At 38.2% G+C, this 135,748-nt stretch overlaps 1 protein-coding gene and 1 long non-coding RNA gene across 3 annotated transcripts in view; both read left to right on the plus strand.

The window, feature by feature from the left end:
• The first annotated feature begins 22,049 nt into the window (after nt 1-22,049).
• Nucleotides 22,050-101,817, plus strand: LOC120518701. 2 transcript variants are annotated; one of them, XR_005631279.1, is made up of 5 exons: nt 22,050-22,277; nt 79,494-79,545; nt 84,274-84,329; nt 100,663-100,733; nt 101,434-101,817. It is a non-coding gene; the product is annotated as an uncharacterized LOC120518701 (long non-coding RNA). The 2 variants fall into 2 exon arrangements; XR_005631280.1 differs by lacking the exon at nt 84,274-84,329.
• A 21,203-nt stretch (nt 101,818-123,020) lies between these two features.
• LOC120538401 (tudor domain-containing protein 10-like) overlaps nt 123,021-135,748 on the plus strand; it is a 45,860-nt gene continuing 33,132 nt past the window's right edge. The window contains exon 1 of the mRNA XM_039767922.1: nt 123,021-123,269. Within this exon, the coding sequence (XP_039623856.1) occupies nt 123,021-123,269 (249 nt within the window). The remainder of the gene's footprint in view (nt 123,270-135,748) is intronic.

Here is a 135,748-nt window from a genome sequence, read left to right on the forward strand (position 1 = left end):
CAAGTCAAAATCACTAAAAAAAAAAAAAAACCAGCTACAATTTTTAAAAGCAAAATTAAAAATATATATATTTCTTAGCTGGCAATCTGGTTGTTCTCTGTGTGATGACCTTTTTCTCACAGGAAGCATGCGCCTTCTCTGATTGAGTGAGGACTGCGCTTTTCATTTCACAGGATTGTAAGCTATTTTGCATGTGCTTATGTTGACAAAGAGCATGAGCTTTGCAGCCACCGGACAATTGGTTGGTCAGATCTTTTGTCTGCTTTGAGCAGAAATGCAGTTCTGACGATGAAGCGCAACAGTGTGTACCGGGCAAGAATGTATGTGAAACATACAGCCATCCTTTCCAGGTCAGATTCTATAGGTTTTTGAAGATCTTTATTAGATTAAGTAATTTAAGAAAACTCATTAATGGGACTATAATACAGATTTTCACTATAGTTTGTCGTCAAGACAGGAACAATGCAACACAATTGAAAGAAATATCAGAATGTACCATTATATGACTCTAAGCAGTACATTTCATAATGTTTGTCGGCCACTTTGACAGTAATCAGTTTTTAAATGTGCAGTCTACTAAACTCAGTATGGACAGAACCTCAACAGAATATTTCCTTTGTACTCTTCCTTTTTGTGCATAAAATCTGAACGACTAAAGGTTAGCTCTCTTAAATGAAACACAGTACACCTATGGAATTCTTGTGAAAAGCTGGAATTAACTCATATACTGTACGGGGAAAGAAAAACAATACCAATACAATTGGCAACACTAACTTTATTCAAGTGTCGAAATCTGTGATCGTTTTTCACTTAACTGCCAGCTAATTGAATATTACCATTTTTCATGTTATTGATTATGTAGCGGATTTATGAAATATTCCTTTTCCCTAACATATTTAGAGGACATATAGATTTACTTGTATATATTAATTCTTGTTTTGCGTTAATTAAACTCTTCTATTTCTTGAAATCCATCTGTGACAAACGTTCCATATCCAATATGCCCAGCGCCTACACTGCGTTTCCACTCTAAACGGTTCCTCAGTAGCACTATATTGGGTTGTGTGACTCCTCTTAGAACTATTGCTTGACAAAGAACCATTTCATTCTGGGTTCTTTGCGTATGAAGCTGGTCCTCTGGAGTTCTGAAAGGTTCCTAATACTGTATATGAACAAAACAGAAATCTTTAATGTAGGCTACCTATAACAGAGCAAGAAAGAACGAACTACGCCTGCGCTTTAGTATGCAACTAGAGTCTTTTTAAATCGGGAACACCTGCATTTCACAAATACACTGAAAAAAAATGTGATGATTCACTCTTAATATTTTCAATCTGAACCAATATACTTCTTTTTAGCTTATTGATCCCATAATTTTTAAGTTGAGGCAAATCATTTAGAGTGATTGGGTGCAATTCACTTGTTTTTTTTACTGAAGTAAATCTATTTTTTAAGTTGTTCTTCTTTTTTGGCAGTTGGAAAGCCATCAAACTGGAAAGTTCGACCGAAAGAATATACAAACGGCCCCTCAAACACAGCACATGAACAACCTAAAATATTAAGTTAAATGAAATAGGATTTTTACGTTTATTCCTTCCACCATAACTTAATTTGGTACAAACTATTTTTTTTATTTTGTTTGAGATCTGAAACCAAATATTTCAAGCTGCAACACTAAATGACTAATCTTAAATTGCTTGAAAGAGAAAATTTACGTTGAATGAACAACGTCAATGTTATACGTTTTTCAGTGAGCGTACTCTGTTGAAATGCACTATAATCTACATAAGTGAGGTATTTATCAACTTTAAAACATATGTCAGATGAAATTCTTCACGAAAGCGACGAGACACTTCAATGATGATATACAGAATATATGTAGGTTTAGTCTCGTTATTATGGAATGCCTTTTTAACAATAAATCACTTTTTTGATATCAAAATTCAAAACGGTGCGTTTTTTACTTGATAACAAAGATATCCACATTTTAGAGCATAGTATCAAATGTATTAACTTTGTTTTTGACGATTTCAAGGTTGATACCGACATTTTGAACTTTGATATCAAGCACAACATCTGCGATGAGCATGGCAGCACAGTTTAGCCAATTATGGGAAAGGATCACTTATTTGGTTCTTCTTCTACAGTTTGGGGACAAGAATTCTAGGATACAGTGACTTTCTACTATAGTTTAAATCGAAATCACTCTTTTAAATTGTTGACATCTAAAGTCTGATATCAAGCATTTTGCCCAATGTCAAGTTTATCAAATTGTTCATCAAAATTTTGCAATTTCATCTCCACTTTAGGAATATCAGTATTACATTTTATGCACTTCAGTCATACATTTGGGCAATTAAAAAAATCATTATTAGAAAACCTAAGTGTATGTGCCATTACATGGTAAGGCAATATTTAAAATATGTGACAGCATTATAAAGCCAAAAAAATGGTGTGGAATCCACCAGGATGACACGATATTGTGTCCTTAGACATCAGACTTTAACTACTTGCTTCGATAGAGGTGATGAGATAAGCTGTATTCAACATGCCTACCATCTAACGTCTGTCTTTGTGTTCTCTAATGACTGTTCTTGTACCCATTCTGCCCTTTGTTGCTTCCATGAGGAGGTTGATAATAACATTTTGTTTCTCAGCCAACCTCGTATCGGTTCTGACAACTCAGAAGGCAAGTTCTTACAATATTAAGTATATAGCATGTCTCATCTCATTTTCCCATTTCCTAAATTTTGTGTGTGTTGGAAAGAAAAGCAAAATAATGATACACAAATTATTAGCAATTATGATTGATTCCACAGATTCTAACTGCAACTTGCTCTAATGGGTCTTCTGTGTTATATACTTTGTTATATACTTTGTTATATACTGTGGGCCTTGTAAAGTGGTGTCTCTGCCACATTAATATGGTGCTTTCAATACTAATTCCAGACACGTCTATAATTCATTGAGGTTTACTTCCTTGAAATGTATCATACTTTATATTGTACTGTAATACATATTGTTTACTGTGTTCTTTCTTACTTTAAAGTTGCTTAGTAATAGCTTCTTCACTGAAAAATGTTTTTTTAAAGGAAGGATTGATTCTAAATTGTACAGGTGTATGAAACTTGTTTGAGATGGCAGTCCTCACTATGGTTGTTTTCAGCACAAATATACAATATATCTATAGATATAAGAAACTTACACATCAATTATGCTAGGATTAGTGTTATTTTGCTTTGATCAGGCTATGGTTGCTCAGTCTCCTATTACACAAAATCTGTCTTTTTTCATATTTCTAAGTATAATGTTTTCTATTAGTTATTAGTTGGCAGCTTGTTTCTGTAGGATAAATAACTTCCTAATGACATTTCAGTATCAGTTGACTGGCTGGACACATTTCTGGATACTCTACATAAATTTGTAGTGTTCTCATCTTCATTTTAGACTGAAATGTAATCTTTAGTCTATAAATCTGAACATCACATGGAGTTGCCAATGTACAGTGCATCCAGAAAGTATTCACAGCGCATCACTTTTTCCACATTTTGTTATGTTACAGCCTTATTCCAAAATGGATTAAATAAATTTTTTTCCTCAGAATTCTACACACAACACCCCCATAATGATAACGTGAAAAAAGTTTACTTGAGGTTTTTGCAAATTTATTAAAAATAAAAAAGTTGAGAAACCACGTGTACATAAGTATTCACAACCTTTGCCATGAAGCTCAAAATTGAGCTCAAGTGCATCCTGTTTCCCCTGATCATCCTTGAGATGTTTTTGCAGCTTAATTGGAGTCCACCTGTGGTAAATTCAGTTGATTGGACATGATTTGGAAAGGCACACACCTGTCTATACAAGGTCCCACAGTTGACAGTTCATGTCAGAGCACAAACCAAGCACGAAGTCAAAGGAATTGTCTGTAGACCTCCGAGACAGGATTGTCTTGAGGCACAAATCTGGGGAAGGTTACAGAAAACTTTCTGCTGCTTTGAAGGTCCCAATGATCACAGTGGCCTCCATCATCCGTAAGTGGAAGAAGTTCGAAACCACCAGGACTCTTCTTAGAGCTAGCCGGCCATCTAAACTGAGCGATTGGGGGAGAAGGGCCTTAGTCAGGGCGGTGACCGGAGAACCTTCCAGAAGGACAACCATCTCTGCAGCAATGCACCAATCAGGCCTATATGGTAGAGTGGCCAGACGGACGCCACTCTTTAGTAAAAGGCACATGGCAGCCCGTCTGGAGTTTGCCAAAAGGCACCTGAGGACTCTCAGACCATGAGAAACAAAATTCTCTGGTCTGATGAGACAAAGATTGAACTCTTTGGTGTGAATGCCAGGCGTCACGTTTGGAGAAAACTAGGCACCGCTCATCACCAGGCCAATACCATCCCTACAGTGAAGCATGGTGGTGGCAGCATCATACTGTGGGGATGTTTTTCAGCGGCAGGAACTGGGAGACTAGTCAGGATAAAGGGAAAGATGACTGCAGCAATGTACAGAGACATCCTGGATGAAAACCTGCTCCAGAGCACTCTTGACCTCAGACTGGGGCGACGGTTCATCTTTCAGTGGGACAACGACCCTAAGCACACAGCCAAGATATCAAAGGAGTGGCTTCAGGATAACTCTGTGAATGTCCTTGAGTGGCCCAGCCAGAGCCCAGACTTGAATCCGATTGAAAATCTCTGGAGAGATCTTAAAATGGCTGTGCACGACGCTTCCCATCCAACCTGATGGAGCTTGAGAGGTGCTGCAAAGAGGAATGGGCGAAACTTGCCAAGGATAGGTGTGCCAAGCTTGTGGCATCAAAAAGACTTGAGGTTGTAATTGCTGCCAAAGGTGCATCGACAAAGTATTGAGCAAAGGCTGTGAATACTTAAGTACATGTGATTTCTCAGTTTTTTTATTTTTAATAAATTTGCAAAAACCTCAAGTAAACTTTTTCACGTTGTCATTATGGGGTGTTGTGTGTACAATTCTGAGGAAAAAAATGAATTTAATCCATTTTGGAATAAGGCTGTAACATAATAAAATGTGGAAAAAGTGATGCACTGTGAATACGTTCCAGATGCACTGTACAGGGTACCCTGTATATCCACGGTATGTGCTAGTGCCTATAGTTCATTTGAGCTAAACCTTATTAGAATATTTCTCTTTCTGTCATGTGCCTAAAGTCCCTGTAAACAATACATAAACTATGATTATATTAGAATAAATAAGAATTACTTATATAAAATAAAATCAGTGCTTAAGAAACTTTAAAAGGGAACCACAAACTTTCAAACAGAACTTTATAGTATAGGAATCTAATTCATTTTAAAAGACCAAACAACAAAACTTTAATAAAAAATAAATATAAGTAGAGATACTGTATACTATTTCTTTTAGATTTGTTGGCATACATATGATATTGATTGTTGCATATGCAGTTTTTGGGAGAACTACTGTGTTCCAAAAAAAGTAACGCTCTATTATGCAATGCCCCCACTATCCATTTTTATTTTGACCATTTGTTTACTTATATTTATGAAAATGCAGATGAACATGATGATTCTGAAAATCTTTTATCACTGGGACCTACAGTAAGTTATCTATCTATCTATCTATCTATCTATCTATCTATCTATCTATCTATCTATCTATCTATCTATCTATCTATCTATCTACCCTGGAATTTTTCTGAGGGTTTTTCCACAAAGTTTTAGGTAATGGGAGTACTGTATACTATAAACAAGAATAAGTAAAAGAACTATATTGTGTAAGCTTATTTGTGTTTTCAATAAGATAAAATGAATGAAATTATGTAACTTATGCATATCCTTGTTTATCAATGCACTGGAGAACGGCGACATGTTTCATGGTAGTGGACTATCAAGTAAGAATTTCACTGTACTCTGTACATGTAAAATACTACTACGATATGCAGCATGAATAACCAAATAGGTAAAGAGCACACCCCAAATATTTGGTGGAGCAATTAGGGGACAGAATGTCTTATCTTGCTCTGGAGGCTGTGGAACTTGGCCATGAGGCTGAGAGAATAGATTTGCCTCTAGTGACAATATCAACCCACAATGTTGCCAATGTCACATTTCTGTACTGAAATACAAATCTTCAGAAAAGTGTTACTTCAGTTTAATCCTAGTTGCAAATGGTCACTAATGAACTCAATAACTCTGAAAATGTAAAGAAAAATATGGTAGTAAATAAATTAATAATTAATGACATTTCTGTATGAAAAGCTTGTCTTAAGTAGTTTTGCTTGTCAAAACAATCACATGTTTTCTGCATTTTCTTCCTTCAGCTCCTCAAGAGTATGACTTTAATCCTAAAGCTACTCTGCAGTGGGAAGAAGACCTGACAATTTTTTTTTTAAAACATACTCACCTATTATTACAAGGATGGTAGAGGATCTAACTTTTATTTTAATGAGCTATTCTTGTTTTGGGCGGCACGGTGGCGCAGTGGTAGCGCTGATGCCTCGCAGTTAGGAGACCTGGGTTCGCTTCCCGGGTCCTCCCTGCGTGGAGTTTGCATGTTCTCCCCGTGTCTGCGTGGGTTTCCTCCCACAATCCAAAGACATGCAGGTTAGGTGGATTGGTGATTCTAAATTGTCCCTAGTGTGTGCTTGGGGTGTGGGTGTGTTTGTGTGTGTCCTGCGGTGGGTTGGCACCCTGCCCAGGATTGGTTCCTGCCTTGTGCCCCCTATTCAGATTCAGCGGGTTAGACAATGGATGGATGGATATTCTTGTTTTGTGATTACATAGAGTGGACTAAATTTTAGTTAGCCAATCACCTTCATATGTTATAAACCTCCTTAAAAACAAACATTAAAAACATTTTACTTCAATAACCTTTTTATATATTGCACTTTATATTAATATTAAATAAAAAAAATGAGTACTGTACTCTGTCATATGGGCATTTGTTGGTGCTATTCCGAGACAGGTTTTCATTTCAACAGTACAAGTCTTGCTTTGCAGACATTTATCCAATGTGTGGTGAATGTTAAAGTGGCAAAAGCAGGAAAAGCTGAAGACAGAATAAGACAGAATATAGGAAATAAAGATTCAGGAGTGTAGTTACATAAGAAGCAGTAATGGGAGCCAAGATCAGAAGAGGCAGTGAATCAATAAAAATGTAAGTATGTTTATTTCAGTAAAGGCTATGATACTGACAATAAATAGACAGTAGGGTTGAAACTCAGTGCTGATTACTACAGAGTGAGAATCACAAAATAGAGGCAGAATAAAAAATAGGCAGAGGTTCAAACATCCTGAAGATCACTAAATGAACTGGAACAAATACTAAAAGGACTTTACAAAGACAAGACAGGTCTCTTGAATCCTAGGTTTTTGACATATTGTTAACTTTCAATGCTCAATATGCAAAATGTTTAAAGTGTTATATTTTTAAATTATACTTTTAATACGTTAAAGTTATTGTTGTTATTATTATTATTTAGCATTCAAAGCCGTAAAGTTGTTTTTTACAAAGGAACCAGGTCTCAACAAGAGACTTAAGTATCACTTGATATATGAGAGTTTGATATTTTCATAGCACTTTTGCACAAAGCTTTCCTGCTAGCAACTCAAGGTAGTTATAAACCCCTTTGTCTGGGTTCCAAGCACTCAAAAAAAAACAATTAGCACTGTTCCCTTTTTTGTGTTCCACATTCATTTGATTTTGACCTCAAAATCTGAAGATCTTCTTAGCTTCTTTTGTTAGCAGGTTAGCCTCATCCGAAATCAAAACATCAATTAAGAGGCATTGGCTCTCTATCGTGAACCACTATGCCTGCATGAGCACTGTGCTGCCATGTCTATAATGGGGTAGTAATCGTATCCGACATCATTGTAAATGAGTCACTGATGTATGTGAGTGGTTGTGGATTGCCATCAAACCAGCATGTATGCAATTCATAGCTGCATTCCTTACAATTTGACCACTGCAGATAAGCATTCCACTTTTTTGTGCCTGTGAAGATATTCTTTTGGCACTAACACTATGAAGCCAGCTTATGTGTTCATCAAAAGTTTGTCAGGTTCTGGAATTCTCTAATATTGTTTTTTTTGATGGATTCAGGTATTCAATGCCTGGTTTTGCTCTTGCTAGCAACAAGCTCTCCATCTATCATTTTAGTCTGAAGCGTTGAAGCCAAGCATGTGATACTGTTTTGTCTACAAATAACTGGTCTTGTAGTTTAAAGAATTGTCCATAATGTGCTTTTGCATGATGTTTCTTCTCTTAGCTTCTCAGTGTTATTATTTGCTGCACATAAAACGGAAAAAATGGGGTTCACACTTCAAAACATACAAAAACCCAGACAAGTACTCCCCTATGGTCTCACGTACAAATGGTGTGTATGCACAAAAATGTTGCATATGCCCGTTTCCATGCTCACATCACCATGTATATTAACTAAACTTTGCGCAAAGCCACGTACATTCTCACGCCAGCTCAAACCATTGTGTGCACAAGTTTTCAGCTCGGTTTTGCACCCAGCTTCAAAGAAGTGCTACCATTCCTTTGTGGTTTCCCTTTATATTTTAGATTCACATTTCTGATGCAGCTTTATCAAATAGACTGAAATTAACCACATATCATTTTTTAGTTGAAGGCATCTGATTGTAATCAACCTGTAACCATATAACGGTGCACGGAATGGTCAAACTATTCCAAATACCACAGCTGCTTTAGTGTTGTTGCTTTCAGTGCACCACTCAGAGTATTTTAACCCACTGTAAGTGGAATCACAACTATACAGCAGCTGATCGGAAAGCTCTATGGCGGATTGTGTCAAGAGCGGAGAGAATTATCGGGATATAGCTTCTAGCACATGTTGCTTCAGCCATGCATGCACTCTATTTGAACTTCTCCCATTTGACAAATGCTTCGGAGCCTGTACTGTACGGACCTCGCTGTTCCGAAACATTTTCATCCCGAGAGCTATTAATGCACTCAATCAGTCCACCAAGTGCTCCCAGTAGAACTGTTTGCACTTATAAGTACAATTATTTCACTGTAAACTTACATTACAATTGTAATATTGCACAACCTGAGCCACTTATGCTTTCATATTGTATATTTTTCATTGTCTTATTGTATTATTATTATTATTGTTGTTTTACCATTTTACAGGGAAATAAGTTTATAGATGATTTGCATATTGAATCTCATTGTACCATACAATAACAATAAAGGAATTCAATTCAATAGAAGAGAGTGCATATTTACAGATGATGACAACTGGCTTCAAAGTAGATTTAGATTTCCAGGTGCTATCTTCTTGATATCATTTTTAAGATGAAATGCAGTAAAGTATATCCATTATCCAACCCGCTATATCCTAACTACAGGATCACGGGGGTCTGCTGGAGCCAATCCCAGCCAACACAGGGCGCAAGGCAGGAAACAAACCCTGGGCAGGGCGCCAGCCCACCGCAGGGCGCACACACACACACACCAAGCACACACTAGGGACAATTTAGGATCACCAATTCACCTAACCCGCGCAGACATGAGGAGAACATGCAAACTCCACACAGGTTGGACCCGGGGTCTCCTAACTGCGAGGCATCAGCGTTACCCACTACACCACCGTGCCACCCAGTAAAGTATATATATTACATAATTAAACTTGGTTACTTGGAGAAAGAAAAGGAAAGACAGGAATTAGGAATTAGTATGTTTTGAAAGAGACAGTACTGCTGCAATAAATTATGGGTCTGGTGGTAGGATTGCTGGTGCATCTGTTGAGGTCAAAAGGGGTGTCTCGTCCCTGATGGATTTGACGCGCTGGACGCTTGGACCTCTTGGTCTTGAACGCTACCCTATGCTGCTCAATGAGGGCCTCAATGTTTTTATACGGCTGCTGCCAGACCTGCTAGGCAAGGGGCTCAGGTAACCCGTTTATCAGCGTGTTGCAGGCAAGCTGTTTGTCAATTTTCTGGCCATCATTTATGTTGGGTTTCAACCAACATCCGATCTTGCCCTAAATTTCAAATGACTGCATGTGTGTCAACCATTCAGGGTTGAAAAGCCCATTAGGGAACTGCCAAACCATTTGAGGACCTCAGCCCAGAGCTTATCATAGTCGGCGGTATCTTCCTCTGAGAGGTCGTAGTACACCCGTTGCGCCTTGCCCTTCAGATATGGCACCAGGGGCCTTATGTATAAACGGTGCGTAAGCAAAAAAATGTTGTGTACTCCCGTTTCCACATTCATATCGTGATTTATAAAAACTAAACTTGGTGTAAAGCCATGCACATTTTCACACCAGCTAAATCCTTGCCGTAAACAAGTTTGTTTTTGTCGGTTTTATTTCAGTGTGGTTTCCCTTTCTTTTTTAGATCCACGTCTCTGACGGTGGCTTTATCAAATACACTGAAATTAACCACATATTATTTAGTAGTTTAAGGCATCTGATTGTAATTACCCTGTAACAATATAATGGTCCACGGAATGGCCACACTATTCCAAATACCATAGCTGCTTTAGCGTTGTTCCTCTCACTGCACCACTCGAAGTATTTGTATCACTGTATCCGAGTGTGGAATAACAGCTCTATAGCAGCTGATCGGAAAGAGAATTATCGGGATACTGCATCAAGCAGATGCTGTCTCAGCCATGCATACTGTTTATTCAACTGCTCCCATATGATAAACGCTTTAGAGCCTTTCCTGTACGGACCTCGTGGTTCAGAAACAGTTTCATCCCAAGAGCTATAAACACACTCAATCAGTCCATCAAGTGCTCCTTGTAGAACTGTTTGTACTTATAAGTACAATCACCTCACTGTAAACTTGCGATATAGTTATAATGCACAACCTGAGTCACTTTATAAAGATTATACAGATAAAATGTTAACAACATTTAAATATTCTATGCTGTTAATAATTACAGACATGAAAAAGTTTCGGAATCTCTCTTAATTCTTTGGATTTTTGTTTATCATTGGCTGAGCTTTCAAAGTAGCAACTTCCCTTTAATATATGACATGCCTTATGGAAACAGTAGTATTTCAACAGTGACATTAAGTTTATTGGATTAACAGAGAATATGCAATATGCATCATAATAAAATTAGACAGGTGCATAAATTTGAGTACCCCAACAGAGATATTACATCAATACTTAATTGAGCCTCCTTTTGCAAATATAACAGCCTCTAGACACCTCCTATAGCCTTTTGATGAATTTTCTCATCACCCTGCCATGCAGATGTTCTTTGTGCAAATTGCACTGAATTGTAGAACGATGTACAGATACACCATCTGCAGCAAGATGTTCTTGCAGGTCTTTGGAGGTGATCTGTAGGTTGTCTGTAACCATTCTCACAATCCTGCACATATGCCACTCCTGTATTTTTCTTGGCCTGCCAGACCTGGGTTTAACAGTAACTGTGCCTGTGGCCTTCCATTTCCTGATTACATTCCTTACAGTTGAAACTGACAGTTTAAACCTCTGAGATAGCTTTTTGTAGCCTTCCTCTAAACCATGATACTGAACAACCTTTGTTTTCAGATCTTTTGAGAGTTGCTTTGAGGATCCCATGCTGTCACTCTTCAGAGGAGAGTCAAAGGGAAGCACAACTTGCAATTGACTACCTTAAATACCTTTTCTCATGATTGGACTCACCTGTCTATGAAGTTCAAGGCTTAACGAGCTAATCCAACCAATTTGGTGTTGCAAGTAATCAGTATTGAGCAGTTACATGCATTCAAATCAGCAAAATTAGAAGGGTAGCCAAATTTTTGCACAGCCAGTTTTTCACATTTGATTTAATTCCATACAACTAAATACTGCTTCACTAAAAATCTTTGTTCGGAAAACACCCCAGTACTGAAATGTTCCTAAGAAATGAAAGACATACCGTTGTTATCTTTTTTGTTGAAAGAAAATTATTATTGCAGGCTGAGATGGGTTCACAAACTTTTTCATATGACTGTAAACATGTGAGGACACGGTGGACAGTGGTAGAGACAAGCTGGCACCTTGTTCAGGGATTGTTCCTGCCTCGCGCTGTTTTCTTGCTGGGGCTGGCGTGACACTGGATGGATAGATGGATAGAATAATTAAACATGTACTACAAAGATATTTCAATGTTCCTTAAACATTTTGAAGAATCAGTGTTCTAAGCTTACAGATGGCTTGACACCTATTACAGAGTTGATTGTGTGGCAATTGGGTACTTGAATTTAGAAAAGGAAGGACAGGAATTGGGGGTTAGTACGTTTGAAAGAGACAGTACTGCTGCAATAAATCATTTCCTCGAAGGTTGCGCACGTGCTGCCGGAAGTAGGTTATCAAGCACCTGGGGAAACTTCCAGGTACATTTTAAAAGTAGCCAGCAGCCACTACTCCCGGAGCCATAGTCAGGAGGAGGAGGACGATGCTTGCCGAGGGAAAGTTAAGAAGAAAGAGAAGAAAAGGAGAAAGAAAAGAAGTGTATTGTGTTTTGGGACTGTGTGTTAGACTTGTGGGGAATGGGAAAGGCCTTTCTCACAAAGGAAAAAGAAACACAAATTAGAAGAAGAAGCCTTTGGTTTTAGTCTGTAATAGCTGGTGTAAAGTTTGGGCACATGCATCGTCAGCACGGTGCTGCCAAATCTAAACACTAGTGGGGCGAATTGCTCATGTACTGAAGTGACTTCAGGTTGAAGACCCATTTTACTTATGGCGCCAAGCAGAGTTGGGTTGTGGTGCAGAGCAGTCTATTAGCCGTTGAAAGTGCTATGAAGAAATTGTCTGTTGCTACGGTCCTGCCTTTGTCCAGTCTGATAGTGGTCATGGGACATGGTATCTTTGATTGCCAGTACAAGAAATAGTTCTAAGCAGGCATCAGCCACAGCGCTACTCTTGAGAAAAGAATGGAGATAAATGGCATCAATTCAGAGAGGGAGGGGCAAGTTCGCTGTACCACGTGAATGTCACGGATAGATTGAAACTGAATAATAAAAGAACAAGCATTAACTTTTAGAAGTAGCCAAAATTTACACCGGGTGTTACAGACTCAAATCATATGTATGTTTGTATTATATTGTAGAAAATAATAATAATAATAATAATAATAATAATAATAATAGCAGCTAACTACTCAAGACGTGGAGCACCCTGTCTCGAACCCGGGACGTTTGGGGTATAGGGCAGCAGTTCTTACCTCTGCACCATTCAAGAATATGTGTAAACTCTCTGTCAATTGACATTTGAGCTTGAGTTTTTAACTCATTGACAGCCAAATATGTAAATCAAATGTTTTATTTCTTTGGTTATATTCTTGAATAAAAGTGCACATGTTTATTTGATATTTGGACTAAAGTCTTCACACATTATATACTTCACATCATTATTAGTATAACATGGAAGAAGTTTCTGCTTAAGGTATGTGTTCAGCATTTCCTGCATTTCTTGCATTTCCTTTCATCCTACACTTACCCAGATCTTTGTAGACACGGAACACACATGAAATGCATGTATTCCAAATAACGATATACTGTATTATTTACCCTATACAACTCCAGATCTCACATGCAGATAAGGAACCTTGTCTTGAGCTGGGAGAACCTTTTACAGAGCTGAGCTCTGTCAAGGTAGGGGATGGGACAGCAGGCTGCTTGCTGCTTGTGCTGATCGACGCATTTACAAAACAAAAGATGCTGATAGAGAGGTGTGAAGGGATTTAAGATGGGCAGGGATTATGAGTTTTTCGTAGGCTTCAGGAATTCTAGTGTTAAAGAAAGAAATATTCTCTAACAGGACAAATTAGTAATCAGGAAGGAGAGAAGTTGTTCATTGTATCTTTTAATTACTCTTCAGCAAAATGCCTTGGATGGAGCATTCTTCAAAAGCAGTCTGTTACAGCATGGTCAGAATGTTCAGGGAAACAAAAAATAGAGGTACATTTTATAAACTGCTGAATTTACAGTACATACAGTGTCTATCAATGCATGGGTGGCACAGTGGCGCAGTGGGTAGTGCTGCTGCCTTGCAGTTAGGAGACCTGGGTTCTTCCCATATCTGCATCGGTTTGCCACCCACAGTCCAAAGACATGCAGGTTAGGTGCATTGGCGATTCTAAATTGTCCCTAGTGTGTGTGGGTGTGTGTGTGTGTGCGCACCCTGCAGTGGGCTGGTGCCCTGCCTGGGGTTTGTTTCCTGCCTTGCGCCCTGAGTTGGCCGGGAGTGGCTCCAGTAGACCCCCGTGACCCTGTAGTTAGGATATAGTGGGTTGGATAATGGATGGGTGGATGTTTATCAATGCAGACATTTACTCTTGTTAGTTTACACCCAAATGACTTATAAAAAACTCTATTATATTAAATTCTAGTTCTTCTTATACAGTCGGTTCCGGTTAATTGGACCACCGTTTAATTTGACCAGCCGCTTATTCAGGCCGAATCCTAAAGAACCGAAACAGATCATATTACATAAGCCTAATATTGTTTGCTTATTTGGACCAAAATTCCGTTTAATCGGACCAAAGAACGTGACAGAGAATAAGAAAAAGAAGCCACAAGTCGTCGTGGATGTAAAGTGGGTCACCGACATCGGGACGATCCCTGGGATCCCCAGGAGAAGTCATGCTTTTATCAAAGGTCAGGAAGTTGGAAAATTTGTACCAAGTGCAAACCAGTGGGGGTGAACATGCCTGCCCTTTCTTTCCTAAAACAGACCGCCCAGTAGCCGGCGACATGAAGTCGAGCGTAAACAAGTGCAGTGTGCAAACAGAATGCATCAAATCACACTAGACAAGTTCTTCAAATGCTGATTGGAATTTGGTAATGTAACCTTTTTTATTGTGCTTCGCATGCTGAGTGTCGTGTAGATCACTTCGAAGAATTTGTAGATTTCTTTTTCAATAAACAAAGTTGTAAGCAACCGTACATGTACATGTACGTAGTTCTTGTTTGTACATACACCATGCGTGTGTGCAGCACAATAAAAGTCATAATGACATTTTAATATGTTACTTATAGCACGTCCCATCTTGGTTGCACATGTATAGGGCATGTTCATGTAATCGGACCAGCCAGTTATTAGGACCAAAATGATCGTGTCTCGATGTGGTCCTATTAACAGGAATCCACTGTACCTTTGAGTTGAGCCACCAGCCTTGAAATGTCTGTGCATATAATAACTGTCCATTCTGGTTCTTTACAGGACATCTGTTGATTTCTTAGTCATCTTAGTCAACATTTTGTTGTTCACTTGACCTTTACCTGGTTTCCTGATATGCCTGCAAAGGTTCTGACTTTTATTAAACCTTTATGCTATTTCTTTAAGATGAAAGCTATGTTACCCTAAAATTATTCTCCCACATGAGACTTTGTGCAAGCAATGTACTATAGGATACCACATCCTGCCTTAGATGTTACCCAATTGATTTTACTCCAAATAGTGCCATAAAGGTGTTGTGAATGATTTTAGGTCCAAGGCCATCCGAATGATATACAAAGATTTTAAGTCAAAATGGCCTGTGTGTAGAGCACTCACAAAACATATGACCTAGTGAGGCTGACACCTATTCGCAAAGTTTAGGCAGTTTTAAATGAGATACATTAGATTGATGTAAAGATTTTTAGCAGTATTGTAATATGTTTTTACAGAAACTAAAGATGATTGTATTTTCTGAATAGCTGATTCAATTCTTTATCTAAAATCTAATAGAATGAGTATTTTCCCTTCCTACCCTGAGATAATATAAGGGTGAATTTCTTAAAAAGTGCTGATAAAAATAGAAATACTATTATACTTTTTCAAAACAAGCAAGTACTGCTTTAGGGATAGAGATTAGTGGAAGGCAAGAAAAAATACTGTAGGTATATTAGGTTTCACAAAATTTCTTACTTGTAAAGTATATAAAAAATAATGTGTTTCTGGAATATTATATTTGTAAGACAGCAGTTCAAAGAATAAATTCTGTCTTCTGTATAAAAAGATCTCAATAGGCCTGGATTCCTAGTGATTTCTATAAACTGAATACTAAATATATTAAAAAAAACACTGGACTATATGGTTATTACAATAATAATAATAACAATAACTTTTATATAGCAATTTAACAAACCCAAGAACACTTTACAAAGTATTTAAAAACAAATGAAGTCAGTATAGGACAGCTGGTAAAAGCATCCCTTAAAGTATTCCTTAAAAGTGCCCCACAGTGACTCCATATCTTAAGTTAATAGTGGACAATGAGATTGCTGGTTGATTGACAATAATTAACTGGAGCACATATCAAGGCATGCAAAGAAGCCTTCAAGCACAATTTAATCTCCATGGATAGCCAGGCCATGTATAATTTTCTTTGATTTCTATCCCCTTCAAAAATCTCAGTGTAAGTAGGTTTACAGTAATTGAAGAGAAAGTTGGGTTGTGCCATGCCACCTTCTTCTGCCTTATAAATTTGTGCAACCATTTATACCATATATCAAAGTGAGATATTTATTATTTCTCACTACATATAGTTCATTTTTACAAAAATTCTAAAGCACAAAAATGATTTACAAAAAATTACCTCACATAATAATAAACTATAATTATACAATGATAATTACACAAACAGCTGCTGCTGCCAGTGATGGAGGTGAGATTTGCACTACCCTGCCTTCTTGCTGGCAGTGCGTATTCTTGGTAGCTCTGGCTTGCTTCACACATGTTGTAGATTTAGCCAAAACCTACTATTACTATCCAAAGTAGAATCAAGTGGCACAGGTGATGAAATGAGATTTGGTCATCTTTCAGTTGTGTAATTATAAATCTTCAGGTGTCACATTAGAAATGTGTTTAATTTTCAATAGGCTTGCTACCCAGAATTGATTAATATTTTTTAGTCTTCATCACCATGTTACACTGACTGTGAGTCAAAATCTGAGGCAGCCATATATTTAGTGTTTTGGTCAAAGCATAATTAACTGATGAGTTGAAGTAAACCTGCCAGAAAAGCTAAAATAAAGTGATGGTTGAAAGTACACAGAGAGTTCCTGATCTTATAAATGCCTAATCCGAGTCTTGTATATGAATGCTAATTAAGTCAGTCAGTACATTATGTATAGTTAAATTTAAAAAAAAGTTCCCTAGGTTCTCAATTAGTACCCTAAATTATATAATTTAAGCCAAGAGTACAAACAAGACAATATGAACATTTCTAAACTAGATATTAGAAAGATGCAATGCCACAGAAATTGTTTGCACCATAACCAGCAGTTGACTTAATTTGAAAGGCTGGGTCCCACATTTTGTAACTTTGAAATCAATTTTGTACCACTAGAGGTCTCACAAGACACATTATTAATTAACTCAGCTATCTCAAAGACAATGGATCATGTCAATGGTTTTATTCAATGGATTATTTCAACAGTTTTACTCAAAGGCTGTACAAGTCATTCTGTTTATATCACATTTCATTTAAAACATCACAACAAGAATAATGAAGTAGAAGGTACCAAACATACTGTATAATGTGTTATAGAAGTACAGAGTTAGATTTTTGAACCATAATTTTGCTGTCTTATCATTTAAATTTAGTCTACACACCTGTAACAAAAAGAGAAAGAAAAAAAAAAACATAAAAATTATGGGTTAGTGGTACTACCTCACTGCTCCAGATTGTTAGGTTTTAAATCACAGCCTGAACATTACCTATATAGTCTGTATGGTTTTTGCTCATTCTCCCATTGTCTGTATGTGTGTTTCCTTCGCAGATTGACCCAATATCAGTGGTTGGGATATTTCATTACAATGTTCTCCAAAAGACTGGTGTCCCATTCAAAGCTGTTTCCCACCTTGTTGAATTTGCTACTGCTCCCACAACCCTGAACCTGACAGAAAACAGATGGATGGATGTAAAATGTTATTACTACATATATTATATACATGTAGGCCTATAAAATTATTAACATAATAACTGCACCTAAGTCACTAAGTGTTGAACATTTTCATATATATTTTTTTAATTTACATTTTCAGCAGATGTTTGGCCAGTTGAGAGAGAAGATGGAGACTTGTGGGGGGGCAATGTCAATGGGAACACTGTGAAAAGAAGTTAGAAGGACCCAAGATAACTACCATCTCTGTTCCTCCTCACCAGCTGTGATAACCCAGAAAAATTTCTTTCGAGTCCTCCTCCTTCAGCTAGGTAACGCCACCACCTCCAGTCCATAAATGATATATAACTCTGAAGAAATGCCAACACGGCACTGATTCAAGCATGTGAGTAATGGAGACATGCTGTTTTAATCGAAGCATGAGCTCACCAACATCCTTATATTGCTTTGTCTTTTATTACTTTTCCATTGCCTTAACAGCATTAAATGAAGCTTATCCACTTTGGACCCACAACCTGTCTTATAGCTTTTGTTTTTAAGGTGTATTCGTAGAAAGGTTGTATTTCTATAATTATTTATTCAGTTACTGCAAAAGATTTTCCAGGTAGTTGGTGGAAAATGTCATGCTTCTTGAATAGAACACACATGTGGAACAGAATTAATTTGTCTTGTTAACTACAGTATATACTGAATTATATCTATTGAACGTTGACTATTATATATTAATATTACATGAAAATGCCACCAAATTACAGGATAAGTCAGAAAATAGACCTGAACACACCACTAGTCTATCATAAAACTTACTGAAGCATATATACAGCGTAAGGACTTATTTAAAATTTGTAGTCAACCTATCATTAGGGAGGAAAATTAGATTACTATGAGAAAACTCCACGGTTTTATCACATTATTAGAACACCTGTGACATGTGCCTAACATGAAAAGTACCAATTAACCTTTTAGGTTCTTTTCTTAAAGGGGGATAAGAAGAAATGTCAAAACCACCTATACACATGTTACATGTAACTTCTATTATTGTACACTACATATTAAACTCTAGGGATCTCTATCAGCAGGCTATTTCGCTGACTAGGACTGTATATTACTTTTAGTCCTTTACTTCAACCCAGTTTATTATTAATACAGGTTTTCAAAAGAGCATACTCAATGTTCTAAAGGGACTGCAGCTAGACACAGAATCTAGTTTCTTGACTATGTGATTAGAAATTTGACAGAGACATTGTTTTAAGCTTTTACTTAAAAATCATATTCATTTACATAATAATAATAGCAATACAAATAATTATGCAATCTAGGCGGGTACATGTACTCATTGAGTCAGTCCCAGATAACATTTTCCAAGATGGCCCATTCACTTAGTTACAGATTATATATCCTTTTATCAAACCGTGAACAGAATTTTTTTTTCCAGAGAGTTAGAGGTCCTTTGCCAAGAACCCATCAACTGAACAGTAAAAGATAGCAAGCTCCATTTAATTGTCTATATTCAGCCTAAAGTCTCCTTCTAAAATGTCTTTTTTTTTTACAACTGAGCTTAGCTCTTTACAAAAGTCAGAAAAGTGACTGAAGTAAAATATCCATTTTAACCACAATGCACCAACTGAACTGAACTGAGAGAATTCTTTTAGAAAAGGTCTAATAAAATGCAGTCACTCTTTGCCTTTACCCCTGCATCCACAGAAGTGCACACAACTGGCTTTCTTTCTTTTAGCAGAGCAAACAGTATCTTAAAACAATGAAAATAGTACTATCAAATTAATGTCCATTCCCATGGGAATCAAGAGCTGAACTTTCTAAATCCTGCTTTGCTTTGCAGCTTTTCCAGAATACACTGTACTTATGTTCAGCATGACAGGACTTTCAAGGTGGAAGTATCAACCATATACTTACACAGACAATGAACAAATGTGGTGTCTGATCCTAAAATAAGAGGCAGCAGCAGTGCTACCTGGAAGTACTTTACAGAAACTCATAACTGGCCAATGTTAGAAGTGTACTGTTTCTTTCAAGACCTTATTTTCAGGCAATGTTTCAGAATAACAGTAAGATGCTTTAAAACATCACATATATCTAAACAGTTTGTTACCAGTCCATGAACTGGAGATTTTGAACATTTATTAGTTGCATATGAATGAGCAAGTATATTTTTGCTGAGATTAAACAAGTTTACTAGGTTTATTATTAAATATTTAATAAGTGATAATGGTGTTCAATAAGCACTATAACTTTTGTGATGTGCTTAAAGTGATTCAGAATTCATTCATTCATTCATTTAATGCATAACAAAACAAAAAGATCAGTTTACAACTAACCAGATACATGCTTCTTGTAAACATGCTGTATAACCTAAAGTGGTTAAGATTAATCTCTTATGTGTACCACTGATCCAAATTATGTTATGTACAGTCATGGCACAGGTAGCTGTAATGTGTGAACGAAATAATTATACAGTATTTAAGTACTGTATGCTGATACATAGGTCCAAAAGCAGTTTAAAAATACCTTTCAAAGAAATGGATGAAATAGTTGCTCACTTTGATGTATACATTCTTCCTTCTACTGCATTGCCTATAAATTAGCTTTGAATTAACATTAAAAAAAATGGAAAATTAGTGAAAGCCTAAATCCAAACACATTGTGTTCACCATGTGCAGTTTAAATCATCCATCCACTTATTTTGCTGTCCTGTTTATCCAGTTTAGTGCCATAGAAGACCAGCGTCTAAGTGCTTCAGGCCATTGCTGGGTCCTGTCACATAAACAAATATACAGAGCTTAAATAGAGTCACTAATTAACCTATCCTACAGTGTAAGAGGAGAACCTACACAGACATGGAAAGAACATGTTAACCCCAGACAGACAATATGCAGGATTGGAATTCAAACCTAAGATACTCAAGGCAGTAGTGTTAGGGATTGCACCACCATACATCTCCTATTTTAACCAGTCTACATATAATTCAACATATCCATAAGTTTAACATATCTGTAATTTTGATTATATATCTGTAATTTTAACCAGCCAAAATGTAATTATATATCTCTAATTTTAACTAGTTAAACATGTATTGTAGATATTTTAAATCAGTGTGGACAAACTGTAAATACATGTGGTAGTCTGCTGGGCTATCAGGTTTGCAAACCTTGACATTCAGGTGCACTTTCTGGTAGCCCAGTCTTATATACGATGTGAAGAGTTACTGGCATCTTTTTACAGCAATGTTTACTTGTAAAGTTTTGTTCTATTTGAGTGTAGCACTCCATCTTCCATCTTAATATAAACACAACTGACATCTTAAAACAGAATATTCTAGTAAATAGATTATCTTTGCAGGACGATGACGAGTAAAGACAAGGTTTGAGCCTGAAAAGCATGTTCAAACTCTGCAGTGCTTGAATTACTAGTAACAAGTAACCAGTCACAACCACCAGTATACCTGTTAGAAGCCCAATGTACATATTGGTTAAAGGTGAACATCTTATTTGTTATGAGATTCCTCTTGTGTCCTCTCCTTGACTACATAAGGTAATATCCTTTTTTTAATGAAGTATAGCCATCTGATTTAATCTGATAAAGGTTAAGGGCCATTTGCTAGGGCTGAATGAACCCTTGAAAAACTGTGACAAGACCATTGTTAGATCATTCAGACCATCACATGTGATCTACAAACTGTTTAATATTTAGATACTTCTCTTAAAGTAGTACGCCCTGTCAGTTGAAAAAAGTTACCTGCTGCATCCCTGTACATTTTTGTTTCCAAGCTGTACATTCCATGAAATTTCTCAACACTACATCAGTATTTGTTAGTCTACTAGATGACTAGGTGAATTAATAACATTAAAGTTTTTTTTTTTTAATTTGGGGAACGTGTATCGATGAATATCGAAAAAAATAATGTAGGCATGTATGTGAATTACTGCTTTCTTCATTTTCCCCTGAAACGAAATAAAGAATCTAATGTGTTGGTTTGATTCAATGATTTGCGGCTGCGCAAAACCCCAGAAAACTAGGTCCATTTTAACATAAAAGAAATGCTAACACGAACATTTTGACTGACTTCTACTTCAGCGCTTGTTATTATGTTGTTGTTATTTTCATCATACATCGTAAACGCTTGCGAACAATTCTGAAACTGTGCTTTTCAATTTAAATTAGCGAGCACGTGCCCACCCCTCGATTCATTGCCGAATAAACCTGGATTAGTCACATGACATCCCCAAAGCTCCCACAAAATTATTCGAAAATTACTGCATAGAAGTGCCTGGTGTCCGCTCCTTGGTATTGTTTTTGAGATACGCTGAGCGCTCCGCAGTATTCAAATTAAGACAACCCACCCCCTATACCTGGAAGGTTTGCGCAGTCTCACGACGGAGGTGCAATACAATTGCAAGTTACAGAAAAGATCAGGAGTTAGTACGAGGTGAGTATTTAATAATAAGTTAGACTAGCAAATGTTCAGTTCTTATCCACTCCATTTTTTTTTTAAAATGTGACAAGTTAGACTAGCAAAAGATAAAGTTCTGTCCCATAGCATTTTCAGTTTAAATCGTGTATTGTCTGTTTAAAACAGGGGTTCCCAAACTTTTGGACGTCAAGTACCACCTGGGGTTAGATGAGTTGCGTTGCATACCACCCGAATTTTTAACAAAAAAATTAAAAAGCAAGTACTGCAATGAATGATTAATTCTTAATTAGGTAATATAGAGCAAATTCACGACACTGACTACAATATTGAATGAATTTATGTTAGTACAACTGTGTAAAAGACGATTAAGTTTTCGTCAGTTAACACGATGCAAGTCCGTCGCCATTTTAAGAATGATGTTAAAATTTGGATTGGTCTCTCCTTTAACTTTGAGTTTTGAAAAATAAACCAACCCCAAGGTGTTCATAAATTGAAAACAGTACAGTTGAAGGTCACTTTTTTTTTTCTTTTTTCTTTGCATGCAACATTTTTTGCTAAAAAATGGAGCTCAAATTAAAATATTACACCAACTTGGAGGATAGTGTGTCATTCAGCCCCTTACAAACACATCAATCTGTCTTATTTTCCCAGACTAACAGAATGTAAATTATTTAAGACCCCTCTAGCCCTAGAACCTGCTCTGTATATCTGTGGTCATGTGTATGAAGAAGACTCTATGTGAAATGTACACGTGTCAGGTTTCATCTGTGTTTTAGGTGCTAGGTATGGGGTGGGGGTCTAATTGGGTCCCCCAAATTACCTTATGGACACCCTGAAAATCAACATTGTGGGATCCCTGGAAAGAAAACACATACCTCGTAGTGTTAAAAGTCACCAATTGCCTTTTACTGAGTTTGTAAAAAAAAATATCTCGGCATAGGTAGGACTGGAAGCAGTGGTCTGTTAGTGCTACATATGCCAATGTAAGTGCTGGAGAGGCAGCAACCATTCTTCAAGGAAAGAAAACGCATCTTTTAAGTTGAGAGAGTTCCAGAAAGAGGAAAAAGTTATAAATAAATTGAACTTGCGCTGGGCACCATGTCAGAGATAACAAAGCGTGTGATACCATGATACTGATGGAATACAATCTTAAGACTAGCTACATCTTCCTAGTTTTATATTTCTCATTTTGTTTCTTGTGGTCCATAAATCAGACAAGTGAATTAATCCGCCTTCTCAGTCTCATGGCATATAGTTTTGCTGCTTGTTACTTAATAAACAAACCCATTATTATTAACCTATGGCAGCGTTGTTGAGAAGGTTTCAATGTAGAGTTTTGCACTGGTACTGAAAATTAAACCCACTCTTATCCACTTCAGCTGAACCCTTTCCCACTAGTCCATATTGCAGTTCAACCCAAACACACCCATGCCTGCTATACTTTGAACCCTAAGACACAAAACCCACTGCAGTTTGTTTACAAACCCACTCCTGAGATTTCCATTTCCTGATGTCGTACATATGTTTGTTTTTATTTAATCATGAACAAAACAACAGTCCTTAGTAAACAATAGATGGTTGTGTCCAAATGTATTTTATTTGTAACAGCTAAACTGTAATGTGTACAGATCGCAGCATATGCATTGACTTTATATAGTTAGGGAAGCAAGTTCTCATGGTTTTCTTCCAACATCTTAAAGATGAATTTCTGATAAGAATATATTGTGTGAATCTGCCTACTGTTTTTCATTTGTGTTAACTACTTTGTGCATGGTTTATGAATGAGACTTCACTATATTAGTTAGTTGTCTGGTTGGATTTTTCCCTCAATAAACAGCTAAGTGAGGGCTAGCTGGTTCTGGATTACATGGTGTTGGGTAATTTTGTGTCATTGAATCAGTTTTATTTTTTTTTATTAATTTTATTACAATCAATACATAGCAATCAAGTTTTTACAAAAAAAAGAACAGATCGATCCCCACCCCTGAGAGAGAGAGCAAGCCAAACGGTGTAAAATTTAAGGCTTGTAAAAATACCTAAATTAATAAATTCTCTGTGCTTTATAAACTTATTTTAAAATATTACTGATTAGATCCTGCCATGTTTTGAAAAAAGTCTGTACGGATCCTCTAACTGAGTATTTGATTTTTTCCAATTTCAAATAGTATAACACATCGGTTTCCCACTGACTTAAAAGAGGAGAGTTTGGGTTCTTCCAGTTTATCAGAATAAGTCTGCGTGCCAACAGTGTAGTGAATGCAATCACAATTTGTTTGTCTTTCTCCACTTTAAGCCCCTCTGGAAGAACCCCAAACACAGCTGTTAATGGGTTAGGAGGGATTGTGAGCCCAAGGCTGTCTGAGAGGTAATTAAAAATTTTTGTCCAGAATAATGCTAATTTGGTGCAGGCCCAGAACATGTGACTCAGTGAGGCTGGGGCTTGGTTACAACGTTCACAGGTTGGATCATGCCCTGGAAACATTTTGGAGAGCTTTAGTCGAGACAGATGTGCTCGATATATAATTTTGAGTTGTATAATTGTATGCTTTGCGCATATGGAGCTCGAGTGAATTCTCTGCATTGCTACTTTCCACTCCTTTTCTGATATATTAATTGAGAGGTCTTTTTCTCAGTGTCCTCTTGGATCTTTGAAAGGAAGGGGTTGTAAAATGATTTTATATATTGTAGAGATGGAGTCTAATTCCTTAAAATTGAGCAATATTTTTTCCAGCGTGGATGAGGGTGCAAGATGAGGAAAATCTGGAAGGTTCTGTTTAACAAAGTTCCTGATTTGAAGATAGTGAAAGAAATGTGTAGCTGGAATGTTAAATTTGGAATGTAATTGTTCATAGGATGCAAAGACGTTGTCTATATAAAGATCTCTAAGCAAGTCAATTCCTAATTTTTCCAGATATTAAAACTGCATATGTTTGTGAAGGTTGAAAGAGGTGGTTCTCTTGCAGGGGTGCCACAGATAGAAGCTTCTCCGTCTTAAAATGCTTTCTACATTGGTTCCAGATTCTAAGTGAGTGGAGCACAATTGGGTTATTAGTGTATTGCCGATAACGTGTGTTTATTGGAGCGCAGAGCAGGGAATACAAAGAAGTACTGCAGGATTTTACTTCTATTGCGGTCCATGCCTGTGCATGTTCTTCTATTTGTGTCCAGGTTCTTATCGCCTGTATATTTGCCGCCCAGTAATAAAACTGGAAGTTAGGTAGAGCCATGCCGCCTTCTGCCTTTTGTCTTTGTAGGGTCGCTCTTTTGATGCGTGGATGTTTTGAATATCAAATAAATGAGGTTATTGTTGAATCTAATTGCTTAAAGAATGATTTATTAATGTATATTGGGATGTTTTGAAATAAAAAAAGGAGCTTAGGAAGAATATTCATCTTAACAGTGTTAATTCTTCCAGCTAGTCTGAGATGAAGGGTTGACCATCTATGCAAGTCTTGTTTAATTTTTTCCATGCAGACAATGAAATTTTGTTGATATAGAGCTTTATGTTTACTTGTGATGTTTACCCCTAGGTATTTAAATCAGTTTTATTTTTAATATGACATTTAAGTCCCAGAATAAAATGAACTTGTGTTCAGCATGACAAGACTTTCAAAGTAATGCATTTTACCTGAAATCTGTCAGTTGAAAAGGTTAAAGAATCACCCAAACATCCACATAGACAATGGAAAAAAATTGTGGTGTTTGCTCCTGGGATGGTGAAATTATGAGATATTAGTAGCGCTGTTGCCTTTTGGCATTATTTTACCTCCTCTCTGAACTATGAATGGTCAATGTTAAAATTGTATTGTTTCTTTCAAGACTTTTTTAGGTCAATTTCACAGAATAACAGTAAGATGTTCATGGGATGCTCATTTTGAGTATTTATTGGTTCAGTGTGAATAAGCAAGCATAATTCTCCTGAAGTTAGGTTAAAGAAGTTTATAAGGTTTATTACTAATTATTTAATGAGTCATAAAGATGGTGAATTAGTAGTTGGGGTTTCATGTATAAATGGTGCGTATGCACAAAAATATTGTGTACGTCCATTTCCACTCTGACTTCAAGATGTATAAAAACTAAGCGTAGTGTAAAGCCACACACGTTTTCACAGTAGCCTCACACCTTTCATACGCACTTTTCTGCTTGGTTTTGTAAACTGGCAACCTGCAGTGTCAAAGCAGTGCTACTGTTTCTGTGTCATTTACATTTCTTTTTCATATTCGTATCCATGACATGAATGTTATCAAACACACTGAACATAATCGCATATCGTTTACAAATTTAATTCACTTGATTGTTAGCATTCTGTAGCAATATAATGGTACATGGAATGGCCAAATTATTCCAACTACCATAGCTGCATTAGCATTGTTAGAAGACTTCATATGGAAGAATTAGAAGAGAGCGTGTATTTATAGATGATGACTGACTTCAGAGTCCATTTTGATTTCCAAGTGCTATCCTCTTAGAGCTGTGTACTGAACTGGCACTGGCATAAGAAAGGCAGACTCTGAGGAATGCTATCTGCAACTTTGTTCACTCGGTTTTCTACAAAACCTGAACTTGGGTATTTCACAAACATTACTGAGCCGTGCCAATGGTGATATTATCCACTTGTCATCCAGATAGATAAGATTCCCTTACACTGTGGTTGAACTGGAAAATATCAAAGTGCAATTTGCAGCAACGTCCAGTTTTCCAAATGTAATCAGAATGGTCAGCTGCATGCACATTGCTTTTGCATTGGTGCCGGACAAGTTGCATTAGCCTGGGATGAATCGCCAAAAGAATGAGCTAGCATTACATCATTTATAGCAGGAGGAGGAGGTTGGGAGCATGCACTGATACAGCACATTACCTGAACCATCTCAGAATCCCAATTTAGGAACGGAGTGCAGCTGTGCAATGGGTGACACCTCAGCACCACACTAGTTAGAATGGAATGGAACAGTGTGAGGTTTTTGTTACAGTGGCTGGAGTGCCAATCCTGCCACCATCCCCCAAGTTTTCCCTGCAGGTTGGAGGACCTGCTTGCAGGAGTGCCTATAAGAACGGCAACTCTGCATAGTTATAGGCGCTTTCTCCAACTAGTGCGGCAAAAGGCAAGCAATCCTTTTAGGGAGATAGCAAGTCACCTCAAAGAGCCATGTAAAGAGCACAGAATCAATCCGATGTGGTGCTCGCCACCAACGCTGCACTATAAAGGTTTCTTAAGAGAGTTAATTTACCTATGAAAATAGAAAGCATTTCCACTCTAATGTGCTGCCCTATAGTGCACAGAAAGTGTGTTGCATTGTATGTAGTGTGCTGCATAATGTGGCACACAATAGTGACTTGCCCATGCCTGAAGAGATGTAGTATGAAAAACTGACCCACCAAATGATCAGCCGAATTGGACAGCGTTACAACTTCATTTGAATGTAATTAGCAGAATGTAGAAACAGGTAATCAGATGCAGCATTTACTTGTTAACCAGTTCATTTAATTATTAGTCCATATCACATAGTACAGCCCTTATACTCCTTGGTTCATTTGCCACATCTCTTACAGCCACCATTTATGAACTTTGTGACTCCAGAACAGCGTCCATCAGTACACAGTCAGATGATCACCCAGTGGTTTCCGAGGCAGAGGTGTCTGCACAGTAGCCCCATCACTGCCTGGAGTCATGTTTCAGCTTTTGTAGTATTGTCTGAAACAGAATAAACAGATAGTGAAGAGTTTACTTCAGTAGAGTTTACTAATACAGTATATGGCTCCAAAAATAGTTTTCAAAAAAACCTTTTAAACAAATGAATGAGACTGAGTGCTTCCTTTGATGTATAAATCCTTCCTTTCATTATATTATCAATAATTTAGTTCTGACTTAAACTAAGAAAATATTGGAAAACTAGTGAAAGCCTAGATTAAGATACTTTGTACAGTTTAAATTGCCTATCCATTCAGTCATTTTTTCCTGACATGTTTATCCAGCTGAGTGTCATAGGAGACCAGTGGCTATTTTTGACAGCTTTGGGTACAGGGACAGGGCTTCAGTCAATCGCAACATTTACTCACATACGCACCCATACAGGGCCAATATAGAGTCACTTATTAACCTCCCTTTGATGTATAAATCCTTCCTTCCACTGCATTGCCAATAAATTAGCTTTGAATTAACATTAAAGAAATGGAAAATTAGTGAGAGCCTAAATCCAAACACATTGTGTTCACCATATGCAGTTTAAATCATCCATCCACTTATTTTACTGTCCTGTTTATCCAGTTTAGTGTCACAGGAGAGCAGTGTCTAAGTGCTTCAGGCCATTGCCGGGTCCTTTCACATACACAAACATACAGAGCTTAAATAGAGTCACTAATTAACCTATTCTACAGTGTAGGAGGAAAACCTACACAGACATGGAAAGAACAAGTTAACTCTAGACAGACAATATGCAGGATTGGACTTCAAACTTTAGATCCACAAGGCAGCATTGTTAGCTACTGCACCACCATACTACCCATATTTTAACCAGTCAATATACAATTAAACATATCCATAGGTTTAACATATCTGTAGTTTTAAATACATATGTTAAACAATCAAAATTTAATTACAGATCTCTAATTTTAACTAGCCAAAAACATGCATTGTAGATATTTAATTTTTTGCAATTCAAATTTAGATTTTAAATATGACCAGTCAAAGAATGCATTTAATTTCAAATTGGCTTGCCATAGATAACTGGTTCTCAATCTTGGGGACATTATGTGGTTCCAGGTTTTTGTTCCAACTGTCTTCTATTTTTATTTGGACTCCTAGTTCTATTAGGCAAGTTATTTTCTAGTTTCTGTGTATTTGAGTTAGTGTGAAAACTATAGAAATAAGTTTAGTAAAGTTTTATTACAATGCCATATGTACCAAACATTTATGTATATTATAATGAGATAATTTTTGTGTGTGTGGTGTTGGTTTTTTTTTTTTTTTTTTCTTCTTTAAACTTTGTTTTAAGATTGTCATCACGGTCTTCATTTTGCTTTCCTAGCTGCTCCAGATATATTCACAGTTTACTAATTAGCGAGTCTGAAATGGAAGTAGTTTATATTCTTTCAGCATTCAATGTCATTTGACTGTGTGTCTGTCCTGCTTGTTTCTAATTGTTGTCATCATGATACATGTAAGAGAAACAAACTACACAGAAAAATGGTAGATTAATTGAAAAAACACAAAAGTTAAGCCTTTAACGCTAAATTAAAAAAAAAAAAATCATAAAATGGAAAAAAATATCACAATACTCTGCTTTTCTGAATGCAGAATAAGAAAAGTGAAAAAGCAGTTAATTAAATGAGATCATTTAGATGGTAAAAGTCGCATGAGATCCACAGGATTAAATTAAGGAACCACTGCCATCGAAGAGTCCTTATTGTTGGTTCTGTGTCTTATTTTGCTTTGATAAATGTTGTGTAGCAACCTTGGGTATAATTAAGGAGCTACATTAATAAAACTTTTATTGTTATGTACTTATTACAGTTAATTGATGACACTAAAATGTCCTCTGATTTATGAGTACATGTACTCCACAGACTGGTATTCCCTATCTAGAGTTGTTTTTCTGTGGTGCCATTGGTTAATATAAAGAAAACAGAACTAAGTATTAAACTTTTTCAAAGAGGACTCGTAATATAAAAAGCAAACTGCCACATCACTCAATAATAAGCCCATCAGTAATTTTATCCTTTAAGCATTCTGATCCACCATCATTGTACATGCAGCTACAGCTTCAGATAACTCGGCAGTCTTTTGAACATGGAGACATTATTTGCTTATTATATGAAATGGATTTCTTGCATCATACTGTTATTACATATACTGTTAATTCAAGCAGATTGTTATACTTAAATTTTAAATATGCTTCTTTGCTTTGGAATAAGGATTCCTTTTTCAGAAATTACTAAGAAAAAGCCAAACTACCTGTTGTATTCCGTTTCTTCACTTGACTCTCCTCATTCTTTGTCAAGAGTCCTGCCTTGAATTCAAAAGACTCGTATTATGGTATTGATTTTCCTGTTAATAATGTGCACTGAATTTTCCAGAAGTATGTATTTAACAATGTTTTAGCAAGAAATGCATGTGTTTTTCAATTTTGAACAGGCAAACTGCATAGCTGGTATGGATTATGCAACACCAGAATTTTGAGATTTTTATTTTCTTTTTTCATGGACATTGTTTTCCAACTTACAGCATTGGTAGTCATTGAGTTCTATCATATCAACAATTGTTTTCCATTCTACTTGAAAATGTAAATTAATTTTGTTTTTTTATTTTGGTCATGACATTCTGGATATAAAATTAAACTGCCTCCGGCCCTGCAAATTGTCATCCAACTTTCAGGGAAATCTTAGGGGTTGGTGGCAGGTTTGGCACTCCAGTCACCATAAAAACTTCACTTAGCTCTGAAACGGCAGACAGGACTCCTTTCTGCTCTCCGTGGAAATAGCTCTGCTGGAAGGTTGCACGCATTATACAGGGAATGAGGGAAAGCCCCAGGGAACCTCATCCCTGGAAGAGTCGAAACCGCTGGAGAGGCAGTGGGGTCAGGCCTTTTGGGGATCGGAACTGATGAGAAAGAGAAGTGTCCCTTCCCTAGCACTGATCCCTGAGGAACACCTCATTTGGAATCACCTGATTCTTAAAAAAATTTTTCTTGTACCATAACCCTTTGCTTACTATGTTTAAGCCATTTTAGGGATATTGGACTTATTTAGGAGTTAGTTATAAACCCCCTAATCATCCATGTACATCATTTTGATATTAAAAACTAAACGTTTAGAGTGGGATAGTGTAGTCATAGGAGAACTTTAATTACACAAAATATTAACTGGGCTAACCTTAAAAACACAGTATCTGATCAGAATCCCTCTTATTCACAATTACTTAACACTAGAATTACCAAAGCCTACGAAAAAAACCCGTAAACCTGGCCCATCTTAAATCCATTTGCAACATCAGCGTCTTTTTGTCTTGTAAATGTGTCGATAAGCCCAAGCAGCAAACAGCCTGCTGGGGAGAGTGCTGATTCAGTAGTCGCGACCGCGCACATAAAATCTGTTGCTGGGGATACGCCACACATACAATAATCGGCTCCACGCCACCACTGGACGCCTGGCATCTTTTTTTGGCAACAAGTTCGTTTATGTTTGGTGTGAGGTTCTGTGTTGTGGAGATTCTCAGGATGGATTGCAGGTGCTCATCAGTGAGGCGACTCCTGTGTGCTGTTTTGTTAGTCGTCATCACTGAGAAGAGCTTCTCACACAGATATGTGCTACCAAACATGCACAAGGTTCGAGCCGCATGTAGACAGACTTTTTTTGTTCTTAAAAGTCACCAAAGCGACGTGCAAACTCAGTGCGCTCAGTTTATCAGCAAAGTGCGTATTTTGGGAACACCGTAGTGACGACTTGGTTCAACATTACTTGGCAACAGGGAAAGTGGGGCAAGTTGCACTGGTGCATTTGTGTCTCCCATAAAAGCAGCTTCACTTGAAATCACTTTGTGATTGTGCACGGGTAAAAACGTCCGCTGAAGTGTCAGATTCTTATTTAATTCTTCTGCTTTTTGTATCTTCTGCATTGCATTCAGGTCTTTCAGGTTACCCTGATGTTTTGTCTCATAGTGCCATCTTAGATTAAATTCTGTAATTACAGCCACATTAGCTCCACAAATGAGACAAACGGGTTCAGTAAACATATACTCAGCCTCCCATCGGTTTTTAAAGGCTCTATTTTTTATAATCAACTTTTCTCTTCAGCATCGTGTGAGCTAGCTTCGCAATAACTTGCAGCATCATAAGCTAGACTTGATTAACGCGGTAAGTGTTCGGCAAGGCAGCTGAAGCGCTGCATTATGGGATCTGTAGTTTATTGTGTTGCCAGCGCTTCATATACCCGGGCCATTAATAACAATAATACAGTATATAAAATGATCTCGGGCGGATATAATTAGACGCCGGGCGGATGTGGCCCGCCCCTTGAGTTTGACACATATGGACTAAATAGAACTTGAAAAGATATATTTTTTCAAATGTGATCGCGCAATTCAGATAGAGTTGACGCGCACTTCAGCCTGCATGCCTCAATAAGTCATCCTCCCCTCGCTCTTACTTTTTTACCGTTCATCTAATGAATACACTGAGTATGGCTTTATCAAAACAATCATTGATGGCGAATAAAGTATCCATTATTCGAGTATGTAGATCGGGATATATATATACATATACCCGTGTATCGCAGCGGAGACGTAGTGTGTTAAAGAAGCTATGAAAAAGAAAAGGGAACATTTTAAAAATAACGTAACATGACTGTCAATATATAGTAATTGTTTTGTGAGTTTTATTGAATGTTGCTGTCATCAAGGATTTGATTATCATTATTTCTTTCAATCAGGGTCGTATTTGTAGGATGTGTTGTGTTCAAGTTACATTCCGTGTTTGTCAATCGTTGTAAAGATAAGAGGTTTCATTCATCGATTAGTTCCTTACTGCATCAATAAACACCTCGTCTTCCTTTTTATCTGAGATGTGACAAACTGCATGAACAGGTTTTTTCTTTTTTACACTGTCTTCCTTTAGCAGGACATTCACTTTTTCCACCGTGTGCTTTGTTTCCGCAGTAGCTGCACTTATGAATATGATTGTATGTATAAGACGCTTCATATTTTTTTGCTGCCTTCTCAATTGTGTAATTCGGTTTTTGTTCAGCACTCTTTGGAACTGTTGCTTTTTGTCTGTGCACTGCGTCAGTTCACGTGAGCCGCTTGGTGTTCTTGCATCGAAGGTTCCCAGCTGTGCTGGTGCCATCTCGTGTAATGTCAGCTAAGACCCGGCACTTAAAAGTTTCTCTCGCAGTTTCAATGAGTTTGTGCCAAACACCACCCTGACCATCTCATCTTCCTCTGCATAAGCACAGTCCTTCACCCGTGAATATTTACCGGCAGTGTTTGTATTGGATTGCCGCTGATGGACGGCCTTATATGGGCAGGCACTAAATTACAAACGCTAGTGGCAGCCTGTCTATGAACTTAATTTAATATAAATTTACGGTTCACGCCGTGCTTTGTTTCCGCAGTAGCTGTACTTATGAATATGCTTGTATGCATCATTTGCTTCATAATGTTTTTCTGCCTTCTCAATTGTGAAATGGCGCTTTGTGCTCATCGCTGTTTGGAGTTCTTCCTTGTTCTCTACGCATTACGTGGGAGGCGGATGATGTCACACCTAAACTCCCCCACGGCTATCTCCAACTCAACTCTATTACATTATATGGAGAAAAATAGCTTCCAGTTATGACCCTTACGCGTAGAATTTCGAAATGAAACCTGCCCAGCTTTTGTAAGTAAGCTGTAAGGAATAAGCCTGCCAAATGTCAGCCTTCTACCTACACAGGAAGTTGGAGAGTGAGTGAGTGAGTGAGGGCTTTGCCTTTTATTAGAATATATATATATATATATATATATAAGGCAAAGCCCTCACTGACTTTGCATTCCAAGCAAAGGGGAACTTCTGTCAATGCATGATTTCCTGGTACACCGATTACATTGATCAGCGCTTCCCGATTCATTTTATTCTCGCACCCCCTTGGTTTGAGAAGTAGTATGAAAAAATATGAGGTTAACACAGAAAAAAATCACCAATTAAAGCTTTATGAATAATCAATACTTTATTCGCCATCAATAATTGTTTTGGTAAAGCCACACTCAGTGTAATCCTCCTTCCATTTTATTATTTTTCCTCCACTAGCCAGGATTAAATGAACGGTAAAAAAGTAAGAGCGAAGCGAGGGTGACTCATTCAGTCAGGCAGGCGACAGCTCAATAGCTCGAATTTGGATATAAGTAGGTTCTATTTAGTTGCCAGAAATAGCTTTGGTAGGAATGGAAGTTGAATTTAGTCTTTAAATTTCTATGGTGAAGAACAATTTATGCAATGATGACTAAATTTAACTATATAAAGTCAAAACTTGTATATATAAAGTCATTCCCGATTTTTTTATATATATATATATGTGTATGTGTGTGTGTGTGTGTGTGTGTGTGTATATATATATATATATGTGTGTGTGTGTGTGTGTGTGTATATATGTATATATATATATATATATATATATATATATATATATATATATATATATATATATATATATATATATATATATATATATATATATATATATATATATATGACAGCAACACTCATCACTCACAACAGTGAAAAAACAATTACTTTGACAATCATGTTACGTTATTTTCAAAATGTTTCCTTTTTTTTTTCATTACTTCTTTAACACACTGCTTCTCTGCTACGAAGCGCGGGTATTTTGCTAGTCTATACTAATAAAAGACAAAGCCCTCACTGACTCACTCACTCATCACTAACTCTCCAACTTCCCATGTAGGTAGAAGGCTGAAATTTGGCAGGCTTATTCCTTACAGCTTACTTACAAAAGTTGGGCAGGTTTCATTTCGAAATTCTACATGTAACGGTCGACAACGTCCGCCATGTTGAACTTTCTTCTTCATGGCCCCATCTTCACGAAATTTGGTAGGCAGCTTCCCTGCGCTAACCGAAACCAATGTACATACTTATTTCGTGGTATGATGCCACTGTCAGCCGCCATATTGAACTTTCCAACGTCACTAATTCTCCAACTTCCCGGGTAGGTAGAAGGCTGAAATTTGGTACTTATTTCGGTGGTATGATGCCACTGTCGGCCGCAATATTGAACCTTTCAAAGGTCTTTGTTACTTATGGGCCTATCTTCAAGAAATTTGGTACGCGGGTTCCCAACGCTAACTGAATCCTACTTGCGTACATATATACGTCCATAGCCTGCAACTCGGTCACCCTGTGAGGCGGCGTTGGGTCCCCCATCCCAATACCTCCCACGTTGTTGGCTGCCTGCCTGCCTATATAAGGCCGTCCGTCACTCCAGTCTCTACATTCCCTTCCTTGCTTCGCCATGGGATTCACGTCTCCCTGCTGATAACTACAGCCTTTTTATTTAATCCACGGCTTCTCTGCTGTTTTATTGTTCATTTATTACGATTATAGTTATTGTGTAGGTATTTTAGACTTACTTTACATTGTTCAGGTACCCATGTCCTTTATCATTCCAACCGTACCCCAATTAACATGTCTATCGAGGTGATCACCATCAATCAAAGAACTGTCACCTACTGAGTGGTTTCCATGCCCGGAGATGGCACCTACCTTTTTCATTCTCTTTGTTACATATTGCACGGCCATATCAGGCTCACTCTTGATATCCGCAGGAACATTGTGTCTTATGTATTGAATGACTGGGACAGGTTCAAGGTGTGGACTGATGACGGTACAGGAGATAATTATATTACACAGGAGCACTATAAGCGTAAAATGCTTAAGTCCTTCACCTATGGATCTGCATGTGAGTTGATGGCTGCCGCTGAATTGTTCGCTTGTCGCTTTCAAGTGTACCGAAATGGCCAAATATTTTACACTTTTCGACAACCGCCAATGCCTCTTAAACATCTTAGATTCACAGGTGACGTTTTCAGTAGTGGACACTTTAATGTTTATGAATGTTTAAACTCTCAAAAGCTGGATGCGAAGTTATTGATGAAACCGGTTGTGTGCTTACAACGCTTGACAGATCCTGAATGTCCCTTTAACACCAGTCCCACAAATACTGTCGTAATTGAAACAAACCATGAAACTCAAACCGATTATGACAGCAGCAATCCAAGCTGTGAGATTTGAAACAAGATTACTGTTCACATGGCCAACTGTATGTTGCATGCTCGAGTAAGCTCAGCGCTCAGCTTGGTCATATTACAACCGGAGGGCTGAACTCACAATGTGGTATACAAAGAGATCCTTAACAAATAATTATTGGTATATTTTCCCTCAGTTTAAAAAGGTTTAAATTTCTTCTTAATAAAAATTTTAATGTAGTACTTCGCTGCTGCAAAGCGCGAGTATTTTGCTAGTATTAAAAATAAAATAGAAACGTATATGACAATACAGTAAGTATCTATACTAATAAAAGGCAAAGCCCTCACTCACTCACTCACTCACTCACCACTAATTCTCCAACTTCCCGTGTAGGTAGAAGGCTGAAATTTGGCAGGCTCATTCCTTACAGCTTACTTACAAAAGTTGGGCAGGTTTCATTTCGAAATTCTACGCCTAATGGTTATAACTGGAAGGTATTTTTCTCCATTAACTGTAATGGAGTTGAGCTGGAATGACGTGGGCGGAGTTTCGTGTGACATCATCACGCCTCCCACGTAATCACGTGAACTGACTGTCAACGCAGTGCATAGAAAACCAGGAAGATCTCCAAAAAGCGCTTAACAAAACATGCATTATTTAATTGAGAAGGCAGCGAAATAATAAGAAGCGAGCGAGTGACATATACTACCATATTCATGAGTGCTGCTACCTCGGAAAGAAAGCAAGGTGTAAACCTAAACTTTAAATTAAGTTCATAGACAGGCTGCCGCTGGCGTTTCTCATGCCCACAGGTAATGCGGGATACAAGTTTAATGAGAGGACGCAGGATATAAACGAGAGGTTTGATCACTTTGTAACTAAGTTAAAATTGCAGGTGAAGGGGTGTGCTTATGCAAATTCTGAGAGACTGCGTTTGTGGGGGATTGACAGTTAAGGCGGGTGGGGGAGTCACGTCATCATCTCCCCTCCCATTCATCTCATTTCGGTCTGAGCTGAGCTCCGCCGTCTTTCGAAGCAACTTCGTCACACTGCCACCAAATACTCCCAGAAAAATCCACAAGTTAATACACACACTGTCTCTAGAGTTTCTACACACTGAATCCTCCAGGCACTACTTACAAAAGGTCACATTGACAATCGTGTTACGTTATTTTTAAAATCTTTCCTTTTCTTAGCACAAGCACAGCTGAGAAGCTTCGGTGCATGTGCTCCATAACGCGTTAAAAAATAATGCATTTAATCACACTTTGCAATACAAGCAAAGGGTAACTCTTGTCAATGCATGCTTTCCTGGTACACCGATTACTTTGATCAGTGCATCCCGATTCATTTTACCCTCGCACCACCTTGGTTTGAGAAGAAGTATGAAAAAATATGAGGTTAACACAGAAAAACAGATCACCAATTCAAGCTTTATGAATAATCGATTCGCCATCAATAATTGTTTTGGTTAAGCCATACTCAGTGTAATCCTCCTTCCATTTAATAATTTTTCCGCCACTAGCCATGATTAAATGAACGGTAAAAAAGTAAGAGCGCGAGGTGACTTATTTAGGCAGGCATATATATGACAGCAACACTCATGACAATGTCAATCATGTTACGTTATTATTAAAATGTTTCCTTTTCTTTTTCATTACTTCTTTAACACACTACTTCTCCGCTGCGAGGCACGGGTATTTTGCTATATAAATATATATTTATATGAATGACCTCCAAAGAGCGCTGAGACTTTTGATATCGTGAACGTGTCTGCAAAAACTGGGGTCTCCTGGCCAGCAAAGGTCGAGCAGCCAGCGCGCGTGCATAGCTGTGCCAGGATTTGAGACGCTGACTGCGCTTCTGCCTTAATTCAAAGTAAGCACTTTTAATTTTTTTCATCCTCCCCCTGCGCTATAGCCCAGACAAGTGCAAACACGGGACCCCTTTTCTACACCACGGCAAAATAATATTAAGGCGATTCACACTTTCTTTTTGCACGTATACGATTATCAGGTCCTCACCTCGGATTATGAATCACAGCCGATTAATGGCGGCGACGTCTCACCAGTCTACACAATTCCCACCGCGACTGTCCCCAAAAGGCGATCATAACGTCAGCGAACACATCTCTCTATACTATATAAAAGAAAAAGGCAACTTTACTTTCTTTACACCTTTTTTCCTTTTATCCCAAACCAAAGCCTTTCTCTCTAACACTGCAGAGGACACAAAACAAATTTTCTTTAAATGCCGGTAAGGCACATTACCAGAGGCACACATTTGAACGTTCACATAGAAAATGTAATTTCTATACCACAGCCGTCGTGTAGCGCCTTTCAAAAGGGATCTACTACCGAGAGATGATCCATATATATTTTAGCTGCTGTTAGTTACTTACATGTTGTGTTACACAGTCTCTAAAATATAGTTTACCCGCAACCACTCCATTAGTGCTCAATGTACCTGTACTTCTTAAAACGTTAATGTTTTACTGTTTAATAACTTATAGACTATATTTTATTATTTTTCCCTTGCACTCAGTAACCAAAGCTATACACACACATATAGACACATACAAACATACACAGAAGTATATGTATGTGTATGTGTGTATATATATATATATATATATATATATATATATATATATATATATATATATATATACACACACACACACACATACATACATACATACATACATACATATACATACACACATATATATAATTTGTGTGTATGTATGTATGTGTGTGTATATATGATGTAGATAGGTATGTATATATATGTAGATATGAAGATATGTATGTGTATATATATGTATGTGTGTGTGTGTGTGTGTGTATATATATTACAGCAGCAATGCAAGCTGTGAGAAAACAGTAAAAAGGAGGCGTGTCAGACGTCGTGGTACATTTTCTGATGCAGCTACGAAAACAACTTCGTGACGCTGTCGCCAAATACACAAAACAATTACTTTGACAATCATGTTACGTTATTTTCAAAATGTTTCCTTTTCTTTCTCTTTCCTTCTTTAACACACTACTTCTCTGCTGCCAAGCTCGGTGTGTATATATATATATATATATATATATATATATATATATATATATATATATATATATATATATAGATATATATATATATATATATATATATATATATATATATATATATATATATATATATATATATATATATATATATATATATATATATATATATATATATATATATATATATATATATATATATATATATATATATATAGATAGATAGATAGATATGAGAACAACACTCATATCAATGACAAAACAATTACATTAACAATCATGTTACGTTATTTTTAAAATTTTTCCTTTTCTTTTCAGTACCTTCTTTAACACACTACTTCTCCGCTGCGAAGCGCGGGTATTCTGCTAGTAATTAATATTGCCTTAGTGTAAAACTTTATAACAATCTGTAATACACAATATCTGAAGAAGATATTTAGGAAAATGTTTTTATTTTTTTATCTAAAGAAATTTTTCAATAAAATTTCATTATATACATCATTTTTTGTAAACACTCTTGTTCAGGACCATCTACAACGTTGACAACAACATCTGTAAAACTTCTTACTCTTGATAATGCAACATATAACTGACCGTGGCTGAATACTGGTTCTGACAAGTAAATGGCAACTTTTTCTAAGGTTTGCCCTTGAGCTTTATTAATTGTTATGGCAAAGGCTAATGTAACTGGAAATTGTCGCCTTCTTATGGTAAAGGGTAAATTAGTAGAGGGTAGAGCCGAATCAATACGGGGAATATTCTGACGCTCATTTTCTTTTTTACAATCGATCTATTTGCTTGTATTTTTCTTTCTTTTTCAGCCTTTCTTTTGTTGATGTTTACTTGCTGAGCTGACCGTTCTTACAGGAGATGTTGCTTAGCCTATATACAATTTGAGTGTCTGTGTCTTTTGTCCTACTTGACGTGTCCTTTTTTTTTTTTTTTGGGTGGCATGTTGTTAGTAGTTAGTTAGTTAGTAAACATGCACAGGGCAGTATGTGTGGCGTCTCCCCAGCAATGGATTTTATGTGCGTGGCCGCAACTACCCAATCAGCACTCTCCCCAGCAATGCTGTCCTTTATTTGCTTATCATGCGCGGCCGAAGCTACGCCATTCACTGTGTGCTCAGCCTCCAGTGTGTGTGCGTCCACGATGCCGGTCGTGCGTGTGTCACCGAGCCTTGCGCGTGCGCACTTCACCAAAAGACACACACACATACGGACACCTGGACGTACACAGGGGTTTAAAGAGGATACTTACTGTATTGTCATACATTTCGATTTTATTTTTATTATTATTTTACTTTAGGCTTCTTGCAAAAATATTTTTGACAAGAAAAATTAAGACAACAAACAGAATGAGGTCAAGGTCCCTTGCCATTTAATGTAGACTGTTCCTACTAATGTTTATGCACTACTGTTCTAGTGTCCATTATTGTAATGGGCTTAATGTCTAGTTGTTAATATTATACCATAAAAACATGCATTTGGTTTGTGTCTGTAACAACCGGTGTAAATTTATAGTACTGTACTTGTAAAAGTTACCTTTTTTTTTTTTCCTGATCTTGCCCAGTCTCCACATTTTGGTGCATGGTGGTGTACACACTTCTCTCTATGCTGTGGTTAGTATTACACTGAAGGGGCACCTGACACTGACTGACTGAGTTTGCTTTCCTGGGGGAAGTGGTGGTCTTGAAACAGTAGTTTGTCGATGTTGCATCTTCTCTTGCTTTATCCATCGCCTTTTCTTGTAAGAAGCAAGCAAGTTCCTCTGCAAGGTGAGTGAAGAGAGAAGTGTGCGCATTGCAACAGGTACACACGTCATAAATGTAGGAAGGACGGTCCTTGCATGTGTGTGTGAACTGTTAACATTTGAATCTGATGATTGCATATAGCTCTGAACTGACCTCTCTGTACTATTCTTTCCTCTGCATGTCCTGGAGTACAAAAGAAACGGCACCATACCATACAGCAACGTGTGGGGACTGGCAAGGTCAGGGGGAGAAAAAAAAAATGCAGTCACTGATTACAACCGCAAGATGTTATGCGAATGAATATAAATAATATGAATAATGTTGCATCCGTGCCACAGTGTTTTCTGAAATGTACTATACAGGTCATAAAATGAATAATTCCAAATATCATGTATACCTATGTCTCTCTTTTTTTTTTTTTTTTTTGTCATCAGTGCGACTTTGACATCATAGACCATAAGGTGCATACTAATTCAGTGTGAGTAGGAACACTCAATAAAACTGAATTAAAAAAAAAAAAAATCAAGTGGTGGTGAGATACAAAGAAGGCAGATTCACCAGCGTTTGTGTGTCAGCTTTTATCCATCCAGATTAGAGAATGTCCAGTTCCATTGCCTCAAATCACCACTCATATCTACAGTTACTCCCAGTTTCAAATAAAAACTAATAGCGTTAGATCCCTAGGGCAGTAGTATGTATCATGATAGCGCTTGCTGCTTGTCTTTATCGGCACATTTACAGGACAAAAGATGCTGACGGAGAGGTATGATGGGATTTAAAGTGGGCCGGAATTATGAGTTTTATTTTGTAGGCTCTGGTAATTCTAGTATTAACCATAAGAGTAGCTTACTACTCAAAACCTAAATTTGCGAGGGAGCTGGTTTCAAACTTGCAACCTCTGGATTATAATTTAGCAGTTCTTACCGCGCAATGCAAACTGTTGTATTGTACTTGTACCTTTTTTGTGAAAGTGTTTATTTGATATTTGGACATAAGCCTTCACACACTATATAGTTCATGTCTACAATTTGTCATTTAATACTAAAACATGAAAAATGTTTTCAAGAGATTTAAGATGGGCTGGGTTATGAGTTTTTTTCATAGTAATTCTAGTGTTAAAGAACAGAAATTTGGAGCTGCTTATAACCGAGCACAACATCATTTACAAATAACATAAATAGCTCAGATTTAAAAGAAATACTTCGTACAAAGTTACAGAATAGTACAATTATAAAGGAAATGTGAGTGTGTAGTATGTATGCATGTGTGCACACATATACGTGTGTGTGTGTGTGTGTGTGAGTGTATATACTACAGGGTTCCCACGCGTCCTGGAAAACCTGAAAATTTTGAGGGTTATTTTCCAGTCATTGAAATGACCTGGAAACTGATCGAAATGGCCAAATGTCCTGGAAATAATCTTTCTTGTCCTGGAATTTTATTTCTGTTTTCGCCTTTTAATTTTTCTGTTTGAAACAGCTTGCTGTTCGTAAGTCTAGATATGATGACAGCTGAGCTAGGTCGTGGCCTCTGCTGCGCAATGTCTCCACCTACTGAGACATGTATAGACAATTATATTTGAGTTTTGACCCTCGTTGCTCTAGCTTGTCAGTAGCTGACAGGAGAACAACAGAACATCAGTTCATCACTTGAAATTTCTGCTGAGTGCATGACTGTAAGTATGACCACAGTGCATATGATGCAACTGACAATTTTGTTACTTCATACCGTCTCATGTGGACCCAGGTCGCATATTAAACATGTCAAGTAAATTGGCGATGTTAATTTCTGTTAACCTGTTAATGGCAATTCCCATTAGGTGTTAGCATAGTGCTAATTGTCTAAGGACGGTAATCAGAATCAGAATACTTTATTGATCCCGGAGGAAATTGCTTAATCAATCTAAAATCATTTTGTAGGCCTACGTGGTCCCACTGTTAAGTAAATAAATTCAGTGAACCAAACCTAAAACAGCACGAACACAATAACGGTCTTAAAAAGAATTAGACTAAGAGCTACTGCTTTCATTTAAAACAAATAGGGCTTAGGCTACTTGAAGCCAACATCTAAATGCCTGTTCTTTGTTTGTTTGTGTAGGTTCGTGTGATATCCTTGCAGCCGAGCAATCGCCAAACAATAAATATTACTTGGCTTGTGCCGTTTATTTGCACAACTGAACACGCTTAACAGCTCCTGGCTCAACTTCTTATTCTAGCTTACTTCCATTATTCCACAGAACGTTAGCTCCCTCTAGAGGAATTATATGGGTATGCTTTCATATTAAGTTTACCACAGTTAGCCTACAGAAAATCTGTACTGGATCAGTATTTCTATTTAGCCTACATTTTTGTACATTACTGTATTTAATGTTTTTGACACTAATAGGCAGTGTTGCAGGAAAAATAGTAGCCTATAATGGTTAATTTAGAGAATGTATTTCTAATTACAGAAGTGAGGGAAAGCAGAATCATGTCAAGGTGGTGTACATTTAAGGAGGAATGGAAGATAAATCCTGAGTTCAGGGACTGGATAGGACATGTGACAGATAATGTACATCGGGCATACTGCAAGATATGCAAGAAAGCTTTTGATGTAGGCAACATGGGCATTTCTGCTGTTAAAAGCCATGCCAAAGGACAGGGACACGAGGGTCATGTCAAGTCAAGGCACAGGACCACGCATGACTGATTTCATCAATCAATCTTCCACCCCCAAAATTCTGAAGCTAGCAGACAGGCAGCAGAATCAGAGAGTCAAGGAAGCAGCTCGGTCCAGCCATCAACTTCTGTAACTCCACCTCAAGCTACACCCACAATCGCAGCTCATTTTTCAAGTGAAGCTGTTTTAGAAGCAGAGATCCACTGGGTGATTAATGTGTCCCTTTCCAAATATTCTTTCAATTCCTGTTCAGATATGGGTTCATTGTTTCACCTGATGTTTCCAGATAGTGAAATTGCCCAAAAATTCTCATGTGGTGCAACAAAAGCAGCTTATCTGATGTGTTTTGGCCTTGCACCATATTTCAGAGACAAGCTAGTGAAAGACATTAGACAGTCCAACTGCTATACCATTTCATTTGATGAATGCCTCAACAAAATAACAAAGACCGAGCAGATGGATGTGCTTGTGCGGTACTGGAGTGATAATGAAGAAAAGGTAGTTGTGCATTATCTGGACTCCCAGTTTCTAGGGCACACACAATCAGAGAAGCTTGTTGAGAGCATTAAAGTTTCCCTCTCTCCACTTAATCCAAACAAGCTCCTGCAAATCTCGATGGATGGACCAAGTGTCAACAAAAAATTTTTGAGATTATTTGAAGACGACAGGTCTAAGGAGGCCCCATAGAAGCTTGATAAACCTAGGAACCTGTGGTGGTCTTACAGTTCATGGAAGCTTCCAACAAGGTGAGAAGGAAAGTGGACGGAAGATAGGTGACAAACTAAGAGCCCTTTGGCAGCTTTTTCATGACACACCAGCCAGACGGGATGACTTTATTGAAATTACCAAAACATCAACATTCCCTCTAAAATTCTGTGCTCACAGGTGGGTGGAGGATTTGCCAGTGGCAGAGAGAGCACTTAAGATGTGGCCACATGTTGAAATATTTGTCGACAATTACAAGAAACTGCCAAAGAGTAAAATGCCAACGTCAACATCATACACTGTGGTCAGAGAGGCTGTTGGTGACCCCCTTTTTGAGGCAAAATTAGTTTTTTGCCTATGTGGCAAAGCAGCTGAAACCCTTTCTTGAGACTTTCCAGACTGATGCCGCCATGATGCCATTTTTGGCAAAAGACCTTCAGGCCCTTCTGAAGAGTTTGATTTCATGCTTTATGAAGAGGGAGGTACTGGATAACATCAAAACACCTGTCCAAATGCTTAAAATTGATGTACTGGACAAAACACTCCATTTGCCACTGAAAGAGGTGGATCTTGGCTTTGCCACCAAACAAGCTCTTGAGAAAGCCTCAGAGAAGCTGCTTGAAAAACCGCTGCCGGATCAGCAATTCCGGAGAGAATGTGTAGCCTTCCTGTCCGCAACAGCAAAGAAACTGCTGGACAAATGCTCTTTGAATTATGAAGCAGTAAGGCACATGGCATGCCTAGATCCAGTAACTATGATCAGCGATGAAAGGCGTGCCATCTCCATGTTTGAGAAGCTCTTACAGCTGCTTCTTAACGCCAAATGGCATACAGCAGAGGACTGTGACCAAATCCTGAGTGAGTACAAATGTTCCTCACTGAAATGGTGCAGCACCATAAGGAAGAATTTCAAGGGTACAGAAGTAGCTCCTGTCGGCTGAACATATTCATGGGAAGATTTGCTGGTGACAAAGCAGAGTACGCAGTTCTGTGGACATCAAAGAAAGACCTGTTCACATTGTCACATGGGCAAGCAGCGGTCGAAAGAGGGTACTCTGTGAATAAGGACATTCTGGTTACAAATCTGAAAGGAAGGACTCTGATGTCTCTTCGCCTAATCCAAAATTCTTTGACTGGAGGCTCATTTGATGGAGTATTGCCAAAGCCCCTCTTGCAGCATTGCAGAAATGCCAGGATGCGATATGTCCAATACCTTGATGATGGAAAAAAAGAAGAAAAAGGAAACTGAAAATGACAAGCAAAGAGAAGAGCTCTGCTCTAAAATCACAAACGGGGCAGCAAAGAGACAGAAAATAATCACTAGCATTGAGGCAATGCAAGAAGAAGCAGATCCAATGGCAGAGAAGGCTGAGAGAAAGCAGGACTTTACACTGCTCACAAAATCTAATGCCTATCATAAAAGTGTTGCTGAAAAAAAGAGAGGTCATCGGTCTGGATGCAGTTTTATCAGACCTCAAGGAGCAACACCAGCATTGTTTCTAAACCTAGGCCTACACCAGATGCCTTTTTCATAGGTTACACTACAGTGACTTATAGATTTGTTTTTTTTCCAATATACTGGAGTTCAGGCTCTTATCCTTTGTTCCTAGTATTCTTTCTAGTTTAACCAAGTTTTCAACTCAGGAATTGATGGCAAGGCTATTATGATTTAAAATGGATGTATTTTGCTTCTTTTCCCACAAAGATAAGTTCTTTATTATAATCTTTGTCGTTGACTTATGCAAATTCTACAGCTGGTGTATTCCCAGTAAAGCTACCAGTTGAAAGTTAACTCTGACTTTGTTTTGTCGCGTGCCAATTGTTGCATATATTAGTGTTATAGGCATCATACACATGATATAGGCAATACATTGGCTTTATGCAGTTTCGTTTAATACAAACATTGTACATAAATTTATTTGATACAAACAATGATATAATATGCAAGTAACTTTTACTGAAATTAGGTCACTATGGTAGCCTATTTCATGGTGTGATCAACAGCTCTATACTGAATTATACACTCACCTAAAGGATTATTAGGAACACCATACTAATATGGTGTTTGACCCCCTTTCGCCTTCAGAACTGCCTTAATTCTACGTGGCATTGATTCAACAAGGTGCTGAAAGCATTCTTTAGAAATGTTGGCCCATATTGATAGGATAGCATCTTGCAGTTGATGGAGATTTGTGGGATGCACATACAGGGCACGAAGCTCCCGTTCCACCACATCCCAAAGATGCTCTATTGGGTTGAGATCTGGTGACTGTGGGGGCCATTTTAGTACAGTGAACTCCTTATGTTCAAGAAACCAATTTGAAATAATTCGAGCTTTGTGACATGGTGCATTATCCTGCTGGAAGTAGCCATCAGAGGATGGGTACATGGTGGTCATGAAGGGATGGACATGGTCAGAAACAATGCTCAAGTAGCCCATGGCATTTAAACGATGCCCAATTGGCACTAAGGGGCCTAAAGTGTGCCAAGAAAACATCCCCCACACCATTACACCACCACCACCAGCCTGCACTGTGGTAACAAGGCATGATGGATCCATGTTCTCATTCTGTTTATGCCAAATTCTGACTCTACCATTTGAATGTCTCAACAGAAATCGAGACTCATCAGACCAGGCAACATTTTTCCAGTCTTCAACTGTCCAATTTTGGTGAGCTCGTGCAAATTGTAGCCTCTTTTTTTCCTATTTGTAGTGGAGATGAGTGGTACCCAGTGGGGTCTTCTGCTGTTGTAGCCCATCCGCCTCAAGGTTGTGCGTGTTGTGGCTTCACAAATGCTTTGCTGCATACCTCGGTTGTAACGAGTGGTTATTTCAGTCAAAGTTGCTCTTCTATCAGCTTGAATCAGTCGGCCCATTCTCCTCTGACCTCTAGCATCAACAAGGCATTTTCGCCCACAGGACTGCCGCATACTGGATGTTTTTCCCTTTTCACACCATTCTTTGTAAACCCTAGAAATGGTTGTGCGTGAAAATCCCAGTAACTGAGCAGATTGTGAAATACTCAGACCGGCCCGTCTGGCACCAACAGCCATGCCACGCTCAAAATTGCTTAAATCACCTTTCTTTCCCATTCTGACATTCAGTTTGGAGTTCAGGAGATTGTCTTGACCAGGACCACACCCCTAAATGCATTGAAGCAACTGCCATGTGATTGGTTGATTAGATAATTGCATTAATGAGAAATTGAACAGGTGTTCCTAATAATCCTCTAGGTGAGTGTATGTCAGTTTGGATAGTTTTCCACAATCCAAGAGGCATTTATTTCTTTAAAAGAGTTTTGCAGTTTAAAACTGTGTGTAACAAAAAGAGATCAAACAACTCCATTATACATCAGTGCATTAATTGGTGTTGCCTTTATGTAATTTAGCATATCGGTGACACTAAGTCCCTGCATAATCAAAGAGAAATTAAAATGGCGTTAAGCCTGCGACTAAAGTGTATTGACTGTATGACCAGATCCTGTCATGAATTTCCAGAAAAAGCTCCTGGAAATGTCCTGGAAAATGATTCCTTAAAAAGAGTGGGAACCCTGTTTATATGAAGGGGGGTGTGTGTAAGTTTACAGTATATAACAGAATGCATGAATAAACAAAGAAGACTGTCTCAGTTACTGGTTTGAGAGGGATATGGCTCTGGGAAAGAAACGTTTGAGGTGTCTATTAGTTTTAGTTTTAATTGACCGGAAGCATTTACCAGAGCGGTGTTTTTGGAGTAAGTGATGAGCTGGGTGAGCTGAATCTGTGGTGACCTTTTATGACATGGTTAGTGAAATGACACATATTAAGGTCTGCCACAGATGGAAGAGTACAGACGATTTTCTTCAGACCTCAAAACACACTAATGTACTTTGGAGTGTGCTGTTGCTGAACCAGACAATAATGGAGAATTTAATTACACTTTCAATTATGGCATTGTAAAACTGATCTAGGATTGGCTGGGATATATTTCGTTCCTTTAGTTGGTATAAGACGTACAACTGCTACTGAACCTTTTTAGTGATGGAAATGGTGTTAATGTCCCAGCTAATAGTGTTTCTGATAGCTGTGCCTAAAAATGTGAAGGATTTCACCATATTGACTGTGGAACCGTTAATTTCTAATCGGAGAGGTTGTAACTGCTTTTTGCGAAAGCCAATGACCATTTCCACTGTCTTGGTGATATTGAAGACTATGTTGTTGGAAGACACAAGATGAGACACCTCTTTTGTATAAGTTATTTCATTTCCATTAGTAATTTAGACCAGTAATGATGGTGTCATCTGTGAATTTTATGATTTTTACTGAAGGATCAGTGGACCTACAGTCATCATTGGTATACAGGAAGGAACATGGCGGGGGGGTTTGTGCACAGCCTTGAGGGGCACCTGTGCTAATATGGAGAGAGGTGGAAGCCCACACAAACATATTTTTTCTAGTTTGTCAGGTAACTGTAAATCCATTTACAGATGGAAGTATTCAGTTTCCATCTGTAGAAATTTTGTTAGATTATTGGATGTGTGGTAGAAATCAACATCTTGAGTAAACAAAGAAACTTACCCTCTACTGGGACAAATTTGATAAAACCTTTTTGACTTAGTAATTAGGCAGGAGAAAAGTTGTTCATTGTATCATTTATTACTCTTCCGCAAATGCCTTAGAGGGAGCATCTATCACAGTACATTTTCAGTATTCCAGCTTTGTCTTTGTTCATTAGACCTTTATCTGGTTTCCTGATATACCTGAACAGGTTTCTGGCATGTATTAACCCTTTATGCTATTTCTTTAAGATGAATGCTATGTTACCCTAAAATTATTCTCTCTACATTCCCCCCAAACACACACCTTGGGAATTGTTAAGGACCCACTATATTTTGAACTAGGGGTGCCAGCTTCCAATAACCTGCGTTGACATGAACTTTAGGATGTGCCTTCTTCAATAACAATTTGATCACCCATTCTTCTATTTCTAATTTGTATATCATGTGTGTATCAAAGACCAAATATTTCCCCCTTTAAAACTAGAACGAAGGAAAAGATCCCTGGCCAGCCGAATTTAGGGGAAAAGCAGTGCAAATCATTACTATTTAAGATAATTGCATAAATCAATAACCGTAAACAGAAAATCAGTCGAATCAATATGTGTCAAAGTCCTTTTTTTATTTCATCGGAGTATGTTGGCATTATATGGTTTCCTCTATAAAGCTCAAATCTGTGTCCCATAATCTCATAACTTTTAATTATGATAATAAAACATTGTCAACAGCTGTTTGATTTCCTTCTAATCCAATAAAAATTAGCTGTGTTAGGTTACAAAAAAGCGCTCCAGACAAATGTTCACCTGAAGGAACCATTGGCTCCTAAAAAAATAAATAAATAAATAATTAGGAGCTAATAGCTTTGACCTCTTTGCCATATAACAAATGTGTAAAGTTTTCAATCTTTCATCCTCTTACCTTTCTAACTTCCATGTATGTGTGCCTTATTCTTTTTCTTCTCCTGTGCAGTGCATCCTTTTTCTCCTGCTTTTGTGTCTGTATTGATGGTTTTGGTAACTGAATGTCATTATAACTTTCAAAGCTACTGTATGTACAAACATTAAGAACAGTGTATTTTTTGCAAGCTCTGAGTCTTCTGTGTCACTAACCATCAGAACGCCTGTGTCAGAGAGCCGTTCAGTGTAATTTGGTAATTTTTTTTTTACTCCTGTTTGAAGTGAACCAGTGTTTAACACAGGACTCTTGGGGGGGGCTGAGGTGGGGTTGGTAGAAACTGCTCAAGTGGTGGACCTTCTTCTGTGCTGATTGTGACTAAATCCTGTAAGGTTGGACATTGAGTGAGCATTCACACTTTTAATTTTATTCTGTTCTGTATTGAAAAGTCATGTTAACTGTGAGCTGCTGAAATAGGCAGAACAAGCATGATCTCAACAAGATGTAGAATATTGTGGAAATTTGTGCGGTAAAGCTCTTTTGTCAATGATACTTCTCACAAACTGTTTTAAAACTTGTCTGAGAATTGGCCTTTAATCATAATTTTTTAGCAGTATTCATTAGTGCGACAATGTTTTCTGATTGGTACTATTCAGGTCATAAAATGATTTCTTCAAAATGACACATATATTTGTCTCTTTTTTTCCTGTGCTGCATTGACATTATGCACCAGAAGGCGTGTACTTATTCAGGGCAAGCAGGAGCACGCAGGTGGCCGGTTGCTTGTGCAAAAACACGCTTGACTTGGCAGCGATCAACGCACATGTACTGTACAAGCATGCACGGGGGCCACTGAGAAAAGAAGAGTGTTCTTTGCTCACCATGCAGAGGAACTTCGTTGTTGCTCCTTACAAGAAAAGAAGATGGATAAAGCAAAAGAGGATGCAACATCGACAAGCTTCTGTTCCAAGACCGCTGCTCCCCCCCAGCCTCTTCAGTGTAATGGTAACCACAGCACAGAGAGAAGTGTGTACATTGCAACAGGTACACATGCCGTAAACGTAGAAATGACAGTCTTTGGGTGTGTGGGAACTGTTAATATTTGAATCTGATGATTGCATATAGCGTGGAACTGACCTTTCTGTACTGTTCTTTCCTCTGCATGAAGTGGAGTACAAAAGAAACAGCACTGTGCAACAACATGTGGAGACTGCATGTTCTAGATCAAAAAAATAAAAAACGCGGCCACTGAATACAAGCGCAAGAATGCATGCAAATGAATATGAATAATGTTGCATCAGTGCCACAATGTTTTCCGAAATGTACTATACAGGTCATAAAATGAGTTCTTCCAAAATCGTATATACCTATGTCTGTTTTTTTTGTCAGTGCGGCTTTGACATCATGGACCATAAGGTGCATACTAATTCAGTATGGGCAGGAACACTCAAAACTGAATAAAAAAAATGCAAGTGACTGTGAGATATGAAGAAGGCAGATTCACCAGCATTTGTGTGTCAGCTTTTTATTGCTCCAGATCAGAGAATTTCCAGTTCCATTGTCTCAAAACGCCACACACATCTACAGTTATTCCCAGTTTCAGATAATAAGTAACCGCATCAGATTTGGGGTGGGGGTGGGTGTTGTATTGTGATCGTGACTGAGAGAATAAATGTGAAAAAAAAAAAAAGCAGCTAACTTTTACAGTACCAGAAATTTACACCGGCTGTTACAGACACAACTCAAATGTATGTTTTTATTGTATAATATTAACAATAAGGGCAGCTCAGTACTCAAAACGGTAAATTTGCTGGGGAGCTGGGACTTGGCCCAGGTGTCCTTTTAGAGAGAGAGTGTGCACTCCCAAGGTGGCACAGGAGGAGATTCCAGTCCAGACAGGTAGGAATAGGTGGGTCACGGTCACAAGGCATAAGGTAAAGGGTGCACACTGTCCAGGGGCATCAACCCCAGAATTAGAAGCGTCTAACCGTTATCATGTCCTTACGGACCTGGACGGTGACTCTGATAATTCTGAGGTGGTAGGCAGGGTTGAGGAGCCCCAACGGGCCTCCTCAAAATTAGTTCCCAAAAAGAGAGAGGTAGTGACAGTTGGCAACTCAATCATTAGGGGGATTGAAGCGCAGGTGTGCTCCAGAGAGAGAGAGTCTCGCATGGTGTGTTGCCTTCCGGGAGCACAGGTGGGAGACCTCCCTGGAAGGTTGGATAGGCTCTTGGCCAGAGCAGGGGTGGATCCAGTTGTCATTGTCCACGTTGGAACAAATGACATACATAAGGGTAGTCTGTCAGTTCTGTGATCCAAATTCAAAGAGTTAGGTACCAAGCTGAGGAGCAGAACTGACAAGGTAGTCTTCTCCAAAGTTCTGCCTGTGCCACGCCAGTCCAGGTAAGATTGAGGAGATTAGAAGGCTTAACGTGGCTCAAATCTTGGTGCAGGGTAGAAGGGTATAGGTTTATGGGGTATTGGGCTCCTTTTGGAACAGATGGGACCTGTTCGCAGTGACGGGTTACATCTGAACTGGAGGGGCACCAATGTATTGGGGAGGCGTATGTAGGCTAGTCGAGGATTGTTTAAACTAGGGAATGGGGGCAGGGAGTTTAGGACAGGCCAGATTTAGATCTATACATGGAAGAACAAACAATGGTGTAGAAATAAAAATGCATAGTAATGTAAATTTTAAGCAAACACGTAAAGATAGAAGGATTAACACATTAAAAATAGCTTGCCTTAATGCTAGAAGTATCAAAAATAAGGTAAGTGAGTTGGAGTTGTATGTAGCAGAGCATAATTATGATATTATAGCAATAACGGAAACCTGGCTAAATAACAAAGATGGGGATGAGTGTAACATAGAGGGATACACATTTTTAGGAAGGATAGACAGAACAGAAAAGGAGGTGGGGTTGCTGTTTATGCCAAACAGGTTTAAATGTAAGTCATCTTCAGTTGGATGATGAGCCCCATCTTAGTGAGGACATGTGGCTTCGCCTGGAAAATATTAGGGAAAAGGTCTCATTTTAGGAGTGTGTTATAGACCACCCAATTCAGACAGTAATTTCAACACACATCTTTTAGTAATATCAAAAGGCAAGTTTACAGGGGATATTATAGTCATGGGGACTTTAATTATCCAAATATTAACTGGGATAACCTTACAGATGGAGGAGCACAAGAGCAGGAGCTTTTAGAAGTAATCAGTGACTGTTTTTAACACAGCATGTTAAAGCACCAACAAGGGGTGAAGCCTGTCTGGATTTAGTATTCTGTAATAATCAGGATAGAATTGAGGGTGTAGAGGTGATTGAACCACTAGGGTCAAGTGACCATAATGTAATACAATTCTCAGTATTTTGTAAGAGTACAGATGCAAAGACTAAAATTGTTAAGTTGAACTTTAGTAGGGCTAATTTTGAGCAGATGCGACAAAGTCTAAGTAGGATAGACTGGGATAAGCTTTTAAATGTGGAGACAGTCGAGGAGCAGTGGAACAGGTTTAAAATGTTTTACATGTAATGCAGGACAGATACATACCTAAATTTGGAAGTAATAGGAAACTAAAAAAAACTCCACGATGGATTAATAAAGATTTAAAAAGAAGTTGCAAAGGAAAAAAACTGCTGTATAAGGCATATAAGACTAATGACTGCAAAGAGAATCATAGAGTATATGAGAACATGAGGGCAACCATTAAGAAGGATATCAGAGAGGCTAAAAGACAGTTGGAGAGGAATATAGCAGATAAGGTGAAAGAAGACCCCAAGAGATTCTTTCAGTATTTTAGTAGTAAAAGAACAGTTAAGGAGGAGGTCAAGTTCATCAGGAATAGTAAAGGGGAATTAAAAGATACAGACAATGAAATAGCAGATGCCCTAAACTTACATTTTCTGAGGTGTTTACAAGTGAGCAAGTGGATAACCTCCAAGAGGTAAACACAACTACTAAGGAGGTACTGAGGGATTTGGAAATTGTAGAGGGAGAAGTGCTGCTCAGATTAAATAAGATGAAATCAAACAAATCACCAGGCCCAGATAATATTTATCCTCGTGTTCTTAAGGAGGCTAGTGAGTACATATATAAACCCTTGACACACATTTTTAGGAAGTCACTGTGCACTGGAGAGATTCCAAAGGACTGGAAAATGGCAAATATCATCCCATTATATAAAAAGGGTGACAGGGCAGATCCAAGCAACTATAGGCCAGTAAGCTTAACAAGCATCACAGGAAAATTAATGGAAGGAATTATTAAGGATAAGATTGAGCAACACATGGCAAGGACAGGAGTTATTCTGAACAGTCAGCATGGGTTCAGAAGAGGGAGGTCGTGTTTTACTAACATGTTGGAATTCTATGAGGAGGCAACAAAAGGATACGATCAAAGTGGAGCTTATGATATTATTTATCTGGACTTTCAGAAAGCATTTGATAAGGTGCCACATGAGAGGTTGGGCATCAAGTTAAAAAAAGTGGGAGTTCAGGGTGATGTTTTTAGATGGGTGCAGAATTGGCTCAGACACAGGAAGCAGAGGGTGATGGTGCGAGGAACCTCATCAGAACTGGCCGATGTTAAGAGTGGTGTTCCACAGGGGTCAGTGCTAGGGCCACTGCTATTTTTAATATATATAAATGAATTAGATAGGAGGGGGCGGCACGGTGGCGCAGTGGTAGCGCTGCTGCCTCGCAGTTAGGAGACCTGGGTTCGCTTCCCGGGTCCTCCATGCGTGGAGTTTGCATGTTCTCCCCGTGTCTGCATGGGTTTCCTCCGGGCGCTCCAGTTTCCTCCCACAGTCCAAAGACATGCAGATTAGGTGGATTGGTAATTCTAAATTGGCCCTAGTGTGTGCTTGGTGTGTGGGTGTGTTTGTGTGTGTCCTGCGGTGGGTTGGCACCCTGCCCAGGATTGGTTCCTGCCTTGTGCCCTGTGTTGGCTGGGATTGGCTCCAGCAGACCCCCGTGACCTTGTGTTTAGATTCAGCGGGTTGGATAATGGATGGATTTAGATAGGAATATAAGTAACAAGCTGGTTAAGTTTTCAGATGATACCAAGATATGTGGATTAGCAGATAATTTGGAATCCGTTATATCATTACATAAGGACTTGGATAGCATACAGGCTTGTGCAGATTTGTCGCAGATGAAATTTAATATCAGTAAATGTAAAGTATTACACATAGGAAGTAAAAATATTAGGTTTGAATGCACAATTGGCGGTTGGAAAATCGAGAGTACACCCTATGAGAAAAATTTAGGAGTCATAGTGGACTCTAAGCTATCAACTTTCTGACAGTGTTCAGAAGCCATTAAAAAGGCTAACAGAATGTTAGGATATATAGCACGATGTGTGGAGTACAAGTCCAAGGAGGTTATGCTCAACCTTTATAATGCACTGGTGAGGCCTCATCTTGTGTACTGTGTGCAGTTTTGGTCTCCAGGCTACAATAAGGACATAGCAGCGCTAGAAAAGGTCCAGAGAAGAGCGAATAGGCTGATTCCAGGGCTACAGGGGTTGAATTATGAGGAAAGATTAAAAGAGCGGAGCCTTTGCAGTTTAAGCAAAAGAAGATTGAGAGGTGGCATGATTGAAGTGTTTAAAATTATGAAGGGAATTAGTACAGTGGATAGGGACTGTTATTTGAAAATGAGTTCATCAAGAACACGGGTTGGAACAGTTGGAAACTTGTTAAGGGTAAATTTCGCACAAACATTAGGAAGTTTTTCTTTACACAGATAACGGTAGACACTTGGAATAAGCTACCAAGTAGTGTGGTAGACAGTAAGACGTTAGGGACTTTCAAAACTTGACTTGATGTTTTCTTGGAGGAAATAAGTGGATAGGACTGGCGAGCTTTGTTGGGCCTGTTCTCGTCTAGAGTGTTCTAATGTTCAAACTCGCAACCTCTAGATTATAAGTCGGCAGTTCTAACCACAGCACCACGGAAGCTGTTGTATTGTACTTGCACCTTTTGTGAAAGTGTTTATTTGATATTTGGTCATCAGCCTTTACACGTTATACAGTTCATGTCTACATTTTATCATTTTTTAGTAAAACATGAAAAATGTTTATTTTAATGATCTGTTTACGTAGATTGTTGTAGACACAGAGCACACATCAAATTATTTCCACTTACAATTCTGGGTAGCTCACTCCCAGATAATCAATCAAGGCAGGAAGTGGGAGAACTTCTTCTCCGTTCTGACGGAGAGGTGCGAAGGGATATAAGGTGGGCTGGAGTTAAGAGTTTTTTCATTAGCTCTGGTAATTCTAGTGTTTTAATGGTCTGTCTGATGTATTGTGAGAACACAACTGTTCTTTGAGGCATAATCAAAGAAGGTGGAGGCACACATTTCTACACCTCTGCTCCAGCCATGGAAATGAGTGCCCGCCCAGTGGAGAGAGAAGGCCACAGTAGACATTAAAGTTATAAAGGAGACTTTCCACAACCTTTTAAAATACATCTTGAAGAATTTTAAGTCTTCAGTGTTCACCTTGTAAACAGCAGACAGGGGGCATGCATTTTTGCAACTCTGCTCCACCTGGGGCAATAAGTTTCATTGGATAGGACAAAGGGGTACAGTAAAGAAAAAAGTGACAAAAGACTTTCTAGATTCTTTTAAATAGATTTAGCACAATTTTAGCTGCCTACTGTCCACTTTGTAAATAGAAGAGCATTACAAAAACAAGGGATCAGCTTTGGAAAATTAGTGCCCCCAAAAGTGGATAGGATAGAGAGGCATTGTTAAATGTGAAATTGACACAGAACGCTATCTGCAGTCTTTTAGAATACATTTTGAAACATTTTAGCGATGCAATGTTCATTTTGCAAGCAGCTTACAAGGGCATGCTTTGGAAAAGAGTGTTCCCTCTATTGGAAGGAATGCAGGGGCACAGTGGGTATGAACGGGCAATAGAAGACTGTCTGATAGACTTATTAAAGATACTGTGCAGAGTTTTAACTACACAGATTTCAGTGTGAGATTTTAACTGCTGTGATCAACTGTGCATGTCATATACATGAAAAAGAGTTTTATAGGATAACTAGCAAAATACAAGCTTCGCACCGGCAAAGAACTGCCTTAAAATTTTTATTAAGAAGAAAATTAAACCTTTTTAAACTGAGGGAAAATATACCAATAATTTATTTGTTAAGGATCTCTTTGTATACCACATTGTGAGTTCGGCCCTCCGGTTGTAATATGACCAAGCACAATTGATGTTAAAATCTATTACCAGCTGGGATTTTTGATTTGTATCTCGCTTTCAAATTTCACAAACTGCACACTCGGTACTCCATGCATGACACTCCATATTTGTTGTGCCAAATTGTTACCTTGTTTTGCTATCCTCTATTTTCCTTAGACCCAAGAAGCCATCGTATTATTTGTCCTGTATTGCCACCAACTATATCCGTCTATATGGCCCAAGTACCCCAGTTCCTAAGAACACTGTTAGCACTATCCCACAAACATCATTTCCCTTATACCTTGTTCTTCAAACTTTAAAAGGTTTATACTATAATCTGTATCTAATTAAGCAAGTTTAATCCTAACACCTGAGTTGTTCATGCATGCTTTTTTGTTGATATTTTCTGGGATTTTCCTTGCAGGTTTGCCAGAGTGTTGGTTCTGTAGTTAAAAGCAAAGTCTACCTTTTGTTAGTTAACCCCTCTTTTGTACGGCACATCTTGGTATAGATCAGCACCTGGACTGGAAGCCAGTGCTCCTCACCAGCTTCCTTATTATTTTAGAGAATATGTCTCTTTTTACTTTTAGTTTGATTTCAAAACATATAGTAGTTATGCACACTTTTTACACAGTCTTTAACCATATATATTCTCGGACTATCTCAAACCTTGTTTAACCTCCTTAGCTTTACATTTTTTTCTCAAAAAACATGTAATAAGTGTTGCATTTTCTGGCTTGAAAATTTTATTTTTATTAAATCTCATCTTTGTACTGTAAAAAGTACAAAACACAAAGTTCAAAGTCAGAAGGGTAGAAAGTGTGATAATATTAACACACTGGATGTGTGACACTTTTGGATTCCCAGAATAACTTTTGGTTTCAGTGCCATTTCAGTTTCACTGCCTGAAGACAGATTAACTTCATCATCGCAGCTGATGAGAGGCATTTCTTATGAGACACAATTATAAGGCTAGGATAAGACTCATCTGCATCGTTACCTGGGTAACACTCGGGCCTGATGCTTACACAAGACATGCCGCTTTTAGCACTGTTTTTACAGCCCAAGTGATGCTCAGATCTAACATTAAAGGGGTAAATACACTTCACAGATTTAATATATATTATAATTCACTAATCTCTTTCACATGCTGAAAAACATTTAAAGTCACTTAAACTGTCATTAACACATTTAAACTTAATGAAGTTTTATTATTGTTGTTTGTTATTATTATCATGTAGCACCTACTGTTTAAAGTATTTATACCTAATTTTCCCTCTCATGCATACATTTATTTCACTCCACAAATACAATGTGCAAGTCTGAACCTTTATATCGTGTTGCCGGGCAGCAGTGATAACCACTGTGCCGCTTAAGTGACGTAACAACTCATGTAATTTACCAAATATTACACATCTTCAAAAATCATTTTAACCCAAATTAACTCAGAGCTCTGGAAATTTATATCAGACATTTTGAAATTTCTGCGCAAAATATTTTTTCAGCAAACACTTTGAATTTTCAGTTTAATGCTAGTACATTTCAGATAAAGTCCCATCCATACATCATTTCTTAGGCATAGAACAGCATTTTCAAGCACATGGAGCATTGTTTCAAAATGCTTGATAGCACTTCAAAGTTGTCAGCAGCATTTTACACCTTTCATTCTTCTCATACTTTCCTTCGATCTCTCTTACTCTCTCACTCCACTCTCTCCTCACTTGCATGACTTTTTATTTTGAGGGTTTATTTTAAACAGTGCCCTCTTTTTTTTTTTTTTTTCAAATAAACTTCCATACATACCAATTTTGCAAGCATTGCCACAGTTAAACTTCTAATTTTCCTGATCTATTTAAATTGTTGGAAAACCTGTACAAACACCAAGGGAACATACAAACACTACCCAGCACTGCACTTTAAGATGTAAAGAGAAACAAAGAAAAAACAAATTCCAGAGAAGTTGGCTCTCAATCCCAGGAAAACCCATACAGATACAGACAGAACACACAAACTTCACACTTTCACAAGGTGGACTCATACCACTGTTTTATAGGAGTCTTGAACTCCTATTTTCTCATGGGGAATCGCCCTCCCTCTGGTTGTTAATGCTGTGGGACTCAAACCCATGGCCAAGGATATCACAATTTCCTTATGTGCTTGGGACTTGAGACCCAATACTTCTTGGCATGCTGATTTTACCGTCTTTTTTTATTTTATTCCACTTGCTCTCAAGATTCCTCTCTGCTCCATCTTCTACCAGTTCTTGCACAGCCTGGAACTTGTTGCTCAATATCATGATGTATTGGTCCCTTATTTGTGTGTCCTGAAGAAATTCTATGTTGTACATGTGCCATGCTGTTAATGCCGTCATGCAGTTCTTTTTCAATTTCAATTGAAAGTTACCTAGAAGGAGGTGATGGTCCATTGTCACATCTGCTCCTCTTCTCACTTGCACATCCAGTAAGGATCTTGTAAATTTTTTGTTTATGCATATGTGATCTATCTTATATTTCTGTTGTGTGATCTGGTGATACCCATGGTGCCTTGTCAATCTTCTTGTGAGGGAAAAATGCTTCCACCAATGACAAGGCAATTTGAGGCACACCAATCTGTTAATGTCTTGCCATTTTTGTTCATGTCTATCAATTGTGTCTTCATCTTAATGTTGAAATCCCCCATAATAATGTTAATGTCTCTTTCTGGGCATTTCTTCACCACTGTTTCCAGTCGATTATAAAACCCCTCCTTAGAAGTTTCCTCACTTTCTTTAGTAGGGGCGTAGCACTGGGTTATGTTCTTGCAAATTTTCTTGTGCTTGCTTCAAAAGGAGGCTGCAAGAATTCTTGAGCCACGTGCTTCCCATCCCTTGAGAGCTTTTTGTGCTGTTCTAGATAACATCAATGCCACTCCCTGGCTGTGTTGAGCATTTTTCTGTTCATGTCCTGAGCATCATAACATTTCTCCTGTGCCCAGTCTCCTCTGCCCAAATTGTGGCTATCTCGTTGAGGCCAAGCACGTCAATCTCTTTTGCTACTTGACAGGTTCTTCCCAATTTAAACATGGTTCTTATGCTCAATGTTGTGATATTGGTTGTTTTGGCTGAGAAAAAGGTACTCTGCTCTGTGTCTTCCAGAGTGCTCAGGCTTTCACCACCTGGTTTCATAAGCCCTCCCGATGAGGGCTCATCTCTTATCGAAGCTTCAATGACTAGAGTTTCTGTAGGTGTCTCTGTAACCAACTTCTTTTTTATGAAGTGGGGTGGCTAGCCCTGTGCCCAACTCTCCTCCTTTTGTATCTGGGCTTGGGTCTAGCATTGGTGAAATTTAATGCTATGTTACCCTAAAATTACTCTGTCACACATGTAAAATGTTTAGATTTTAATACACAATGGGTGTTTTGAAACGTGAAAGTACTCCTTATAAGAAAGACCTTGAAATCATAGTGCACTCGTCACTATCAACATCCAGACCATGTACAGAGATCATTAAGAAGGCTAACAAATGTTAGGTTATATAGCACACTGTGTAGAGTTCAGATCAAAGAAGGTCATGCATAAACTTGACAATGTTAAGGTGAGGCCTCACCTGGATTACTGTATACAGTTTTGGCATCCAGGCTATAAATATAATATAGCAACACTAGCGAAAATCTAAATGAGGGATTAGGCTGTTCTAGGACTGAAAGGTTTGAGCTGTGATTAATGTAAGTGAACCTTTACAGTTTAAGCAAGCTTAGATAAAGATGTGACATGATTGAAGTTATTAAAATTATCAAAGAAAGTAGTATAACAGATTCAGGCTATTACTTTAAAATGTCTTTAACAAGAGTATGGTCACACAGTTGGAAGCATTTCTAAAAGTAGATTTTGCACAAATGTTACGAAGTTTTTCTTCACACAGAGAACCTTAGATGCATACTGTAATATAATTTAAAAACTGATTAAGAACATGTTAAATAATGCTTTGAAATGGCATGAATTGTCAGTCATGGCTGTCTGTCGATCTGACGATGACTCTGTCCATCCATTTGTCCATCTCTGTCACTCCCCCTTCTGATTGTGCACTGGTAGGAGAGCAGGCCAATTTGGGAAAGGCATACCTGGGGGCACGATGGGTAAAGGAATTGCCCCCCCAGGCACAGAGGGATGGTTTCAATGGTGATGTCTTACCATTTTCTTCTCTTCTTGTTGATGTGTCCGTTATTGTTCATTGTGATGGGTCTTTCATTTAATGTCTGTCTCCAAAGTGCGCGGTCCTTAGTAAGCGTCCAAAGCTGCATATTTGGAGTGGAGCAGGCCTTGAGGGAATGCTTCAAGTAGGGGTGCAGGAGGCTTTTGATTGATTGATCAAATATTTCAATATTTGAATATATAATTGACAATATTTCCACCTGTGCTAAAGTTAAAGGGCTGCTCTGAAACCCAATAAAGTGGATCAATTGATTTTCCTCGCCAAAAACCTGTGATTGTGAAAGCAGAAAATCATTACATCTAAGGGCTCATTTATATTTCACGCTCAGAATGCGTACATGCATGCATCATGGCTGCTATGCGTTCCCAGCGTTCATTTGACGCTTCATCTGAGCAGGTCCTCCGAAATTAATGCGACGCGAGTTCCAGTACCAGCAAAAAGTCGGGGCGCAGTGTGATAAAAGTTGGAATGTGACATCGGAGCCTCTGTTTACTATCTACATGTGACAGAATGCCTCTATGCGGATCCTACAGGATCGAAGTGCGCACTTTGATGTTTGATGAATGGTTTTACAGTATGTGGTGAAGCAAAATGCCGACATACAGATGCAATTGTGGTGCTTTTATATTCAAGCATCACATATTCCCGATCTTAATGACACGATACGTTTTAAAAGTCTCACATACCATCTTCTGTGCCATCTATTTATTTATTTATTTTTTCTCTGGGGCTTCCTCCTGACCTAACAGGAGCGTCAAACATCAATAGATCACCACACAGAACACATTAAATGTATGATATTCCAACTCTCTGCACATTTACAATTCTTAGATTTATACTTGATATCACTTTCATGATGAAATGCATTAAAGTATGTATGTTTCATTTTACAGAAGTCGTTAATTTCATGTAAATATTGAATACTGTTAATAATTACACGCATGGGGGTGACACGATTGCAGAGCGGTAGCACTGCTGTCTTGCAGGGAGTCACGTCGCTGGTATTCCCTGCCTGGAGTTTACATGTTTTCCTGCTGGGTTTCCATGGTGTGCTCCGATTTCCTTCCAAAAATATGCAGATTTGTGACACTAAAATGACGCTAGTGTATGCGAGTGCTTGTATTCACCTTGCAATGAGCTGATGCCTATGTAAGGATTGTTTCTGCCTCATGCCCAATTCTTGCTGCAATGGACACGTCCCTTGATTGATGGATTTAATCATTAAACATCCTTTTCAGAGATATTGCGGTAAGGTGTCATCTGAATTTAATTGGAGTTCCAGGCAATTCACAACACAGCGAAGCCGAACCTGTTCTTACCGTGATAGTATCTCGCACTGCCACCTGGTGGATTCTTCCAGATTTATGTAAGGTACACGCGAAACTTAGAGCTGGGCGGTATGACCAAAATTTTGTATCACGGTATTTTTTTAAATTATCCTGTTTTCAACTGTATTTTTTTCCCCATGCATGAGTGGATGTTAACCACATTTCCCACTGCAATTACTGCAGTAGACTAGCCGACTATACTTCCTTAGAAGTGCTTTCAACATCTGCAATAAGATGCTGCAGATGTTCTATCAGACAGTTGTGGCGCCCTCTTCTACGTGGTGGTGTGCGGGGGAGGCAGCATAAAGAAGAGGGATACCTCACGCCTGGACAAATTGGTGAGGAAGGCAGGCTCTATTGTAGGCACAGAGCTTGACAGTTAGACATCCATGGCAGAGCGACAGGCACTGAGCAGGCTCCTGTCAATCGTGGAGAATCCACTGCATCCACTAAACAGTATCATCTCCAGACAGAGGAGCAACTTCAGCGACAGACTGCTGTCACCGTCCAGCTCCATTGACAGACTGAGGAGATCGTTCCTCCCCCACACTATGCGACTCATCAGTTCCGCCCGGGGGGGTAAACATTAACATTATACAAAGTTATTGTCTGTTATACCTGCATTTTCATCATTCTTTAATTTAATATTGTTCTTTATGTATGCTGCTGCTGGAGTATGTGAATTTCCCCTTGGGATTAATCAAGTATCTATCTATCTATCTATGAATAACCTATTGTACAAAAAAAAAACATTTTAAAGTGCACACAAGTATTAATACAGGTTTGCATGGCCCCATAAAGTGATAGTTTTCAAGGGGGTGGCACTAATGAAGAGAAGGAATCACATTGTATGACAGATGCAGTCAAAATATAGAACCTTTTTATTGAACAAATTTTGCAAACAACTTAAACTATAATTTTGACAACATATTTTCAACCATCCAAAGAGGCATTTAGACTTAGTAAAATTTCCAGAGGTGCTTGTCAAAAGTTGTACTGCACTGAACATGTCTTAGAAAAGGAATAAATAGTAAATATTTTTTGTAAACCAACTACACTTTCTGTTAATGTTAATCTCCATCCACTGACGCATTAAAGTGACTTTTTAAACCACTTTACCATCATTAAACTGTATAATATTTAAACTAATAAATAATAACAATAAAATAAATAATAGTGCAATTTCCAGTAATAATACTATTACTTCAAGACTTCAAGCCCAGGTGCATTACACAGTATTCACCAAATAAAAATAAAACAAGTGCAACTTGGTGATGACATCTTTACCAACTGAACCATCATTTAGGCAAATTGCATTAATATGGACCTTGCTTCAAGCTAAGCTATATACATAAATTATAAAACTATAATGCTTATTTGTGGTATTGCCCTAAAGAATCATATTAGGGAAACGGTGAAGAAAAAAAATACGGACACTGGGAAGAAAAAACAAAGTATATGTTGAGAACACAGTCGACATGTTGACTTTATTCTCGACATTTCCACTTTAATTTTGACGCTTATGTTGAAATTAAAGTCGACATTTCCACTTTATTCTCAGTTAATTTTGTAATTAAAGTAGAATGTCGTAAAATAAACTTCATCCTAAAATCAATGGTTAATTTACTAGATTTTTCTCAAATCCCGTCATAAGTTAATGTAGCACAATAAATGCTTTGTGTTAAGTGTTCCCCAACCCAGTTGTTAATCACTATGCTTCTTAAACTGACTTCCTCCGCACTAAGAGGATGCGCCGGCAGCGATCACTGTACTGAATCAATTCAATTCATGATATTCCTGCTCTCTGAAAGTTTAGAATGCTAAAATATTTACTTGATATCATTTTCATGATGAAATGCATTAAAGCATGTATTAAACATGCACAGTAGTATGGCGGTAGTGCTGCTCCCTCGCAGTAAGTGGTCCCCAGGTGTATGTTCAGTGTAGAGAACTTTATGGCAGGTGTGACGAGGCTCCAAAAAACTGGATGTATGAATGGCTATCGCACAGGTTTAACTTAAATATTGTGTAAATGTTGGGTTTGTGATCTGGTGGTCAGAGACACGAACACGGAATTCAATGGATGTTCTTCTGAGCGGGCTTTCTTTATTGCATGCGTGCTGTCTGTCTGACGTACCAAAGCTTCTATCCTTCCTTTTTCTTTCTCCATCTAACCAATCACCACACGATAAACGTCTTAGTGAAATTAAAACTAGTTATAAACTTGGCCCACTGAGTGTTCAAAGCTTTAAAAAAAAACTCATCGTTATACATGTTTAATTATGCCATCCATTCAGGATTGCTCCCATCCCAGCAACCATTGTGTGTGAGGCAGGAACAAATCCTGAACGGGGCGCCAGCTCATCGCAGGGTGAATACGAGCAAAACATACACTAGCAGGGTCAATGTAGCATAACAAAACCCCACATCCTACATGACTTTGAAAGGAAACTGAAGCACGCCGAGTAAACCCACCAGAAAAACATGCAAATTCAAAGCAGGGTAAACCTGAGACCCCCTTGCTACGAGGCAGCAGTGCAACCTGCATGCCGCCGTGCACCCACATGATTAATACATGCTTTAATGCATTTCATCCTGAAAATAATATCAAGTATTTATCTTAGCATTCTAAATGTTTAGGGAGCAGGAATATCATCAAGTGAATGTTTGCTGTGTGGTGATCGCTGCCAGCGCTGCCTCCGTACAGGAGGAAGTCAGTTTAAGAAGTATGTAACGATTTAACATGGCTTGGGGAACATTTAACACAAAGCATTTATGTGCTATATAACTTATGACGGTGTTTGAGAAAATCTAGTAAATTAAATACAGTGATCCCTCGCTATATCACGCTTCGACTTTCGCGGCTTCACTCCATCGTGGATTTTAAATGCAAGCATATCTAAATATATATCACAGATTTTTCGCTGGTTCGTGGATTTCTACGGACAATGGGTCTTTTAATTTATGGTACATGCTTCCTCAGTTGATTTGCCCAGTTGATTTCATATAAGGGACGCTATTGGCGGATAGCTGACAAGCTACCCAATCAGAGCATGCTTTACGTATTAAATAAAACTCCTCAATGATATATGATATGCTTCCCGCGGGTGCTTTGCATACTTGAAAGCCCAAACGGCACGTATTGATTTTTGATTGTTTGCTTTTCTCTGTCTCTCTCACTCTCTCTGACATTCTCTGCTCCTGACAGAGGGGCTGTTCGCACACTGGCCTAGAGGATATGGACGCTCCTCTAAAAAATGCTGAAAGACTACCATCACATTGCTCCCTTCCTTCCAGCTGCTTTGTCCGGCGGTGCTTCGCATACTTAAAAGCCTGAACATCCCTATTGATTTTTGATTGTTTGCTTTTCTCTCTCTCTCTGACATTCTCTGCTCCTGACACGCACTCCTTTGAAGAGGAAGATATGTTTGCATTTTTTTAATTGTGAGACGGAACTGTCATCTCTGGAGCACAGTTTAAACTTTTGACTCAAGTGTGTTATTTCATGTCTAGAGGGCTCTAATAATGTTAAAAAACGTATTTAGAAGGTCGTAAACAGGTTTTCTATGCTCTAACTGCAAAAATATTCGATTTATAAATAAAGAATCCTACTTCGCGGAAATTCATTTATTGCAGTAGAGTCTGGAACGGATTAACCACGATAAACAAGGGTTCACTGTATTCATTTTACGCTGAAGTTTAGTTTACGATGATCGACTTTAATCTTGACATAAATGGCGAAAATAAAGTAGAAATGTCGAGAGTAATGTCAATGTGTCGACTTTATTCTCATCATAAGCGTCGAGATTAAAGTGGAAATGTTGAGAATAAAGTCAACATGTCGTCACACTATTACACAGTACCCAGGTATTGAAAAAAATGAAACAAGTACAACTTAGCTTGCAGTATTATCCAATAGTATAGAAACAGTATTCACACATTTGAACATAATGGTCCACATCCGACCTTGTAAAACCAAAGTATCTCCAGGCAATGGACGTGACTCCCTTTTTTTTCAGCAAAAGTTCTTCTGTGTCATCATGTTCAACTTTATTGTCAGTTACAGCTTCAGTTTCGAAATGTTCTCTGTCCATTTTCATCCTGCAATACATATACTACCGCATGTACTCTGTTGCATGCCTTTTTAGCGGTGTAGCAGTGAAGAAGATCCCCCGCACAACACCTCCACTAATGCATGTACAGTACTCCGTTGTATGTGATTAGCGGTGTAGCAGTGAAAAAGGTCCCCCCTTGAACAGCTTCCCTCTGCACCACGTTATTAATGTCGTTTAGGCAATTTTAAAACGGTGTTGCAGTATAAGGAAGGTCCATATTGTAACAAAAATTTAAAAATGGTTTACCGCCCAGCACTAGCACAAGTATAAACAGTTAAACGCTTGCGTAGCAGGAGTGCCCGCTGGAGCATGCGTCGCATGAAGTATAAACCTGGCCTATTGTAAACAGAATGTCAGCCTAATCTTTCATGTTTAAAATATGTATCTAAAGTGCCTGGAGTTTAATTACCTAGTTTAATAGCATAGTGAAGTTGTTTGTACCTATATTTAAAAATGAAAGGTACTGGACATTTGAATCTTCACCTGTTTCTACCTCATCATCTACCTTTCTACCTCTAATTTTAGCTATTTGTTACTCTGTTTTGACTTATGTTAATTTTATTAACTAGGATGATTGTGAAAGTGTCTTCTTGCACTTATAATGTTTACATTTAAGTACATTTTTTTAAATCTCATTTATGGTTATGTGGCTGTTGATCCCAACTTGAAACTGAAACCATAAAACAATTTTTAATGTTGTGTGAAACCACCAGAATTTTAAAAGTGCACTTGTTTATATTGATTATATTTGTTATCTGTTAGCTGCTGATTGCAATTTTTTAATGAATGTTCATGTTTGAAAGTGTCAGAATTTGAAATTAGCCTAGTTTACATTTTCATTTCTAGAATTATTTTTGTATGTTATCCATTCACAGTTAAATTAAATTTTTTTTTGATATTAAAAATAAATTGTAACTTGGGTCTTATTGAGTTTGAGTCCAGATATTCTCTTAAGTGTTTGCCACATTGAAAAGAGAGATCGCAAATAAGATTGTGGATCGTGATTTTTGTATTAAAAGGAGCGTGATATGATTCTTTTTTGGAAAGATCACCCACCCCTAGCTTCAAGTAGTCCTTCCAGCATTTTTTTGGTCCACCTTGAGGTCGGGATATCCTTCAGCGAGTTCACCATGTAGCACCAGTGGATATGGAATGCTTCTAGTGTGCAGATTTGCTTGTGGTAGGGAGTCCAAGACTCCTGTCATAAAGGATTGTTGATATTACATACTGTGTGAGATACCACAACCTTGGTTAAAATGCGGAGATTTCGGTTACAGAAGACATCCTTGCCTAGGCAGCCCCAAATGGAGAGAAGGCTAGTTTGTGGCAGTTCGCAATCTGCTCGGTCACAGAGGCATCACTAGATATTTTGCTTACAAAGTTGGGGAAGGATTGTGTGTTCTTATGTGTCTTATTGAAGATCTTGATGCCCATTGGAGAATTTGTGTGCTAGAAGTCAGTCTGAAGGGTCTGTGTCTTAGAGATGCTGATGTCTCACTGGTGTTCCCGTGCCTTCTTTAGGAGTTGGCAGATGGCGAAGATCATGTCAGTTGTGCTGCATTTGGGACGAAAGCCAGCTTGCGACTCCAGAAGTACTCTGTCTGCAATGTAAAAAATAAAGTAGCCTGAGAAGCATGACACAGCCAAGGATTTTACCAGCCAAATCCCGTAGTGAAATACCACAGCTGTTGCCACAGTCCAATTACTCCCCCTTTCTGTAGATGGTGAAGATGGTGGCATGTTTGCAATAGTCAATTTGACAAGAAAATAAAGTCTCCCATATTCATATGTTTTGGCAGGTATAGTGTCTTCACCAGTGGCTTTCTTGTTCTTAAGGTGTTGGATGGCAGTTTGGACTTTGTGGAGAGATGGACACTTGTCAACTTCAGGGACCTGGAGGAGTGTGGGGATCTTCTCTCGAACAGAAGGATTTGCTGGGTTTATTTGGTTCAACAATTCTCGAAGTGCTCTGCCAAGAATCCCAGATCTGTTGCTTGTCTTTGAAAGTATCATACCATCTGCAGTCCAGATTGGAGCTGCATTATGTTGAGAAGGACAACAAATTGCTTTGATGGCATTGTAGAACTTCAATGGTCTTGTTAACCCACCAGTTGTCCTAAATTTGACTGAGCCAGTGTTGTGTAAATTTTCCACTTCTACAGGAGGGAAACGGGTGATGGATTTACAAGATGAGCTTGGAATGCTGCATTCTTTGCCTACAGGGCGGGAAAATCTTGTCTGTGGCCTCCTCAAATCAGTCTGTGCTCTTCGTCTTGGAGAATCCACTGTGCTTTCTTGGAGGATGACTGAAGGGCTGTGAGAAGCAAGGTCCACAGTTCATCAACATCGTGACTGGTAGTCACGATGTCACCATCTGTTGTTAGTATCTGGATCTGTTCAAATTGTTTGGGAAGATGACTCATCAATACATTTATGGTGTAAATTATTATGAGGGATACAACGTTGAGGCGTAGCTTTGGGCATCTGGTATGTGGTCTAAGTACAGTGCAGAGGATGGACCGGACAAGTCTATGGTCTGTCCAGCATTCTGCTCCTCACATGGCTAGTGTAATCAAGACATCCTGGAGATCACACCAATGGATAATCATATAGTCCAGGAGGTGCCAGTATTTTGCTTGAGGATGCATCCATGTTGTCTTTTGTTTGTTGGGTAAGCATTGTGTTGGTAAAGGACAGTTGTTGCTCCGCAGAGAAGGATAAGAGAAGGAGCCCATTAGCATTAATGTTTCAAGTTCCATGTTTCCCAATCACATTATTCCAAACATCAGAGCTTCTTCCAAGGCATGCATTGAAGTCTTCAAGTAAGGAGAACTTGTCTGAAGCAGGAACATTCTGTACTGCATTGTCAAGGGAAACCTGGAAGTTATCCTTTTCTTCCTCTGTTGAATCCAACGTAGGAGCATATGCACTAATGATTTTCATATGGAAACCTTTTGCCAATGGAATATGCAAGGTCATTGAGCGCAAGCTGTTACTAACAGGTGACTCCAGGATTTTCGGAAGGAGTTCATTCTTAACAGTGAGGCAGATTCTGTGGATTCACATCTCTGGCTTTCCAGAAAAATGTATATCACGCTGTGGTTTCAGTGATGGATCCTTTATCAGCGAGACGAGTGTCATTGAGGACACAGATGGTCTACCCTTGTTATGTTGTAGCTCTGAGTCTATGAGGTAATTCTCCAAGGTGGTCGATCGGTTGTGGTCAAGTCCATGAGTGTACAGACATTCCAAGAAGCTAGGATAAGAGATTTGTTGTTTTTCGACCACATGTAGAGAGGTGACTCGCCAAGTGCATTTTCATGGCCAAATACAGATGGGACAAACTTTGCTTAGGGCACCTTTTATTGTCTTCTCCTCATCAGGGCTAGGCAGTGCTATCCTTGAAAAAAGGCTACCTAGTTACGCTGGCAGGACACAGATGAGGCACTTGTCCCGGATGTGCCTCTGAATGGGCAGCACACCGACACTGCCATATGTGCGGGTTACATACTAAGAAAATAGACCATCACTCAACAGTAGTTCTCTTGTTCTGTTGCCCATTGCTGTAGGACTTTTATGCAGGAGAAAGGATGAGGAAGATAGATGGAAGGTAGAGCCTGTGCAAATGAGTTGCTGATATCGGTGGAAGTGAGGGTGTGCAGTTCTCAGTCGCACCGCTCCACTTCCTATCGGAAATCCACATGGGAAGCCAGGTGCAAGACAATGATGTATGGATGTTGTACCACTTTGCATGGACCTGTGTGGGTAGCCCTACAAGGAGTACATGACTCCCGACAGCATTGTTCAGGGGATCACTGAATCACGCAAAACACTCCGCCATGTTAAGGTGCTGACTCGGTGGAGGGTTTGAAATGGCAAAAATGAGATGGAATGATTAGCATGCACACTTTACAACTTCAGAAGCTCATGTTCGATTACATCTTGGTCACAGTGAGGAATTAGATTTTTCCATTTCTACATTTGTGGATTGATGTACATTCATTCACATAGGTGTTCTATAAAAGCACTTTGGCTCTGTTCAGGGTTGGTTTCTGCTTTTCATTGCAAATTGTTCAGATAGACCTTGGCTATTTTGGATGTATGAAGCGCGCATTCATATTTGTCTGTACGTCTACCTACAGAGACAGGTAAAGAACATAAGTGAAACAGTTGTAGCAGCACTATGAAAATTCAGCACGTTAAAGTGAGTAATGTTCTCATTAAATAATGGGAACTTTTTTTAGCAGTACATATTTAAGACAGCAAAATACATATTTGGATGTAATTGAAATTTTGATTAAGTAAACAACATCAAGTTCTTTATTATGAATGAAGTGTTATTTAAGAGTATTCATTTCTTATATTGAAACATATCCATGAATTGGGTTATAACATAACTGATTGTTGATGAAATACCTAACTTACCATGTTTTTGCAATTGATTATAGACTGAAAAACTGTAGGAGATACAGCAGTATGTTTTAAATCGGCCACATTTTCCCAAAGTAACATCTGTATACACTAAAATATGTTTGCATTTTCATGTATAGCAGGGGTGTGGAAATCAATTTTTTTTTTTTTTGGTCAATGGACAAGTAAATTCAGAAAATCCACTTGTCCGCCAGTTAAATTCACTTGCCAATAAACAAATATCAAAAGTGAAAAATAGTTTATTTGTTCTGATCTCTCTTATTGATACCAAAACTGCCTTCCATTTTAAAACTGAAGAAAGTTCTTTCAGGGAGTAGTATTTTGCCACTTTGCTCTAGAACGTTATATAAAAGATTCCCTCATCTTTTTAACTCCCTAACAAACAATGCCTTCATTATAGCTACACTAGTTCTGTTTCACATATTACAGTTACATAACAGAACACTGTCCTGATTTATTTTCTGCCATGTTCTTCAGCTTCTGTATTACAACATCATCTCCCCCAAGAATCTTTACCATGTGAGACAGCATGGGCTGAATGCTTGTCATTTCTGCTTGAGCTGAACTGCATAGTTCCTGGACTGATGGTCCTGCAGAAGTGGATGCTGATAACTTTTCAGGTTTTTTATGAGTGATGTGCCTGTTGCCAGATGACAGCCAGAATTCCACAGCTGGTAGTGGGTCAAACTCTTCTAAATGTTTGCTATCAACAACAATGCACATCTGGTTTTGAAGGTTTTTCTGAGTCAGGCGGGTTCTTCGAGAACTCTTTACTAAATTCATATTGGAGAATAATCTCTCACAAGAAGCTGTGGAAGGAGAAACTGTAAGAAACAGTGAGATCAGCACACTAACATTCTTCAGAGACCCTTCCTTCCTCTGCAGAACTGAGGTATAGACAGCAAGTGGATGGTACTGCTGTTGCATTGATATCTGCACTTTAAGTGCTTGCCATTCTTCCTCATCAGTCAACAAATCACTATACTGCTGACATAAGTTCTTGATTTTCATAGTTTCCATAAGTGCTCAGTTCAGACAGAGCGTGTGGCCAGATTCCGAAATCAAACACCCTCATATCTTCGTCTTGGAACTCGTACCGGGCAGCGATCTCGCACCGTGACACCTAGACAGGTGAAGTGACAAGCCAATCTGGAGGCCAGAGCTCCTTCAGCCTTCTGTTAATCAACATACAGTAGGTGATCTCACAGCAAAAGAATAAGCACTTTGAACTAGATGTGAATTTTGTTTTCAGAATAGCTCGTAACTCGGTTTTTACTTGTAGGCTTTTTCTTGCATTTATGAGATCATCAGAAAGTCAGGTCTTTGGTGGAATCTGAAAATAAAATGTCATCTAGTCTGATGAAAGAGCACCTTTCACGTAAAACCATTTGTGCAGGTCTATCACATGTATCTATGCATGTTTATCCCTCTGTAGATGTGCTACTACTCTATGATGTGGCTGTTCGCTAGTAATTAATTCTTAACAAGAGCAAAATAAAAGCTTGCTACAATAGGGGTTCTTGGCACATAAATTCACCAATGTGGAAGATGCATATTCGTGCATTTTCTGGGCACCACACAGAAAATTATGAATTTCTGGTAAAGCTGCAAGAGCCTTACTGAAGGTTCAATTAATTATTGGCTTTGCCTTCAGCAAGATAAAAATTTGTCTTATGCATATGTTAAGCAAGAGTAGTGTTTATCTGTTACCTTCATGTCCTAAAGTAATGGAGAAACATTTTTACATTTATGTTTCATAGTTTAACTCTCCAATGCCACTATTAAGATACTGGTGAAGAATAATCTGATGCATCATGGATCAGGGAATTTTTGAATTTCCACATTGATATTCAGTACTTGTGGCTTGACCAGTTGCTGAAAATGCTTAAAATGGTTATTGATTTGGAACAGTCATGGAACGGGAATAAGTATTAAAATGATGTCATATTTTCTATGTTCTAAGCAGATTCAGAAAGAAAAAAATGTTCCATACACCAAAGAGCGAGAGAGAGGTTAGGAGCACACACCGTTACAGCACATTGCCACACTCGCCACATAACAAACCAACTTGGGATCACAGATTAGGACCCGAGTGCAGCCATGCAATGGGTGACACCTCAGCACCACACTACTTCAGATGGAATGGAATCAAGGTGAGGTTTTTTTTATGGTGGCTGGAGTGCCAATTCTGCCACCATCCCCCAGGTTTTTCCTTGTATGTTGGAGTGCCTACATGCAGGGCAGGATGCAGATTAACGTCATACCCAGGACAGAGCAATTACAGGTTAAGGGTCTTGCTCAAGGGCCCAACGAAATAGACTCACTTTTGGCGTTTACGGGATTTAAATTGGCAACCTTCCGATTGCCAGTGCAAATTCCTAGCCTCCAAGCCACCACTTTGCCCTGTCGGAGCCGGCACAATTATAATATGCGCTGCCCTCCTAGAACGGCAGCAAAGGAAAAAGAAAAAAAAAAAATCCAGGGCGCTAGGGACCAACACTACTTTCCTACTACACCTACACCACCTCCAAGTACTGAGACACACCAGAGAAAGCAGGGTTAAGTAAAAAATGATTTTTGGAAGAAGATAACCCCCACTTACTGTAACAAAAAAACCCTATATACATAATCTCACGCTGAAGCGCTTCCCACCCAACATAAATCAAGGCACTAAACACTTAAACACATACGCTACTAATACAGAAATTTGAGCAAGAGATAAAAAATAATGTATTCATAGTCCATTATTTTCTGTACGGAATGTCTAGTTCACTCTGCGGTGGGGAATGAGGCGCCGCACCATACCTCCTGTTCTGGGAAATGTACAGATCAACAGTTCCTGTGCTGGCCCGACAGTCCCTCTCCCGAATACCTTTCACCAAAGAGTAAAAATAATTTGGCCTGAATGGTGTCAATCCTTTCCCTCTTGCCTTTTCCTGTGATGACGTCCACTTCTCTCTTGGCTCTGCACTTCTCCTCTCCTTTTTCCCACCACCCATTTACATTAAAAGGTCCTCTGTCCAAGGCTATACAACCTATGGTAATGTAGCATTGCTTAATAAGTAAAGGAAACCTTGATAACTGGTGTGTTGCAGTGACAAACATAATCCGGCAGTCATTATCTAAGATATGTATCACTACTGTCTATTGTCATCAGACTGAAAGAGGACAGCAAAGGGACTACCATGCAGCACACTTATAATCTCTATAAAGCACCCACATCACTAGCTAAATTTTGAAACCAAAGGTAAAATAACCTTATTTAAGATTGGGATCTTTTATGCAACTATGTGTTTTTTGAAAACTTTACAAAAATATGGGTAAAAATTTAATTACAAATTAGAATATCTTCATATGTTTTTCTTTACAACTACAGAAAATGAGCCACATTACTAAAATTGTTCCAAAGCAGACATCTAATTCATCTTGACATTGAAGTGCTTTACATCTTCCTTCACCCTACCATTTCTGCTTATAATTTGTACTCGGGACTTGCATGCATAACAAGACATGAAGACTATGGCCCTAAATAGAGTACCTGGCATTAGGTTATTTTTGTACCACACCCATAACAAAACATTTTCCTGTTTGATACATGTGTCTAAAGTGCTTTTGTACCTTTTGCTTCCTTTTATATATGGGAATACATATACCCGTAACACCAGTACTTTTGAAATCGACATTTCCTTGTGGGTATCATGATGGTTCTCAACTGGTTGATTCTTTAGGAAAAATTCATGGAAAATGCATTCATTCACAGTTAAAATATATAGTAAATCCTGACTGATTTGTGGGAGGTTAGGGGCGCAGGACCTGTGCGAATGCAAAAATCTGCAAATGCGTGGTGTGTTTACTGTTTATTCTGTAATGTATCTCACTTGTGCAATAAACTTATATAAGAGGTTGAGAGAAGTGGCAAGACAAAATGATTACTGCACAAAATAAAGATGTATGGAATCCCCCAGACCAAGTGCGTACTGTACCTTTTTACAGTTTAACCTATTATAAAATGTGTGTATATGTTTATTGTAGTAAACATACAAAAATGAATTTAATATATTTATAAAAGAAATCCAGCAAAACACTTCACACAAAATAACTGACAGAGTTCAGTTTCGGAGTGATGGCATTGTATTTATGAAATGAAATCCCCTGTGAGCAGCCTTCTGAAAGTTACAGTATGTAAAGTTGTGTCCTTCTGTGATGCAAATGCACTCCCAGACAAAGATGTATTTCATCCCAGAAGAAGTGATATGAACGACTGGAGCTTGACAAGAACAGCTATCCATCCATCATCCAACCCGCTATGTCCTAACTACAGGGTCACAGCCAACACAGGGCGCAAGGCAGGAAACGAACCCCGGGCAGGGCGCCAGCCCACCGCAGGGCGCGCGTACACACACACACACACAGTTTAAGTAGTGGATCTACAGCATCATCTATTGTTTTCTGCAATAGACCATGAAACTTGCAAAATTTCCATTATAAACCCATGAATAGGCAGATCCGGGGATTGCAAGGCCTGACATGTATATTTACAGATTCCTTTTTAATTAGAAATGTTTAAGAGGACAGATTATCTCATCTCTCTCCCACAAAAATAAACCAAGAAGGCCTCAGAGTTAAATCTGTGAAATTACCAGAATAGATTTAAAACATGCCAGGTCTCAATATGAGGCACTTTTTTAGGAAAAGATAGGCTTTGCAATCGGAACTCAACCTTTTGACAACCAAAGAAACAGAACTCATTTTTAAATCGTAACATCATTACTATGAATATGAAAAGAAGGCTCATAAGATCTTAGCTCAACAAATCTGCAGGTAGGAAGTTCGCAATGCAGTATCAGCAATCGCCAACACTGATGGAGATCATTGGCCATAAAAATATAATGCAACAATAAAGTTCTACCTCATACTTTTCACCAAGCATTAATTACTGTTTTTCCTACGAAAAAATATTATTACAATGTGCATCATACAGACCAATCTTGCATCTGAATAATAATATTAAGATACACTCCGAAATCCTAACTAAAAGGATTGAGAAAGTGCTTCCTTCAGTAATCTTATAAGACCAAACTAGATTTATTAAAGGTAGACATTTGGCTTTCAATCTCCGACGCCTATTTAATGTAATATATTTAACCATAAAGTCCAGCACTCCAGAGATCTTATTATCTTTGGATGCAGAAAAAGCATTTGATATGGTTGAATGGGATTACGTATTCACCACTTTGTATAAATTAGAGTTTGGCCCTAACATACAGTCATATGAAAAAGTTTGGGAACCCCTCTTAATTCTTTGGATTTTTGTTTGTCATTGGCTGAGCTTTCAAAGTAGCAACTTTTTTTTAATACAGTATATGACATGCCTTATGGAAACAGTAGTGTTTCAGCAGTGACATTAAGTTTATTGGATTAACAGAAAACATGCAATATGTTTCATAACAAAATTAGACAGGTGCATAAATTTGTGCACCCCAACAGAGATATTGCATCAATACATAGTTGAGCCTCCTTTTGCAAATATAACCGCCTCTAGACGCCTCCTATATAGCCTTTTGATGAATGTCTGGGTTTTGGATGGAGGTATTTTTGACCATTCTTCCATACAAAATCTCTCCAGTTCAGTTAAATTTGACGGCTGCTGAGCATGGACAGCCTGCTTCAAATCATCCCATAGATTTTCAATGACATTCAAGTCGGGACTGACACGGCCATTCCAGAATATTGTACTTCTCCCTCTGCATGAATGCCTTTGTAGATTTGTTTTGGGTCATTGTCTTGTTGGAATATCCAACCCCTGTGTAACTTTAGCTTTGTGACTGATGCTTCAACATTATCCTGTAGAATTTGTTGATATTGGGTTGAATTCATCCGACCCTTGACTTTTTAACAAAGGCCCCAAACCCTGAACTAACCACACAGCCCCACAGCGTGACGGAACCTCCACCAAATTTGACAGTATGCAGCAAGATGTTCTTGCAGATCTTTGGAGGTGATCTGTGGGTTGCCTGTAACCATTCTCACAATCCTGCGCATATGCCGCTCCTGTGTTTTTCTTGGCCGGCCAGACATTGGTTTAACAGCAACTGTGCCTGTGGCCTTCCATTTCCTGATTACATTCCTTATAGTTAAAACTGACAGTTTAAACCTCTGAGGTAGCTTTTTGTAGCCTTCCTCTAAACCATGATACTGAACAATCTTTGTTTTCAGATCTTCTGAGAGTTGCTTTGAGGATCCCATGCTGTCACTCTTCAGAGGAGAGTCAAAGGGACGCACAACTTGCAATTGACCATCTTAAATACCTTTTCCCATGACTGGACACACCTGTCTATAAAGTTCAAGGTTTAATGAGCTAATTCAACCAATTTGGTGTTGGAAGTAATCAGTATTGAGCAGTTGCATGCATTCAAATCAGTAAAATTACAAGGGTACCCAAATTTTTGCACAGCCAGTTTTTCACATTTGATTTAATGTCATACGACTAAATACTGCTTCACTAAAAATCTTTGCTTGGAAAACACCCCAGTACTCAGACTCAGGAAATGAAAGACTGTTATCTTTTTTTGTTGAAAGTAGAGTAAATTATTATGCAGAGTGAGAGAGGTTCCCAAACTTTTTCATATGTTTGTATGTGCATGGATCAAACTGCTTTATACCTGTCCAGAAGCTTCAGTTTGTATTAATAACACTATCTCAGACTACTTCAAACTAGAATGTGGTACTAGACAAGGATGCCCCATGCCACCACTGCTATATGCAATTGCCATTGAGCCATTGGCTGTTCACTTTTGAAATGCAACAGAGATAAAAGTGATTTTCAGAGCAGGACTTGAATAGAAAATATCACTATATGCAGATGATAAGGAACTGCATATATCAGATCCATAAAATTCAGTGCCTGTAGCCCTAGCTGTACTAGTAGAATTTCAAAAGATATCTGGACTCAAAATTATTTTGAACAGAAGTATGCTTTTTCCAGTGAATTCCCTAGCAAACCGCATTAGATTGGACACCTTCCCTTTTATCATTGCAGATCAGTTTAAATATATAGGTGTAAACATCACAAGTAAACATAGCTCTTTTTCAACAAAATGTTGCTGTTTGCATGGACAAAATTAAACAAGACATGCATCAATGGTCTACCCTCCATCTTTCTTTAGCAGGGAGAATTAACACTGTAAAGATGAATATCCTCCCTAAACGTCTGTTTTTATTTCAGAACATCCCCATGTACATTAACAAATATTTTTTGAAGCATTTAGATTCAATCATAACCTCATCTATTTGGTATTCAAAATATTCATGCATCCAAAGGGAGACCCTACAACAACCTAAATCAGAAGGAAGCATGGCCCTATCAAATTTTCAATTTTATTACTGGGGGGCAAACATACAAGTTATAAAATCCTGGACGCTGACACAAATAGATGAACACCCACTAGCTTGGTATGCAATAGAAATGAAATCCTGCAATACTCTTTTATATTCCTTGCTTTGTACACCAGTAAATACAAGGTATCATCAATATACTAACAACCCAATTGTCCTTCATTCACTAAGAATATGGAACCCATGTAGGGAGTCCTTCAAATTAAGGAATATTTTATCTGTGGCACCTCGACATAACCACCTTTTTCCACCCTCTTACACAGTTTTGAATGTTTGGAAAATGTATGGGATTAAATCATTTAGAAATTCGTATATAAATAATGACTTTGTATCCTATGAACAATTACACTCTAAATTTAATTTCCCATCAACACAATTTTTCCATTATCTCCAAATTAGAAACTTTGCTAAACAAAATCTGCCCAATTTTCCTCACCTCCCACCTATTTCTGTTCCAGAAGAGAGATTAATCAGTCTAGAAGACTCAGACAGCATTTCTATAATATATAATCCCAAAGTACGGTGGGAAAAGGATCTGTTACTCAACATTTCAGAAACCGAGAGGGAGGCAGCCATATACAGAATTCACTCTAGCTTCACATGTGCAAAACATTTAATTATTCAACTTTAAAATTTTTATCGAGCATGCCTATCTTGTTTAATATTGTCCAAAATGTTTCCAGAACAAGATCCAACCTGCGAATGTTGCAATCAAGCTCCAGCTTCACTAGGCCACATGTTTTAGGCATGTACAAAATGATCATCATTCTAGACAAAAAATTTTAAATGCCTATCAGACAGCCTTGATGTCACAATCACTCCTAATCCATTAATAGCTGTGGACTTAAAGTGGAGAAGGACAAACAAATTTAATTGCCTTTACCTCACTATTAGCACATAGACTTTTCTTGCTCAACTATTAGAATCATAACCCACCTCTGTTAAGTCAGTGGGTAACTGATGTTCTATACTGTTTGACTCCTTTCCTTCTATATTACTCTCAAAAGTTTTACTCTGGCTGTTGGCCTTTCCCTCTTTCTCATGGGTGGGGGTTGAATTGAATTTAGTTTTGTTAAGTTTGACTTAATTGATTGGGATGTTACATGCTTGAAATAAATTCAATAAAAGTTTTAATAAAAACAATTAGAAAGTTTGAACAAACCCAAAAATGCTTCATAAGTTTTATTTATACTGGAGTTTTATGTGATGGTGGTCTAATGGACAGTTGATATGGTTTTTTCCACAGGTGGTTGATGTTTAGAAAGCAATGGAATTTCAGACACAGCGTCAAGGTTCTGGTAAGAGAAGTTTTATATATTTTGCTCACAGATTTAATTTTTGTGTATTTGTGCTTATTTTTAAGTAATGTAACATTTTTGAAATAGAGCATTTTCAATTTCAATAGTACGTTTTGTTCTGGTAGATGCAGAAAGAAATTAACAGGAGCTTGGCTAGATGACCATTTCAGTTAAGTATAGTGTACTGTCCTTTTACATTGTGAGTGCTGTACTGGATGGTCTGGTATCTTGACCAGGATGGGGTGTGGTTCCTTGGCAGGAAGGGAGGCCATATTGGAAGGACATTGATGTACTGTTGTTCTGTCTGGGTTGGTTGCTAGTACCTTTCACAAATGGGAGGCAATGGTGAGAAAGACAGAGCGCATCTGCTTCCTGGGGCCATGTGTTCCCCCGGTGTATGCTTTGGCCACATCCCACAGGTGAAATCCCCATATGAACACCTAAAGGGCAGACTGGGAGATGGAGTCCTGTAAGGTTACTTGGGCACCAGCAGGGTGAGCTACAGGGGAGCACTGTCCCTACATTGAGGAGCTTCTGCCTAACCCAGAAGCGCTTCCGCCATATACTGCTGTGGCACTGGAAGTACTCTTGGGCCTGGATTAAAAAGGAGCCCTCTGCCTCACCTTGTGAAGTCAGAAACAAGAGGATGAAACTCACTTAGTTGTGGATGGAGATGCAAAGGAACTTCATTTGGTATTGCATTATTATTAAGGGATGAGAAAAACTGTCAAGGTATTGTTATATAATACTTTTAACCACTGAAATTGTGTCTAGTGGAGTGGTCTAGTGTTCAGGGATCATGGTGCCCCCAGCATTTTTTTTTAAAGTAATCATAATAATTCCATAGCCATAGCTTAACAGTCAGAAGTCTTTGGAACATGCATCGTGGCTATGCAGTGCTACTTTTAATTTAAATTGGGGCTTTTGTAAGCCTTCTATATATAGGTAATTGGATATATGAACAAAGGTGTTTTTTCACTTGGTATTGTTTCATTTTGTATGTAGTAGGTTCATTAAAATGGTAGATGATAGTATAGCTGGATTGTGTTTGCCCTGAATTTGGAACCCTTTTCTACTGAGCATTGCATTTTTTTTTGGTGAAAATAAAAAGTAACTAAATGCATTAAGTGTTGCTCCAAACATGATGCAATCAAAAAGAAGAAAAAACAAAAGCTTTACCTCACAGCTTGACATGGTGTGGTAAATCTGTATAGTATTCCACTACTGTGATTACTGAAAGACTTGGTCCGTTTTAGAAATCCTGGAAGCATTTGGCAGGATGCGAGTCTATCACAGGTTATGTGTATACTTAGTTTGAATGAGGCCTTTAAACTAACTGTACATAAGAGGGGTCCTGCAGGGTATTTTCAAAGCAGTGTTTTGGAACCATAAATGCAGATTAAACACATATAGAAATGATTAATCAAGCCAATGAATCAAACTTGCACATTGATCATTTATTTTTTTATATAACTAATAAAGAGACCACTAAGTATATATTTTTATTTAAAGATTTGATATAAGAAAACATGACTTATGAGTTTCAGACGCATGTTTGTTACAACAAAAGGGATATGTAAATAATTTATTGCATATTTATTGTATATTACTGGTACTGTTTTTCCAATGGTAAAGATGTTTTCTGTTTGCTTGTGTGAGTTCTCACATATTTATGGGAGTAAATCAAAACCAAACTAACCATGTGGCACTAAATATTATACTGTAATTTGGCCTTTCAAAAGGAAATCACATTTTTTTGGGTTCTAAAATAACATACAAACTATTTTTTAATGTGTGTGTAATCATAAGATGCAGATCAATTCTTAACAGCTATCTTTGACATATTTGATACTTTTTAAAGTTTTTTATTTTCCTGTGATGCCCCTTGACTGTTTAGCCTCTATAGTAACATGCCAATGAGGGATGGATTCAGATTTATAAAAAAGGCTTAATTTTAGAACACCGTTTGATGTGGCAAATCTGTCATGTTTGTGAAGCAATAACTTTTACTTGAAAAATACCAAACTTTAACATTTTGTAGCTGATTCAAGAAAAGTTCGCAATTTACTGTTGAATGGAAAAAGTGTTGTGGTGTAAGTGTTAGTGTATTGTATTTGCGCATGATGGCAGATGCTGGTGTAAATGCCTATTAATAATGGAGGCATTTTCAAGGAAGTAGGAAAGTAGTTCTACTACTTGTACATTTTCATAAACTTCCATTGGGCCAGTTTGGCATTCTAAGTTAATATTTAGCCGTTTATTGAGTTTTATAGTATGTTAAAAGGAGAAGTAGCAGATGAAGCAAAGGCCTGGGTTGATTGTGAAAAGCATGTCTGTAAAGATATCCAAGACTATAGAGATGATAGAAGATGTAAGACTGGCATAATATTCAGGTATGTTTGGGGATACGGTTAACAGATTTGAACGTTTTTTTCAGTTCAATAAAAGTCAGTTATGTTTTTGTTTAAGTATTTTTGCAACAACAGGTCTTATTCAAAAATAACAGCGATTTAATAGATTGCAATTACTTGTTAGTAGACTACAATAAACTTTACATTATCATCTAGTTAAACACATCATCCAAACTGGCATGTAGTAGTCACTCTATAGCTTTCACAGACAGTAGATTCCAATTCAAGTGATGTAAAAATTATATCAGTTGTTATCCTATTGTTAGTGTCTGTGAGTAAATTTCTCAAAAATAATAATTTGAAAAAACCCGATATGACCTTTTTTTTTTTTTACTTTTGAAGTTAACTAACTTCAAGCTGCAGAAGAAGTGAGCTGATGTACAAGCGGCTTGTACACATGCATGTCTTCCAGTGTTTGACTGACTCTACTGGGGATCTGTTTTGTTGTCAGTAGTGGCTGTTGGATGAGTAAAAGAGGAAAATAATACAAACTATAGAAGTTGAAGTGACCTCACACAAGGTCAATTTTAAACAGAAAACTAATTTTTAATTGAAATCACAACAAATGTCTCTGTATTTTAAGATTTTTTTCCAAAAAATCACCAATGCTTTTCAGTGGGAGATTTTGAACTATCAAACATTTTGTACAGTATGCTGTATTTGATATATCTCAATGCAAATTGACCATTCATTACAAATTTCCTTGAAGAATAGTATGCCAAATTAAAAAAAATATATATTTGGTGCGCAGAGAGTAGAGGTGTTTGATGTGGACAGACAGCTGAAGAAACAAAAAGACAGACATGGTGATCCCAGTTGGTGGTTCTAACTGTACAGTGAATTCAGAAAGTATTCAGACACCTTCACTTTGTTAACGATTTGCTGTGTTGCAGCCCTGCTAAAATTGCATAAATGTTTTCTCTCCACCTCAAGCAACACTCAGTACTTCAGAATAACAAAGTAAAAGCCAGATTTTACATATTTTTACAAATGTATTTAAAATACTGTGCCATTTTCTAATCCCACCATAAGAAGGAGCAGGATACAAGGCAGGAACAATCCCTGGACCAGATAACATTATTACAGGGTGATCACACAAATGCTAGGGCTAATTTCATGTTGCCAATCCACCTATCCTGCATGTCTTTGAACTGTGGGAGGAAACCGGAACGCCAGGTGGAAACCCACACTGACACAAGGCAAATATGCATACTTTATGCAGTGAGGACCTGGAATGTGAACCCTGTTCTCCTTACTGTGAGGCAACAGAAATAAAAAAACACCTGAAATATCATATTGATACAGGCATACAGACCCTTTGCTATCACACCTGAAATTTGGCTAATTTTGGCTATAGATCATTATTGAGTTATGTCTGCACCCTGATGGGAGACGTCCTGTAGTTGGCTCAATTGATTAGATATGAATAGTGGGGGGCACACACCCATGTACTGTATGTAAGGCCCCATAGTTATGTAAGGATGTGTGTCAGAACAAAAACCAAGCCATGAGGTTGAAGGAATTGCCTACAGAGCTTAGAGAACAGTGGTGTCAAGGCGCAGGTCTGGTGAAGGTTACAAAAACAATTCTGACAGCATTTAAGGTTCCCAAGAACATAGTTGCCTTCATAATACTTAAATGGAGGAAGTTTGGAACAACTATGACTCTCAGACCATGTCTGAGCGCCAGAGATTCAGTATGGAGATAGGAGAAACGTTCAGAAAGATAACTAACACTGCAAAACTTTTTGGTTTATGACAGAGTGGCCAGACAGAGTTAAATAAGAAAAAAAATATATTGAATAATATTTATAGTTCTCAAAATATTGTATCAAAGTCAGGGTTTCAGTATCATTACAACCACAGTATCCACGGCATAAAACAGCAGTAATGAATGTGATTTGGGCAGTAAAACTCGCATATTATGTGCTACTGTTCTTTGAAATGGGTAATTACATCATACAAAAATCCAATGTGTCTCAGTGACATGCAGTGCATTGAATATGACATACATTACCAATTGGCAATATGACAAAACAGCCATATCTTATTGTTAATGTCTCAAAGACCATTTTTCACATTTCACAATTAAGTTAATGAGATGTGTTGTAGTGCAGTATGGGTGCTATATCTAGACCAGTGGTCAGCAATCCAAATTAGAATTTAATTACTAGAAACATAAATTTATTATAAACAATTTAGCAGGATTTAATATGATACCAACAAAAAAGTGTAAACAAATTATTTTCAGTGTTTCATCTACTTTGTGAGTGTTTATGTGCTTAATCTTATTTTTCCTTTTTTGTTTTTAAATTAAGAAAATGCAGAAGTTCCAGAAATTTATGTTGGAAACCTTCCCACAGACATATCTGAGGTAATCCTCATCCGTTTTACAGTACCTTTTTATTTAAGATTTGTGTATATATGTAAACAAAGGGAACCCAAAAATACCTGGAATCAGTCAATAGCACAGGAGGAGCGTGTAGTTATTCAATGTGCCTCTAGGTATTCTGTGCCTATAATGAATGCGTGTTAGTCATTGACAGAGTTGTTCATAAAGAGTTTGTTCCCTCTAAACAGAATGTTAATCAGATGACAATGGGAAAGCATCTGGAAAAAAATGACCAGAGTATTTCTAGACACAAAGCTGTGTTTTACACATTGACAACACACCTGCACAAACAGCATTATGTCAGTCAAACAATTTTTGATGAAAAACAATGTGTTTGTAACTTTGCACCTCATGTATTCACCAGATCTTGCTCCCTGAGACCTTTGTTTTGTTTTAAAAATTAAAATTGACATTGAAGGGAAGACAATTTGATACTGTGGAAGAAATACAGGAAAAACTGCAACAGGCTCTCGACATAACAAAGATGAGTACAGGATATGATAAAAGGAATATGAGAAGCTTTGGGTCATTGAATTGCATCTCATAGAGCTTATTTTGAAGGTTTTATAATAAAGTGTGTATTTTTTTTTTTATATATATTGCTGGAATTTTGGGATCCCCACTGCCTTAAGATTCACGTTATGCCATTTTTGTAAAATTTATTTTATCTAAAGAAAATACAAAAGTGGTTACAAAGTTCCATTCAAGTGGTTACTGGAATATAAACTAATCCCTTTCGCAAAGGTATGACAATTTTGTTGCAATTTCTCTTTGTTGCTGTAGGAATACTCTGCATATTTTTTAAATTACTGTTTTATAATTGTGTTTAATTTGTTACTTTCGAATGTATTACTTTTTCAATTGTGCAAGTTGTGTTTCATTACCATAGGATCGGATGTCAATTCTCTGATGCAGTTGCACCTGAATGAGTCAAGGCACTGCAGATTTCAGCAATCGGCTGCACAAGTGTTTGCACAGCCTGAGTGAAAGCCAAGGGGCTCACAATGCCCTTTGTTTAAACTGGGCTTTAGAGGAAAGTCAATTAAACTTTGTTAAATTGAAGAATAAAACAGGCTCAATTATATTCTTGTGCTAAAATCAATACAAAAATTCCAGAAACTTTCTTAGATTGTTTAGTAAATTCTTTTTTTTTTTTTTTTTTATTAATTTTATTGCAATCCATACAAAGCAATCAAGTTTTTACAAAAAAGAAAAATAGAGTTAAGAACAGATCGATCCCCACACCTGAGAGAGAGAGCAAGCCAAATGGCGTAAAAGTTAAGGCGTGTAAACATACCTAAATTAATAAATTCTCTGTGCTTCGTGAACTTACTTTAAAATATTACTGATTAGACCCTGCCATGTTTTGAAAATAGTCTGCACGGATCCTCTAACTGATTATTTGATTTTTTCCAATTTCAAATAATATAACACATCGGTTTCCCACTGACTTAAAAGAGGAGAGTTTGGGTTTTTCCAGTTTATCAGAATAAGTCTGCGTGCCAAAAGTGTAGTGAATGCAATCACAATTTGTTTGTCCTTCTCCACTTTAAGCCCCTCTGGAAGAACCCCAAACACAGCTGTTAATAGGTTAGGAGGGATTGTGAGTCCAAGGCTGTCTGAGAGGTAATTTAAAAATTTTTGTCCAGAATAATGTTAATTTGGTGCAGGCCCAGAACATGTGACCCAGTGAGGCTGGGACTTGGTTGCAACATTCACAGGTTGGATCATGCCCTGGAAACATTTTGGAGAGTTTTAGTCGAGACAGATGTGCTCGATATATAATTTTAAGTTGTATAATTGTATGCTTTGCGCATATGGAGCTCGAGTGAATTCTCTGCATTGCTACTTTCCACTCCTTTTTTGATATATTAATTGAGAGATCTTTTTCCCAGTGTCCTCTTGGATCTTTGAAAGGGAGGGATTGTAAAATGATTTTATATATTGTAGAGATGGAGTCTAAGTCCTTGAGATTGAGCAATATTTTTTCCAGCATGGATGAGGAAAATCTGGAAGGTTCTGTTTAACAAAGTTCCTGATTTGAAGATAGTGAAAGAAATGTGTAGCTGGAATGTTAAATTTGGAATGTAATTGTTCATAGGATGCAAAGACGTTGTCTATATAAAGAACTCTAAGCAAGTTAATTCCAAATTTTTTCCAGATATTAAAAACTGCATATGTTTGTGAAGGTTGAAAGAGGTGGTTCTCTTGCAGAGGTGCCACAGATAGACGTTTCTCCGTCTTAAAATGCTTTCTACATTGGTTCCAGATTCTAAGTGAGTGGAGCACAATTGGGTTATTTGTATATTGCTGATAACGTGTGTTTATTGGTGCACAGAGCAAGGAATACAAAGAAGTACTGCAGGATTTTACTTCTATTGCTGACCAAGCCTGTGTATGTTCTTCTATTTGTGTCCAGGTTCTTATCGCCTGCATATTTGCTGCCCAGTAATAAAAGTGGAAGTTAGGTAGAGCCATGCCGCCTACTGTCTTTTGTCTTTGTAGGGTCGCTCTTTTGATGCGTGGATGTTTTGAATTCCAAATAAATGAGGTTATTGTTGAATCTTACTGCCTAAAGAATGATTTATTAATGTATATTGGAATGTTTTGAAATAAAAAAAGAAGCTTAGGAAGAATATTCATCTTAACAGTGTTCATTCTTCCAGCTAGTGTGAGATGAAGGGTTGACCATCTATGCAAGTCTTGTTTAATTTTTTCCATGCAGATGGTGAAATTTTGTTGATATAGAGCTTTATGTTTACTTGTGATGTTTACCCCTAGGTATTTAAACTGTTCTGCAATGATAAAAGGTAGGGTATCTAATCTAATATTATATGCTTGAGAATTCACTGGAAAGAGTACACTTTTATTCAGATTCCGTACAAAAATTAGATTTGTTTGGATATAAATTGCGTACAATTCTCGTCAGGTAATAGAAGCTGGTTGAGGCGCCATCTGCGGGGTGAGTGTATGGGGCTTAGTAATTTTAGCTCCAAGATCATAGGTGCATGGTCAGAAATAACAATAGCATCGTATTTGCAAGATTTAATCATAGTCAAGAAGTTATTGTCTATAAAGAAGTAATCAATCCTTGAGTAGCAATGATGTTCTGGTGAGTAGAAAGAATATGTTCTTGAATTTGGGTTTAAAAACCTCCAGGGGTCTGATAAGTTGTGATCAGTTATAAACTTTGTAATTATCTTTGCGGTGTTAGATGCTGTTCCCCCTGTGGAGGAAGTCCTATCTAAAAGTGGATTTAGAACACAAAGTCAACTCTTGGGGGAATAGGAAATTAAGACCTAAACTATTTCACTTCCAGTTAAGACTATAATATGACACCAAAAACTCAGAATCAGTGTCTCCATGATGGGACAGTTAACTTCGTAAGCTGGAATGTTAAAGGCCTGAATCACGAATTAAAGAGAAAGAAAGTACTTTCTCACCTAACAGGTCTAAATGCTAAAATAGTATTTTACAGGAAACCCACTTACTAAGTAAGGATCAGTTCCGGCTGCAAAAAGACTGGACTGGCCAAATGTTCCATTCTAGTTTTACAAAGAAAACTAGAGGGGTGGGAATTCTCATACATAGAACAGTACCATTTGTAGCATCAGATGTAGTATTGGATCCTGAAGGGAGATATGTGATGGTCATGGGAGACTTATCTAACTGTAAAATGATTTTGATAAATGTTTATGCACCTAATGTTGATGATAAGGAATTTATACAAAATTTATTTGCATCCATTCCCAATCTGAACACTCATAAACTTATAATGGCTGGGGACTTTAATTGTGTTCTAAATCCACTTTTAGATAAGACTTCCTCCACAGGGGGAACGACAACTAACACCGCAAAGATAATTACAAAGTTTATAACTGATCACAACTTATCAGATCCCTGGAGGTTTTAAACCCAAATTCAAGAACATATTCTTTCTACTCACCAGTACATCATTGCTACTCAAGGATTGATTACTTCTTTATAGATAATAACTTCTTGCCTAAGATTAAATCTTGTAAATACGATGCTATTGTTATTTCAGACCATGCTCCGATGATCTTGGAGCTGAAATTACTAAGCCCCATACACTCACCCCCCAGATGGCGTCTCAATCCGCTTCTATTAGCTGACGAGAATTGTACTGAATTTATATCCAAACAAATTGAATTCTTTCTAGAGACAAATACATCCCTGAGATCTCTGCAGGAATACTCTGGGAAACTCTTAAGGCCTTCTTAAGAGGACAGATTATCTCATATCTTTCCCACAGAAATAAATCCGAGCGAAGAAAGTAGCAGAGATAAAAGCGAAATTACTAAAATAGATGAAGAACATGCCAGACTACCAAGCGAGACTCTACATAAGAGGAGGCAGGCTCTACATTCAGAATTAAACCTCTTGACAACTAAAGAAACCGAACAACTAATTTACAAATCCAGACATCATTATTATGAACATGGAGAAAGCTAATAAGCTTTTAGCGCAACAAATTCACAAGCAAGAAGTGCATACGCAATCTCGGTAATTACTAACACGAATGGAGATAAAATCATCGAACACAAAAATATAATGTACACTTTTAGAGACTACTATAAATCCCTATATACTACTGAGTTTAAAGAAGACAATATACAATCTAATGCATTTCTGGATAAATTACAGATACCACAAATTGACGCTATTAGTGTGGAGGAGCTCGATAAACCTCTGTCATTATCAGAATTACTGGATGCTATAAAGTCACTCCAAGGTGGAAAAGCAGCAGGCCCTGATGGCTACCCTGCAGAGTTTTACAAGAAATTCTCCGCTCAGCTAGCTCCCTCCTATTAGCAACATTTACAGAAGCCAGAGATAACCAATCTCTTCCACAAACCTTTCGCCAAGCACTAATCACTGTCTTTCCAAAACAAAATAAGGACTTATTACAATGTGCATCATACAGACCAATTTCACTTCTGAATAACGACGTTAAAATACTCTCTAAAATCATAGCTAGAAGGATGGAGAAAGTGCTCCCCTCAATAATATCACAAGACCAAACTGGATTTATTAGGGGCCGACACTTATCTTCAAATCTTGACGCCTGTTTAATGTAATATACTCACCAACTAAATCAAACACCCCAGAAATATTATTATCATTGGATGCAGAAAAAGCATTCGACATGATTGAATGGAAATACCTTTTACTATTTTGGAGAAGTTTGGGTTTGGCCCGAACATTTGTGCATGGATTAAATTACTGTATACTAACCCAGAAGCTTCAGTTTGCATCAATAACATTTGCTCAGACTACTTTAAACTAGAGCGTGGCACAAGACAAGGATGCCCTTTGTCACCACTGCTGTTTGCAATTGCCATTGAACCACTGGCAATACATTGTCGAAATACTGATCAGATAAAGGGGATTAGCAGAGAAGGACTGGAACAGAAAATCTCATTATATGCAGATGACATGGTACTGTATATATCGGACCCAGAAAATTCTGTGCCTGCAGTCTTAGCAGCACTCACAGAATTTCAAAAGCTCTCTGGTCTCAGAATTAATCTGAATAAAAGTGTACTCTTTCCGGTGAATTCAAGCATATAATATTAGATTAGACACCCTTCCTTTTATCATTGCAGAACAGTTTAAATACCTCGGGGTAAACATCACAAGTAAACATAAAGCTCTTTATCAACAAAATTTAGTGTCTGTATGGAAAAAATTAAACAAGACTTGCATAGATGGTCAACCCTTCATCTCACACTAGCTGGAAGAATTAACACTGTTAAGATGAATATTCTTCCTAAGCTCCTTTTTATTTCAAAACATACCAATATACATTAATAAATCGTTCTTTAAGCAATTAGATTCAACAATAACCTCATTTATTTGGAATTCTAAACATCCACGCATCAAAAGAGCGACCCTACAAAGACAAAAGGCAGAAGGCGGCATGGCTCTACCTAACTTCCAGTTTTATTACTGGGCGCAAATATACAGTCGATAAGAACCTGGACACAAATAGAAGAACATACACAGGCATGGACCGCAATAGAAGTAAAATCCTGCAGTACTTCTTTGTATTCCTTGCTTTGTGCTCCAATAAACACACGTTATCGGCAATACACTAATAACAATTGTGCTCCACTCACTTAGAATCTGGAACCAATGTAGAAAGCATTTTAAGACGGAGAAGCTTCTTTCTGTGGCACCCTGCAAAAGAACCACCTCTTTCAACCCTCACAAACATATGCAGTTTTAATATCTGGAAAAATTTGGAATTAACTTGCTTAGAGATCTTTATATAGACAACGTCTTTGCATCCTATGAACAATTACATTCCAAATTTAACATTCCAGCTACAAATTTCTTTCACTATCTTCAAATCAGGAACTTTGTTAAACAGAACCTTCCAGATTTTCCTCATCTTGCACCCTCATCCACGCTGGAAAAATTATTGCTCAATTTCAAGGAGTTAGACTCCATCTCTACAATATATAAAATCCTTTTACAATCCCTTCCTTTCAAAGATCCAAGAGGACACTGGGAAAATGACCTCTCAATTAATATATCAGAAAAGGAGTGGAAAGTAGCAATGCAGAGAATTCACTCAAGCTCCATATGCAAAGCATACAATTATACAACTCAAAATTATATATCGAGCACATCTGTCTCGACTAAAACTCTCCAAAATGTTTCCAGGGCATGATCCAACCTGCGAACGTTGCAACCAAGCCCCAGCCTCACTAGGTCACATGTTCTGGGCCTGCTCCAAATTAACATTATTCTGGACAAAAATTTTTAATTACCTCTCAGACAGTCTTGGACTCACAATCCCTCCTAACCCATTAACAGCTGTGTTTGGGGTTCTTCCAGAGGGTCTTAAAGTGGAGAAAGACAAACAAACTGTGATTGCATTCACTACACTGTTGGCACGCAGACTTATTCTGATAAACTGGAAGAACCCAAACTCTCCTCTTTTAAGTCAGTGGGAAACTGATGTGTTATATTATTTAAAATTGGAAAAAATCAAATACTCAGTTAGAGGATCTGTGCAGACTTTTTTCAAAACATGGCAGGATCTAATCAGTAATATTTTGAAATGATTTATAAAGCACATAGAATTTGTTGATTTAGGTATTTTTAAAAGCCTTAAATTTTACACCGTTTGGCTTGCTCTCTCTCTCAAGGGTGGGGATCGATCTGTTCTTAGCATAATTCTTTTTTTTTGTAAAACTTGATTGCTATGTATTGATTGTAATAAAATTAATAAAAATAAATAAAAAAAAGAACACAAAGTCCCCAGCCATTATAACTTTGAGTGTTCAGATTGGGAATGGATCAAAATAAATTTTGTATAAATTCCTTATCATCAACATTAGGTGCATAAACATTTATCAAGATCATTTACAGTTAGATAAGTCTCCCATGACCATTACATATCTCCCTTCAGGATCCAATACTACATCTGATACAGTTCTATGTAGGAGAATTCCCACACCTCTAGTTTTCTTTGTAAAACTAGAATGGAACATTTGGCCAGTCCAGTCTTTTTGCAGCCCAAACTGATTTTTGCTTAGTAAGTGGGTCTCCTGTAAAAATACTATTTTAGCATTTAGATCTGTTAGGTGAGAGAGTACTTTCTTTCTCTTTAATTCGTGATTCAGGCCTTTAACATTCCAGCTTACAAAGTTAACTGTCCCATCATGGAGTCACTGATTCTGAGTTTTTGATGTCATTTTATAGTCTTAACTGAAAGTGAGACAGCTTCGGCCTTAATTTCCTATTTCCCTAGAGTTGTTGCCATGCAGCTTATTATTACGTTGGTAGTTACAGTTATAAAGATTAAGAGGATAGATTAGGTATAGATCAAGCCTGCTCTCTTTCTCTTCCCCCCCTCCTCTGACATACCCAGAGACAGAGCATGTCCAAAGCAAAACAAGCCCCCATGCAGCGGCGATTTAGGGTTAAAAGATAGAGATATCTATTACCAATATAGTCTTTTTAAAAAAAAAGAATGTTGCACTTAAAATATTTATATATATATATATATAGTCTTCAGAAATTTTAGTGCATTATGATGATACAACCATATAATAAACCCGGGGGATGGTGTTAAAAATGTGTCCAGAATAAGCATAACCAGTCTTAATGCAGTAATAGCAATGACAATAAACCAAGGGTATGATATTGAACAGTCTCGTTTAGCGTTGAGATGAAATAATTATAAGAAAGAAAAAAGAAAAAGTAATTAAGCACAATAAAACATATAGCACCCTAGTAATACTAAGTAATAATTAGAATATATGAGAATATATGCTGATAAAAACCCGTATTTTAAAATGAATAGATCAGACAGTAGATTATTATTCCTTGCTTTATTATTAACCGCCAAGGCTCACTATTATGTATCAGAATAGTCCCGGGATCAGCCTTCTTAATTCCTTTTCTGCTTCTTCTTTGCTAGCGAAGACATAGAATTGACCCTGCCATTCCAGTTTCACTTTTGCCGAATACTAGAGGCTGTATTTGACACTGGCTTGCCGTAACTGCTGTTTAATGTAGAAGGCTGCGCGTTTAGTAGCTGTTGCTGCAGGGAAGTCAGGGAAGATACGAATGTGGTTATTTTCATATATAATATCTTCTTTGTTTCTGAGGAATGCCATCACCTCTAGCTTAAATGATAATCCGTTCAAAATGAACTATAAAAGGTCTGGGTTTAACGGTGTTTGATCCGCGCACGCGGTAAGCCGCAGCTATCTCAAATTCTGCTTTAAAGTCGTCCCCGATTATTTTAGAAAAAAGTTCAGCTGCAAATTTCACAGGGTTTGAACTTTCTCGATTCTCAAGCAGACCTTCAATTCTGATATTATACCTTCTACTTCCATCTTCCAAAGCAGCCAGTCTGTCTCCGAGTTTTTTGCATTCGGAGCTGACATTTTCTGCTTTTTCTTCAGCACTGATAGCTAAATTTTCGGCTATTTCAATGCTAGTCGTGAATGTTTCCTTGAGATCCTCCAATTGATCAGTAAGCGTTTCAATTTTACCCAGCACCTGTCACATCTCCACTTGCATTTCTTGTCGCAAACTTTCATTTGCCTGTTGCAGCATCAGTCGCTGCGTTTCATTTGCTTGTTGCAACTTCTGCCGCTGCGTTTCGTTTGCTTGTTGCCATTCCTGTTTCAATTCCAGCAACTCCTGTTTTAGTCTCTCATGTGCCTTTGCCCTTGCTTTCTCATTTGCCTTCTCGGTTTTCTTTATATCTTGTATGAGCTCAGTGAACATCACCTGCAGTTTAGACATTTCAATTGTGCTTTCATGTACCGTAGGTGAAGCGTCAGGCTCTACTGTAGTCGGTGTCCCAGCTATTCCCGGCACGCATGGAGTAATTGAGATCGCAGATTGTAAGGCCTTTTCCAGTTTCTGGTGCTCTTCTCCGATCAGCGAGCTATCGAGATCTGCACTCACGATCGTACATTCGCTCCCCTTTTCACTCTCAGCCGGCGACAATGTATCGGACCTTGATCCCGAAGACTGTACTTTCGCCCAGCTGATCCAGGTCTCTCTCTGAAAGGCCGTATCTTGAGCTAGGGCTTGCTGATCTTAGCTTGGGTGCAGCTTTAGTTTTCGATTCCTTTCTTGTTGGCCATGTTTATATATGCTTACATATATACTGTAGCAGTCTCCTTGGGTTGAATAGATACAGGATATCTCAGGATAATAAGCAAATAATATGAAAAATAACACCGCTGCTAGCGGAGCTCCACTTCAGACGTCCATCTTTTTTTTGGTTTAGTAAATTCTTACTTGGTCTTTATCCTTTTTATTTGACGAATCCAAACACTGTCAGTTTTTGTGGATGCATTGAGATGCGTACAGTCAATTCTTTATAAGAGGAGCCTGCATGGGACAAATGACGAGACACACAAAAGAGAGTGGAGTTTAAAGAACAGAGAGAGAGGCATGGGCACACAAGCACCAGAGTGAAAGAAGGAAAGAGGTGGATGGGAATGGAGCCCCAGGAATGAACCGTGTGGCTGGCACTCTAGGGAGCTGAAGGTTGCTCCTGCTAAGCAGAAAGGGAGCAGGAGCAACCACCAAGTACTCCTGGAAGACTCCCTTGCAAGGCCAGGGATGGCAGCGGGAGTCAAAAGAAGTACGGCTCAGGGGCACCCTGTAGGTGCCGACGGACAGACGGCAGAGGCCAGGGGGTGGAACAGAGGGTTGTTTGCGTCTGCTGGTTGACGTTTCTTGACGCTGCAAAACCTGAATAGGGTAAGCCTGGGAGACATCAGTTTTAGAAAGATGCAGATGGGCGTGTGAGTTTTTAAAGGACAGTTTTCCTGCTTGTTTAACCCCTCGATTTTATGGATTACTTATTTGGGACTTTTTAACTTCCACATTCACAAATTTTAATTGATTATTCATTTATTAGATTAATCGTTTGGATACACTGCACTTTTTGAACCCTGACTGTTTGATTGGTTTGCTTTAAAAAAGGCACTGAACACTGTTTTACTTACCGCTTGGTATGTCATTTGGCCAGCTCATCTTGGTTAAGACCTATCAATGGGGTTCATGAAACTCCCAGAGGGAAGCAAGGGCATAGAGCCAACCTGCACAATCACTTTGGCACATACAAAAAAGAAAGCATGCTCAAAGATACTTTTAAATAAAATCTGTTCTAGATATACCCTTGGCTAAGGCTGCCATCAAAATCTGAAAGGGACATTTCACCTTAAAAATGAGAACTTTCTAGTAACCCTCATTCTATGATACCACTCTTTAACCTTTAGTTTCCCTTAATGGTCTTTTAAAAATGTTCTTTTGTTTTGTCATCAGTTCTTAATAATCTCTGAGAAAATGTGCTGTGTTACTGGCAGTCTAATACAGTAATAGTCATGGACATTCTCGAACCCACTTACTCCAAATCAAGAGAGCAACAGTCTTTACCAGTAATGCTGGGCTCAATGCAGTAAAAAGGCCTGGACAGTGTATCAGTTCATCACAGAGTCCACTCGCATACACAAATACCCACCTTCACACTGACACCATGTAACTAAACAGGCAAGGCTTTAAGTGTATATATAAGGAAAACTGTAATAACGTGGAGAAAAGCACTCAGACACTGGGAGAACATGCAAACTCCACCCAGACAGTCAGGCTGAGTTTGAACCTAGTAAGCTGTATGTGTAAAGTGTCGGTGCTAATCATTATTTGCTACTGTGCCATCTTAGCTAAGAATATTTTGAATAGATATTTTAAGTAAAAATCTCAAACTTCCTAATTAACAGCAGGCTTGTCCTGACTGCTCAACTGTATTAAAGCTGCTGAAAATTATACTCTGAAAAATGGCTTAGTATTGATTAAAAAAGGAAAAAAAACTTTTTTTTGTCAGCATTTTATTATATATTTACTAGATTGATTTAGTTTTTCCCCCTATGAGTGGAAATCTCTGTATGCAAAATTTATAACACAGATCACAAATAAGAATAACTGTCCACTAAAATTTTATAAACTACAGTAAACCTCAGAAATAACTTCTAACATTGGATTTTTGACACACCCTACTCCCTACACACTTTCATTACCCCTTCTGTTAAATTTAAGCCCTGATATCTGTTGTTTGATGTGTGTCACCTGTATATCTGCAGTCTTTATGTACAAGGTGATCTATCCCAGTATATTTTATTTATTCAAATTGCTGATATAAGTCTAAACACCAACTACTTTTTTGTTCAGCCTTATGAATCAACCAACAGATAAACATCAATTGAAAACATTCATGGAAATAGAGTGATCCGATTGAACAAGGTGGTGTACTTTTTAAATAATGCTGCATAGTAGAATATTAAACATTTATAAATATATTTATGGACCATTTGGAACATATGTGTGTTTGCCTGACACTGAACAACTAAGAGAAAAGTTGATTTTCCCATACCCTAATTCTGACATTCTGATGTCTGTCAAAACCGGTAAAGTTACGTCTTAAAAAAAATATAAAAAAATAAAATAAATAAATAAATAAAAGAAATTCCTTCATGAAAAACGTATAACATTTGTCCAGTTTTGATTCTTTTATTGTGGTGTGGTTTTCAACAATACTTTTACATCTAGCATCTTGCACCTCTCTAAAGATTAATTTTTGGAGGTGTAAGGAAACAGGAGGAATAAACCTTATTCATTGCTGAATGACAGAAGATTTGTTTACATCACATCTAAATTTTATGAAAAACGCCCATTAATAGGTTATGCGTTTTAGCTTTTCACTTTTAACAAAATCTTTGCTTTCATCTTCTGAAACTCCCTTAGTTACTTGCTTATTCTGTGTTATTTACTGACCATGAAAAAAGTGACAGGGGAAATGGCATGATTTGTTTTCAGAGAGGGTTTACACATTCCAAATGTTGTTTTCTCGATCTTTTATTTGTTGCAGCTGACTTCTTTCTTTCATATTTCTTTTTAGAAATATGCAGGTGGATAATCCTATGGTGTCCTGGATAAAGGACACAGACCGCAGTTTGTGAGGTTCAAGGAATGTACCTCTGATATGAATGTGAGCAACATGTCTAATATAAATGTAATAAACAGTAAAAAAAATTAAAAAACTCAAATGTTCCAATAGAAAAGGCTCAAGTTTTGATTTAAACACCTCTAGGTATAACAGCTGTGTAACAGTGCTTGAAAGAGAGTTTTGAAACTTGGGAGCATTGTAACTAAAGGCAAAAGGTTTATTTTTTTAAACCTGTATGTTGGAACAGACCATGAATGAGCAGAACAAAGAGCTCTATTAGACCCATAGTGATTTATCAAAGCTAATAGATACAATGGTGATTCATCGTGTGGCACTTTATAAGGTAGGTATAACATTTTAAAATGAATATGTTGATTTTGTAGGAAGCCATTGCAGACAATTCAGAAAAGGCTATCAGACAGATGTGTGTTTATTGTTTGTGAAGTTCAAAACATTTGCATTCTTTATTGCTGCCTTCTATGAATTGTAATTCTGGAAAAGCATTCAACAGCAACATTTATGTCTATTGTCATAGAGACAACGTAGCTGAAAGTGCTTTAGATGATGTCAAAGAAGTAGTTACATGCAAAGAAAAGTATTCATTGTATACAAAAAATAAATTATACACAGTTACTTAAGATAGATGTAAAACCCATTGATTGTCAAGAGTCATGCACACAGAGTCTGTCCTAAAGACAACATCAAATTTGTTTAATTTAATATATTCTAGTTGCAGAGTAGTTGGATTGAGTTGCTGGACATTTCGCATTAGATAGATGGATAGATAGATACTTTATTAATCCCAAGGGGAAATTCACATAATCCAGCAGCAGTATACTGATACAAAGAAACAATATTAAATTAAATAGTAATAAAAATGAAAAAATGAAAAAGCAGACAATAACTTATATATAACTTATGTATAATGTTAGCATTTACTCCCCCGGGTGCAATTGAAGAGTCGCATAGTATGGGGGAGGATTAAGTATGGTCATTACATGACTAGCTTCATAGAAACACTCCACCAACTGCCTTTGACTCTCTAAGATTATGTCAATGAAGACTATGAATGAAAATTGTTGGAAAAGTCAGGTAATATGACATGGCCTTCAATGGCTGTTCATCTTAATGTTGTGCCAAAGACGTGCAAACACTTTGGTGTCCTTTCCAACCTTGGCCAAGTTTGTTTCCAGATTGTGACTGCTTTTCTTTGTGCTGGTTTACTTTGGGGTGCCAACCCTTTGTTGAAGAGGTTTTCTAGCTACCTGTGCACCTACTTATGAGGACAATATTTTAAGTCTTCTGCAGTCTCTTTTTTGCTCAGTTTTGATATCTTACAAACTAGTTTGGTTAGTCTTATGATTGTCTTTTAGCCTGTTTAACTGCATATTGTTTGGCCAAAGCTTGGACATGACATTTTGTACTGTTTTTTTTTTTTTTATGTAAATAACTGGCATCTACTGTTCCTGTTGCTCACATGGATTTTGCTGTTGATAAAATGCATATAATAATTATATCTTTTGAGGCATTTTCTTAGGCAAAACTACACAAAGAAATCTAAAATACCAAAGTCTTTGCTATTGTTAACACTAGAATCCCTGAAGCCTACAAAAAAAACTTGTAATCCCGGCCCACCTTCTCCATCTTTTTCTTTTGTAAATGTGTCAATCCGCACAAGCAGCCTGCTATACGATTACCCCAATGATGTAGCACATCTTGGCCAAAACGTTCCCCCATCTCAAGCCAAGACTCCTTATCTGCTTGTGAGGTGCCTGGAGTTGTATAGCATAAATAATACAGTATATCATGATTAGAATACATGCACTTCATGTGTGTTCCGTGTCTATAAAGATCTAGGTAAGTGTTGGATGAAAGGAAATGTGAGGCAAGAAATGCTGTACACATACCTAAAGCAGAAACTTTTTCCATGTTATGCTAATAATGATGTGAAGTATATAATGTGTGAAGACTTTAGTCCAAATATCAAATAAATATGTGCACTTTTATTCAAGAATATAACCAAAGTGAAAAAAACATTCAATTTACTTGTTGCTTTCAATGAGTTACAAACCCAAGCTCAATTGTCAGACAGAAAACTATGGTAGCATAACATAGCAGTTCATACCTCTGCACCATCCCGGAATAAGGACAGACAGACTTACCTCAGAAGTGATAGCTTCCATTCCAAGCATATACAGTAAGACACTCCATTATTTTCAGACCCAAAAGACCGGGATAAACAACTGCAGGAGCTTAGACAAAATTTCATTAGACAAGGTTATGCCCCCAAAACAACAGAGACTCAAATAAAGTAGAGCTACTGCCATACCCAGAGACAACCTTCTGGAATATTAAAACAAACACAATAAGAGCTGTATTCCCAGTGTTGTCACCTATAACCCACATCTTGAAGCACTTCAAAAAAAAAAAGTTCAGCCAATGCTAAACAATGATGCAGTGCTAAAAAATGTATTTCCAGAACCACCACTCGTGCCATACACACAACCACAAAACCTGCAGCAACTAATTGTCGGAAGCTCCTTAAGTAAACCAACAGAAAATGGCACACGTAAAACGTGTCCTTACCTTTATGATACAGATTGTATAGTTATACCACACTGCTGACTAGAACATTGCATAAAAGGATCATTTTCCTGCAGATCATTTAATGTGGTCTACCTAATTATCTGTATGAAATGTCCTGACACTACACTCTGTTGGGAGAAACTGGACAAACACTCTGCCAAAGAATGAACTTACACAGGTTCCGCATTAAACATGGCAACAAAAATGTCCCTTTAGCAGCTCACTTCAACAGCCATGGACACTGTGTGTGGGACTTTAAAGCCACAGTGCTTTTGGATAACTTCAAAACACAGCAAGTGAGAAAATAATGGGAAGTTAAACTCATGCTAAAATTTAACACATTACAACATGGTTTAAATAAAGACGAGTTTTATGACCAGATATTAGGACTGTTTGCATCTCTCTGACTATCCCAGACAACCTGACTGCAGATCCACATTGTTTTGAAAAAGTCATCAGAAACTTCAAAAAACTTTATTGGACAGTTATCTTATTAAAAGATCTTAACTATACATTGTTCTCTTCTCTTGCTAAATGAATTTTAGTCTGGCGAGGTCTATTTTTACATCTAAGATGTCTGAATTAAAGGTTTTCCAATGCTTTATCTGTCCTAGTGTCTATATAAATATGGGGAATTACAGTTTCTATATTACATCTTCCCTGAAGAAGGGGCCTGAGATATCTTGAAAGCTTACATATTGTAATCTTTCTAGTTAGTCAATAAAAGGTGTCATTTTGCTTAACATCTCACTACATCAATAATGGCTAACATGGTACAACACCCTAGTACTACTATCATGCAAACTTTTAAAGCGCATTAACTTGTAGTTTTCTTGGTATTGAGCCACGTTCATTAATTATCCAATTATTGGATGGATATTATTTCAGTCTTGTTAAACATTAAATGTCACATCTTTTGATATTTTTCAGTTTTATTTTTTGGTGGATTTAATATTACCTGAAAGTAGTACAAATAGAAATGATCATGAATGAATGAGATAAAGTAAATTAATTAAAAAAAAAAATGTTCAGGTATGCTGTAAAATGTTGGATGTAAAATATAAGCTTGCTTTCTTCATACTTGTATATTACAATAAACTCCCTTTCCTTTAAACCATTTCAATTCCAGAACATTTTTTGAATAATTTGATAAGAGACAATGTTTAGATGTTGACTTATTTAGTACCCACATTATTTATAAAAATAACTCTGTCCCCTCCCCAGGTGGAAATAATAACAATCTTTTCAAAGTTTTCTGCTCAGAAAGTACGAAAGTTTCACTTTGGTGCAAAGTGGTGAGTTGTAATTTTCTTTTTATTGTGTCTCTCTCTCATGAAGGTTTGCAGGTGTTTCTGTCTTTCTTTTGTGTAGCATGATTATAGGTAGTGATTTATTAATATGTGGTACTCCCATATTGAAAGTAGCTTGATTTGGCAAGATAATGAAAGCATTTGTAGACTGTAATACATATTTATTTAAGCAAAAATATGGCAAGTTTCCACTATCTGTTATATTTAAAAACTTCAAATGTGGTTGTTAAAAATCATGAGTACTGTGGTGAAACAAAATCTGTTTTGTTACATTATGTTGAGTGTGATACAAGCTATTTTTGTTTCAGCATTTGGACTAAAAAAAGGTATTAAATGTATTAATATATTTTGTGTCTGCCCAAATGTTGGTTAGTATATCTGATGATTATACTGCTCATGCTGGGTGATTTTATTAATCTGTTATTTATAATGATGTACACATTAATGACATGCTTCCAGTAAATTTTATGTTCATATTTGAATTCCCTCTTCAGCTGGTTTGATTACTGGCTCATCTCTCTCTTTGTCTAAGTTTTGAAGTACTTTTTATTTGTGGCGATTCATTTTTAATCAATATTCATGTTCTGAGGATAAAGGAAAATATTTATCATTAAATGTGTTATGGAGTTACTACTTTTATCTGTTAATTTGCAGATACATTTTTACTTCACTTGTTGTTATACAGACGTTTATCTTCAACCTGAGAAATTTCAGTATTGCTGGGATTTCCTGTTGCAGTGGAGCCAACCCAACACAGGCATAGTACCAACAGAATAGCTTCCAGACCTTTCTGTTTTTAAAAGACAGGAGCACTTTTTCGAAGCTATAAGCTCAGGACATGAAAACAAGGCAGACACAGAGGTATTTGTTTGACATGGATGTGGCAACAGGTATCCCAATGCATTTCTCTTCTAACCATAATACTGGCGAATATACAGCTTTTATGCAACAAATTTGATGAACTACAAGCTAATGGTCATTTTTAATAGAAATTTCAGAGAAGTTTTCAGTATGACTTTGTCTGAGATGTGGCTCTCTGAGCTCATAATTGATGGCTTTGGCATATAAGTATAAGAGACAGCTTTGTCACAGGTAAAGCATAATGGTGATGGAGTTTGCTTGTATGTAAATGAATATTGATTATAAAATCATTTGAAAACTTATAAAGAGGAAGGTGACAGAGAAACCAAATTTCCTTCTTTAGACAACAATAAAATTGAATTGAGGTGATTCATTAAAAAGCTTAATTTCTCTGCCAGTTACTTGTTAGCAGCTAATTTTTTTTTCTGCCTAAAGATAAAGACTCAGAAATTGTATTCATTGTAGTAAGAGAGCTGCAAGTTTGATTTCTGTACAGGTTGAACATGACAGAGTAAAATGCATTTTGGTTAGGTGTAAATTGGTCACAGGGCTATATATTGTTCAAAAAAAGTGTTGAGAGCACAGAAGCATAAAATACATGTTTCAGGCTGTGGTGTATTGATTTGTTTGCTAGCATAAAAAGAAAACTCCTTAGTAGAATAGCTGGGCTGGGGAGTATGTGTTGCTCTAGTAAAAAATTTCAAAATGTATGTATTTGTATGCATATGTGAAAATAAACCGTGGAATGTAGATGGTTTGGGTTGAAAGGTTTGCCAGGGGTTTGGCTGACACGAGGCCCAGATGAGCCACAACCTTCAACCCACCCTCCAATCAAGATGCCTGAAACCAGTCTGTTGAATTGAAGTCCCCCCCACCCCAAATTTCTGAAGCATGTTGATGGAATGAACAGTCCACTTCAACCAAGGAGAAAGTGGAGGAGAAGAACAGAGACTAAAACAAAATTAGTCAATGCTGATCAGCAGTATTTTATATACAACATACAGTATTAGAACTCTATTTACAGTATTATTCTCTAACTTCCACCCACACCGATATGCAAAAAATAATATTCAGAAGAACAATGGATAATTTGATGTTAATCAGTAAATTAAATATTGGCTTTGACTTGATCAATGCTAACAATTAATTACATAGTTTGATAAGGTTTCCACTTTGCTTTCTTACCTTTCTCCACAGATGGGGGTTCTTGACCATTAGATTTACAGTTGGGCTCATAAGTTTACATAATCCTGTAGAATTTGTAAGATGTATGCCATACTTTAAAGAAAAGATGACTATCAGGCAAAAGAAATTTCATTTAATTGAAATGGAATCCAAGTTAATCTAAAAGGCATCACAGAATAGCGCAACTAATAAAGTATAGGAGTAAGGAATATAATGAGATGATCCCTGTTCAAAAGTTTGCATATGCTTGGTTTTTTGAAAGAGCACAGTCCCTAATTAAAAGGAATGGTTTCTACATGATTACTTAGATTTTCCAAACAGTTGCCAATATATCACAAAATCTGATAAGGTATGTAAACTTATGAGCGAAACTGGATATTAAGGTAACTCATCCACACTTTTTATTAAGAACCAGAATGATACAATTTATTGCTAAAAATAAAGATTACAGAAATCTGATAATGGCATTACTGTTTGTCTGTCTTGTATATAAGCAAATTTGGAATTTTAATATTATCGCATAATTGACTTCCTTAGCTGTCATTGGGTGTTCAGCTCTTTGCTATATCCCCTGCAACTCCACAATAAAAAGTGTGACTCTTTTTGGCACAAGAGTTTAGACATTTTGATTCCCTTCTTTCATAAGGCTTCTTATCCCAAACTAAGCTCAGTCACTGGAAGCTTGCAATAATGCATCTTAGGGCTAGTGACACCAGCTCCAAAACTTTCTGTTTTAAAAACAGAATGGACAATGTTCCAATATATATATATATAAAATATACAGTGCATCTGGAAAGTATTCACAGCGCATCACTTTTTCCACATTTTGTTATGTTACAGCCTTATTCCAAAATGGATTAAATTCATTTTTTTTCCTCAGAATTCTACACACAACACCCCATAATGACAATGTGAAAAAGGTTTACTTGAGGTTTTTGCAAATTAATTAAAAATAAAAAAACTGAGAAATCACATGTACATAAGTATTCACAGCCTTTGCTCAATACTTTGTCGATGCACCTTTGGAGGCAATTACAGCCTCAAGTCTTTTTGAATATGATGCCACAAACTTGGCACACCTGTCCTTGGCCAGTTTCGCCCATTTCTCTTTGCAGCACCTCTCAAGCTCCATCAGGTTGGATGGGAAGCATCGGTGCACAGCCATTTTAAGATCTCCCCAGAAATGTTCAATCGGATTCAAGTCTGGGCTCTGGCTGGGCCACTCAAGGACATTCACAGAGTTGTCCTGAAGCCACTCCTTTGATACCTTGGCTGTGTGCTTAGGGTCGTTGTCCTGCTGAAAGATGAACCGTTGCCCCAGTCTGAGGTCACGAGCGCTCTGGAGCAGGTTTTCATCCAGGATGTCTCTGTACATTGCTGCAGTCATCTTTCCCTTTATCCTGATTAGTCTCCCAGTTCGCTGAAAAACATCCCCACAGCATTATGCTGCCACCACTGTGCTTCACTGTAGGGATGGCATTGGCCTGGTGATGAGCGGTGCCTGGTTTCCTCCAAACGTGACGCCTGGCATTCATACCAAAGAGTTCAATCTTTGTCTCATCAGACCAGAGAATTATGTTTCTTATGGTCGGAGTCCTTCAGATGCCTTTAGGAAAACTCCAGGCGGGCTGCCTTTTACTAAGGAGTGGCTTCTGTCTGGCCACTCTACCATACAGGCCTGATTGGTGGATTGCTGCAGAGATAGTTATCCTTCTGGAAGGTTCTCCTCTCTCCACAGAGGACCTCTGCAGCTCTGACAGTGACCATCGGGTTCTTGGTCACCTCCCTGACTAAGGCCCTTCTCCCCCGATTGCTCAGTTTAGATGGCCGGCCAGCTCTACGAAGAGTCCTGCTGGCTTCGAACTTCTTTCACTTACGGATGATGGAGGCCACTGTCCTCATTGAGACCTTCAAAGCAGCAGAAATTTTTCTGTAACCTTCCCCAGATTTGTGCCTCGAGACAATCCTGTCTCGGAGGTCTACAGACAATTCCTTTGACTTCGTGCTTGGTTTGTGCTCTGACATGAACTGTCAACTGTGGGACCTTATATAGACAGGTGTGTGCCTTTCCAAATCATGTCCAATCAACTGAATTTACCACAGGTGGACTCCAATTAAGCTGCAGAAACATCTCAAGGATGATCAGGGGAAACAGGATGCACCTGAGCTCAGTTTTGAGCTTCATGGCAAAGTCTGTGAATACGTATGTACATGTGCTTTCTCAATTTTTTTATTTTTAATAAATCTGCAAAAATGTCAAGTAAACTTTTTTCACGTTGTCATTATAGGGTGCTATGTGTAGAATTCTGAGGAAAAAAATGAATTTAATCCATTTTGGAATAAGGCTATAACACAACAAAATTTGGAAAAAGTGATACTTTCCGGATGCACTGTATATACACTGCTCACAAAAATTAAAGGAACACTTTAAAAAAAAACACATTAGATACATCAGATCTCAATATGAAGTTGGATATCTATACAAATAACGACAGGGCAATGTCTTAGGAACAAAAGGATACCAAGTCTTTTAATGGAAATAAAAGTTTTCTGCCTACAGAGGGCTCAATTGTGTAGACACCCTAAAATCGGAGTGAAATGAAGATATGGCAGGCTAGTCAATTTTTTCAAAAACTTAATTTCTGCTACTCAAAATGCTTTTCAGTATCTTGTGTGGCCCCCACGAGCTTGTATGCATGCTTGACAACGTCGGGGCATGCTCCTAATGAGACGACGGATGGTGTCTTGTGGCATTTCCTCCCAGATCTGTATGAGGGCATCCCCGAGCTGTACAGTCTGAGGAGCAACCTGGTGGCGCCTAATGGACCGAAACAGATGTTCTATTGGGTTTAAGTCAGGGGATCGTGAAGGCCATTCAATTGTTTCAATTCCTTCATCCTCCAGGTACTGCCTGCATACTCTTGCCACATGAGGCCGGGCATTATCGTGCATTAGGAGGAAACCAGACTACTGCACCAGCGTAGGGTCTGACAATGGGTCCAAGGATTTCATCCTGATACCTAATGGCAGTCAAGATACCGTTGTCTAGCCTGTAGAGGTCTGTGAGTCGCTCCATGGATATGCCTCCAAGATCATCACTGACCCACCACCAAACCAGTCATGCTAAACGATGTTACAGGTAGCATAATATTCTCCACGGCTTCTCCTGACCCTTTCACGTCTTTCACATATACTCAGGGTGAACCTGCTCTCATCTGTGAAAAGCACAGGACGCCAGTGGTGGACCTGCCAATTCTGGTATTCTATGGCATATGCCAATTGAGCTCCCCGGTGCTGTGCAGTGAGCACAGGGTGCAGTAGACATTTGGGCCCTCAGGCAACCCTCATGAAGTCTGTTTCTGATTGTTTGGTCAGAGACATTCACACCAGTGGCCTGCTGGAGGTCATTTTGTAGGGCTCTGGCAGTGCTCATCCTGTTCCTCCTTGCCCAAAGGAGCAGATACTGGTCCTGCTGATGGGTTATGGACCTTCTATGGCCCTCTCCAGCTCTCCTAGAGTAACTGCTTGTCTCCTAGAATCTCCTCCATGCCCTTGAGACTGTGCAGGGAGACACAGCAAACCTTCTGGCAATGACACGTATTGATGTGCCATCCTGGAGAAGTTGGACTACCTGTGCAACCTCTGTAGGGTCCAGGTATCGCCTCATGCTACCAGTAGTGACACTGACTGTAGCCAAATGCAAAACTAGTGAAGAAACAGTCAGAAAAGATGAGGAGGGAAAAATGTCAGTGGCCTCCACCTGCTAAACCATTCCTGTTTTGGGGGTCATCTCATTGTTGCCCCTCTAGTGCATCTGTTGTTAATTTCATTAACACCACAGCAGCTGAAACTGATTAACAACCCCCTCTGCTACTTAACTGACCAGATTAATATCCCATAAGTTTCATTGACTTTATGCTATACTCGGATTAAAAAGTGTTCCTTTAATTCTTTTGAGCAGTATATTTTTTTTCTACAAAGAGATATTTTTGACACTATGTAACCATGAACATGTCACTTCGCCTGTTAGTACTGCAATTGGGAAAACAAAAGAATTTGTAACTAATTTTATCTCAGATTTTCATGTCGTTCACTCCAGTATTTCTTTTTGTGGTTTACATCGGTTTTATGTGATTCCCCCTTAAAGTCTGCAGATACAAATGTATATGCAATACACTTTTGAAGTTAATATACATCGCTGCTGGTATCCTGTTTATTACACAGATGTATTAACATGAAGAATGAGGGGTGTGAAGAAATTGTTTTAAGCATCGCAGCACAGTCTATGTGGCTTCCCCATTAGAAATTCAAGCACCAAAATCCAAGATTGATGCTGGAGAACTGCACAATTTAAGCAATGTGATCAAAACAGCAATATGCCTGCATAATGTCTCACTGTGACAGACAAGTGAAATCTTTTCTTTCTTTTTAATTTTCTTCCTTTATAGTCCTCCTGGTGTGTGTATAATTACTCTTTTGTTTGTTTGTTTGTTTGTTTGTTTGTTTACCTACCGGTTTAAGTATTTATTTAAAGAACTTCTGTAAAGAGCCAAATTTCTCTCTGTGCACAAAAAAGTTCTATTTATCTATAGAGCGATAGGGAGTAATCCTTCTTGTAGTTTTCAGTGCTGCAACCAGAGGTTGGAACTTGATGGAGCAAATAACCAAGATAACAGCTGGTTCACATCAAAGAGTGCCAATGGTCAGCAACAAAAAACAGCACTTGCTAACCATTGAGCCTTGCGTCTTCTGAGAACTTCACCAAACTTTCCTTTTACATTTCACAACATGATCACATTTCTTTTTGCCTGTCCATGACACTGTTCCATCTTCAGTTGTCCATCCTTCCTTTTTGTTAATGATACTATTTGCGTGGCCTGTCAATCACTTCTGCTCAAGCCTTCATTTGCGTGTACTCTCATCAGCACAGCATAAAGTGTATGTTAGCATATGTAATGTTAATAAATATCAATAAATAAAAAATGCATTGGCAAATAAAAAAAGCATGTTTCAGCAATTCTTTTTTTCGTAATGTCACCATCACCAAATTTCAATCAAATCAGTCAAAGCATTTTTAAAATTTTGGGGTGTTTAATTTTTCTTTTGAAGGGGTAGGTTTTACCCCTAAATACTAATATATTGAAATGTCCTTTTTTAATGGATACCTAGTTCCCTAGATGTATACATTTCTACTTTTTAACTAAAATGTAAATAGTGTTTTATTGGTAAGTAAGTGAGTGAATGAGTGAGTCACCTTTGCATTTTATATCAAGTGTGTTATAAAATGTGTGCTACCACAGGAAAAATATGTTTGGAATACTCTGCTGTATTTACACCTTTGCTCTTGTCATACTAAAATACTGTAGATTTCTGTAGCTGTTATCTCGCTTAAAAACTGACATGGTGCATTACTTCGATGGTTATGTTGTGTTCTTTGCATAAATTACAGCCATGGACATAGCACGAGATGGCACCAGCACAGCTAGGAACCTTCGGTGCATGTACACCGAGCGGCTCACGTGAACTGACGCAGTGCACAGCAAAAAAGCAACAGTTCCAAAGAGCGCTGAACAAAAACCGAATTACACAATTGAAAAGGCAGAAAAAAATATGAAGCGTCTGATACATGCAAGCATATTCATAAATCCAGCTACTGCGGAAACAAAGCACACGGTGGAAAAAGTCAATGTCCCGCTAAAGGAAGACAGTGTAAAAAAAAAACCCGTGCATGCAGTGTGTCGGGTCTCAGATAAAGAAGAAGACGAGCTGTTTATTGATGCAGTAAGAAACGAATCGGTGAATGAAACCTGTCATCTTTACAACGATTGACAAACACGGAATGTGACTTGAACATAAATAATGATAATCAAATCCTTGATGACAGTAACACTCAGTAACACTCACAAAACAAATACTGTATATTGACAGTCATGTTACGTTATTTTTAAAATGTTCCCTTTTCTTTTTCATAGCTTTTTTAACACACTACTTTTCCGCTGCGATACGCGGGTATATATATATGTATATATATACCCGATCTACATACTCGAATAATGGATACTTTATTAGCCATCAATGATTGTTTTGGTAAAGCCATACTCAGTGTATTCATTAGATGAGCGGTAAAAAGTAAGAGCGAGGGAGGATGACTTATTGAGGCATGCAGGCTGTAGTCTTGCGTCAACTCTATCTGAATTAGCGATCACATTTGAAAAAATATATCTTTTCATGTTCTATGTAATTATATCCGGCCCGTGAGATCATTTTATATACTGTATTATTGTTATTAATGGCCCGGGTATATGAAGCGCTGGTAACACAATAAACTACAGATCCCATAATGCAGCACTTCAGCTGCCTTGGCCGAACACTTACCGCGTTAATCAAGTCTAGCTTATGATGCTGCAAGTTATTGCGAAGCTAGCTCACACGATGCTGAAGAGAAAAGTTGATTCTGAAAATAGAGCCTTTAAAACCGATGGGAGGCTGAGTATATGTTTACTGAACCCGTGTGTCTCATTTGTGGAGCTAATGTGGCTGTAATTACAGAATTTAATCTAAGACGGCACTATGAGACAAAACATCACGGTAACCTGAAAGACCTGAATGCAATGCAGAAGATACAGAAAGCAGAAGAATTAAATAAGAATCTGACACTTCAGCAGACGTTTTTACCCGTGCACAATCACAAAGTGATTTCAAGTGAAGCTGCTTTTATGGGAGACACAAATGCACTAGTGCAACTTGCCCCACTTTCCCTGTTGCCAAGTAATGTTGAACCAAGTCGTCACTACGGTGTTCCCAAAATACGCACTTTGCTGATAAACTGAGCGCACTGAGTTTGCACGGCGCTTTGGTGACTTTGAAGAACAAAAAAAGTCCGTCTACATGCGGCTCGAACCTTGTGCATGTTTGGTAGCACATATCTGTGTGAGAAGCTCTTCTCAGTGATAAAGACTAACAAAACAGCACACAGGAGTCGCCTCACTGATGAGCACCTGCAGTCCATCCTCAGAATCTCCACAACACAGAACCTCACACCGAACATAAACGAACTTGTTGCCAAAAAGATGCCAGGCGTCCAGCTCTAAAATGACATATGAGCAAAGACAACTGAATGATTTGATTTGTTATTGCACGTAAGAGCGGGAGTCAACCGTTTTAACAAACAGCGTATTGCACTGATACGAAATAGCTGTGTGTGTATATATGTAGATATGTATGTATATGTATATATATGTTTATATATATGTGTGTGTGTGTATATATATATATGTATTTGTGTGTATATATGTGTGTGTATGTATATATGTATGTGTGTATGTATTTATGTGTGTGTGTATATGTATGTGTATATATGTAGATATATATGTATGTATATATGTGTATATGTATAGATATGTATATATATATATATATATGTTTATGTGTGTGTGTGTAAATATATATATATTTTCTTTTTCATTGCTTCTTTAACACACTACTTCTCCACTGCGTGCCTTGGTATTTTGCTAGTATACTAATAAAAGGCAAAGCCCTCACTCACTCACTGACTGACTCATCACTAATTCTCCAACTTCCCGTGTAGGTAGAAGGCTGAAATTTGGCAGGCTCATTCCTTACAGCTTACTTACAAAAGTTGGGCAGGTTTCATTTTGAAATTCTACGTGTAATGGTCATAACTGGAAGCTATTTTTCTCCATATACTGTAATGGAGTTGAGCTGGATGGCCGTGGGGGGTGGAGTTTTATGTGACATCATCACGCCTCCCACGTAATCACATGAACTGACTATCAACGCAGTACGTAGAAAACCAGGAAGAGCTCAAAAAGCACTGAAGAAAACATGCATTATATAATTGAGAAGGCAGCAAAACAATAAGAAGCGAGCGACTGACATATACAACCATATTCATGAGTGCTGCTACTTCGGAAACAAAGCACGGTGTAAACCTAAAGTTTAAATTAAGTTCATAGACAGGCTGCCGCTGGCGTTTCTAATTTAGTGCCTGCCCATATAAGGCCATCCGTCAGAGGCAATCCAATAGAAACACTGCCGCTAAATATTCACGGGTGAAGGACTGTGCTTATGCAGACGAAGATGAGATGGTCAGGGTGGTGTTTGGCACAAACTCAGCGAAACTGCGAGAGAAACTTTTAAGTGCCGGGTCTTAGCTAACATTACATACAGCCGTGGACATCACACGAGATGGCACCAGCACAGCTGGGAACCTTCGATGCAAGAACACCAAGCGGCTCACGTGAACTGGCGCAGTGCACAGACAAAAAGCAACAGTTCCAAAGAGTGCTGAACAAAAAACGAATTACACAATTGAGAAGGCAGCAAAAAAATATGAAGCCTCTGATACATACAAGCATATTCATCAGTGCAGCTACTGCGGAAGCAAAGCACACGGTGGAAAAAGTCAATGTCCCGCTAAAGAAAGACAGTGTAAAAAAACCCGTGCATGCAGTGTGTCACATCTCAGATAAAGAGGAAGACGAGCTGTTTATTGTTGCAGTAAGAAACAAATCGATGAATGAAACCTCTTATCTTTACAACGACTGACAAACACGGAATGTAACTTGAACACAACACATCCTACAAATACAACCCTGATTGAAAGAAATAATTATAATGAAATCCTTGATGACAGCAACACTCAATAACAGTCGATTCCCGACGGGATGCACGGAGTATGTACGCGCGCTTCCCGATTCATTTTACCCTCGCATCTCCTTGGTTTGGGACGTATGAAAAAATATGCGGTTAAAGCAGAATCATGTTAAGTTATTTTTAAAAAGTTTCCTTTTCTTAGCACAAGCACAGCTGAGAAGCTTCGATGCATGTACTCCATAACGCGTTAAAAAAATAACGCATTTAATCACACTTTCAATTCCAAGCAAAGGGGAACTTTTGTCAATGCATGATTTCCTGGTACATCGATTACACTGATGTACACATCACAGCTACAAAAATTTTACAGTCGGAATAAAGCGCGTTCCTACGACTGATCGGAGGAAAATTTCATTTCAAAAGACTACCCGGAATAATATATAATATAATTTTTTTTTATATATATATATAATATTTAGTGTTTCCCAAACTCAGTCCTGGGGGACCCCCTGTGGCTGCAGGTTTTTGTTCCAACCACATTCCTAATCAGTGACAACACCTGGTAAAACTGAGCTCATTTAATAAGCTGTTTTTTTTATAAATATATATATAATATATAAATATATATAATAATATAATATGTGTATGTATTTATATATATATATATGTATATATATATCTGTATATATATATGTATAGTGCTCAAAAGAATTAAAGAAACACTTTTTAATCTGAGTATAGCATCCGAGTATATACCAATGTATATATTCAAACCAATGTATCTGAACCGATATATATATCTGAACCAATGTATATATTTACGAAACAATCTTTTTTCCTGAATATATATATATATATATATATATATATATATATATATATATATATATATATATATATATATATATATATATATATATTTGCTCAAAAGAATTAAAGGAACACTTTTTAATCCGAGTATAGCATAAAGTCAATGAAACTTATGGGATATTAATCTGGTCAGTTAAGTAGCAGAGGGGGTTGTTAATCAGTTTCAGCTGCTGTGGTGGTAATGAAATTAACAACAGATGCACTAGAGGGGCAACAATGAGATGACCCCCAAAACAGGAATGGTTTAACAGGTGGAGGCCACTGACATTTTTTCCTCCTCATCTTTTCTGACTGTTTCTTCACTAGTTTTGCATTTGGCTACAGTCAGTGTCACTACTGATAGCATGAGGTGATACCTGGACCCTACAGAGGTTGCACAGGTAGTCCAACTTCTCCAGGATGGCACATCAATACGTGTCATTGCCAGAAGGTTTGCTGTGTCTCCCTGCACAGTCTCAAGGGCATGAAGGAGATTCTAGGAGACAAGCAGTTACTCTAGGAGAGCTGGAGAGGGCCATAGAAGGTCCATAACCCATCAGCAGGACCGGTATCTGCTCCTTTGGGCAAGGAGGAACAGGATGAGTACTGCCAGAGCCCTACAAAATGACCTCCAGCAGGCCACTGGTGTGAATGTCTTTGACCAAACAACCAGAAAGACTTCATGAGGGTGACCCAAGGGCCCCATGACCTCTAATGGGCCCTGAGCTTACTGCCCAGCAGCATGCAGCTCGATTGGCATTCGCCATAGAATACCAGAATTGGCAGATGCACCACTGGTGCCCTGTGCTTTTTACAGATGAGAGCAGGTTCACCCTGAGCACGTGACAGAAGTGAAAGGGTCTGGAGAAGCCATGGAGAACATTATGCTGCTTGTAACATCATTCAGCATGAGCAGTTTGGTGGTGGGTTAATGATTGTCTGGGGAGGCATATCCATGGAGGGTCACACAGACTGCTACAGGCTTGACAAAGGTACCTTGGCTGCCATTAGGTATCAGGATGAAATCCTTGGACCCATTGTCAGACCCTATGCTGGTACAGTGGCTCCTGGTAAAATGTTGCCTGGTCTGATGAGTCTCGACATTCAAATAGTAGAGTCAGAATTTGCCGTAAACAGAATGAGAACATGGATCCATCATGCCTTGTTACCACTGTGCAGGCTGGTGGTGGTGGTGTAATGGTGTGGGGGATGTTTTCTTGGCACACTTTAGGCCCCTTAGTGCCAATTGGGCATCGTTTAAATGCCACGGGCTACCTGAGCATTGTTTCTGACCATGTCCATCCCTTCATGACCACCATGTACCCATCCTCTGATGGCTACTTCCAGCAGGATAATGCACCATGTCACAAAACTCGAATCATTTCAAATTGGTTTCTTGAACATGACAATGAGTTCACTGTACTAAAATGGCCCCCACAGTCACCAGATCTCAACCCAATAGAGCATCTTTGGGATGTGGTGGAACGGGAGCTTCGTGCCCTGGATGTGCATCCCACAAATCTCAAACTGCAAGATGCTATCCTATCAATATGGGCCAACATTTCTAAAGAATGCTTTCAGCACCTTGTTGAATCAATGCCACGTAGAATTAAGGCAGTTCTGAAGGTGAAAGGGGGTCAAACACCGTATTAGTATGGTGTTCCTAATAATCCTTTAGGTGAGTGTATATATTATTTTTACTGTGAAATAATACAAAGAGTACGCGACGCGCGTTTCGCCCTAATTTTGGGGTCATCAGGCGTACATACTCAGTGCACCCCCTCTCGGAAATCAAACCTTGGACGTCGGCCCTAGAGGCAAAGCCTCTTCCATTGCACCACGGCGTGTGGTTTATCTATTTGAGAGTATGTAGATCGAGGTATATATACATATATACCCGCACTTTGCAGCGGAGAAGTAGTGTGTTAAAGAAGTTATGAAAAAAAAAAGGGAACATTTTAAAAATAACGCAACATGATTGTCAATCTATACTAATAAAAGGCAAAGCCCTCATTCACTCACTCACTCATCACTAATTCTCCAACTTCCCGTGTAGGTAGAAGGCTGGAATTTGGCAGGCTCATTCCTTACAGCTTACTTACAAAAGTTGGGCAGGTTTCATTTCGAAATTCTACGCCTAATGGTCATAACTGGCAGGTATTTTTCTCCATTAACTGTAATGGAGTTAAGCTGGAATGACGTGGGGGGCGGAGTTTCGTGTGACATCATCACGCCTCTCACGTAATCACGTGAACTGACTGTCAACGCACTACGTAGAAAACCAGGAAGACCTCCAAAAGCGCTTAAGAAAACATGCATTATATAATTGAGAAGGCAGCGAAACAATAAGAAGCGAGCGAGTGACATATACTACCATATTCATGAGTGCTGCTACCTCGGAAAGAAAGCAAGGTGTAAACCTAAACTTTAAATTAAGTTCATAGACAGGCTACCGCTGGCGTTTCACATGCCCACAGGTAATGCGGGATACAAGTTTAATGAGAGGACGCAGGATATAAGCGAGTTTTGATCACTTTGTAACTAAGTTAAAATTGTAGGTGAAGGGGTGTGCTTATGCAAATTCCGAGACTGTGTTTGTGGGGGATTGACAGTTAAGGCGGGTGGGGGAGTCACGTCATCATCTCCCCTCCCACATCATTTCGCTCTGAGCTGAGCTGCGCGGCTAACGCTGTCTTCCGAAGCAACTTCCTTAGACTGCCACCAAATACTCACAGAAAAATCCACAAATTAATACACACGCTATCTCTAGAGTTTCTACACACTGAATCCTCCAGGCACTACTTACAAAAGGTTACATTGACAATCGTGTTACGTTATTTTTAAAATCTTTCCTTTTCTTAGCACAAGCACAGCTGAGAAGCTTTGATGCATGTGCTCCATAACACGTTAAAAAATAATGCATTTAATCACACTTTGCATTACAAGCAAAGGGGAGCTTTGTCAATGCATGATTTCCTGGTACACGATTACATTGATCAGCGCATCCCGATTCATTTTACCCTCGCACCACCTTAGTTTGAGAAGAGTATGAAAAAATATGAGGTTAACACAGAAAAACAGATCACCAATTCAAGCTTTATGAATAATCGATTCGCCATCAATAATTGTTTTGGTAAAGCCATCCTCCTTCCATTTTATAATTTTTCCGCCACTAGCCATGATTAAATGAACGGTAAAAAAGTAAGAGCAAAGAGAGGGTGACTTATTTAGGCAGGCATATATATGACAGCAACACTCATGACAATGTCAATCATGTTACGTTATTATTAAAATGTTTCCTTTTCTTTTTCATTACTTCTTTAACACACTACTTCTCCGCTGCGAGGCGCGGGTATTTTGCTATATATTGTAGCGTCTTCCCAGACATAATGACGATCCGAGACGGTCACTTGGTTAGTCCCTTCTTTATTAATAAAAAAACGGTTGCTGTTGGCCGCAACCACGCCGAACAGGCAGAACTCAAAAAAAAACAATCTCACAGCGAGAGCGACATGACCGAGACCTCTCTCCTGTCTCCATCCTCCTCCTTCCAACCCAGCGCCCCCCGCCTCGGCTCCACCCCATCCCTCCGGAACCTCCTTTACTTTCCACTCTATTACAGTCCATGAGAAATAACAGGGACAACAGAATAAATATCTGAGAGGGATGCAAATCACAGAACACAAACTGCAAAACAGAACTCTACAATAAAGAACAGAACGCTACAATATATATATGAATGACCTCCAAAGAGCGCTGAGACTTTTGATATCATGAACGTGTCTGCAAAAACTGGGGTCTCCTGCCCAGCAAAGGTCGAGCAGCCAGCGCGCGTGCATAGCTGTGCCGGCCTTTGAGACGCTGACTGCGCTTCTGCCTTAAGTCAAAGTGAGCACTTTTAATTTTTTTCATCCTCCCCTGCGCTATAGCCCAGACAAATGCAAACACGGGACCCCTTTTCTACACCACGGCAAAATAATATTAAGGCGATTCACACTTTCTTTTGCACGTATACGATTATGAGGTCCTCAGCTCGGATTATGAAGATACGCACAGGAGTGGAGGGCTGACAGTGCCATCACAGCCGATTAATGGCGGGACGTCTCACCAGTCTACACAAGAGCCACCACGACTGTCCCCAAAAGGCGATCATAACGTCAGCGAACACATCTCTCTATACTATATAAAAGAAAAAGGCAACTTTACTTTCTTTACACCTTTTTCCTTTTATCCCAAACCAAAGCCTTTCTCTCTTAACACTGCAGAGGACACAAAACTAATTTTCTTTAAATGCCGGTAAGGCACATTACCAGAGGCACAAATTTGAACGTTCACATAGAAAATGTAATTTCAATGTACCTGTACTTGTTAAAACGTTAATGTTTTACTGTTTAATAACTTATAGACTATAATTTATTATTTTTCCCTTGCACTCAGTGACCAAACCTATACACACACATATAGACACATACAAACATACACACAAGTATATGTATGTGTATATATATACCCACACACACACACACATATACATACATACATATATATAATTTGTGTGTATGTATGTATGTGTGTGTATATATGATGTAGATAGGTATGTATGTGTATATATATATATATATATATATATATATGTGTGTATGTGTGTGTGTGTGTGTGTGTGTGTGTGTGTGTGTGTATATGACAGCAGCAATCCAAGCTGTGAGAAAACAGTAAAAAGGAGGCGTCTCAGGCGTGGTGGTACATTTTCTGATGCAGCTGCCGAAAACAACTTCGGGACGCTGCCGCCAAATACACAAAACAATTACTTTGACAATCATGTTACGTTATTTTTAAAATGTTTCCTTTTCTTTTTCATAACTTCTTTAACAAATGACATCGCTGTGAAGCGCGGGTATTTTGCTATATATATATATCACAGCGACACTCATATATATATATATATATATATATATATATATATATATATAGATATAGATATAGATAGATATATATAGATACATAGATATATATAGATAGATATGAGAACAACACTCATATCAATGACAAAACAATTACATTAACAACCATGTTACGTTATTTTTAAAATTTTTCCTTTTCTTTTTCGTACCTTCTTCAACACACTACTTCTCCGCTGCGAAGCGCGGGTATTCTGCTAGTATACAATAATTGTTTTGTGAGTGTTATGAGTGTTGCTGTCATCAAGGATTTGATTATCATTATTTCATTCAATCAGGTTCATATTTGTACGATGTTTGTGTTCAAGTTACATTCCGTGTTTGTCAATCGTTGTAAAGATAACATGTTTCATTCATCGATTCATTTCTTACTGCATCAATAAACAGCTCATCTTCCTCTTTATCTGAGACGTGACACACTGCATGCACGGGTTTTTGTTTTACACTGTCTTCCTTTAGCGGGATATTGACTTTTTCCACCGTGTGCTTTTTTTTTTTTTTTGCAGTAGTTGCACTTATGAATATGCTTGTATGTGTCACACGCTTTCATATTTTTTTGCTGCTTTCTCAATTGTGTAATTCGGTTTTTGTTCAGCACTCTTTGGAACTGTTGCTTTTTGTCTGTGCATTGCGTCAGTTCATGTAAGCCGCTCGGTGTACATGCATCGAAGGTTCCCAGCTGTGCTGGTGCCATCTCGTGCGATGTCCACGGCTGTATTTAATGTTAGCTAAGACCCGGCACTTAAAAGTTTCTCTCGCAGTTTTGCTGAGTTTGTGCCAAACACCACCTTGACCATCTCATCTTCGTCTGCATAAGCACAGTCCTTCATCCGTGAATATTTAGCGGCAGTGTTTCTATTGAATTGCCGCTGACGGACAGCCTTATATGGGCAGGCACTAAATTACGTGGGAGGCGTAACTCCGCCTCCCACGCCATTGAGCAGAAGCCTATTATAGTATATGGATGAAAAAATAGGTTCCAGTTATGACCATTACGTGTAGAATTTCGAAATGAAACCTGCCCAACTTTTGTAAGTAAGCTGTAAGGAATGAGCCTGCCAAATTTCAGCCTTCTACCTACACGGGAAGTTGGAGAATTAGTGAAGAGTGAGTGAGTGAGTCAGTGAGGGCTTTGCCATTTATTAGTATAGACTAGCAAAATACCCGCGCTTCGCAGCGGAGAAGTAGTGTGTTAAAGAAGCAATGAAAAGAAAAGGAAACATTTTGAAAATAATGTAACCTGATTGTCAATGTAATTGTTTTGTCACAGTTGTGAGTGATGAGTGTTGTCATATATATGTATATATATATATATATATATAATGTATATATATATATATATATATATATATATATATATATATATATACATATCTATACATCTACATATATACACACACATATATACACACAAATACATATATATATATATATATACATATACATATACATACATATCTACATATATACACACACAGCTATTTCAGATCAGTGCAATACGCTGTTTGTTAAAACGGTTGACTCCCGCTCTTACGTGCAATAACAAATCAAATCATTCAGTTGTCTTTGCTCATATTTCATTTTAGAGCTGGACACCTGGCATCTTTTTTTGGCCACAAGTTCGTTTCTGTTTGGTGTGAGGTTCTGTGTTGTGGATATTCTCAGGATGGATTGCAGGTGCTCATCAGTGAGGCGACTCCTGTGTGCTGTTTTGTTAGTCTTTATCACTGAGAAGAGCTTCTCACACAGATATGTGCTACCAAACATGCACAAGGTTCGAGCCGCATGTAGACGGACTTTTTGTTCTTCAAAGTCACCAAAGCGCCATGCAAACTCAGCGCAATAACTCTAGCCGCCAATAACTTGCCGCATCATAAGGTAGACTTGATTAACGCAGTAGTGTTCGGCAAGGCAGCTGAAGTGCTGCATTATGGGATCTGTAGTTTATTGTGTTACCAGCGCTTCATATACCGGGCTTTAATAACAATAATACAGTATATAAAATGATCTCGGGGCGGATATAATTACGCTGGGCCGGATGTGGCCCGCGACCCTTGAGTTTGACACATATGGACTAAATAGAACTTGAAAAGATATATTTTTTCAAATGTGATCGCGCAATTCAGATAGAGTTGACGCTCACTACAGCCTGCATGCCTCAATGAGTCATCCTCCCTCGCTCTTACTTTTTACCGTTCATCTAATGAATACACTGAGTATGGCTTTATCAAAACAATCATTGATGGCGAATAAAGTATCCATTATTCGAGTATGTAGAGCGGGATATATATATATATATACATATATATATACCCGCGTATCGCAGCGAGAAGTAGTGTGTTAAAAAAGGTAGAAAAGAAAAGGGAACATTTTAAAAATAACGTAACATGACTATCAATATACAGTATTTGTTTTGTGAGTGTTACTGAGTGTTGCTGTCATCAAGGATTTGATTATCATTATTTCTTTCAATCAGGTTCGTATTTGTAGGATGTGTTGTGTTCAAGTTACATTCCGTGTTTGTCAATCGTTGTAAAGATGACAGGTTTCATTCATCGATTAGTTTCTTACTGCATCAATAAACAGCACGTCTTCTTCTTTATCTGAGACCTGACACACTGCATGCACGGGTTTTTTACACTGTCTTCCTTTAGCGGGACATTGACTTTTCCACCGTGTGCTTTGTTTCCACAGTAGCTGCATTCATGAATATGCTTATCAGACGCTTCATATTTTTTGCTGCCTTTTCAATTGTGTAATTCGGTTTTTGTTCAGTGCTCTTTGGAACTGTTGCTTTTTATCTGTGCACTGGTCAGTTCACGTGAGCCACTCGGTGTACTTGTATCAAGTTTCCCAGCTGTGCTGGTGCCATCTCGTGCTATGTCCATAGCTTTATTTAATGTTACCTTAGTCCTGGCACTTAAAACTTTCTCTCGCAGTTTCGCTGAGTTTGTGTCAAACACCACCCTGACCATCTCATCTTCCTCTCCATAAGCACAGACAGTCCTTCACCCGTGAATATTTACCCGTGGCAGTTTGCTATTGGATTGCCGCTGACGGACGGCCTTATATGGGCAGGCACTAAATTACAAACGCCAGCGCAGCCTGTCTATGAACTTAATTTAAAGTGTAGGTTTACATCGTGCTTTGTTTCCGAAGTAGCAGAACTCATGAATATAGTTGTATATGTCACTCGCTCGCTTCTTATTGTTTCGCTGCCTTCTCAATTATATAATGCATGTTTTCTTGAGTGCTTTTTTGAGGTCTTCCTGGTTTTCTATGTACTGCGTGATTACGTGGGAGGCGTGATGATGTCACACGAAACTCCGCCCCACGGCGTTGAAGCTCATCTCTATTACAGTAAATGGAGAAAACTGCTTCCAGTTATGACCATTACGCGTAGAATTTCGATATAAAACCTGCCCAACTTTTGTAAGTAAGCTGTAAGGAATGAACCTGCCAAATTTCAGCCTTCCACCCACACGGGAAGTTGGAGAATTAGTGATGAGTCTGTGAGTGAGTGAGTGAGTCAGTGAGTGAGTGAGTGAGGGCTTTGCCTTTTATTAGTATAGATAATAGGCAAAGCCCTCACTCACTGACTCACTATCATCACTAATTCTCCAGCTTTCCGTGTAGGTAGAAGGTTGAAATTTGGCAAATAAACGAAACACACGCCATGGTGCAACACGAGAGGCTGTGATATATATATATATATATATATATATATATATATATATATATATATATATATATATATATATATATATATATATATATATATATATATATATATATATATATATATATATATATATATATATATATATATATATATATATATATATATATATATATATATATATATATATATATATAGAGAGAGAGAGCGAGAGCAACACTCATATCAATGACAAAATTACATTAACAATCATGTTACGTTATTTTTAAAATGTTTCCTTTTCTTTTTCATAACTTCTTTAACACACTACTTCTCCGCTGCTGAAGCCTGGTATTGCTAGTTCTTGAATAAAAGCGACTTGTTTTGTTATACTTGTACTTTTGTAAAAGTGTTTATTTACTCTTTGGACTTCAGGCTTCACACCTTATACACATGTCGTGAAAGCGGTCCTTGAGTGTGTGTGGGAAATGTTAACATTTGTACCTGATGATTGTATATAGCGCGAAACTGACCTCTCTGTACTATGCTGTCCTCTGCATCTCCTGGAGTTGAAAAGAAATACCAAAACATGAAGCAACAAAATCAGAACAAAAAAACCAAACGCGGTCAGTAACTACAACCGCATGAAGGCATGCAAATGATTATAATGTTGCATTAGTGCAACAACGTTTTCTGAAGTGTACAATACAGGTCATAAAATAAATTATTCCAAATGTCATATATACCTAAGTCTCTCTTTTTTGTCAGTGCGTCTTTGACATCATGGATCAGAAGATGCATATTAATTCAGCGTGAGCAGGAACACTCAAGAATAAAACTAAATAAAAAAAATCTCAGTCACGCACAACACTCACATCCACATCCACAGTTTTCCTAGTCTCATTTTCGCACATGATCTGACACGGTTTTCAAATAAAGAGGGGGTGTAACAAAACAAGTGTGTTTGTTATACCCCATTTTTATCTGAAAACAGCGTCCGATTCGGGGGATGTGTGGGAGCTTGAACGAGAGTGAGAGAATAAAACACAATTCGTCAATGATAAGGAACTTTAATCTCCTGAAATTGCATGTGCCTGCTAACACTCTCAGATCTGTGACATAGTTGTCTATATTTTCTCCCTTTGCCTGATTTCTTGAAAAAAATCTGTACCTCTCTACAGTTTTGTTTATTTTCGGGTTGTAATGTTCATCAAATTTACATATCATCAAGCTCATGGTTAACTCATCAGATCTTGCATCACCGGTCTGCGCATGACACAATTCTCTGCCGCCTTCTCCAGTGAGATAACGGAATAATCTGACTTTAGTGTTTTCCTCTGCCTCTGGCATTGCAAGTTCTGTGAATAATCTGAATTCGTCCTTCCATGTTCTCCATGACTTCGCCAATTCTTTAGCATTGAGGCTTAATGTCTGCGGCAGTCTCAGACCCTCCATCTTACTTTTGTGTTAGCGTCTCCACGTCCTCAACTTTTAACAGCAAACTGCCGTGACTTTCGCCGCATTTCCGTCACCTACGCTGCCACCATGTTTCTCTCTCGACTCACACTTCCAGTTTGTCTGTTTATTTCACAGTAGTTAAAGTCAGAACAAAGTCAGTTCACGTGAGCCAGCCAGAGTACATGCATCGAAGCTTCTCAGCTGTGCTTGTGCTATCTCGTGCAATCTATCTCGCGAATATCGTATTTGTCTTGAGCATGACAAATGCCAGCGGCAGTGGGTCTATGAACCTAATTTAAAGTTAAGCTTTACACCCTGCTTTCCTATTCGTTTGCATAAGCACAGTCCTTCACCAGCAATTTTAACTCCGTTACAGCAATTTTAACTCTGCTATAAAGTGATCAAAAGTCTCATTTATACCCTGCATCTTCTCATTAAACTTGTATCTCGCGAATATCATATTCCTCGTAGGCATGTCAAACGCCAGTGGCAACCTGTCTATGAACTTAATTTAAACTTAAGGTTTACACCGTGCTTTGTTTCTGCAGTAGCTGCACTTATGAATATGCTTGTATGCGTCACTCGCTTCATATTCTTTTGCTGTCTTCTCAATTGTGTAATGTGTTTTTTGTTTAGCGCTGAGTCTCCAAGGCACTATCTCCCCTGGGACGCTAGAGGGCAGCCATCATGGGTGGCTGTGGTACCATGGATTCTCGCAGGGCATGCTGGGAGCTGGAGTTTGGTATAGCACTATTGGGAGCTGCCAGGGGAGATGCAGAGCCCTATAGTGGACTTCTACCACACCTTGGAGTGATTCTAGGAAATACTGATGGGCCACGTGGAGCACTCCCAGGAGCTGAATTAAAGGAGTTATCGCACTCCATTCGACGAGCCAGAATCAAATGGGAGAAGACGAAGCTCATCAGGAGGAACGGAGTAGAGAGAACGAGAAGAAGAAAATGTTGTGTGCGTAACTGTATTTAGTGCCTGTGCTGTACTGGTGGGAAACTGGTAAAGGCAATTCCCATGGGAAGAAAAAGAAAAATAAACTGTGTGTGCTTTTACTAGTGTCTGGCATTTGGCTGTCGGGTTGGGGCAGCAGGTGTGTCACCTACTGGCCAACTTTTTATTTATTTATATATATTGTGAGCTGGAGGGCTGATCGCACCCCAAATAGATACAGACGCCCTGGGAAAACCACAAACCCCTGAAACACTGACTACCCTCACATTGCTCCTTATCCTTGCACTATAACGCGTAATACAAGCCTTGCGCGGTACTCCGCCGACTTATAAGCCTTGCGCAGCGCCTGTCAGTTTTGGAATTGATTGTTTGCTTTTATCTCTCTCTGCTCATAGCGGAACTGTCATCTCTGACTTGTCATGGAGCACGTTTAAGCTCATGTGTTTGCAGTGTTTGAATAAAAATCCTTCTTGTTTCTACGACCTCCTGTGTCTCTGTGCAAATCTGTGTCCCAAGTGTGACAAGTGGTACCAGGAGTGGTTGCACAGATGGATGCCGCCGAAGACTTATTTCAGAGGTCTAAAACTTATGCACTTAGACTGGAAACTAAACATGGATGGCCCAATCCGTGCGCAAATTCAAGATTTGATACATAAAGTGCACTGCTGGTTTGAAGGAGACGTGATGGAAACAGTTGTCGTGAATATATTACTGGCCGGCATACCTGAAGTTCTTCGAGATGAATTTCTACGTCATGATATTAAATAATTAACGATTATGTCCAGACGATTAGAGGGTTCACAGTCCGCTTGGAGAAAGAGCAGTGGATTTCATGCTGCTTTGCAACCTGTGAACGAACGCGTACAGGACATTCTCGTCGCTTCAGGTAGGACCCGGAAATCCAGTCGTAGATGAGGCGCCTGTTTCTGGGGAGACAGCGGCAACAGCGGGCGAGGAAACCGTGGACACTACAGAGCATGTCGACATGGACGCCGTGAGAGGATATTTCGAAACAGAGCCGACTAGATGTTTCCGTGTGATCAACTCGCCATTTGGCAAGAGAATGTCGCTTGTCTCCAGCTCATTCAATGGAGATTGGACTGGCCGAGATTTGTTGCTCAACTATTACATATCCAGATGGAAAAGATGGCTTGTTGATCCCGGTGAAATTGGGGCAGAGAAATCTCAGCATTGTTAGACTTGGGAAGTGACCTTTGTATTGTGAGACGAGACTGTCTTAATGAAGAATGCCTTAGAGACTGTGAGACTGTAAAAATATGCTGTGTACATGGTGATGTTAAAGATTATCAGACTTTACTTCTTCCTTTAACTTATAGGGTCCACTTTAAGGTTTGGTCTGCCGTTTCAGACTCTGCTTGGCCATTACTCATAGGACGGAGAAATGCCCTTTTTCCGAAACTGATTAATAAATGTAAGGGACCAGTAGTCCAGTCCACTAATGAACTTAGTGGGGGGGGGAAGAAGAAGAAAACAAAGACGAAGAACTGGTAGCGGCCGGGGAAAATCTAGAGCCCAACTTAGATATTGAACCCGATCTCTCCAGCGAGACGGAGGAGGTCGCCCTCGAAAATCTTCCAGAATGGGCTGGTCCTTCTACATCTTCCCAGATTGCAAACGCCCAACACAAACCGAAGCTAACGAACAATCAGATTTTGTGCGTTTGCAGCATACTGATAGCTCATTAGAATATGCATTTAAACAGGCTCGCCCTGCTAATGACTCTTATTACCAAGAGCGTAATTCGGGTGTGAAAACCTCTACACTTTATAGAAAAGGACGGTTGCCTTTTCATAGTGATCTCAGATCATTTGGAGGGGGAATTTATTGAACAACTGGTGGTACCTGAAGCACATAGGGAAACTGTTTTGCCTGGCACATTCACACATCTTGGGGACACCTCGGTGCCGCATAAAACTAGAGACCAGTTATCAAAACGATTTTATTGGCTTAATATGGGAAAAGATGTTGAACGATTTTTTACTTCATGTCCAGACTGCCAGATCGTCTCTGCTTATAAGCCTCCTCGGGCTCCCCTTTGTCCTATGCCCATATTGGAAGTTCCCTTTCAGCGTGTGGGATTAGATATTGTGGGTACTTTACCTCAGACTAAGGATGGGTACCAATATTTGCTGGTGTTGGTTGATTATATGACACGATATCCAGAAATGATTGCGCTGAAAAGGCCAACTTTTCAACTGTAGCCAAATCACTATGTGATACTTTTACCGTATTGGTATCCCTAGAAGAATCTTAACTGATCAAGGCACACCTTTCACTTCTCGTGTGATGAAACAATTGTGTGACAGCTTTGCTATTAAGAAATTGAGTACTACTGTTTACCATCCTCAAACTAATGGTTTAACTGGAGCGGTTTAACAAAACATTGAAACAGATGATCAGGCGAAGTTTGCTCATAATGATCCTACAACATGGAATACTGTCCTACCTTTTGTTTTGTACGCGTGCGAGAATTCGCCACAGGCGCCCACTGGCTTGAGTCCCTTCGAGTTGTTATTCGGCGGCGGAGAGGCATCCTGGATGTGGTAATGTGAGGAACGGATAGGAAACGAGAGAGCAGCTCAAGTCAAAGCTTTGCATATCGACTAATTTGTTGCAAGACAGAATTTCTATGCTTTCCTCTATTGCTGTGGAACACCAACAACGAGAACAGGAAACTCAGAAGCGCTTTACGATAGGCGCAGCAAGCTCCGTGAGTTCAAACCTGGCGATCGTGTTTTGGTACTGGTTCCCTCGGATCCACACAAATTCTTAGCTAAATGGCAGGGCCCCGCCATTATTGAGGAGCGTTTGAGTCCGGTAAATTACAAGGTTAGAATACCAGGCCGGCGCAAACCTTTCCAGATTTTACACATTAACCTCTTGAAGGAATGGCACCCACAAGAGGTTAACACTTCCTGGCTGCTGTTTCTCAGACCGATGTTACTGACACGCAAAAGACAGAACTGTTATCTTTGATAGAACGGAACACTGATGTCTTTTCAGATTTACCAGGCAAGACTAACATTACAAAACATAAAATTACAAATGAACCTGATGTTCACGCATACAGATGCGCCGCTCCGGATACCGAAGTGCGGCGTAATTGTTGCGCTAAGAGGTAAAAAAGATGCTGACACTGGGTGTAATTCGTGAAAGTAGAAGTGACTGGTGCATACTATATTGGTAACAGATATCTCTATCTTTTAACCCTAAAGCGCCACTGCATGGGGCTTGTTTTGCTTTGGGTGCTCTGTCTCTGGGTATGTCAGAGGACTGGGACTATGTGAAGTGGGTTTTAGCCTCACTTGGGGAGGCAAAAGGGAGGGTGGGGGTTAAGGGGAGAGAAAGAGAGCAGGCTTGATCTATACCTAATCTATCATCTCAATCTTTATAATTATAACTATCAACGTAATAATAAGCTGCATGGCAACAACTCTTGGGGAAATAGGAAATTAAGACCTAAACTATCTCACTTCCAGTTAAGACTATAAAATGACATCAAAAACTCAGAATCAGTGTCTCCATGATGGGACAGTTAACCGTAAGCTGGAATGTTAAAGGCCTGAATCACGAATTAAAGAGAAAGAAAGTACTTCTCACCTAACAGGTCTAAATGCTAAAATAGTATTTTTACAGGAAACCCACTTACTAAGCAAGGATCAGTTCCGGCTGCAAAAGACTGGACTGGCCAAATGTTCCATTCTAGTTTTACAAAGAAAACTAGAGGTGGGAATTCTCATACATAGAACAGTACCATTTGTAGCATCAGATGTAGTATTGGATCCTGAAGGGAGATATGTAATGGTCATGGGAGACTTATCTAACTGTAAAATGATTTTGATAAATGTTTATGCACCTAATGTTGATGATAAGGAATTTATACAAAATTTATTTGCATCCATTCCCAATCTGAACACTCATAAAGTTATAATGGCTGGGGACTTTAATTGTGTTCTAAATCCACTTTTAGATAGGACTTCCTCCACAGGGGAACGCATCTAACACCGCAAAGATAATTACAAAGTTTATAACTGATCACAACTTATCAGATCCCTGGAGGTTTTAAACCCAAATTCAAGAACATATTCTTTCTACTCACCAGTACATCATTGCTACTCAAGGATTGATTACTTCTTTATAGACAATAACTTCTTGCCTAAGATTAAATCTTGTAAATACGATGCTATTGTTATTTCTGACCATGCACCTATGATCTTGGAGCTAAATTACTAAGCCCCATACACTCACCCCGCAGATGGCCTCAACCGCTTCTATTAGCTGACGAGAATTGTACTGAATTTATATCCAAACAAATCAAATTCTTTCTAGAGACAAATACATCCCTGAGATCTCTGCAGGAATACTCTGGGAAACTCTTAAGGCCTTCTTAAGAGGACAGATTATCTCATATCTTTCCCACAGAAATAAATCCGAAGCCAAGAAAGTAGCAGAGATAAAAGCGAAATTACTAAAATAGATGAAGAACATGCCAGACTACCAAGCGAGACTCTACATAGAGGAGGCAGGCTCTACATTCAGAATTAAACCTCTTGACAACTAAAGAAACTGAACAACTAATTTACAAATCCAGACATCATTATTATGAACATGGAGAGAAAGCTAATAAGCTTTTAGCTCAACAAATTCACAAGCAAGAAGTGCATAGCAATCTCGGTAATCACTAACACGAGCGGAGATAAAATCATGAACACAAAAATATAATGCACACTTTCAGAGACTACTATAAATCCCTATATACTACTGATTTTAAAGAAGACAATACACAATCTAATGCATTTCTGGATACATTACAGATACCACAAATAGACGCTTTTAGTGTGGAGGAACTTGATAAACCTCTGGCATTATCAGAATTACTAGATGCTATAAAGTCACTCCAAGGTGGAAAGCAGCAGGCCCTGATGGCTACCCTGCAGAGTTTTACAAGAAATTCTCCGCTCAGCTAGCTCCCTCCTATTAGCAACATTTACAGAAGCCAGAGATAACCAATCTCTTCCACAAACCTTTAGCCAAGCACTAATCACTGTCTTTCCAAAACAAAATAAGGATTTATTACAATGTGCATCATACAGACCAATTTCACTTCTGAATAACGACGTTAAAATACTCTCTAAAATCATAGCTAGAAGGATGGAGAAAGTGCTCCCTCGTAATATCACAAGACCAAACTGGATTTATTAGGGGCGACACTTATCTTCAAATCTTCGACGCCTGTTTAATGTAATATACTCACCAACTAAATCAAACACCCCAGAAATATTATTATCATTGGATGCAGAAAAAGCATTCGACATGATTGAATGGAAATACCTTTTACTACATTGGAGAAGTTTGGGTTTGGCCCAACATTTGTGCATGGATTAAATTACTGTATACTAACCCAGAAGCTTCAGTTTGCATCAATAACATTTGCTCAGACTACTTTAAACTAGAGCGTGGCACTAGACAAGGATGCCCTTGTCACTGCTGTTTGCATTGCCATTGAACCACTGGCAATACATTGTCGAAATACTGATCAGATAAAGGGGATTAGCAGAGAAGGACTGGAACAGAAAATCTCATTATATGCAGATGACATGGTACTGTATATATCGGACCCAGAAAATTCTGTGCCTGCAGTCTTAGCAGCACTCACAGAATTTCAAAAGATCTCTGGTCTCAGAATTAATCTGAATAAAAGTGTACTCTTTCCAGTGAATTCTCAAGCATATAATATTAGATTAGACACCCTACCTTTTATCATTGCAGAACAGTTTAAATACCTGGGTAAACATCACAAGTAAACATAAAGCTCTTTATCAACAAAATTTGCGTCTGCATGGAAAAAATTAAACAAGACTTGCATAGATGGTCAACCCTTCATCTCACACTAGCTGGAAGAATTAACACTGTTAAGATGAATATTCTTCCTAAGCTCCTTTTTATTTCAAAACATCCAATATACATTAATAAATCATTCTTTAAGCAATTAGATTCAACAATAACCTCATTTATTTGGAATTCAAAACATCCACGCATCAAAAGAGCGACCCTACAAAGACAAAAGGCAGAAGGTGGCATGGCTCTACCTAACTTCCAGTTTTATTACTGGGCAGCAAATATACAGGCGATAAGAACCTGGACACAAATAGAAGAACATACACAGGCTTGGACCACAATAGAAGTAAAATCCTGCAGTACTTCTTTGTATTCCTTGCTCTGCTCCAATAAACACACGTTATCGGTAATATACAAATAACCCAATTGTGTTCCACTCACTTAGAATCTGGAACCAATGTAGAAAGCATTTTAAGACGGAGAAGCTTCTATCTGTGGCACCCTGCAAGAGAACCACCTCTTTCAACCTTCACAAACATATGCAGTTTTAATATCTGGAAAAATTTGGAATTAACTTGCTTAGAGATCTTTATATAGACAACGTCTTTGCATCCTATGAACAATTACATTCCAAATTTAACATTCCAGCTACACATTTCTTTCACTATCTTCAAATCAGGAACTTTGTTAAACAGAACCTTCCAGATTTTCCTCATCTTGCACCCTCATCCATGCTGGAAAAATATTGCTCAATTTCAAGGACTTAGACTCCATCTCTACAATATATAAAATCATTTTACAATCCCTTCCTTTCAAAGATCCAAGAGGACACTGGGAAAAGATCTCTCAATTAATATATCAGAAAAGGAGTGGAAAGTAGCAATGCAGAGAATTCACTCGAGCTCCATATGCGCAAAGCATACAATTATACAACTCAAAATTATATATCGAGCACATCTGTCTCGACTAAAACTCTCAAAATGTTTCCAGGGCATGATCCAACCTGTGAACGTTGCAAAGTCCCAGCCTCACTAGGTCACATGTTCTGGGCCTGCACCAAATTAACATTATTCTGGACAAAAATTTTTAATTACCTTCAGACAGCCTTGGACTCACAATCCCTCCTAACCCATTAACAGCTGTGTTTGGGGTTCTTCCAGAGGGCTTAAAGTGGAGAAAGACAAACAAATTGTGATTGCATTCACTACACTGTTGGCACGCAGACTTATTCTGATAAACTGGAAGAACCCAAACTCTCCTCTTTTAAGTCAGTGGGAAACTGATGTGTTATATTATTTGAAATTGGAAAAAATCAAATACTCAGTTAGAGGATCTGTACAGACTTTTTTCAAAACATGGCAGGATCTAATCAGTAATATTTTAAAATAAGTTCATAAAGCACAGAGAATTTATTAATTTAGGTATGTTTAAAGCCTTAAATTTTACCGTTTGGCTTGCTCTCTCTCTCAAGGGTGGGGATCGATCTGTTCTTAATCTAATTTTTCTTTTGTAAACTTGATTGCTTTGTATGGATTGTAAAAAAAATAAAAAAAAAAAAAAAAAAAGAAGTGACTGGTGCAGCCCAGTCGATTAGTCCCAGCAAGACGGTTCGGTTCTGTATCGATTTCAGACGCTTGAATAAGGTCTCTAAATTGATGCTTATCCCATGCCCCGTATCGATGAACTGTTGGAAAACTGGGTCAGGCGAGCTATATCTCCACGCTAGATCTCATGAAAGGCTATTGGCAGGTGCCTTTAGAGGCTAGCAGTTGTGAGAAACGCATTTGCAACTCCTGACGGACTCTATGAATTTACAAGACTCCCGCTTTGGTCTTCATGGGGCACCTCTAACTTTTCAGCGTATGATGGATCAGATCCTACGTCCTCATTCTGAATATTCCGGGGCATACCTTGACGATGTTGTGATTTTTAGCAATGATTGGAAAACACACTTAGAGCGGCTTCTAGCCGTTCTTGAAAGCTTGAGACAGGCTGGCCTTACTGCTAACCCTAAGAAATGTAAACTAGGCATGTCCGAGACCCATTACTTAGGCTATTCTATGTGCAAGGGTTTTCTTAGACCACAGTTAAGGAAAATAGAAGAAATGCTTGTTTACCCGAGACCTGAGACACAGAAACAAGTACGTGCTTTTCTGGGGCTCGCTGGTTACTACAGAAAATTCATTCCAAATTTTGCACATAGAGCTGCTCCTCTTACAGAACTCACTAGAGGCAGAAAAAACGACCTATCTTGTGGACAGAACATTGCGAATGTTCTTTCAATGATTTAAAAAAAGCATTGTCTTCTTACCCAGTTCTAAGGAACCCGGATTTCACAAAAGATTTTATCTTGCAAACAGACGCAAGTGCATTTGGTGTGGGCGCAGTCCTGTCACAAATTTTTGATGGAGAACATCCAATCACATATTTGAGTAGGAAATTACTTCCTAGGGAACGCAATTATTCTACAATTGAGAAAGAATGCTTGGCAATTAGGTGGGCTGTGGAAGCTCTTCGCTATTACAAAGTACTTGTGGGGACGAAACTTCACTTTGGTAACTGATCATGCTCCTTTTCAATGGTTGTACCGACAGAAAGATACAAACTCTCTTCTAATGAGATGGTTTCTGGGTTTACAACCTTACAGTTTCACAGTAAAGCACCGACCAGGTTCTGAACACGTCAACGCAGACGTATTATCCCAACTACATGAACTTGGTACAGAGAGTCGCTTGATTCACAGGAATGTGAATAAAGCTGAGGGGGAGGGTGTGAGCTGGAGGGCTGATCGCACCCCAAATAGATACAGACTGGGAAAACCACAAACCCTGAAACACTGACTACCCTCACATTGCTCCTTATCCTTGCACTATAACGCGTAATACAAGCCTCGCGCGGTACTCTGCCAACTTATAAGCCTTGCGCAGCGCCTGTCAGTTTTGGAATTGATTGTTTGCTTTTATCTTTCTCTGCTCCTAGCGGAACAGTCATCTCTGACTTGTCATGGAGCACGTTTAAGCTCATGTGTTTGCAGTGTTTGAATAAAAATCGTTCTTGTTTCTACGACCTCCTGTGTCTCTGTGCAAATCTGTGTCCCAAGCGTGAGAAAATTATATATATCTATATATATATATATATATATATATATATATATCTATATATATATATCTATATATATATATATATATATATATATATATATCTATCTATATATATATATCTATCTATATATATATATATATATATCTCTATATCTCTGAGAGCTGCTGATTAATCAATGTTAATGTGTATGATTTATCGCAACCTCTAAATGTGTAAATTAATTTTACTGTGCGTCACACTTAATGACAATATATACTGTAATTTAAAACATCTTAATAAGCATATTAGATGAATATTTAGTAGTTTTTTTTCAGTCTTTTCTTTGATATTTAAAAGCCTAATCTATATATATTTTCAATCTAATTAATGATTCCTCTCTGGGTAAAAGTGGCAGAGTTTACTTATGTGTAACACACAGTAAAGCTATAGCAATGCGGATTGTGTACAAAACCTGAACCATGATTTTATGTTTCTTTTTTTAAATATTTAATTGTATCTGTAATTGTTGGTCCTTTTGGTATATTGTCTTGCAACACAGCAGTCCAAACAATATGTATTGGTTTTCCAAAATATTATACCAACATCCGGAGGGTGGTTGTTGGGCCTTGTTTCTGTTACATAAAAGTGCTCAGTAAACTTCTTGCCTATTAAATTATTTGTTAATTAATAAAACTGTTTTTTATTAGAAAAGAACCACTGAGTTGTTTCTGCTGTATCGAAAAATATTAATACACTTGAAGGAAATGCAATAAATTACGATTAATATGCTATTACTTGTGATTAAAATGTTTAATTGTTTATTTGCAGCAGATTACAGATAGGATTGAGAAAGTACTCTCATTATGCATAAATTACGTCTAGTTCACATATTAATGTTTCTTTCGGGGAGCTATGCAACTGTCTCCCCCTTCTCACTGACTTATGACAATAAAGCTTTCAGAGGACATGGCACACACACACTAACAGACTTCTAGGGGGATGTGGATATCTGGTAGCTATTACTGCACCCTCTGTGGCTGAAGACTGTATTCAAGAATAAAACACTTCATCTCAGCTCCTTAAGATGCTAAGAACATCGTAAACAGTTTGAAACTAATTTTAAACTAACAGCCAGGATCCACTAAGCGAAGTTTAAAAATTTCATTCATGTGTTTTGTTTTTTTTGGGGTTTTTTTTTGTGTAATTTTTTGTGTTGATTCCTGGGAACATTACTTATGCTCTATTTTGGTTTTGATTCTTAATGCTATTACTTGTTCTTCAAAAGTGGTAAAAATGAAAAAGGGAATGATTAAGAAATATTTTTGTTTGACTTTTACTTAAACTGTAGATAATTAACACTGAGGCATATATGGTAGCAATGCTACATCATTCTGCTTTGGCTGTGCTTGATTCCCATCTTATATGTGTACTATGTTTTTCTTAAACCTGTTCTCCTCCATCTTGTCATCCTACGCAGTGCAAAAGTGGGTGCAAGGCAGGAACCCTCCATGGCTGTCCAACAACACACACACACACACACACACACACACACACACACACACACACACACACACACACAAGATTACACCAACTGTTTTGCAGTCCTCTACCATCTCTAAATGCAAAACATAATTGGTTATAGGATATATATCAATTACTCAACCCATCTACATTTCCATTAGCTCATTTTATATAATCCGATTAAACCCAGTAAATCTGTTTACTTAAACAAGCAATCTTTACAGCCTAGATGGTTAATGTGTTTTCATTATCATGGCAGTGTGGAAATAATTAGACTGCTATAGGTTTTTTTGGTCATTACTAATACAAGGAGCATCAGCAGTGCTAAAAGGACTTTCAGAAGATCCATTGTGTATCTTACGATGTTGGACTCAAGTTCTTTTACAGTAATTATTTGAGAACTTTTAAGCCTTTTTATGCAAATTATTCCCCCTTTAAACAAGTCCAAATCTAAGAAGTTAGTTGCATTTTTAACGGACCCTTTTTTTGTGTAGGTAATTAAACAGTAGAAAAACATGATAAATCTTCCAACTGTAGCAGTGCACTAGTAGTTGTGTTGATGTAAATCAACAACAAAAACTGTAGTGATTGTGAGTGTCCTTTAGGGCAATGGTTACTAAAGTCTTTTGGACCCACTGTGACTTCAGGTTTTTGCTCCAACCAGCTTCCCCTTCAGTGGGTCTTTTTCCTTGTAATTTGTTTTTTCTTGGTAGAGTCCTGTATTACTCTGCTTTCCCTTTTTGTACTCTTTTATTGTGTAGACTTTTATCAGAGTGCTTCAAATCCCATAGACTTACCATTGTTTATAAGGTATTGTACTTTGTAACTTCTCCCTACCTTCCCTTCTACATCTATAACCCCAGGAGATTAGCTAGAATAAAAGAACAAGTAGGAGTTAAGTTACATATTTTAATAATGTATTATTGATAATATTCATAAAGTAATAATGATGAAGCAAAGTACCTGTGAATACTGGCAGCCATACAACCTGATAAATGTTAGATGTGTATTTTCAGATGGCATCCAAATTTGTAGTTACTCAAATCTGGTCAAGTCATTGTATCTTCAGAGCAAACTACATGCCTGTTTTAATCTGACTGCTGAATTATGCTCCTCATTGTGCTGTTTTCATGGCCATGGTGTGGGAGAGAGAGGGACCAATTTTATACATTCTGTCCAAATCCTTCGACCAGTAGGGTTTTGTGGTACAGAATGGCCTCCGATTCAAAACCAATCCCAAACAGACATACTTCAGACGAATGGGTGCACATCTTACCTTTCACACCTGCCCTCAAGTTGTGAATACCATTTGTTTAGCTGAAGCTTGCCAGCTATGTAGTTTTATGGCCTTCATACGGGGAATGGCTTATAAGAATGTCCTACACTGAATCACTCTTGAGAAAATGGTTGGGACACTTCCACTAACACCAACTCCATCACATCTTGAGTCAGTCCTGAAGAATTGGTGGTTGGTTAGTTAGACACCAAAGCACTACTGTTCTCATTAGTGAAATAAAACATGCCTTTTGAAATGCTAATATTTCATTTACTTTGTTTGACTTACAAATAAAGACATACAAAACATTTATCAACTTATATACAAGATATCACTCCACCACATAATTGATCACATTTAATTAGCTGATCTTTGTCACCTAATATTCTGCATTTAGAAAAGCACAGAAGTGTAATACTTACATTTACAGTCATATGAAAAAGTTTGGGAACCCCTCTTAATTCTTTGGATTTTTGTTTATCACTGGTTGAGCTTTCAAAGTAGCAACTTCCTTTTAATATATGACATGCCTTATGAAAACAGTAGTATTTCAGCAGTGACATTACGTTTATTGGATTAACATAAAATATGCAATATGCATCATAACAAAATTAGACAGGTGCATAAATTTGGGCACCCCAACAGAGATATTACATCAATACTTAGTTGAGCCTCCTTTTGCAAATATAACAGCCTTTAGCCACCTCCAAAAGCC

The sequence above is a fragment of the Polypterus senegalus genome, chromosome 1 (genome assembly GCF_016835505.1).
Source record: "Polypterus senegalus isolate Bchr_013 chromosome 1, ASM1683550v1, whole genome shotgun sequence".
NCBI lineage: Eukaryota > Metazoa > Chordata > Cladistia > Polypteriformes > Polypteridae > Polypterus > Polypterus senegalus.